The 121,896-nt window shown below is 37.7% G+C and overlaps 16 protein-coding genes, 2 non-coding genes and 3 pseudogenes across 23 annotated transcripts; 6 read left to right on the top strand and 15 right to left on the bottom strand.

The window, feature by feature from the left end:
- Positions 1 to 2,851: 2,851 nt before the first annotated feature.
- Positions 2,852 to 7,552, bottom strand: LOC137748160 (plant intracellular Ras-group-related LRR protein 4-like). 2 transcript variants are annotated; one of them, XM_068488258.1, is made up of 4 exons: positions 6,532 to 7,552; positions 5,454 to 6,367; positions 5,192 to 5,364; positions 2,852 to 4,947 (listed from the first exon to the last, which is right to left on the bottom strand). In XM_068488258.1, the coding sequence occupies exons 1-3, from the start codon at positions 7,211 to 7,213 to the stop codon at positions 5,218 to 5,220; spliced, it is 1,743 nt and encodes a 580-aa protein (XP_068344359.1). In that variant the 5' UTR covers positions 7,214 to 7,552; the 3' UTR covers positions 2,852 to 4,947; positions 5,192 to 5,217. The 2 variants fall into 2 exon arrangements, with proteins under 2 accessions (XP_068344359.1, XP_068344358.1); XM_068488257.1 differs by having other exon boundaries at positions 2,858 to 4,947; positions 5,175 to 5,364; positions 6,532 to 7,550.
- A 7,263-nt stretch (positions 7,553 to 14,815) lies between these two features.
- LOC137746880 (uncharacterized) lies at positions 14,816 to 20,230 on the top strand. Its single transcript, XM_068486896.1, has 15 exons — positions 14,816 to 15,199; positions 15,319 to 15,408; positions 15,589 to 15,660; positions 15,759 to 15,830; positions 15,928 to 16,155; positions 16,484 to 16,600; positions 16,698 to 16,808; positions 17,198 to 17,320; positions 17,414 to 17,482; positions 17,607 to 17,713; positions 18,382 to 18,465; positions 18,590 to 18,677; positions 19,103 to 19,222; positions 19,398 to 19,582; positions 19,701 to 20,230. The coding sequence occupies exons 1-15, from the start codon at positions 15,071 to 15,073 to the stop codon at positions 19,987 to 19,989; spliced, it is 1,884 nt and encodes a 627-aa protein (XP_068342997.1). The 5' UTR covers positions 14,816 to 15,070; the 3' UTR covers positions 19,990 to 20,230.
- A 981-nt stretch (positions 20,231 to 21,211) lies between these two features.
- LOC137748564 (uncharacterized) lies at positions 21,212 to 25,041 on the bottom strand. Of its 3 annotated transcripts, none has more exons than XR_011070080.1 (8): positions 24,340 to 25,041; positions 24,088 to 24,214; positions 23,823 to 23,958; positions 23,144 to 23,180; positions 22,779 to 23,019; positions 22,296 to 22,416; positions 22,118 to 22,213; positions 21,212 to 21,596 (listed from the first exon to the last, which is right to left on the bottom strand). XR_011070080.1 is itself a non-coding variant. In XM_068488734.1 (7 exons), exons 1-6 carry the CDS (start codon positions 24,547 to 24,549, stop codon positions 22,325 to 22,327), a joined length of 843 nt encoding a protein of 280 aa, XP_068344835.1. In that variant the 5' UTR covers positions 24,550 to 25,041; the 3' UTR covers positions 21,212 to 21,596; positions 22,296 to 22,324. The 3 variants fall into 3 exon arrangements, 1 of the variants encoding a protein (XP_068344835.1); XR_011070081.1 differs by having other exon boundaries at positions 22,309 to 22,416; XM_068488734.1 differs by lacking the exon at positions 22,118 to 22,213.
- Positions 25,042 to 26,004: 963 nt separating this feature from the next.
- LOC137748576 (3-hydroxy-3-methylglutaryl coenzyme A reductase 2-B-like) lies at positions 26,005 to 29,931 on the top strand. The gene is made up of 4 exons (XM_068488744.1): positions 26,005 to 27,064; positions 27,841 to 28,022; positions 28,987 to 29,333; positions 29,410 to 29,931. Exons 1-4 carry the CDS (start codon positions 26,154 to 26,156, stop codon positions 29,656 to 29,658), a joined length of 1,689 nt encoding a protein of 562 aa, XP_068344845.1. The 5' UTR covers positions 26,005 to 26,153; the 3' UTR covers positions 29,659 to 29,931.
- Positions 29,932 to 30,645: 714 nt separating this feature from the next.
- TRNAK-UUU (transfer RNA lysine (anticodon UUU)) lies at positions 30,646 to 30,718 on the bottom strand. Its single transcript has one exon. It is a non-coding gene; the product is annotated as a tRNA-Lys (tRNA).
- A 1,299-nt stretch (positions 30,719 to 32,017) lies between these two features.
- LOC137747400 (3-hydroxy-3-methylglutaryl coenzyme A reductase 1-like) lies at positions 32,018 to 35,082 on the top strand. The gene is made up of 4 exons (XM_068487504.1): positions 32,018 to 32,960; positions 33,216 to 33,397; positions 33,776 to 34,116; positions 34,412 to 35,082. Exons 1-4 carry the CDS (start codon positions 32,053 to 32,055, stop codon positions 34,673 to 34,675), a joined length of 1,695 nt encoding a protein of 564 aa, XP_068343605.1. The 5' UTR covers positions 32,018 to 32,052; the 3' UTR covers positions 34,676 to 35,082.
- Positions 35,083 to 36,466: 1,384 nt separating this feature from the next.
- TRNAK-UUU (transfer RNA lysine (anticodon UUU)) lies at positions 36,467 to 36,539 on the bottom strand. The gene has a single exon. It is a non-coding gene; the product is annotated as a tRNA-Lys (tRNA).
- Positions 36,540 to 37,264: 725 nt separating this feature from the next.
- LOC137747748 (thioredoxin reductase 2-like) lies at positions 37,265 to 38,465 on the bottom strand (annotated as a pseudogene).
- Positions 38,466 to 39,175: 710 nt separating this feature from the next.
- Positions 39,176 to 41,825, bottom strand: LOC137747166 (thioredoxin reductase NTRB-like). Its single transcript, XM_068487199.1, has 2 exons — positions 40,751 to 41,825; positions 39,176 to 39,476 (listed from the first exon to the last, which is right to left on the bottom strand). Exons 1-2 carry the CDS (start codon positions 41,811 to 41,813, stop codon positions 39,406 to 39,408), a joined length of 1,134 nt encoding a protein of 377 aa, XP_068343300.1. The 5' UTR covers positions 41,814 to 41,825; the 3' UTR covers positions 39,176 to 39,405.
- Positions 41,826 to 49,497: 7,672 nt separating this feature from the next.
- LOC137747342 (serine/threonine-protein phosphatase 7-like) lies at positions 49,498 to 52,478 on the top strand. Its single transcript, XM_068487438.1, has 4 exons — positions 49,498 to 50,671; positions 51,533 to 51,679; positions 52,120 to 52,227; positions 52,340 to 52,478. The coding sequence occupies exons 1-4, from the start codon at positions 49,631 to 49,633 to the stop codon at positions 52,418 to 52,420; spliced, it is 1,377 nt and encodes a 458-aa protein (XP_068343539.1). The 5' UTR covers positions 49,498 to 49,630; the 3' UTR covers positions 52,421 to 52,478.
- Positions 52,479 to 52,498: 20 nt separating this feature from the next.
- On the bottom strand, positions 52,499 to 57,498 carry LOC137747341 (AT-rich interactive domain-containing protein 6-like). Its single transcript, XM_068487437.1, has 13 exons — positions 57,374 to 57,498; positions 56,232 to 57,083; positions 56,106 to 56,145; positions 55,912 to 55,964; positions 55,449 to 55,494; positions 54,960 to 55,043; positions 54,537 to 54,644; positions 54,380 to 54,431; positions 54,217 to 54,292; positions 54,021 to 54,087; positions 53,868 to 53,918; positions 53,239 to 53,331; positions 52,499 to 52,941 (listed from the first exon to the last, which is right to left on the bottom strand). Exons 2-13 carry the CDS (start codon positions 57,077 to 57,079, stop codon positions 52,837 to 52,839), a joined length of 1,623 nt encoding a protein of 540 aa, XP_068343538.1. The 5' UTR covers positions 57,080 to 57,083; positions 57,374 to 57,498; the 3' UTR covers positions 52,499 to 52,836.
- Positions 57,499 to 57,942: 444 nt separating this feature from the next.
- LOC137748794 (diacylglycerol O-acyltransferase 2D-like) lies at positions 57,943 to 61,229 on the bottom strand. The gene is made up of 9 exons (XM_068488982.1): positions 60,880 to 61,229; positions 60,706 to 60,780; positions 60,352 to 60,437; positions 60,017 to 60,123; positions 59,754 to 59,909; positions 59,530 to 59,616; positions 59,132 to 59,229; positions 58,758 to 58,845; positions 57,943 to 58,297 (listed from the first exon to the last, which is right to left on the bottom strand). The coding sequence occupies exons 1-9, from the start codon at positions 61,056 to 61,058 to the stop codon at positions 58,196 to 58,198; spliced, it is 978 nt and encodes a 325-aa protein (XP_068345083.1). The 5' UTR covers positions 61,059 to 61,229; the 3' UTR covers positions 57,943 to 58,195.
- A 4,228-nt stretch (positions 61,230 to 65,457) lies between these two features.
- Positions 65,458 to 70,552, bottom strand: LOC137748995 (diacylglycerol O-acyltransferase 2D-like). The gene is made up of 9 exons (XM_068489175.1): positions 70,353 to 70,552; positions 68,788 to 68,862; positions 68,570 to 68,655; positions 67,717 to 67,823; positions 67,453 to 67,608; positions 67,217 to 67,303; positions 66,793 to 66,890; positions 66,384 to 66,471; positions 65,458 to 65,559 (listed from the first exon to the last, which is right to left on the bottom strand). Exons 1-9 carry the CDS (start codon positions 70,529 to 70,531, stop codon positions 65,458 to 65,460), a joined length of 978 nt encoding a protein of 325 aa, XP_068345276.1. The 5' UTR covers positions 70,532 to 70,552.
- An 8,381-nt stretch (positions 70,553 to 78,933) lies between these two features.
- On the bottom strand, positions 78,934 to 79,720 carry LOC137746686 (vacuolar iron transporter homolog 2-like; annotated as a pseudogene).
- Positions 79,721 to 80,469: 749 nt separating this feature from the next.
- Positions 80,470 to 82,546, bottom strand: LOC137748406 (uncharacterized). The gene is made up of 4 exons (XM_068488551.1): positions 82,476 to 82,546; positions 81,189 to 81,601; positions 80,986 to 81,102; positions 80,470 to 80,788 (listed from the first exon to the last, which is right to left on the bottom strand). Exons 2-4 carry the CDS (start codon positions 81,564 to 81,566, stop codon positions 80,711 to 80,713), a joined length of 573 nt encoding a protein of 190 aa, XP_068344652.1. The 5' UTR covers positions 81,567 to 81,601; positions 82,476 to 82,546; the 3' UTR covers positions 80,470 to 80,710.
- A 5,447-nt stretch (positions 82,547 to 87,993) lies between these two features.
- On the top strand, positions 87,994 to 92,233 carry LOC137747175 (subtilisin-like serine-protease S). The gene is made up of 11 exons (XM_068487219.1): positions 87,994 to 88,555; positions 88,648 to 88,742; positions 88,884 to 88,981; positions 89,082 to 89,240; positions 89,587 to 89,698; positions 89,789 to 90,317; positions 90,395 to 90,489; positions 90,586 to 90,828; positions 90,905 to 91,019; positions 91,137 to 91,323; positions 91,442 to 92,233. Exons 1-11 carry the CDS (start codon positions 88,460 to 88,462, stop codon positions 92,005 to 92,007), a joined length of 2,295 nt encoding a protein of 764 aa, XP_068343320.1. The 5' UTR covers positions 87,994 to 88,459; the 3' UTR covers positions 92,008 to 92,233.
- Positions 92,234 to 92,407: 174 nt separating this feature from the next.
- LOC137747176 (uncharacterized) lies at positions 92,408 to 93,717 on the bottom strand. Of its 3 annotated transcripts, none has more exons than XM_068487222.1 (2): positions 93,550 to 93,717; positions 92,408 to 93,083 (listed from the first exon to the last, which is right to left on the bottom strand). In XM_068487222.1, exon 2 carries the CDS (start codon positions 93,028 to 93,030, stop codon positions 92,584 to 92,586), a length of 447 nt encoding a protein of 148 aa, XP_068343323.1. In that variant the 5' UTR covers positions 93,031 to 93,083; positions 93,550 to 93,717; the 3' UTR covers positions 92,408 to 92,583. The 3 variants fall into 3 exon arrangements, with proteins under 3 accessions (XP_068343323.1, XP_068343321.1, XP_068343322.1); XM_068487220.1 differs by having other exon boundaries at positions 92,408 to 93,050; XM_068487221.1 differs by having other exon boundaries at positions 92,408 to 93,043.
- Positions 93,718 to 101,161: 7,444 nt separating this feature from the next.
- LOC137747485 (probable L-type lectin-domain containing receptor kinase S.5) lies at positions 101,162 to 105,154 on the top strand. The gene is made up of 2 exons (XM_068487600.1): positions 101,162 to 102,600; positions 104,047 to 105,154. Exons 1-2 carry the CDS (start codon positions 101,250 to 101,252, stop codon positions 104,901 to 104,903), a joined length of 2,208 nt encoding a protein of 735 aa, XP_068343701.1. The 5' UTR covers positions 101,162 to 101,249; the 3' UTR covers positions 104,904 to 105,154.
- A 1,044-nt stretch (positions 105,155 to 106,198) lies between these two features.
- On the bottom strand, positions 106,199 to 108,348 carry LOC137748538 (2-oxoglutarate-dependent dioxygenase DAO-like). The gene is made up of 3 exons (XM_068488705.1): positions 107,836 to 108,348; positions 106,827 to 107,145; positions 106,199 to 106,738 (listed from the first exon to the last, which is right to left on the bottom strand). The coding sequence occupies exons 1-3, from the start codon at positions 108,222 to 108,224 to the stop codon at positions 106,487 to 106,489; spliced, it is 960 nt and encodes a 319-aa protein (XP_068344806.1). The 5' UTR covers positions 108,225 to 108,348; the 3' UTR covers positions 106,199 to 106,486.
- A 3,214-nt stretch (positions 108,349 to 111,562) lies between these two features.
- LOC137746416 (2-oxoglutarate-dependent dioxygenase DAO-like) lies at positions 111,563 to 113,259 on the bottom strand. The gene is made up of 3 exons (XM_068486436.1): positions 112,869 to 113,259; positions 111,980 to 112,298; positions 111,563 to 111,887 (listed from the first exon to the last, which is right to left on the bottom strand). The coding sequence occupies exons 1-3, from the start codon at positions 113,219 to 113,221 to the stop codon at positions 111,636 to 111,638; spliced, it is 924 nt and encodes a 307-aa protein (XP_068342537.1). The 5' UTR covers positions 113,222 to 113,259; the 3' UTR covers positions 111,563 to 111,635.
- Positions 113,260 to 114,288: 1,029 nt separating this feature from the next.
- Positions 114,289 to 117,921, bottom strand: LOC137747747 (2-oxoglutarate-dependent dioxygenase DAO-like; annotated as a pseudogene).
- Positions 117,922 to 121,896: the final 3,975 nt, after the last annotated feature.

The raw sequence follows: 121,896 nt of genomic DNA, 5'->3' as shown, positions 1-121,896 counted from the left end.
ACCTGAAAAATCACCCCAACTCCGGCCAACCTCAAAACTGGTGATCCCGACGTCCAAAACCTTCAAACGAACCACCTCGAGCCTCCTAGGGACCTCACCAAGCTTCCTACAAGCTTGAAATTCCCTAAAACGTGAGAAATTACGTGTGCATGAACAGTACCAAAATCGGGCATCGTGAGTTCGACGTGAAAACGAAGGTATTCTTACCTGAAATGGGTATGGTTGGACTCCTACGAGCCTCACGAGTCTGAATATGTGCTTGGTTTCCTCGATCTGTGGGGGTTTGATAGGTTTGTGTGTGTGTCCGTACGTTTCAAGGAGAATGGGAAGGAATGGGGCTCGGGACAGGGTGCAGGAATAGGGAGGAAAGGTTGTGGAGTGTGGGAAAGTGTGTGTGGCTCAAAACATGCCAACAAAACCCCAAAGCATGACACAAAACGTAAAGGAAACGCACTAGGGGTAAAACCGTCTTTTCACACGTACATTTTTGAAATTTCCGGGACGGGCTGTCACACTAAAACTTCTGAAAAAACCGTTATATGAAAAAAGAGCGCGCAAAAGGAGAATGAGTGTTATAGAACCGTTGTTGGAGGAACCAAAAAAAAAAAAAACCACAATCTTTGGGCATGTTTGTTTAATGAATTTTTCATACATATAACATTATTGATTTCAGTCATTTGTCTGAGCTTAAGCATATTTGAAATTCTACACTATGCTTGTGTAAAAATATTGTTGTCCTCCTATGACAACAATATTACTACCCCAAATTTGTGGCAGTTTATTCATTCATAAAAAATGAAGATAAATTTAACTGGTAATGCCACCATCTTATTTGTTTAACTAGTAGCACATATTAATTTTTTTTTTTTTTTTTTTTTGTCAAACGATAGATTTTGTTAGATTAGATGTTAGATTAGCCACCGACGGAGTTCAAACTCACGCCATCATGCAAAAACTCAACACCTTTCCACCACTATGGTAAGGAGCCACTTGCACATATTCACATTTATTAATTGAATTTCTTCTTCTTCTTTTTTCTGAAAAAATGATTAACGATTTGATATAACAATTTTCTAAATAAAAAATATGTAGAAACATATATTAAAATGTATTTACATCCGAAAGCAAGATGCATGTACGAAGACGAAACCATTTATGGATATAGTGACAGTAGTAAACCAATTCATTGCCAAATCATAGCTGTGCTGTCCCTTAAGAATTTAGTCATAAGGTTTTATATTTAAAGTGATTTCTAAGATTGGTATGACTCCTTACTTGATCTATGACAATAAAAATCAATAGAAGTGATCCAAGAATTTATCTATCGTAAGTCATTTTGATTCTTTCTTTAAAATCAATCAATATTATGTGAAGATGATCACTAATACCATGTGAAGATTGGACCGCGGCACTCAAAAATTTCTTAATACGGATCATCCAACCGTTATATTCGTATTGAAGCGAACCCAAATGTAGAGTCCGGTCGTTATGGGTCTCAAAACTACAAGATCTAGCCCAACATGTCTCTTAAGCGTACTTCCATACATCAGTGTTATAGGCCCAATCCTAGCCATAATTTCCAGACGTTGTCGTTTGGTTCACCTGCTAGTTATCATGTTGTGTACTAATGGCACACCACGAGGCACAATTCCGGTCGCCGGACAATGATGTTAGACATGAGTTCTTGTTCGAACTCTTTCTTTGGGTTATTATTGTTGTGAGTTCGGTCTATCGGTGAAGGCACTTTTATTGTCTTATTGCACTCAAGTTCAAGTCTTCATCATTGTTAATTAAATAGTTTTTTTTAACCAAAAAATAACGTATTTTGGTCAGTTAGGTAAGTTATTTCTACATAATCAATTAGTCTGGTGAATTTATAATTAATTTACTCTAAATTCCTTATCCAAACATAGTTTAATATATTTTTTAAAGAACATCGATATTCTACACTAATCTACATTAAAATGAGAGAATATGATATAATGCACAATAAATTGAAGAAAAATACCTTAACCACCGCAATTCACCATTTTCAATACGTCCTTTTATTTTATTTATAATCCATTGACTTATTTTACGTTCTCTAACTCATTTGGTGATCAATAAATTCATAATTCTATTATTTATTCTCTAATCTCACTATTGCTCTGTTCTTCGAAGGTAAATACACGTAGGCGGTGACAAAGTTTGCTGATTATTTATATAAAAAGATTATCCTTTACATATTTAATTTTCATGATTGATTTTCGTGCTCCAACAACATTGACAGTTACCGAACAAATGAACAGAGTTAGCCACGAAGGCAAGAAAAGTTTACATCTTATCAGGTGAAGAAAAGCAACCCAAATTAATACTATAACATTTTTAGTCAAATGTATTGGATGGAGCCACATCGGAATAAGATCATATCCGAATCCTCTCAATCTCGGGAATCACTTTATCATGTTCGTTTGTTTGTCATTTTACGATTATAAATTATTTTAAATTCTTTTATATAAAATTAAACACAAAATAATACTTCACGAAAATATATTACATAATATACGATGAATAAATACGATAAAATGATCTCTATAATCTTCACAAACAGAATCAAGAAAGAATCCTTATCCAGCCACATCCACTGCTTTTTGTTTTGTGGATGATTCAAGAACATGATGAGTCCCCCAAGTGCCTCAATCATAACAATAAGATTAATTTTGGGAACCTATGCAGCCATACAGATTCCAAGTTAGTGGAAAAACCTACCCATTAATTTCCCCTCTTACAATCATATGATAATGATGATGATAAGTGAATGTGAAAGATGAGAATGCTAATGACAGTCGTTTATGTGATAAGTAAGCAACTTCACTAATCAAACTAATGAAGGGGTGTTTCACTTGGTTATGTCTTTCAACTAACCAGTGCCCCTTTTACGACTACGAGTTATTATAGTGTATGTTATTCGTGAGTGATTGCCAACTATTAATTCCATTATAGACAGATATTGATTCAAGGGTTGACTATAGTGGACCGGTAAGGACAATTGCGGACCCACAGTGTACTCCAGCCCACTCCAAATTATCAAAATGCCATACTAAATTGTCGAATCATCTCAAATTTCTCAAATTTAGTGACCAAGTATGTGTCTGATTGTGTTCCCATATCTAATCAAACTGATAAATGATTTTCCAAATTTCATATCGAGTGAACGATTGTTCCTAGCATGATCCATACCACCTTGTAAATTATACAAACCAATAATCACATCAAACAATACATCTTGTGGCAATTTAATCTATCTCGCTCTTTCCCCTTGTCTTTCCTAAACGTCAAGTGTAAAGTTGAAGAAAACATCTTGGATAGGGGTGGTCTTTTTTGCTTCGAGTCCCAACAGATCTGCACATCAATGATATGTTTTTTACAATCCCCAATTGATCAAACGTTTTCACATGGGCCAAGAGCCAAATGCTGACCAAAAAACTCAAATCGAATTTAATAGCCCCTCGCATACGCTTAAGTTTGGGCGCAGGATAATCTCATCCGTAGAGCGATTGTTCCCTATTTCTCAACACCCCAACATGCATGCCTCACCACCTCATCCTGGGGTCCTCCTGCAAAATTGACAACCACCGGAAATATTCGGGGCTACCACCGCCACTACCGCCACCACTGTCACCGGTCTTTTTCCTTCCTGGTAGGGTCGGTCTCACGGAAGTCAGGGTCCCAGGAATGGGGGAGGTCTTGAATGTACCTTCCTGGAAGCTAGGGTTTTTATTTTTCAATTCAACCCATGAAAGATGAGTTGCAAAGAAGCTAGGAGAGGCATGTGATGGTGCTGAATCAGCTGGTGATGATAAGATCATAGTTGGAACTAGAGGATTAAGAATAGAAAATTTTCGGTGTAACTGTCACACGGTCCTGATGTTACCCATCACTCAGGTTATAGCGCGTGTCACGTCGTCCACACTTATCATAATTAAACCATATGGTAGTGTGTAACTCCAAACAATTTCCACCAAGAACAGAGGTCTCCATAAAGTCATAAGGCCATGGACGATCAAAGCTCCAATGAACGACGGCCAAAACTATAACGATCCATACGACAAAAGATTTGGTGTAGCAAAAGACCTTCAAGATAATTGGTTTAAAAATAGCTACGATAACATCTCATCATATTGTTCTAACTAAACGACTTTCAACAGCATGTGATTCACCACAGTAACTTCTGAAATTAACCAAAGCTATCCACATATAAAACTTTACCACCATTCAGTAAATACTAAACCCCTGCATCATCACTTTAATCTGCACTATTTTTACCTAAACAGTAACTAAAGCATAATTAAGCATCTATTCACTATTTGGAACGCACAATCAGGGGTCTTCTATTCAGATAGAATCTGTGGGAAAGCAATTGGAAGCAGAGTCAACAACCTATTAAGTATTTAGTAAGAATTAGACATCTATCTGGATTTTGGGAGCAGGGGAATATTCATAAGCTCTAAGTCAGAAGATTAGGTCAAGATGCTCCATCCTATTGATAAGGTCAAGACTTAAGAGTACCCAGATCACATCGAAAGTCAGATTCCGAATAATTTTTACTATATTAGCAGCAATGGAGTGAGCATATGATTCTAGATTCCCTTTGAATGGAAACAAAATCTATTACAAGTGGTAGAAAGGATACACGTACAGAGATATCATGAACAATGGATTGGAGGTGATATACACAGTACAAGTTTTTCGTTTCTCCTATATGCCGGCTGAATTGTACACCTCATTTTGAATCAAAGATAACAGAAATACAGATGGATGAAAAGAAAAAATTGTAACAATAACAAATAAAAAGCAGATATACAATTTGGTATGGGATAGTCAATGGAACAATTTAGAAACCCACCATATTAGTTGACATTGATTCGTAGTCTCTTCCCTCATCTAGCATGCTAGCAGATGGTATTCCTGTTAAAAAGAAATAAGAAAGGTGTGAGTGGCACAAAAATGTGACAGAAAACATAATCAAATCATCCCTAGTAGTAGTTGTTACTATGTTGTTGATCATACATGCTCACAACTCACAATTCAGTAAAATTATGTTCTCATGTCACCACGATAGGTAAAGGTAAATGCATGATTCTACTTTTCCGGCTTATAAGTAAATTTGCCAAGATATTGTTTTGATAGCTTACCCGATAGAAATTATCACATCTCTTGCAGGGATTCAGTGATTAATCAGGCTTTTACATAATCTTCACCATTGCGCTTCCTTTTGTTTGACCTTGAGAAGCAGCAGATTTGAGCCCAAGTCTTTTTCTGCTTAACAGGTTGTGCTTTAACATCTCTTTTCGCGACAAGCTCAGCCATGTATTGAACAACAGCCTAACATGCACCATGAAAGCACAATTAGCCTTGAGATAGAAGTTACAAACCTACTGGATATAGAAGTCAATACAACAGAGGAAACTTACTTGTGCACCCTTTTCGGCTATGTGTCTTGGTGGGACTTCAAGAGGGTTTTCTTCAACACGTAGAACACGTAGTCGAGTGAGCATCCTGAAGGAGTCTGGGAGAACTCGTATCTGGTTGTTGCTGATATCCAACTCTTCAAGCATCTCGAGGTTCCCAATAGACCTTGGCAGGGATCGCAGATCAGCGAAATTGTTCCCAATGTTCATCTTGACAAGTGAGGTGGCAAAGCACAAGTTCTCAGGCACTGACTCAAGCTCATTGAAACTCACATCCAGCTCCCTCAGGCTCAACAGAGACGACACGGTTGTGGGCAACTGTTTGATGTTATTGTAACGCACAGACAAAACCTCCAGGCTCTCAATCTTTCCTACAGCTTCAGGAAGTGCTTTAAGACGGTTATAATCTGCACGCAGCTCTTTGAGCGAGGTACAATGACCAATAGTATGAGGAATTTCTTCAATATCATTGGTCTCAACATTCAATGTCTTGAGGCTAGCAAGGGACCCAATTGTGTCAGGAAGCACAGTGAGCCTGTTTGAGCTCAAATCGAGCTCTTCAAGATGGACCAATCGGCCAAGGGTAGCTGGCAGAGTAGTCAAGTTGTTTGCTCTAAGGTCTAGAGAGACAAGGCTAAGAAGATCTCCAATAGTGTCGGGCAGCTGAGCAATCTTGTTTGAGTGCAAATCCAATTTGGTCAAGGAGGAAAGACCCCCAATGGTGGTTGGGAGGACCAGAATCTGGTTTTCAGACAAATCAAGGGAGACCAATCTCGAAAGCTTTCCTATCGAGTCAGGCAGCCATTCAATTTGGTCCATCAACTTGTTTCGAAGATTAACATCATCGGTGCCTTTCTTTGCAAACACTTCAATTAAGCTCGCTAACTTTATCAGACTCAATTTCTCACCCTCTTGACCTATAAACCCCAACACACAAACAATAAATCAAACAAACAAAACCCACATTGCCTAATAAGCAACGCGCCCCGAAAAACAATTTAAACCAAGAAATAAACAAACAATTCAAACAAATATATCAATAAAAAAGAAAATAAATTTGTATAGTGTATCGAAAATCCACCTCCAACTCCACCTCCTCCTCCTCCTGTTGAATTGAGAGCGGAAACCGGCCTGAGAGACGAATCCACTATCCGGGGAGTTGGAGAAACAGCAGGTCCAGCCCCGATTCCATCCAAGTAGAAAGCTTTCTTGGCCTTGCTGACCACGAAACTGTCGTCTCTGCTGACTCTGGCTGAAGAACTTTTAGCAACACCTCTGTCAGTGTTGAACACATACGCCGCAGCAGCAGCAGAACCAGAAGAAGAAGAAGGAGGGGGCCGGTGAGGAAGGACCCCAGAAACGGAATTCGAACTCGAACTCAAATTCGCCGCCGCAGAAGAGGAAGAAGTGGAATCGGGAGAGGAGACGCAAGTGGAAGCTCTCTGAATCAAATCATCGAACAGATTATGGACGTTCTCGAGATCGAGCAACTTACGGGCCTCCCACATCTCCTCCTTGCTGTTGAAGTAGACCAAGTTCCTCTGCATCTCCTGCAGCACCATGAACAGCTCTTCCGGAACTTGCAAGCTCTTGGTCTGCCTGGCAATGGCGTCGAGCCTGGCCTGTTCCGCCATTTCCACATTCCGAACCAGCGCCACCGCCGCTTCCACCTCGTCGACGGCCGGCCTCGGCGGCAAAGATCTGTGAATTCTCATGATCTCTTGCACCACTTGGTCCACTGATTCAACCGCCGTCGTTTCCATTTTCCTCCGCTTCAGAAAAAAAAAAAATCAAAATTGGATTTTTGGGTGTGGAGAGCAGAGAGGTGGGGGTGGTTATGAAATTTGGGGGCAAGAAATCAAGACACCCTGCCGTCGTCGTCTCACAAATCCAGCCATTTCCATTCTCTCTCTCTCTTCTTTGGCGGTTTTTTACTTTTTATATGTAAGAAAAATGGAAATTGGGATTCTAATTATTTCTGAAAAGGAAAAATGATATTTTGATGCATGTATATAGCGTGAAGCTTGATTACGACTCATGGGCTGATCGGTTATCAGTTGAGTCTAGAATCTCGAAGATGCATAGTGATATGCTTTCACCAGTCAGCACCACTTTCATTTTCCGCTAATTGCGTCTAAGCAGTCATTCCTCCTTATTTGTTAAGTACAATATGCTATTGTTATTCTGAAACTAGTAATGGTTTAACCTTTTTGCTTACACCATGGTTTGGTGTTATTTGATATCGTTTGGTATGCAGACGGGACGGGACGGAACGAAATCAGACGGGACAGGACGGAATGGAACGGAGCGGGAGCAAAGATGCCCTCGGATGGAAACAAGGAGGAAGAAGAAGGAGACGGAGAGGTTATAATTTTGTGTTCCACGGATGTGGAACGAGTCGTTCCAGGAGGATGAGGTGAAACGAAAATTCACTCAAAACTCGTCCGTGGAACAGCTTGTTCCATCCGTTTTAAGCACACCAAACGTGGGACGGAACGCCTTGTCTCGCTTTGTTCCGTCCCGCCCCATGTACCAAACGGTACCTTTGAGAACCTTTTGTTTTTAAGGTATTCATGATAGTATGTTCCACCAATTTATTATTTACGTTAGTGCAAAATGAGCCTAATGAGTGTCACGTCCTTGAAAAAAATTAAGTTGATAGTTAAACAGACATAGTGATCGACAATGCAACATTTCATAAGTGGTGTTGCCAATTTTTATCGAGTTCATATTAAATGCACCTTATTCTTTAACATGTATATTTTTTTCTCTTAAACTTCGGTTATTAGTTTTGTGCGAAACTACTAAATTTTGTTGTTTAGTATGTTGGAAATATAGTCCTGTACATCAAAATTTGAATTTGTATTACGATGCTTGGTATATCGAATCGTAACACGTTAAAAAATTTCTAGTAATACGAGGGACAAAATTTATAAACCAAATTTTGTAAATCAAATGATGTAGATGTTGATGATTGAATTATTATTCAAATGTTAATTAACGTGTTTATTTTCTATTGATGATATATTATCAGTATTAAAATTTTGGTTTTTTTATAAATAAAAAAAAATCCTATTCAAGTGTTGATTAGCATTATATAAAAAAACTCATTGTTTAGGCCTTAATAAAACAATTAAACTGGTAATTTAATACACTTACTTTCCATTGGACCCACATAATGCAATTCTCTCTCTAGTCAGTACACCCTGTCCAAAAGAAGCCGAACACGAGGGGCATACACGTCAATTGAAATCTCCGACGGCTGCTCCGCCCTCGTGTATGAATTTGACCCATCAATAAATTATTAATTTTGTACTTAAAAAGGCTTTTTGTAATACTACGTTCTTATTCTCTCTTTTTGGTTATACGAAGTATGGCACGACATTTTGGTGATAAACAACTTTTTGCTTAAACAGTTTTAATATAACCTGAAGTAGTAACGTATATTTAGTATTAGAGTCAAATAAAAAATTAAATTAAAACCAATAAATATAAAAATTGCATTTGTATGAGTTCGAACTTAAATCCAGAGTTTCTTAAGAAAAAAACGTTGATTCCGTTGTATGAGAAGTACAGTTATCAAACTGCTTAAAAATGTGGCCTTTTTGATGCATAAATAAAAAAATAAAAAACTGTTATTTCCATTTGGATTTTGTGAGGGCGGTGGTATACGGGTGGTCGTATGGGAGTCATTGGGCAATGCCCTGTGGGGCTGCCCGGACGGATTGGGTTGGGAGACGCAGTAAATGCAGTGTCCAGGTGTCCACGTTGGGACGTGTTTCTGTTTCATGGAATTGGAATTGGATCGTCCAACCGTTTCCAGCTGGCATTGCAAAGCAGCTGCTCATGCCACAACCGTTGTTGTAAGAATATCGCTAGATTAACTAATTTATTTAATGATATTTGTAAACAATGTAACTTTGTCACTAATAATTTGTCTTTTAAAAAATATAGGAGAACACGTACAAACTGAGAATAATGTGCAAAAAGAGCTTCAATAAAAGCCTTTTCGAGACTTTCAAATCAATCTAAAGAAAAAAGAACGTTCAGCACGACGGAAAAACCTATCCGCAAATGAACAATAAGGACAATAATTAAAGGCAATATTCAAACAAAACATCCATAAGCAAGTCCGGTGGTTCCTCAAACTACAAAGTCTCAAGAACACTACCCACCCTCATTCGTACTCGTCAACACCAAAATAATAATTTTAAGAGTGATGTTGTTCCCACTCTAGTATCTTATTTTTCTACCTACATTTTAATGAATTTTGTAATTACAAATTTGTCCATTTGTAAAATGACTGATAAGGACATTAATTATCCTCTTTTGTGTTATCTTTTTATAAATAAAAGTTGGGCGTGATAACTCTCATGCTCAGCTTAGAGACGATTTGTCTACCTTAAACCGTAACTCATTTTTCTATCTCCTTTTATTCAGAGAAATAAAAAAAATAAAAAATAAACAATGGACTCATAATATAACATTTTCATTAAACTGGTAGAAAATGACGCTTCTATGAAAGAAGTAGAAGATCATGTTCCCTTGAAGAAGAAGAAGAGGGTGTGGGTCATTTGAATTTGCCGCACTATATATTTGAATTTGTCGTTGTCGTTGTCGAAGTTTTACATTTCAATTTGGCTACCTTTTTGGTTTTCTATTTGAATTTGCATACCTTGTTGTCTTTGAATTTATATTTGATTTTTCCTACTATACTACGATTAGCATTAGCGCAGATTTTTGCCATCAAACTTTTTTCATTTGAATTCGCATGCTTCTGTTGTTATTCGCACAAATTTATAATTTCACATGTATATATATTCAAGATTATTTTGGGAATAGTAGTGGGTGGGGAAAAATATTTTAATTTTTTTTACTTTTTAAGGTAAGTGAGATTACAATGTGCGTGGAAAAAATAAGATAATATTGTGAGTCTAGCAGCTTTCTAATTTAATCATCAACTATCACGTATTTACAAAAGGCTTTTCAGCCAAAATAGTGTTTGAAACTGTCATAACATCAGTTTGGTTATGAGATTTAAAATCGATAGAAATGGTCCATGAGATTTTTCACTGTTAATCATTTTGGTTATTCTGTGAAAAAAATTTCGTTAAATTGAAGAAACCACCGTTCAAGGGGATAGGTTGATTTAACAAAATTACTCTCAATTACTGAAGATTTCTCACAAAATGATCAAAATGATTAATGGTGGACAATTTTTAATTTTATCGATTTTAAATTTTAGATATCAAAATGAAGAGTTTGACAGACTCTGATACCATTTTGAATTAAAAAACCTTTACAAAGAATAGTTTAAATAAATAATCTTCTTAGCTTTGTCTTGTTTGTGCAACTGTTTTTTGTGCATCTACTCTACCAGCTAAACCTTTGGGGGCTAACTTTATGGAGGCAGATTGATCGTCATCCAGTTTAGGTGCCATTTCCATTCATTTCTATATGTGCGGTCACGGTTAAACCACGTTAATATTTTATATTTTTATTGTTTTTTATCTTATTATCTTTATAAAAAATTAATATAAAATGTTGACATAGTTTAACCATGATTGCATAAATTATGAGGAGATGGAAAAGACACCCAAACACGAAGGTAGACAATCTGCCTCTTAACTTTATGGTGATGGTTTTTTGCTATTGCATGGAGGATGTATGGGATGATGGATGATGGAGATGAACGGATGGATGGATGGATTGACTTTCTAGTAACTGCCACTATCATAGCGTGTGAGAACTTTATCCCTATTACTCGATCACATGATGTGCTTTTCTCTTGTCCAACGTGTACTTCAACTTTTTCACTTGTTGACTATGACACTAGGATTTCTCCCTCATGGAATAACAATGACAGTATTGTTATCTGATAAGTTTAATGTACATGATGTGGATGCAAATTTTGAGAAACTGGCATCGTGATGTCTTAGATATAGATAACCTTCTCGGCGTTGCTACCTTTCATTTGCGTTCATTTTTGTGTTATGTAGAAAGGAAATCTTCCGCAATAACTTGGTGCGCCTGTCACAATTACTATCTGATGGCAATAAGGGGGTGCGTGGTTGCCTAGCACATAGGTAAGGCATTAGGGATTATTTAAGACGATAGGAATTACATTAATATTTAAATTTGAGAGTTGTTGTCATTTATTACTACGATCTAGTGATATTCCTCTTTACTTGTAAGTGAAATGTCTTAAATTCGATTATTGTCAAAGGTGAATTTGAATCATATTATTACTAACTCATTGTAAGGCTTAGCTCAATCCTCACCTCCTTAATGTAAATAATATCGCATTTTAGAGTTGTTATATTTGTATTCTAAAATAGAAGTTCTGCACTTTTTTTTCCTCTTTTTCCGTTGGGTAGGATGCATGATTATTGTTTTTTTTTTATACTAAAGAAAGTTGAGGTTTTACTATATATAACCAATGTGAGAAGTAACCTAAACTCGTATAAGTCCTTACAAGACTTATCTTTTTACCAATGCAGAATTCTTTTACCTTCACATTCTCATGTATACAAAGAAAGTCCTACAACCACAAAACACAAAACCAATAAACAAATTTGGGTCCAGTAACCCCCTTAGATCTTCCTGAGCTAAACGACCAAAATCATCGGGAGGAGCCTGAAAAATATGACAGTGGGTCCACACTCCAAGGAAGGACCAATTCCAGCTAATTTATCCGCAACATGGTTCCATTGCTTATAAGTGCTGAATCCTACGTCGGGAGAATGCGTGATGATTGTTTTGACTTCCATTGCAAAAGAATTAATTTGTGAAATAATCGCATTTACCTTGTTTCAGTAAAATCTCATTTACCTTGTTTCAACGTTACAATTTGGTGCCATTCAGTACTACGAACGGGTGGTATTCATCTTTAGTTGAAAGTGAGAGGTCTTAGGTTCAAATCTCGTGGATGGCGAATTCAATACCAAATTAGGCTACCCATTATGTGGCTTATCCAAACTTCCCCTCTTTTTAGTGTAAAAATATCGAAGTACCAAAAAAAAAAAAAAAAAAACAACATTACAATTTAGCAACAAATCAATCAAATAGTTCACTTGGGCTAAAATAATTGGACTTGGGGCTCACCTACGACTTTTGACAGGTTTGGGCCACTCGAGCTCAAGCTACTCTTTTGTTACGGGCCCATCCCTTCGCCGTGAAATAGATTCTTATGGCCCATGTGCAAGAAGTCCAGAACCATTTTATTATAAATTTCCTGGAATAAACGTTAATTTCACTTTTGTCCTCAAATGCAAATGGTACTTTTAGGCAAATATTTAGCAACCCTCACGAATTATACGCTTTTCTTCACCTTCTTCCTTGAATTTTCAATTTGAATTTATCAGTTATTCAATTCATTTAAACTTCTCTCCATGACTTAGAGCTCGTTTGTAAATACTTTTAAAACAACTGAAAACGACTTTTGGTGAATTAATTTTGGATTCCAAAAACACATTAAGTGTTTTTTTAAACAAGCATATGTTTTTTGTAGGAAGCACTTCAAGTGTTTTTTAAAACTTCACTTGTATTTTTACTAAGGATTTGTTTCACAAATATTTTCACCAAAAGTAATTTCAGTCATTTTAAAAGTACTTTCAAACGAGCCCTTAATGACTAGAATTCCAAATATTTACTCATTTTGCTTGTAAATATATATTTGTTGACATATATGTTTTACAAGTTAATTATGCCCATTAAACAGAATAAAATTAACAAAAAATAGTAGCACAACTGTGTTAATAGAATACATGCACGAATTCAAAACTTTGTCGGAGAGCAAGATGGAATGAGGATCAAACTTTTGTGGCATTACTAAAGTTTTCCCTAAGTTATATTTTGGGCTTGAAATACAAATGTAATCAAATTTTTTATTATATACAGACACCTAGTGCATGGGTGGAGACACAAAGGAACCAGCGTGGTTCCAAGCTCACCATTGTGTAAGATATTTTTAGAGGCTTCAAGTCCGCAGTTGTAGAGCCGTGGGACATGAGGAAGAAATGTCCTTGTAAGAAAGTTGATTTGAATGACATCGTGTTTTATATTTTTCTAACAATTTTGCTTGTTTTGTCTTTGTGGTTTAGTGAAACTCATATATGGATTTTAAATAATGTTGTTTCTAAAGCTAATAAACTATTATTTACAATCCTTCTCTTTGCCCTCATTTTTCTATCAAATGATTTAAACCATTTTTTTATTTTATATTTTCTTCCTATAATTTCAAATTTTTTTTATTGCTTACCTTGCTCTCTACCAGTGTTTGAAATATCTTGGATATGCTCGATATTTTTATGGAAATATCCAAAAATTTAGGGAACAATATGGAAAGAGGGGGTGAAGTCTAAACATCACCCCATATCCACAATATTTTTGGAAACCAGTTAATTTCCTCAATAATTTTGATATTTTCAGGAAATATCCAATGTTTGAAGACAATTTGCAAAAAGTTTGCAAGAAATATCCATGAGCATGTGCATTCTTTATTTTTTTAATTTATTTCTTTATGGTATTAATTTACTTCAATAAAACTTGTGATGTGACTACTCGTCCCTAATTTGATGTTTTTACAAATTTTAAAAGTATGATTTTACGAACGGGTCGTCACATGTGCTGCTTTCATTATGAAAATTTTAATTAAGTTATGTATAATATTATTCTTTCTAGTGAAATGCTTTATTTTATTACTTGTCATTATAAGGAAGTTTTTCTTCTCACATATCACATACTTATTGTTTACACTATATCTAATAAATAATTATTGATTCATATGTGTGTGTGTGGCTTCATATGGTATTTTCTAAAAAATAATTTAAAATTTCCATGTTTTTGAGCAAATTTCCATTATTTCCATTGAAGGCAATTAATATAGATCTACGATATATCCATCGGTATTTTCACAAATTTGTCTATCGATATTTCTATTAATACTGATATTTTAAACACTGCTCTCTACCTCCCACTTAGTTGTATCGTACACTTACTTTAATTGCTCATGTTTTGAGTTCGAATTTTTTTCTTAATACATACTTTGAAACGCATATCTCACAAACAATCTTGATTGTGCCACTAATTTATCATCAATTCATATTTAACAATTACATTTAATCCATTACCACTATTGATCTACGAACAATATAATTACATTTGATTCAACGATCACCAATCCCTCAATTTAAACTGTTAAATAAATTATGCGATCAAATATGTGTCGACATGCGTCTTAAAAAAAATAGAAATGTAATTAGGGAAATAGCAAAAAAAAAAAAAGAAAAAAAAAAAGTCAGTCTCCCGCGTTTAAAAAGGAGAGGGATTCTGACCAAGCGAATTCGGTACCTATATAAATACATACAAAAAGGAGGCAGCCGCTTCTTGAAAACCCTGGTTTTTGGGGTTTTTCCATTCTTCCAAACACTCGGCGGCCGCACCGCACACAACACTCAACAACCAAATCTCCATAGCCGCAGCAGCTCCAGCAAAGAAGACGACTGCCCACCCAATTCTCGTACCCACCTCGGCCGGCTATCCCAGCTGAACCGAAACACCGACGCCTAGGACTTCCTCACTGAAATTCTTTGCAGGAGGATCCGTAGGGCGAGACAACCATGGGCGTCGAGTTGAGGAACAACGAGGCGGCTTTGGATGAGATGGCGGAGGACGGAGAATTCACCGATTCCGACCTCGTCGATCACATCAGGGATATTCTTTGCTCAGTGACTTCAGGTTCACCAGCGGTAAGGATTCCGATTCCCCAACTGTGGATTTCTTGCACCAGTTTAGGGTTTTAGTGAACTTGCCCTTGATTGTTTTGGTATGGATGTTAATTTTGACAAGTTTGATTTGAATTGTTTAGGCTCTGGCTGAAAACAAGGACTATGAACGGCTCATTTCGGTTGTGAGCCACGACGGAGGGTACGGCGCCGATGAGGAGGCTTTTCTTGTGGTATGTTGTTAATCAATTAATTTGTTTCTAGTTGAATTGGTTTTATCCAAGTTTTGAATTTTTTTTTTTTTTTTTGGTTTATTGCCTCGGTGGTATGTGCTTACAGTATATTCAATTAATTTGGTTTCAATTAAATTTGTTTTGCCTAAGTTTTAAATTTTTCGGTTTATTGCTTGGCAGACGACTTTGGAGGCACTATCTAGAGCAGTTTCTTGTATAGATCATGATCTACACAATCTACTTCTTGCTGCTGTAAGTTGTTAGTATAATTTTTTTTGTTTTTGTCTCGCTGTATGTATCCAATCCTTGGTGGTTTTTTTTATTAATAATTGATTGCGAAAATGTTTCAGATTTTTGGGATGAACTTGTGGACGCAGAGGCCTCAGGTGATGGATGCGGTGATTCATTTCATTATTTCGTTGGTATGTGGGTTTTATATGTTTCTACTTTGTCAAATTTCAAAGCTTTTTGAACAAGTTGGCAGAAATTTTAGATTTTTTTTGCTTCATGGTGGCACAGGCTGCTTCCTGCGGGAAGTTTGTAGATGAGTGTTTGGCGATGCTCACAAAACAATTCTTTCCACCTAAAAGTTTCCAGCTGCCGCGCGGTCTTACAAAAAAGGACCAAGTTTTATCTCGCGTGCATTCAGCTCTGAATGATATTGCTGATATGCTACCACTTTCCCCTGCGAGATTGGTGCCAATTGTTTTAGCTGCAACACCACAATATCGTTTTCATGATATAAATGTAAGTTAATTCTGCACGGCACGTACCCATCTAGTAATAAAGTGTTGTTCACTCAAAAAGATATCCTCTGCAATCTTTGTTAGCTTTCGTATGGTATATATACATAAGCGACAGATGTTTTCAAAGTGGCCATGATTGTTTAGGCCAATGTTTCATTGTATATAGCTTTGTATCATATCGTTTCTTCTTCATAATGATGGCTTTTCCCTCCAACTGTGATTAATAATTGAATATGTTTCTATTTTTTTCCTTTTGGATGTCTGCATTGCTTACCATCCCAGTGTTCTCTAAATTGATAAATATATGATATGCCATATTGCTCTTGTAGACTCTTAGTGTTGTGATGTACGTAGAGAACATGCTAAAGTTGGAGAGTGGCGCTCTTGGTGAAGTAGTTCGGATCCCAATGCTAACTGGCGTGGTGGAATTGCTGCTAGACTTGGACGTATGTATATTCAATTGAAAATTGAAATTAACATTTGAATGGAATAATTGTTTTTATTTTTTTTTCATGACAAACATTATGAAGTGGCTTCCTACAGGTGGAGATTGGATGGGATGACATAGAAGATGACTCAAGTAAAGGAATATTTGAGATGGAGCTAGAAGCTGTACACGAGTCTATGGATGATGATCTGAATGATGATAGCGAGGTATGATTGAGTTTGATTACTCTTATCCACATTGAACACCCCATGCATACAACCCTTGAATTTCTTTATGAGTTTGTTTTGTGAGGAGCCGGGGATATATAAGGCAACAAGTTGAAACCCTCTTGATGGTAGTATTAATTAATGCAATGTCTGACAACGAGTTGATAGAACTTAGCATGCAAGAGGGAAACAGGTGTTCAAAATTCAAGGAGAAAGAGACAATGGGGAAGAGAGGAGGGTGAGACAGAATATGAAGCATAGTTGCTACTTTGCAGTTTTCCCTGAGTTTATTGATATTTGTTTTGGTTCTCACATCAATCTTGTTCTTCCGTATTGTTCATGATGATTTTAAACCTTCATTATATAGTGATTACAAGTTATTTATACAGATTGCAAGAAAATTAAGTACGAAGGTTTCAGGAAGTAATTCATTTGCCGAAAAATTAGATAGCTTGTTGGTGTTAACTTTTGAGCATCTTGAGTCTTGTGAAGTTGGTGGCCGTTTGATCGAGGTATCTTTGAACTCTTTGATTTTGAGGTTGACATGCTCAATATGACTGTCTCCATTCTTCACATTTTAATTCCTATGTATATGGCATGTTTAGGTCTTTGAAACTCTACTGGAGTCATTTAAGAGGACTGTTTTGACTGCATACAAATCGAAGTTTGCCCAGGTAATTTATAAAATTTTCCATATCTGTTTTCTTAATTCATTATTTTGTTTTTTCCTTTATTCCTCTTCGTATATCTACTGGTTTGTCTATCCCCTTATTAACTTGCTTTTTTTTCTTATTGCAGTTTGTGATCTTCTATGCATGTTCTCTAGATCCTGGAAATTGTGGCGTGACATTTGCTTTGATGCTTGAAAATACTTTTTTCTGCAGTACCAACCCCCCACTTCTCAGGTAATATGCTTGCCCTTACTTGTGTATAGTCAGGTATTCTTTGTTTTTACTTCTTAGTTCGTAAACTGGGGTATAGTATTCATATCATGAGTTGCTTTTACACTTGTCCTTAAAACTTAAACTGGATGTAAACATATAATTTTTTTTTTATCATCTATATCATTTTTGTTAGTGATTTTCTGTAATTGCTATCTATCACATTTGTACTTTCGTACCTTTGGGTGCAGCTTGTAGGATTTGACAATTGTAGTGAATATCTGTACTTGCATCAGTGCCCATTATGATACAACATAGGTTAGATATATATGAGGCATGTCCAGGCATTTTTGACATGCCCATTAATTAACCCACATGTAATCACTGCTTATCTTAAGAGAAACGTTGGAAAACCTGGGAGGCTATTTATATGGTTTAACATATTTTGTTTTATTAAATCACTGTGGTGGATGCCATCTGTTGCACAGGTTCTCTCACATACCATTTTTTTTTTTCCAATTTCTTTTTTCTTATTTTCTTTTGGTGTGTGTTTACAAGGAGAGTATCTTAAGCTTCTTGAATCATCTATGTAATATTATGGCAAACTAGAACATTCTGAATATCATAGTTTCGGATTTTAGATGTTTCACTCATCGTTTATAGTACTGATTTCTCTTTTTGGTTTTGTGCAGAATGAGTGCCGTTTCTTATCTTGCTAGTTATTTGTCTCGTGCGAAGTTTCTGTCGGCTTCTGTGATTGCTAACACTTTGGAAAGGTTGTGTTCAAACCAATAGCCCCATGCAATCTCCTTTTTTACAATGACTCAGCAATGAGACATAAGAAGGGAAATGCAGAAGGAATTTGTCTAACGCTGTTGTCATATGTTACTCTGGTTCCAGGTTGGTGGATTGGTGCTGTAAATATGTCAAAACGCAGAATGACAAAGTAAATCCGGAAGCTTATAGAGTGTTTTATTCAGGATGTCAGGTTTGTTTTGTTTCACTTTGGAATCAGTTCTTCAGACATAATAATAAATATTTCAGATTTCTTGGTTTTCAAGATATCATGTGAAGAGTGTAAACAACCTGTTCAATCAAGTGAATTTCATATTGAAATATCTTCTTGTTTTGAAATTTGGTTTTTTGGTTTATTAAATATCGAACTGCCAAGTCAAACTTTTGTTGACATTCAGTCGTATCTCTACACTATCTGAGGGAAGATTCCATATCTAGTTCTGGAACTAAGTTCGCAACTTTTGGACATTCAAACTGCAATTTTCCCTATGCTATTAGTTGCATCATGTGATTCATTTGCTTCTATGCTTAAGTTACTTAAATGTTATATCTAAGTTTTGCACTATCAAATTTATGTACTTGTATAATTCCATTGATGCCGATTTACTCGTCCAACAGGCCATCATGTATTTGCTTTGCTTCCGAATGAGGTCAATGATGGATGTTCCTCTGCTGAAGCCATGGCTTCTTCGTCTGCCTTTGGAGTCTGTTTTGAATAATAAATTGAACCCGCTGCAGGTGAGGACCGTTTACATGTAGTTCCACCCTGTACAAAAATGGGCTACATTATAATTATTTCGTTTATCTTTCTATTCTTTCGATCTTTGATTCTCTTTCATACCATTCGAGAAGGATGCTTTAATGTCTAAAACTATTGCATCATTGTGCTTAATTTTGTTCTCCATTTTGAAAGGTGTGTCTGCCTTCCATAGTAAACGAGTTTCTACGGCAATCAAAAGCAGCTGGTTTATTCATGACACTTGACAAATTTGATTTCGATGACTATCTGGAATCAGAACTTTCAAAGGAATTTGGTGGGAGGGAAAGGCTAGACATGTTCTTCCCATTTGACCCGTGCTTGCTGAAGAAAAGTGACAGGTTTGTATTAACTTTGAACTTTCAAGGTCAAAAAGGAAAGTTTTGTTAGCCGTAAGATTCAAATGCTTAAAACCTGTTTTGAAAGCTTTGCTGACACTAGTTTTTCCTTTATCCAAAGGTACATCCGGCCGAAGTTCATTTTCTGGTCGATGGTTCATCCTACGTATGACGATGACGAAGATTCCAGTGATGAAGACATAGGTGACGCTGTCGCGGATGAAAATGTGGACGGAATGGATTATGCGATTTTGCAACAGCATTATGATCTCGATGAATTTGACTCCGCTTTGAACAAAATGTCCATCACACCAAAGAATTCCTTACATAGTACATTTGGTGGTGCAATAAAACAGCCCATGCGGATGCCTTCAAGAATTAGACCGTCCACAAGTCCGGAGTCTCTGTAAACTAAAACGCGTAACCCTTTCCCCTCTCATTTATGAAAGAAGCGTGAAAACTGTATTGTTTGTACAAACAGATTGTGCTGGCCACATTTAGCCCCGTCGTCGGGGAATGTGGTGAGCTGATGATGAGTGAGATGTGTAGTGGTAGAGTTCAGCTTCTAGTTATTTTTTGGTTGTGTTATGTAACATTATGGAGCACTGTTCTCCTGCCCAAGTTCGAATTTCTCACGATCCAACCTTGTTATCCCAAATCTTGGAACCCTTACTGGCAATGATTATGTTTACAGATGCAAAAAAATGTTGCAATGGTTGATTAAATGTGTCCTACTTGGTTAACTCGATCTGTGAGTTTGCAAGAAACTGTTCATAAATCCGAAATACGAGTTATCGCTGGTCAATTCTGACCACCAGCACCCGCGGACACCGCAGAAGCTACAAGCATCAGTGAAAGTAGTTGAACCAAGGTCAAGTCCGATCATTGTCACGCCGCCGACACCGCAGAAGCTACAACCATCAGTGAGTAGTTGAACCAATGTATGCTTGTTAGTTGTCGCGTTAACGTAGCTACATATTCTCAATTTCATCGGTGTTCAGATGGGAATATTGGGCCTTATTACAGTAAGCTTTTGGTTTAGGGATTCTACTAACTCACACCCAAGATTTTGTTAGGTACACCATCAACCCTCGATAAATGATTTTCACACGTCCCTTTTGTTACATCCCTTTTGTTTCTGCTAAGAGTGCAAGTTAGATTGGAAGTTCTGCATTAAAATCTTGATTTCGAATCCAAATATTTTTGAAAAGATTGAATAGAAAGTAGAGCGCATATAGAGATTCAAAAAATTCCGATTTGTGATCTAAATTAGTGTTACCATCTAGCCATATAACATGAAGGTGTGCCAGTCACATGCAAAAACATTTAGATGACAGATTTTCTTCCGCAAACACGGATATCATTTATATTAATCTCACACCAATAAATAATCAAACGAAATCGTATAAAGAGGAAGAAGAAGCTGAAGCTTCAATAATATTAAGAAAAACTAATGAAATAACTTGCAAACTTTGAGTTTTAACCAAAAGGACAAAAAGATGTAAGTGAAAGTACCATGAGTGATATTTTAGAGTAAAAGTGTCCTTAACGTTAAACATGAACAGTACCATGAATGTTTTATTAAGACTCCCTCAATATTACCCAAAGGAAAATGAAGAAGCGCCAATTGAATAGAGAAATTCAAATTTGAACAATGATTTTTTTGTTTTTTTTTGTGGTAAATACAATGAGTGAGACTTGACAATGACTGTAAACCCATATGTTGGGTCCAGAGTCCATGAAACGAATCGAATTGATTCTTTCTTTGATACAGGATAAAGTTTAGGGTTATTTACACAGTTACAGTCTTATTACGCTGCGTCCGCCGGAAAACCATATTTCCGGCAAACACGCAATGACCCATAATATGCCAAGCGGCTTTGAGCCACATGACACTGCAACGGCATATTTTACAGACACCACCAGGTGAAAAAAGCAACAACCCATGATGCTCTTCCACCCTCTTTAACATCTAACAGCTGACTTTGAAGTATCTCCGATGACCACCAAGAATGACCTGCATTAGTTAAACATATCATATATAATCACAAGAATTTATAAACCAGAAAATAAATTTAATAAAAAACGAGGGACTTGATACAATGCTATATATATATATGTATGTATGTATGTATGTATATACTAGTATTCGGTCCCATGTGCTTTGATCCCTGATTTCCTGGTCATAGAAAAAAGCCCTGTTTCAGATGTGACTAAAATTCCACATAGTTGGGAAGTTGCTAGATTCAAAAAAAAATAAAAGGGGGAAATCGAGGGTGTATACACACGTGTGTCACTATCTCTCATCACGGATATGGTGAAATGGCACTACGATAGAAGCTCACGTAATAATAAAGCTAAAAGTAAAAGAATCTCAGGTCAAACAGTTCTAAAGCATCATTATCTATTCCAAACACAACTACCCGTGTTGCAATGCAAAAATTTCCCACAGAGGTTCGATTTAAATTGGAATTTGTCATAAGCTACGATTCTATGCTACGAGTAAAATCATACTTTATAAGGGAAAACAGGTGTCACCTCTAGAAAGTAAAGATAATAACTTGCAAGGCTAGATTTAGAGGCTGCCACTTAGGTAGCAGTAGCTTCTCATAGTCCTGCTGCAATAAGGATTACCTGCATCCCCGACAAAGACGGATTTCCAGTGTAATTATGCAGATATGTTTAATAAAAAGGTGGACAAGGTGACAATCTCTACCTCCAGAAGTTACCTTTCTGATTTACCACTCAACCTGCAGTTTGATCGGAACCACTGGTGAATTGAGGAGAATTAGTAGGAAGCATATACTGCGTCTGTCCTGGAGCTGGTGCAACTATACCTGAAAAAACCAGCAAACCAGAATCACTGACTATAGACTTGAATTATTATAACTGCACATCTCTTCTTGCCAACTTCCATCAGTGCGGCAATGCTGAAATCAGGTGCGCAGGCATAGCATGCAAAATGAGTTACCATAAATCAAGGAAAAAAAAAAAAGATTTTTTTAAGAGAAAGTCTCATTACGCGACTTTCATATGTGGTATCTTATAAAAAAAAATTGTGGTACTTGGAACATTTATCTGATCGGCTCATAAAAATTTTAGCATCAGAAAGTTGCCTGCAGGATAACATGTTGATAAATTGCAATGAAGGTGATCATTCTTGCAAATGGGAAGAAGGGTTTTAGGAAGAGAATGTTGCCTGCAGGATATGGTGTTTGAATCGTTGGAATGGCAGCTGGGGATGCTGCACCGACATTGGCCCCACTGAATTGCATTACATGAGGACCTGGAACTCCATAGTTTTGAACTGTTGCATATCCCTGGTTTCCAGGGAGTGACTGACCGAATTGTCCATATGAATATACGCCAGGGTTAACCGTGCCTGGTACCCCATATATCTGAAGGTATTGCTGCTGAGTCATGTAAGGACTGTAGGCACCCTGGCGAAAGTTGAGGAACAAAAGTTGGTAACCGGCTTAGTTAGCTTTTGAACAATCAAGCATTGTTCTTTTACTCTTTAAAATCGCAAATAAAAGCTGTGTAATGACATATTAAAGTATTGACCTGTGGGTAGACAAATTCAGGTCCATATCCTGTGTACCTGCAAAACAGAAATTCTTGAACCTCTTGAGATCATACAGCCACATGGAATTTCAACAACGTAAGGAACCCAAGCTTCCTCTCAAGCTTTTCAAAGATGGGCACCAGTTAAGTGTCCAAAAAACAATGGGAGTACTACTATAACATAAAACGCTTGATGAAATACTACAGCACATGCATAAAGCTACAAAGCAAACTAAATAAGATTTTCATTACAATGTGATTCCATGGTTTTGCACAGCTTAATGCTAGTAAGTTTCTATGTAGTCAAGCATATCCCACCCAACATTCAACATACGATAAACGATAAACACACTTTGACAAAAAGCCTCCCCCAAATACACAATTTTTATTATCACCTGTAAAATGACCTTCGCTAGCTAAGGTTTCAGTCTTAGGTACTCAAAACGATTACTTAATAGCTCAAATTTCAAAAATTTGAATGCTGAGGAAATGGTTGGCGAGAAAAGACACTCGATCAGATAGTTGTTGTGTGTTCTGGAATGAAATTTTGCCTCTTGCAGTCAAGACAAATTGCATAAGCTCCAACACCCAGCACCCAACACCCAACACCCAAATGGCCTCAACCGGTAAGCTTGAGATGAACATCTAAAGTCAAGAGCTTTCTAAGTTTAAAACTCACCCATAAGACGGGTACACAAACCCGGGCTGGTAACCATGAGGAATAGGGTGGTGGTAAGCAGGGTGGGGGCTCCCCATGTAAGCAGCTCTAGGCGGCTGCACGCGCCCGAGGATTGGAGCTGGTGATCTCACTTGCCCTGCAATCCAATCAACCAAAGCAACAATTCGATTGCAAATCCAGCATTAGAAACGCAGTTCCTAAGTACCCAGCAGAACAAAAATGCAAGGAAAACAAAAAACACAACGAGAAATAGATAAAAATATACCATGAAAAAGGAAAGGTTGGCGGGGACGACCCAGAGAAGCAAGATTGCAGTTAGCTCTGCGGCCATCGATCACAGGATTGGGATCCGAGCAAGCCCTTCTTGCAGATTCAGGATCACAAAATGTGACCTAAACCCTCCAAACAAAAACAACCCAGAAACCAAAAAAAGCGGATTAATCTCAAATTTATCAAAATTTGATTGATTGTTTCATATGTTTGGGAAAATGAGAGAGATGGGTTATTGAGTACTGACAAAGCCATAGCCTTTGGATCGGCCGGTGTTCTTATCGGTGATAACGACAGCCTCGAGGATGTCGCCGAACTGCTCGAAGTGACGTCGTAGAGTGTCGCTCTGGGTCTCCCAGGCCAATCCCCCCACGAACACCTTCGTCAACGTCGTGTCCCCGAACGGGGAATTGAACAGCTGAGCCCCTCCTTGCTGTTGCTGCTGCTGGTAAGCCATATACACACAAACATAGAGAGAGAGAGAGAGAGAGAGAGAGAGGATCAGGGAAGACGACGACTGAAACAAAAGGGAAATTCTCAGAGTCACGTGACAGACACGTGGACCCAGAAGGCGTTGAGGTCCATGATCTTCTGCTCTCTGTCTTTTTTGCTTTCAGAAAACCCTACCCACTGCCAACAGCCCTAGTACTGGACTCTACAGAGACAGAAAAGGTTTTGAAAAGTTGAAGACAGAAACAGAGCTTTCAGAGAATTGAAATTAGAGATTGGATCAAATCAAAAATTTGAAATTGAAATTAACCCAATTCGATTCGAGGATTGAAAAGCAAAACCCAGAAGGGATTTGATCAGATAAACGCTGGTGATTTGGAATTTCGGAGGGTAAAAACCTGCAGTGATTCGCCGGAAAATATGACTGACACCAAAAGGAAGTTGCTAATCATTCGATCGCTCAGGCCCTGAGAAATATGGCTGCTTAGTTGTTTTTTTTATTTTTCCCTCTTTCCTTTTTTAGAATCTTCCCGACATGACTTAACGTGGTCTAAGTAGAGTCGGGCTAAATGGGTCCAGATCAACCCCAAAGTATATCGAAGCTCAAACGGAACTATAATTGGTATGGTAATTAATTAAATTATATGTAAATTACGTTATACTACTTTAATTTTTTGAATACATCGATATTTTTACATTAAGAGCAAGAGAGTTCGGTTAAGCCACACAATAGGTAACTTAATTTGGTATCGAATTCGTCATCCACGATATTCAAACTTAATATCTCTTGCTTCCAAGTGAAGAGAAATTACTACTAAATTGTTGTACTGAGTGGCTATACTACTTTAATTTTAGATCACATAATAAACTCATATTTTATCTTTTAAACATTGCAATGTTATACATCAACTTACAAATTCGTTGTAATGTCACACATCCGTTAAATTTTCTATCAATTATATTGATAACTACTAATGTAGCAATCGTGGGGCTCGCAGTTTAACGAATATGAAAATCAACTTTGCGCCACGTGGATAAAAAAATTAATGATAAATTATTAATCGCCCTACCTAGATTCCGATTACGATTTTCAGTTCCACCAATTAGGTTATAATTGTAGTGATAATAGATTCAATTGTTAAAAGCTTACAGTTTATTGGTTTATGAGCTGAAGCAATAAACCCTAAGCTTTGAAATTGAATCTATTTTTATTAATATTATTACATGAATTTGTAGCGTTTGTCTTTGATTTTCTTATAACACGTTAAATAGTAACATTCTTATCAAAATGTGACCCTGACATTAAAAAAAATTCTATGATGAGATCCTAATGGATCCATAGATCCGTAGAGGCAAAGCCCGACACGCGAAACGACACAGCACCTGTGGGGGTGGGACCCCCCACTACCTCTTCACTCCCTCCTTTCCTCTTCCTATAAAAACGGGTCCAAATTCTCCGCTTTTGCCCCATTCCAGCTCATTTATTAGCAAACTCCCCTAACAAAATCCAAATTAATTAAATAAACCACCACCTCTAATCCCTCCCTTTTCTTTTACTTAGCCTAATTAATTCCTTAATTACTTATTTCCCCCTTATTTCTCTCTCTGATAATGGCCGTTCGCCGGCGACCCCCAACTGCCTCTGCAGCCGGCGAACCCATTAAATCCGACAACCAGCTGCTGAAGGCCTCCGACGCGCTTCCCCTCCCGCTTTACCTCACCAATGGCCTCTTCTTCACTCTCTTCTTCGCCGTCGCCTACTTCCTCCTCAACCGGTGGCGCGAGAAGATCCGCAGCTCCACGCCGCTGCACGTCGTTACGCTGTCCGAGCTCGCCGCCCTCTTCTCCCTGTTCGCCTCCATAATCTACCTCCTCGGCTTCTTCGGCATTGACTTCGTCCAGTCCTTCGTCTCCCCCAACTCCCGCGCCGCCCACGGCCCCTGGAACGACGACGTCGTAGTCCGGCAAAATAGTTCTGTCAATTTCACCGCACTCCCCTCCTACGCCACCTCCGCCTCGGACAAGTCGCCGGCGTTGTCGGCTGATGACGAGAAAATCATCAAGTCTGTCGTCGATGGAACCACGCCTTCGTACTCTCTCGAGTCCACCCTCGGAGACTGCCGGAGGGCGGCTGCGATACGGCGCGAGGCCCTGCAGCGGACGACCGGTAGTTCGCTGGATGGCCTCCCGCTGGAAGGGTTCGACTACGAGGCGATACTGGGGCAATGCTGCGAGATGCCGGTGGGGTACGTGCAGATCCCGGTGGGAGTGGCGGGGCCGCTGCTGATCGACGGGGAGGAGTACTCGGTGCCAATGGCAACCACGGAGGGGTGCTTGGTGGCCAGTACCAATAGGGGATGCAAGGCCATCCACATGTCCAGCGGGGCCAGCAGCGTGGTTCTCAAGGACGGTATGACCCGAGCTCCCGTTGTCCGGTTCAGCTCAGCCGCCAGAGCTGCCGAACTCAAGTTCTTTGTTGAGGACCCGCTCAACTTTGATACCCTCGCCGTCGTTTTCAACCGGTACGGACGGGTTATCTTCACCATTTCTTCTGCTTTGGTCTTTTTGTTTTTTGAAATAATTCGAATTTCACCTGCAATATTTCGTATTTTATTTTTTTTTAAATTGAATTTTCGTCCTTTAACACAAGTTGGTGAGTCTTTTATTCTTTTATTTTGCAAAATGATATTATAAAGGATTATAGATTTTTAATTTTTTTTAATTTTTTTTTTATATAGATTATTCTGACTTAACAAAAGAAAGATTCAAACTCGACTACACAAGAGACAAGAGAGGATCACACACACCCTTAACAATAGAAACTTTTTTATTATGCCGGAAAAACACAATGGAATATTAAGTTTCATAATATATATAATTGGTTGAATTTTTTTTTTTCAAGTTTCTAAATAATTCTAAACTAATTATATTATTATACTTGATGTATAGAACCGTGTCTCGGCACACTGAAAAATATTTCCTTGCCAACTCACCTAACTTATATTTTTTGGTTTTTGTTATTTCCGAAGCCAAGTCAATCCCTTTTATTTCGGGCATTGCATGTGCACGGAGGGCGACTTTTGTATTATTTTTGGCGAGAGGGAGAGGAAGAATGTTTGAAAAATGATCTTGTTACTAACTAAAAGTTGGTTAACTTTATTCTTGTTAGATAATCACACAATTACCATATTGTTTTTAAGTGGAGAGTTAGTGATTAATTATCTATTAATTTGTGATACAATAAAAATTAATAATTTGGAATTCTGTTTGTTGACTTGACTGCATATGCACTGTTCAGATCAAGTAGATTTGCGAAGCTTCAGAGGATTCAATGCTCGATAGCGGGGAAGAATGTGTACATGAGGTTTACTTGCAGCACTGGAGATGCTATGGGGATGAACATGGTCTCCAAAGGCGTCCAAAACGTTCTAGATTTCCTCCAAAGCGACTTCCCTGACATGGATATTATTGGCATCTCTGGTATTAGTTACTTGATTAATCTTTCTCTTCCCCTTCTTTTTGTCCATAATTTGCATTTGAGTCTTCGTTTTGGGAGATTCTCACATGTCATTGGAAGTTGCATGTCGCCAAGAAGGTATTTTGTGATGAGTAGTAGATATATACAGTGTTTGACAATTTTTTGATACGGTTCCATATATGAAATTTTTTTTAAATTTTGGCTAAAATCAACAAATTCTCGATATTTTCGACATATCAAGCAAATATCGGAGAAATTCTTATATTTTGTTTAAACCAGTGTTTGATAATCCCTAAAGTTTCATCTTAAATTTTTAGTTTTTAAACAAATTTCTATCATTTCCATCGAAGCCAAATGATATTGATATCGACATATCCACAAATTTGTATATAAATATTTTCAATGATATCAATATTTTAAACACTGGATATACCTTGGTGATAACGATGAGTGATATACTCACATGATAATGTAAGTTAAAAATGAACGAGGATCCTCTCCGGATTCTCTTTGTGAGGATCCCGAGGATCCCCCAATCGTGTCCGTTTATTGTACATCGGGCGACCAGTTTTTGTCAGATACTGTTTATATTCAATTTTAAATAAAAAAAAATTTACAATGATTTCTGACCGCACGATATATGATGAACGGATATGATTGGAGGAATCCACGGTCCTCACAAAAAAGATTCGGAGAGGATCCTCATTTGTTAAAAATTACCAAGGCATGCAAATTACAATATTACATGGACACCTAATTAATTCAAGGTAGGTTTTCGATTTGATCATGCAAATATTCTTTTTGCGTATAGAAAATGTTATCTTGGTTTGATAACATAAGATGTTTACATCGTCATATTTGAATATGTGATTGGATATCAACATAAGTTCGACAATAGAACATTGTTGTATATATTTACTGTATCAATTACGTTGATTTAGTTTGTGTTTGATCCGGACTGCTCAGGAAACTTCTGCTCCGACAAGAAACCGGCGGCGGTGAATTGGATAGAAGGGAGAGGAAAGTCAGTAGTGTGTGAGGCAGTGATCAAGGAAGAGGTGGTGAGGAAGGTACTGAAGACAAATGTGGCTTCCCTGGTGGAGCTCAACATGCTTAAGAACCTTACTGGTTCTGCCATGGCCGGTGCTCTTGGTGGGTTCAATGCGCACGCCAGCAACATTGTCGCTGCGATCTATATCGCGACCGGCCAGGATCCGGCTCAGAATGTTGAGAGCTCTCACTGCATCACCATGATGGAAGCCATAAACGACGGCAAGGACCTTCATGTCTCCGTCACTATGCCTTCCATTGAGGTACAATACAACTATAATTAGTGCTTAATTGACACCTAACTAAACCCACTAATCTCGTTTTAATTAACTTTTTCAGGTAGGAACAGTTGGAGGAGGAACCCAGCTTGCATCACAAGCAGCCTGCCTGAACCTGCTGGGTGTGAGGGGTGCAAGCAGAGACTCACCCGGTTCAAACTCTAGAAAATTGGCCACCATTGTCGCCGGTTCAGTGCTCGCCGGAGAACTTTCGCTGATGTCTGCAATTGCAGCGGGACAGCTGGTCAAGAGCCACATGAAATACAACAGATCTAGCAAGGATGTCTCAAAACTTGCCTGCCCCAGTTAAATGTGCAAAAGAATAATAAAAAGTCAAGAATGCCCTTTTGACAACTCATCGTCGATAATTAGCTTGACGGGTATTTTTTTTAGCGTGTGTAGTATAGCTGCCTTTGTAATCTTTGATTGTTTGTTTGTTTGTTTGTTTATTTGTTATCAAGTTGTCGATTAGTTTGTATGTTTAATTAGGATTAGTTAATTTTTAAAATATCTTCAAAGGAGGTTTATTCTTTTTGTTTGTATCTAAATTATTTATTAATAAAATTTTTTTTGTCAACCAAAATAGGATGAAAATACTATTTGTCTTCTATCACATAAAAAAAAAATTATGGGTAAAATTGTAATTTCACATATCTAAATTTTACTGTTTTTTATTAAACCCTCACTTACATGTGATGTTAAGATATATCTAATATTAAAATAAATAAATAAACCTCTCACTCCCACCTACTTTCTCACTCTCACTCGCTCTCCTTCCCTTTTTTTTTAAAGTGTTCTTACACACAAAGTGTGTAGATAAATGCTAGTGTTATTATGATGGTTAGCTATCAACCCTCGAGTGTTGCTTATATTTGTCAAATTTATTTTATAATCAGTTGTGTATACTTTTTTCGATATGAAAGACGAACAATATACATATATCCAAGAATCTCTATTCACTCTCGAACTTGGTATATTTCCTTGTGACTACATGATCGGTCATGAGCCTTGAGAATTTAAGTTGTGAACTCATGAACAAACTAGGAGTTTAAAGACTTGAAAAAGTTTCGTTGCAAGATTAGAGCAACTTAGACTTGATAGAACCAATGCAGAGTCGTATAAATCAAAATATTAAGAGTCTTAGATTCTGTTAAAAACTCCGCCACAAGTACAAATTTTTGTCCATTTGAAATTATCGATCAGTTTTTGCTAATTAAGTTAAATTCTGCATAAATTGATTTAATAAACTCCAGTATTTGACCGAATTGCCCTCACAAAAAGCATGGAAGGAAAAAAACGCCGTCTGTGGGAATCGAACCCACGACCACGTGGTTAAAAGCCACGCGCTCTACCAGCTGAGCTAAGACGGCTTACTTGTTGTTTACTGTTATTTGTCCTTATTATAATGTGAGACAGCTTTGCATAATTAATACGACTTTAATTAGGATAGTACCGGGCCTGGGGTCCCCAGTGGGAGAGCTAGGTCAGTTGACTTTGGGCCACCTGAACAGTCAGAGGCTGGCATGGACCACTTGGTCACTGACCCACCAATATAAAGACAGTGGGATGGGACCAACTTCAGAGCTGGAAACACAAGGGCCAACTCAGCAACTTAATTTGGACCTTTACTTTTGAATTCAGCCTGCTCACGCTTTTTCACGAAAAAATATTCAGTAGGGTTGAAACAATCCGGATACTTTTTGGAGAAAATCTTCGGTAGAGCAACTTGATATAGAAGGGCAGGGACCATGTTCGTTAAAAGTTGTTCTTTGATGTTCCTTTGCGAGATTTTTCGGTAATTCAGCTGGTCAGGCAAACCTACTCAAGTTTTTTTTATTTTAATCAAGAAAATTAATAGGGTCAAGAATGTGCATAATTTGATTTCAAAAGAGATGATAATGAATTTTTCACTCATTCAACTTGTCTTTTATATAACCAACCACTTTAGTGTTCTTCTTAGTTACAAGTTGACACTTTAAAACTCGATAACGAACAAAAAGATGTTAAGCACTACTGGGGTGTAATGGCATTATATCCCAACATTGTGTTTCATGCCAACCAGATGATCCGTAACCACATTCATCTTCATGTACCCCATGAGATGTACCACTCTACTCTTCAAACCATAAGCTTTTAACATTCCATTCAAATATAAAACAATAAATTCAATACACGTGTCAAATTATAGTTAACAAGTAAATAAGAAATATAACTACTTATTTTCGAGAAAATGAGCCAAGTATTTTCTTTTAAATCGCCAGATGTAGTGAGCGGTTGAAATTTATCTTAAATTTTTTGAAAATTAAACAAATAAAGTCTCCCTCGATTCTTTCTTTATTTACTTTTTTTTTTAAATAAACGATATTTTCTATACAAAACGAAGGAGGTGAGCTTGATTTTATAATAAGTTGGTAATAATGTAGATCAAATTCGCTTTTGATGAGAATCAAACATAAAACTTCTTACTTATAATACTTATAAGTATAAAAAAATATTTCTAACCTATAGTAGTAAATGGTTCATTTCGCCTACCTTATTTCTTTAAGTTTGAACAATGCCCGCCGCGTTTCCCCTAAAACAAGCACCAAATTAAAATTTAATTAAAAAAAATTATAATCCCCCCAAAATTTTATTTATTTATTTTCAATTTTCATTTCTCTTCCTGTACCGTACCCCCTTTTCTCTCTAACCGCACCCAAATTTCATGGACGACCTCCGCCGGCGACCACCTCTCCCCAAATCCCACCACCACCGCCGCCCTAACCAAACCGCCTCCGCCACGGACCCAAATTCCTACCCCAAGGCTTCCGACGCGCTTCCTCTGCCTCTTTACCTCACCAATGGCCTCTTCGTCACTCTCTTCTTCACCGTCGCCTACTTCCTCCTGAACCGGTGGCGCGAGAAGATCCGCACGTCCACGCCGCTTCACGTAGTCACGCTCTCGGAGATCGCCGCCATCTTCTCCCTCTTCGCCTCCGTCATCTACCTTCTCGGCTTCTTCGGTATAGACTTCGTCCAGTCCTTCGTCGCTCCCCGAACCCCGCACGACGACTGGCACGAGCACGACGTCGTTCTCGAATCGCCGCCGCCGCGTCCTCCTCAGCAGAAGAAAGATGAGCAACTAATCTCTAAAGAAGACGAGGAGATCGTCGAGTCGGTGTTGTCCGGAACGACGGCGTCCTACGAGCTCGAATCGAAGCTCGGGGACTGTAAACGAGCCGCGGCGATCCGGCGCGAGGCTTTGCAGAAAACGACGGGTCGTTCGCTGCAGGGGCTGCCGCTGGAGGGCTTCGATTATCAGTCGATACTGGGACAGTGCTGTGAGAATCCGGTGGGGTATGTGCAGATCCCGGTGGGAGTCGCCGGACCGCTGTTGCTCGACGGAGAAGAGTACATGGTGCCAATGGCGACAACGGAGGGGTGCCTGGTGGCCAGCACCAATAGGGGATTCAAGGCAATCTACGCCTCAGGCGGCGCCGAGAGTGTCCTCTTCAACGACTCCATGACCAGAGCTCCAATTGTGAGGTTCCACTCCGTCGTTAGGGCTGCTCAGCTCAAGTTCTTCGTCGAGAACCCTCTCAATTTTGATGCTCTCGCCGTCGTTTTCAACAGGTTAACCCCTAGATTTTCAATTCAACAGCTTTTTATTGTTGCATTGTATTTTTTGGGTAATTGGGGAACAAAAGAAGACCAATTAATCATTAATTTAGTTCATAATACATGTTAATTTTGTTTATGATGTTGATGGGGGATTTTGTTTGTTTGCTTTGAATTGTCCTGTGGTTTTTTTAAACCCAATTTTCATTTTTTCTTTGGTTGAGTGATAAATTGTATAACTGATAAAAATGGTTCTTCATTCCTGTTCAGGTCTAGCAGATTTGCAAAGCTCGAAAAGATTCGAAGCGCGATAGCAGGCAGGAATCTGTACCTAAGGTTTTCATGCAGCACTGGAGATGCCATGGGGATGAACATGATATCCAAAGGCGTTCAATATGTTCTCGAATTCCTTCAAAATGAATTCCCGGACATGGAAGTTGTCGGCATCTCTGGTAATTTTAACTCAGTTTACATCTTTACAATGAATTTGCGAGTTGTACTACTTCGAAATGGATTTCAGTTGCTGGATGCACGGTTTGTGAGAGAATACTTTTTGCATACATACACCAGCATGCAAACATTCCTTTACAGTCATGATGTAGTGTCTATCGTCCCTTTTGAACTTAGATTCCAATAGAATAAATTATTGCTATATATTTTATTGACAGTGGTATTTTCCTTGATTAATTTTCCAAATCCTATGTACTATGCTTTGATTATTATATAATTATCTCATTACTACATAATTTAATGTTGATTATCCATTTGCGATGTACTTTTCTATAATTATTTGGTGAGGTTGTCATTATGTGCTTGTTCGGGTTGCACAGGAAACTTCTGCTCAGACAAGAAAGCAGCAGCCGTAAATTGGATTGAAGGGCGAGGGAAATCAGTAACTTGCGAGGCAGTCATCAAGGAGGAAGTGGTGAGGAAGGTACTGAAAACCGATGTGGATTCCCTTGTGAAGCTTAACGTGAATAAAAACCTTGTTGGGTCTGCCATGGCTGGTGCTCTAGGCGGGTTTAATGCCCACGCCAGCAATATTGTCTCTGCAGTCTTCATAGCCACCGGCCAGGACCCTGCTCAGAATATTGAGAGCTCTCACTGCATTACCTTGATGGAAGCCGACGGCAGTGACCTTCACATCTCAGTCACCATGCCTTCCATTGAGGTACTAGCACAACACTAAAATAATTTTACAGTTCATTTTAAATATTAAATTATATTGGAAGGTGAAGTTAAACCATATCCAAATTCTTCTGTTCCAGAGACTTCGTTTGATGACCCCCATCATAGGATTTAAAAATTCCAGATTGGAAGGGTTAATGTGGGGCAGAAACCATCGGTGTGCTTTCCCATATAAAAAAAAAAGAAAAACATACATTGCAAAGTTGCGGTTTTTTTATCTATCGGGGAAAGAATTGAATAGAGATCTGACTACAATTTGAGTTTTTTTAACTTTTCAGGTGGGTACAGTTGGAGGAGGAACACAACTCGCATCCCAATCAGCCTGCTTGAACTTGCTTGGTGTCAAGGGGGCAAGCAAAGACTCTCCTGGTTTAAACTCAAGGCAACTGGCGAGAATTGTAGCCGGAGCTGTCCTGGCAGGGGAGCTTTCTCTCATGTCAGCCATTGCATCTGGGCAGCTAGTGCAGAGCCACATGAAATACAACCGATCTAGCAGGGACGTTGCAAACCTCGCCTCGGTAAACACGGGTAGAATACAGTAAACCCTAAACCCCATGAATCCATAAACAGAGCCCCAATAAAAAAAAAAAAAGGAAAATGGAGGGAAAGGAGAATCTCTCTCTCTCTCTCACTAGAGGACATTGTGCTGGGGTTGGAGGGGGAGGGAAGGAGAACATGGTAGGGTTGGTGATGTCACATGGGTGAGGAGGAATAAAAACAAAAAAAAAAACAGAAAGGAAAGTTTGGGCTCTCTGGGATGTTTGTTCTTGTCTTCATACTGCTGCCTGCCACTTGTTGCTGACAAAGAGAGCTTCCATAGAGTATCTGGTGTGATGGGTATCTTCAGGACATTAAGCTTGGTCGTAATCTTTGATTTATGATTCTTGTTAATTTGTTTTTTCTAGTTTAATTTAATTGTTTTAGGATTAAATTAAACGCGTTTTTACGAGGGATTGTTGTTTCAGCCTTGTACAATTTACGATGTTGTTATTTGTATCGGGCTAAGTACTGGTTTGGTACTGAGATTTTTTTATAAAAAGTGAGTATAAAAAAAAAAACTGAGCTAAAAAAGGTGTTTGGTAAACACTTAAAAACAAATTATTTTTACTGTTTTGGGTGAAAAAAAGCTGAAAATGTGAAGCAGCAAAAATGAGCTTATTCTCATAGCAAAGATGAAGCAGTTTTTTTTTTTCAAAGCACAATAATACCAAACCAGCCCTAAGAATGTTGCATCCTTGGTTTGGTTAGAGCTTGCCAATGTCTCTGTAATATTGCACTATTCCATGTTGCATATCGTTTGCCTTATCATTTGATGAGAAAAACAAAAATATAGTAGGCATTTGCACGTGTGATTGTGATTAAACCTGTAAACGGGTCAGGTTTATTGGGTTTGGGTTGGATCAATTAAGTTAATGAGTCATCCGAACCCAATCCGTTAAGTTAACGGGTCACCCGAATCCAACTTGTTAAGCTTATTGATCACTCGTTTCACCCGTTAACACCCATTAACAATTTTTTTTTTTTTTTTTGGTTTAATTTTGCATTCCAATTCAAATTATGCATTTTAATGTACAGACAAGATCTCACATTTAGATTTCATTTACAATAGTTGGTGCTGCATTTAAGTTCATCCTTTTCAAAAATCTAACACGCAATGCCAATTGCAAAACCAATGGAATCAATCCACTTTGACAGTTATCTCCATTATCCATCCTTTTCGCCGTTTGACAGAGACCTGCCATGACCTTCTTCAAGTCCGAGACAGAGAAGCACTTGAAGGAAGGATCTTGATCCGGCAAGCCAGAGGACGAGTTGCCGCTGTTGGAGGAGAGAAGCTTGACTCGCTCTCGAGAAAGCGATTGAGACGAAGTGTCAGAACCATCGGAGGAGGAGAAAGAGTCGTTTGTTGCCATTTTGAGCCAGGAATGTAGTCCTGGAGCATATCGGCGACCTCCTTGAAGTGGTAGAGATAGGCTTTGAGTTTGTGGGCTTCCTTCCTATTTTAACTATTGAAATTACACAAATGCCCTTATTAACGGGTGTTAACAGGTTTCGCGGGTTGACCTAAAATGACCTGTTATTTAACGGGTGATTAACGAGTTGACCCATTAACAACCCGACCCGTTAAATACTCACCCGAATACTAAGTTTAATAGGTCAGGTCGAGTCTGATCCAGTTTAAAATGCCATGTTGTGATATGATGTCCTTTGAACTGTATCTTTGTGCTAGTGATGATAAAAAACAAATGAGAGTGCGAAAATCATTTCTCAAAGTAAAAACGAGAGGCTATTGGTGAACTGAAGGGGACGAAGAAAATAGTTCACCAAAACTACGCCGTCTGTGGGAATCGAACCCACGACCACGTGGTTAAAAGCCACGCGCTCTACCAGCTGAGCTAAGACGGCTTACTTGTCATGGGTTTTTTTTTATATGTTGTATATAAAAAGAGGGTGAAGTCATACGATAAAAAGTATTCCTTAGGCGTTAGTAAATGTAAATGCATGGGAAGTTAAATACATGTTATCATTCACATCCCATGAATAACGTATGTTTTACTAATACAAGGAATAAAAAAGTAACCCAGGTCACACGTTAAAGTACAGATATGCCGTACATGAACAACATAGTACAACATTAACATGAGTTGTTTATCTCATACGTGAACAACCAGTTACGTTTTTTATTACTATGCACAACTTCTAACGTTCCAAGTAAGTTAAATTGTCAATTATAATTTACCATTCACATGTGAGACGCCGAAACTTAAGTTTGAAATGGCCAGCGCCGTGTCGTGAAAATAGTGAGGTTCCAGGCATGGAATTTCTCAAACCCTTTTCCATGGCTCTAATCCGAGAAAAGGGTCACCAAATGAAACATGCACACCCTCATTGTGAAAGCAAGAATGTGCATGATAAATAATAACACGATACATTATACATACATATTCGACTCCAATACTGATATCTAATAACTTCAGACTTCTTACTCGCAGATCAGGTTAAATAAAAAATTTCGGCCAACGAGAGTTGGTTCAGTTGCTAAGGGCATGCTTATGATTAACCTCCAATCTAAGTTCGATCCCCACTGCTAGCAGTTTTCGTTGATAACAATTTGTAATTTCAACGTAAATTCATATCGATGACAGCTGGTAGTTTGGTGCCACACACAAGTCCTTTCGACTTGAGGTTGTGGATATGTCCTGACGCTGGTGGTGATAGTAGTCAATCTCCATAAATTTTCCTTCACCAAGAATTAAAAAATAAAAAATATCGACGCTGAAGTAAAGAAAATTTTAAATAAGACTGTAAAACAAAAAGATAGTAGATGTCATGCCATGAACATAGACAACCGCTAGTGTTTTCTGAAGTTTTGGTTTTCTATAAACATAGTTAGATGCACTTTTGGTAGAAAAAAGGGCTTTGAGCCCTTCCATAAGCAATTTCAACCGGTAGTATTGAGATATTATTGATTTATATCATTTTGCATATTGATTCGCGAGTAGGATGATATGAACACGACACAGATATAAATAGAGTAGGATGCATGTTGGTGCTTCTCAGAGTAGTTGTTTTAAGTCGTGGTGGTTGAACGAAGAAAAGTGAAATGCGACACAAATATATATTTAGCTCATCAAACTACCAAGGATTAAGCAAGTTTAAGGATTAAGAGAAGCGTTTACCTGTTCCAGCAGCAGTGATGACCTGCCGGTACTTGTTGTCCTGAACATATCCCGCCGCAAAAACTCCTCTCACGGTGGTCTCCGTTGTCCCCTGCTTCGTCACAACATACCCATCCACATCCAGCTTCAACTGCCCGCCCAAAAAATTCCGTTGCCGGATCATGCCTGAAACCTTCAAATCCCATCCACACCACTCGGATTTTCGGATTCTCCCCTACAATATTCTGCGTGATCTTCGAAGCCCGAAACGTGTTCCTCCGGTGAATTACGTAAACTTCTGATTCGTACCTGGCCAGATGATTCGCCTCCTCCATCGTCGAGTCACCACCTCCGATCACCGCTAGCGGCTTGTCCAGATAGAGGGTGCTGTGAACGCCGCGCAGGCCGAATTAATCCCGCGGTTCCAGTACTCCTCGGAGCCAGTGAAGTGAAGGCGTCTGGCGACGGCTTCGTCGGTGGAGATCTTGAAAGGGGTGGCCGAGAAGTCGACTTTGTTGACCGTTTCCGAGAAGATCGTGGTGCCTTAACGGACCGACTGCATTTGGTAATTGGTCATGAGAATTGTTTGAGGGAATACCGGGAAGTTCTCGAAGTGGGTGGTGGTGGTGCCTGCCTCCGGGGCGATTTTGTTGGACATGCAACCCTCGAAGAGCTAGAATCGGCTTGAGCTCCGCTCTAGCGGCGTATATGGCGTATATGGAGTCCGCTACCGATGATGCAGATTCTGGTTCTTAGGGTTTTCCGGTCTTCCATGGCTGACACTAGTTTTTGCGCCTTCTTCTGCTATAAAGGTTAAAAACACCAAAATTTTGACAAATAAAAGCTTTTGCTTGACAACCAAGAATGCACATGTCTGAACGGGGTTAGTAAGCAAAACCCTAGGCCTATACTCCATCTTGTACATTGGGCTTCCAACTTTAATCCAAATGGAAGCCCACTTTCATTTTTGTCTGATCGGAAATTCTATTGCATATTTTTCACGAGCGAATGGATGAGATTTAATTAAATTTCACTTATTTAAACCTCAATCGTTCTCTCGTGAAAAAAAAAAATGCACGCAAGCAACATTTTGTTATGGAAAAAAAGTCGACAAGGGAAAAAAGGTCCCCTAAGACACATCCAACCCCAAATATCCCCACTTTCATCGCCAACTTTTTCCTATAAGAAATGCCAGCTATCTTCCCCAACTTTTTCCAATATCATTACTTTTCCGCTCGAATTCTTTCTCAATTGCTTTTCGCCTGTCGTTAGAGAACTGGAAGCTTATTAGTTTGGTAACAAGGGGAATTAAATAGAGATCTCTTTCTTCTCAATCGATTAAAACAATTCGACCGTCGTTAAATCAAAATTTTGGGTGCCAAGTAATGAAAAATTGCTAAATCTTGAAGCCATTCAAACAAAGCATACGCGCAAGCACACGATAGTATTAGGTCGCAGATGCCGTGCCATGAACATGATCTAATAACAATGTAAAACAAATAAAATACTTGAATAATAACTGCAAATCTTCCTTAATTTTCTCTATCCTTGCTGTTTAACTAAATTTTGCTTCTAACTGAGCATCGCTTGGATTCCTCGCCAATCGAAGGTAGTCAATCAGTCTTACCCTCCTGGGATCCAATCTCTTGCAAGTAGTGTTCTGCTTCCAAGGCTGCCATGCATCCTGCATCGTTATCGGAATGAAAGAAATCAAGTGTTAGAGATTGCAAAGACTAAACTTCTTCTAATGCAATTAGAAACACACAATCGGAATATATAAAGAAGGCCATACATCTAGCGTTTTCGGCTTGCTCATTTACACCCGTGAAGAAATTTAAAGTTGACAAAATTTTCCTTAACAAGATTGATAATGGTGCCAATCAAAGTTATCAACAATATAAATCAAATAAATCGGTGAACATCTAGCAGGATGTAGCCTTCCAACTCAATTTATGCATCCTTATGAATATCTTGTGGTGTAAGCAAGCTTGCTGAATTACAATTAAAGCAAAAGTTGTGCCAAAAGTGTAAATGCATCATTGTATGCCCAAGGTTCAATTCACGGAGCATCAAAACAACCTTCAGGCGAACTTTACCTAGTGCATTTATGTGAAGCTCAACCTCAAGCTTAACGTGACAAGGCATTGAAGTCTTTACGATAGGGCTCCATAAAGGGCAGAGTGAAATCAACTTCCCCACGTTCATAAACCTAACTTAACAATGCATGATTCAGCTCAAGTTCAAGGACAGGGTACGAGGGTGGCTTCAGCCTAAGGCTTGAGGTCAATCCCATTTGTATATCCTAACTGCTTCTTTGCTATTCAACCTCAGGAAGCAGGCTTTTGATAGCGCAGCTCAAGATCTCTCATAGTGGGAGTTTAAGTCATGAGAAACACTTGGGTAGGGACCTCCTGACCACATTGTATGTAGGTTACCTCTCACAAAAGTGTGAGACCCCGCGTATTTTATTCCCCTCGATCTCACGCTAGTTCTACCTAGTGTGAGAGTTGCCCGAGTAGGGCAGCCCTACCGAAGTTTCTCTCTTACGTCAAGCATGAAAATAGAAAGATGAATACACAAATACCAGTTCAATGCAACACAAATATAACTGATCGCACTACCAAATAAAAGTGAAATCTTTCTGTAATCCTTTCCAACAGCAAAACGAAACAGATTTATGCATACAACTCAGCTGGAGATAGAGGATCAATGTTTTATCCAAATCTATCCACACAAAGTTACCAATACATGCATACAACCAGAAGGTTTAGGGTTTAGGGTTTAGTGATTGTGTCCCTGTTAGCAATTTGATCCTAACATGAAACTCAATAAGTAAAGATTCTCAATTGCAATACAAGTAACATAAAAGTCGATCAGATTATAAAGTAAATATTCCACAGCGAAATTTCAAATTGGCATTTGGAAGCAGATTTTCAATAGAAATGGAAGAAGAATTACCGCTTCCGGCGGCAGTGACAGCCTGCCTATACTTCTTGTCCTGAACATCTCCGGCGGCGAAAACCCCTTTTACGCTGGTCTGCGTAGTTCCTGGCTCCGTAGCAACATACCCATCGTCATGGAGCTTCAATTGCCCATCCAAAAACTTGGTCGCCGGTTCGTGCCCAATTGCGAAAAACAGGCCCGAAACCTTCAAATCGGAAACCTCCCCAGTCACCACATTTTTCACCTTCAGCCCTGCCAGAGGCCCTTTTCCTTCGCCGTAAGCCTCCACCACCACCGAGTTCCACACCACTCGGATTTTCGGGTTGCTCAGCGCCCGATGCTGCATAATCTTCGAAGCCCGAAACGTGTCCCTTCGGTGAATTATGTGCACTTCTGACCCGTACTTGGTCAGAAAATTCGCCTCCTCCATCGCCGAGTCGCCACCTCCGATCACCGCCAGCGGCTTGTCCCGAAATATTGGGGCGGCCCCGTCGCACACCGCGCAGGCCGAAATCCCGCGGTTCCAGTACTCTTCGGAGCCAGGGAACTGAAGGCGCTTGGCGACAGCGCCGGTGGCTACGACGACGGAATCGGCCAGGACGGTCCTTTCATTGGCGAAGATCTTGAACGGAGTGGTCGAGAAGTCGACCTTGTTGACGGTTTCGGTGAACACCTCGGTCCCGAAACGGATGGACTGCTTTCGGCACCGGTCCATGAGTTCGAACCCGAGGATTCCGTCGGGAAAACCCGGGAAGTTCTCGACGTCGGTGGTGGTGGTGAGCTGGCCGCCGGGGGCGATATCGTTGGCCATCATACCCTCAAACAGAATCGGCTTGAGCTCCGCCCGGGCGGCGTATATGGCGGCCGTATGCCCCGCGGGCCCGCTGCCGATGATGCAGACCTTGGTCCTTAGGGTCTTGAGGTCGTCCATGGCGGAGGCTAGTTTGGGCGCTGCTGACGTGGAAGCGGAAGAAGACGAGCGCGATGAGGAGAACGAGGCGGCTGCGACTAGTCCAACTGCGCTGCGACTTCTTCTCATCAGGCTCAGCATCTTCCTTGGGTTTGGGCGAAAAACCATTTCTGATAAACGACAAGTCGTATTGTGCCCCAATCAAGGGAACGGGTCAAACGAAACGAACGCGCGAGCGGGCGAATTTGGAATCCAATTTTCTTTTGTGACAAGCGCTCGTTTCGCCGCTAAAACTTCGATAAAAAAAGGACAATTTGTGACGAAAAAAACTTTTCTGTTGATAATTGGATTCTGATGTTATTTGTGGTTAATATATAGAATATTGGTTTATTGGAATATGAGGAGACACAATTTCTTGGCAAGCAAGAATTTAGTGTCTTGCGAACATGGCAAGTAACCTTGTGCTTTTCTTTGTTGCTTAACCAAAAGCCAAGGGATATTTTAGGGCCCATTTGGTCATAAGTGAGCGGCATGCACTCCATCTTATTGTTCTTCTAACACATTCAAATCACTGTAGATGTCTTAACTTCACTTGTCAGAGAGAACCATAGGCTTATGTTTTTGGGTCATGGAGACACTAAAAGCTTTGCTAAGCCATCAATTACCATTTTCCCCTCGAGAAATTGGGCTTTATTAGTGATAAACACTATCATACCAAACTGACGTACCCTGATTTGGAGTGTCCACTAGACTTCTAAATCAAGTTGTGATGGCCGACACTTAAAAGATGACGATGATATAAAGTGATGGTGGTGTAAAAACGTGTGAATAAATAAAAACTTCAAATTAATTGAAATAGAGCGAGCAGTGTACGGGTTAGAATCCAAATTACAATGCGTAAGTCTCAAAGAATAAGTACAAGTGTAGCACAAAGTAACGAATATATCCATCATGATTAAACCCAAATTATTATTATTTTGGGCCTCTAGGGTGTGGAATCTAATTCACGGATAACCCAGGCCCATTTACCGTATTACCTTTTTTCTTCCATGTTCCATGTGGATTAGATCATTAACCAAATAAAGTGGTCAATTAATGGATTCTTCAACATCAATTAGCGTTGTTAATCATAGTCTTTTGCTTTAATCCTCGATTAAGCAACTAGATGGTGGGAACCCTTTTTGAAATATGAATCCCACTTCTTTTTCTCTTCTTAATTTCAACGCAGAAAATTTCCTTTTTCCTTTTTCTTTTTCCTTTTTGTGTTTTTATTTTTCCTTCAGTAAACCAAATTAATATAAAAACATGTCGGGTGTTAATTTAATCTGCATTCCACACCTACCACGAACCTCCCCAAAAGATTGCCACCCCATACCACTCACCACAGAATCTCACTACAAATTAATCCTCATTAGGGTTGGTATTTCGTCGACACGAACGCGATTAGAGTTAATTAGAATACGATACAAAAATCATTAATTTTTATAAATCTTTTTATACAACATACATGCCACCTCCAAAAAACCCAAAACTCCTGACCAAGATCAGATATACAGAGACATAGACGAAAAACCAAACCAAGTTTCCAGCACAAGCAATAATATACATATTAGTCGTAGCCCAAAGCATAACATATATAAAAATAAATAAAAACTAGGGGTTTTGATCAACAGAAACAGAAGACCTTTTGATGAACTCCAAACAATCAGCAATGGCTTCTGCATAGAAAGAATTGGAGCGTCCAAATGATCTCAGTCTGCAGCAATCAGCTGATCCTGACCGTCCCTTGTTTTGTTTCATCTCTTTACTGACCAAACTCCTCCTGCTGCTGGTTCTGCTGTTCCTCTTGATATTAATAGGGCCATAATTAGTACCGGGACTACTAGTCCCAGGACTATTTCTTCCCATACTTTTCCTTAGACACTGCAAAGCTTGTCCATATGAACACCTCAAGAATCTGAACAAACACACGAACCGGGCACGTAGGAGCCTCGAGACCGAAATTCTTCTAGGGCTTACCCGGAAACCTCTGCGCGATCTGCTATTTCTGAATCTGTTGTAGCTGATGTGTCCCATGTTTGTCATTTGGTTTTCGCAGAAGTAATGTGATGTATGTTTGTGGTGTAGGGATATATATAAAGAAGGTCGAGGGACGACTTTTTGGATGGTGAGCCTGATGATTGGGGAGGAGTTTGGTTTGGAGGGAAGGGGCTTGGAAATGTCTATGGAGTGTTTTGGACTTTTGGACGGCATTGTCCATTGGGTGGACTGCGGAATCAGACTATTTATATACGTAAAATGGCGCGGCTTGGTTCATACAAGACAAGGAGATGTTAAACAAGCTGTAATTACTATTTAATTTTGAGGGTATTGATTTATACACCATGATTTGAGATTGGATTGTAATGTATAACTTGTTATATATAAAGTGTTAATTTTTTTTTACTTGCAAATCACAATTTGCCACGTATATATGTAAGTAAGAATTAACTAATTCAATATATGTATCAATTTTGAGATATATATGCATGTAAGTAGGAACAACAACATCTTGCATGAATTCTAAATAAAGTTTTATATACAACGTCAAATGTGATATGTATGTCACTAAAAAGGATTTTTAGTCAAAATAATCTATGAGATTGTTATAACTTCTCATTTTGGTCCTTGAGATTTAGAATTGATAGAACTGGTCCCTAAGTTTGTCCACTGTCAATTTTGGTCTTTCCATGGAAAATCTCTGTTAAATAAGAGAAAATGACAAAAATATCCCCAATGTCAAATCATTTTGGCCCATTGCTTATTAAATTGAGTGTATTTTATCATTTTGATCCTTATTTAACATAATTTTTTTTTTACGGAATAACCAAAATAATTGACGGTAAACAATCTCAAGGAGTAGTTCTATTGATTTCAAATCTCAAATCTCAAATCTCAAAGATCAAAGTGAAAAGTCATGTTAATCTCATCAACCATTTTGACTAAAATGCTCACTAAAAATGACTCTTACATGTAACGAGTTGAGCTAAGTATCTTTTGAGAGAAAAGGAGATTGTGGATTTTAATATAACAACATTGATGTGACTTGGAGTATACATTTATTTAAGAGAGCTGAATTTTGAATAATTGATATGAATGGAGGGCCATCGAGGGGACTAAAGTAGCCAAATTAGTAGACAAAATTGATTACCACCTGGTGATCCGTGGGGACAATGCCCTGGCAAATTGGTAATCTAATACAATCCTGCGTATTATGGTTGTCTAAATTCTAACAGATGTTTGACTTGTGAATGAGCTTTATTTGGTAGAGTTGTTAACCTTTTAATTAGGGTTTTGACTAATAAGAGCAATAATATCCATTTTCACACATTTACTTTTACGTTTTACACATTTTTATTAATTTTTTACCATCGCATCGAATGAATTGAAATAAATTAATAACTAAAATTAACAAGATATGTGGAAGATAAATACATGTATAAATATCATTATCCAATCTTTTTAGAACACATTAGGGTTTTGATAGACTCATGAATCGGCTTTTTTGGTAGAGTGGTTAACTTTTTTAATTGGGTTTTGATAAATAATATTAATAGTATCTTTCAAAAGCATTAATAATTAGTCACTAGCTAGGCTGCTTTGGTGAAATATTAAAATTGTTGATCTCAGTTAACGTATTAAGACTGAAGACTGATACATTGTTATTTAGTTTATCAAATATTTATAATTATGGAGAGACATTTATTTCATCATAAAGAAATGCTAAGCAGACTCTCAAAAGTAAAATTCTTTATGAATTTTCTTTTACTTTATATTTTTAACGCAATGTTTTATAATGTTGACACAAAAATTAATTTTAAATTGTGAGTTTACAGAAAGTTTATAAAAAAATCTCATTTTAAGAGAGTCTCGTATCTTTTCTCTTTGATCCGAAAAAATGTATTAAAAAACAAACCAAGGATTACAAAACAATAGATCAGTAGATCAGTAGAAGGTGAAAAGAAATGACAAATAAATCACATTCTCCTCGTTGGTTATCAACTTTTTCAAATGTTCTAAAGGCATGTCATGTAGCTAGAGCTTGAATATTGATTTAAGTATAATTAAGGCCACCGATGCAGAACTCACGCTAGCATCTAAAAAAATTTCTATGACATCTAAAAAAATTTCTACCAACTATCAAGTACCTAGGAGTCTACCACGTTAATGGTTGGAAACCAACATGTACGCGCGGGAGATATTTTACTTTGTCACATATTATATGAGATATTCATTGTATTAATAAATTTGTGGAATGTATTGAACTCATAATTCATTAGATTTATTTTATGAATATGAGCAAAATATTGTAAGTAAATTATTCCGATTATTCAATCATTTGATAATCAAAATCATTCTCTGACAAATAATCACTTTTAAATAAGTTCAATAGAATTTAATTAAGTTTTTTTTCTATCGTTAAAGCGGAGAACTGACTTAAATTTTTTTTTCTTTTATCATCAACCAAATCACTGTTATAGACTTTTCGTGACCTAGGATTCTAGCACATTGTCAATCAAATCACCGTTTTTTTTTTCTTTTTCTTATCAACAAATAGATCTCCGTACCTGTATTACACTCGAAATTTTTTCTGCACTGTTGACTACCTCTCACCAAATCCGAATGGGAACTAGCTAGTTGTAGTAGGTATGTGAATTTGCGTGCATGTGCATGGGAATTCGGAAGTCAAGGCACGATTTTTAATAAAAAGGGGGGTCATTAGAAATTTGAATGCAAAATGCCAAATTGTAAATCAACTGGGCTTTACGGTGAAAGTGATTTATAAAATTTTCATATCTCTTTATTTTGATCTTTAAAGTTTAAAATCGATAAAATTGATATTTAAAGTTATCTATCATCAATTATTTTAGTTATTTCGTAAAATCTTTGTTGAACTGAAAAAATCACTAATTCAAGTGGAAGGTTGATTTGACAAAAATACTCTCAATTTAACGGAATTTTTTCCATTGAATGATCAAAATAAGTGACGGTGTATAATATCAAAAACCACTTCTATTGATTTTAAACTTCGAAGATCAAAATGAAGAGTTATGCTACTCGCAAAAGCCATTTTAGCTTAAAAACCTATTCCACCATTAATTAGTCCATTTGTTTATAACAACGATTTATAGAACGTAGCAATTTAAATGGTTAGAATTTGTTAGAGACTTCGAGACACTGTGAGGGATGTCATGGCCGGATTTGGATCCTCTCTTGAGCCCAAGGAGAGCATCCTCCTGACCAAAGCAGTTGGACCGTTCGATGAAAATCCAACGGCTATAATTATTATAACTTTAAAGGAATTCCCCTGTTTGTAGCCGTTAGATTTTCATCCAAAGACCCAAGTGTTTTGGTCAGGAGGATCCTCTCCTTGTGCTCAGGAGAGGATCCAAGTCCGTCATGGCCCTCCAACAACGTTAGAACGTCCAACTTGTAAAGGGTGGATGTTTGATCAATGTTGGCATCCAAAACTATGTTTGTTGGTAACCCATCCTTTCTGTAGATTAGAAGAAGGAAAACCCTAGTATATTGCTCAGAGTGACGTGGTCGATGATAACGAGGTCCAAGTGGCAATCCTTAAATCACATAATGTTAGGAGAGTCTCACACTTGGTCTACATATTTTCTAAGATTTTCACTTCCATTTGGATGACTATTCCGTCTCCGACTTTCACTATTTCAAAAAGGAAGAAAAACGAATTCTAATGAAACAATTTTTTTTAATCATGTGACAATTAAAACAATAAGAGTAAGACTTGGTACTGACGATTCTTGAGTAATTTTGATCTGGACGTTTTAGGATTTTACTTAGGTTAGGTGGGAAAACTAAAAGAAAATTAACTCGATTAAAGACGTCTCAAATGTTATTGAAAGCTACATGTCTAAATATCATTTCACTAATATTAGCTCAAGTCCTTTTATATATAATATATAAACTTAAAAGGGGGAAAGAAATTTCACGGTGTTGAGTCGTAGAGGAATGCGCCACTTAGTATTATAATTATTGATATTTTTATTTATTTGTAAGTAAGAGGTCTTAAGTTTGATTCTTACTGATGACGAGTTCAAACCAAATTATAAATAGTTGGTCTATTGTGTACCTTAGCTCAGATTTCAGACACCTAAATGTAAATATATCATCATGTTAAAGCAAAAAAAAAAAACAAAAAAACCTTAGCCAAATTGTTCATTCGTCCAAGTTTGGGCCTTACAAGTAAATTTTTTTTGGGTTTAGAAAATCGTTTGAGTTGAATGAATCGGACCAAGCTTAGGGCCTCACTTTTTGGCCCATATTCAGAAGTTGATATATGGAGTTTCTTAATTCTTCCATCATTGGCAAGTTAATTTGTGTCTTTGTTTGTTTAACATGGTACTCACGTAGAAGTACACTAGTTTAAGTGGTTAACAAATGTCTTATGACAATAAATAATATGTGCGTTAGGAAATAAAATCTTAACCTTTAGATATAGAGATGCAAATAGAGCGAGAAATGACAGCTAACATACGTAACATCTATTTAGTGTTTATGTAACCTTAAGTGAAAACAACTCATGTATACAAACTAGCTTTATGAACTAGAGCCAATATGATGTAAAATTTAAAACTTTTAAGTCATGTACAAACAATTTAAAAATTCATAGACAAGAAAACTGATGCTTTTTTATTTTCGAGCATGGGCTTTGGATAAATTGTTTTGCGTAATTATGTTGTCTGTTGTGCGAAACACTTTTAGTACTATTCACTTTTAACTTTAAAGATATTTTTATTCTAAAAAATCACTCATAATTCACTTACAACACATTTTTGTTCTTTTAGTTAAAACTCAAAGTTTTCAATTCATTTTCATTATTTTTTCTTATATTATTTTGACTATAAGAAAATACTCACACAAAACACTGTTATACCTTAAATCTTGTGTGAAATTTGCACGTCAATTCGAGATAACACAATGTCATTTTAAACTAGTAGTACAATATCATATAAAAATGTAAACATACGTAACATTATATGATGGTTTTTTTAGCCAAAATGATATATGAGATTAAAAATCGATAGAAGTGGTCCCTGAGATATCCACTGTCAAACATTTTGGTCATTTCGTGAAAAATCTCAGTTAAATAGAAGAAAGTTCAAGTGGAGGGGCTAATTTGACAAAAACACCCTCAACATAATGAAGATTTTTTTACAGAATGACCAAAATGATTGATGATGAATAATATCAGGGACCACTTTTATCAATTATAAATCTTAAAGACCAAAATAAGAAGTTATGTCAATCTTCAAGATCATTTTGCCTAAAAAACCTTGTATTATTGACTTGAAACGTAAAATAGAACACATAGACGCATGGTGCAACTGGATGTACAATACCAATAACCAACTCAACAAAGTTTGGAAGTTTCATTTTTGCTTTGATTAGCGAAGAGATATTTCACTATGTTAAAAATATGATCCGATAAACTAGGTGAGATATACAAATGATTGAGTACTTAAAAAATATTTAAACACTTCTATTACAACACTAATGTACCGGACTGTGTGTTCCAGTCCGCTGAAATATTTCCCCAACTAGTGGGGGGTGCTTTTCTATGCTGACGCGGCATTTAATTCTTTTTTGACAAATTAACTGTGAATAGTTGAATATCACTTAATACTATAGTCTAATGTTATTTTTTTTCACTTTTAAATGAGAGGTTATAAGTTTAATGCTCACCAAAAACGAATTTAAACCACATTATTGCTAGCCTATTGTTAAGTTTATCCTGTTAAAAAAAAATGTGAATAGGTTAATACGTCACTGTTGCATTGCACTACGTGTTTAAACTGGAAGCAACAATTAGAAGTACACTCTGTATTTGTTGTATTCTGCAAAATTCCCAGATGAATTCATGTATATAAATTCATAAAAATTCACTTTTAATTCGTATTTTTTGGGTTTGATCAAAGATGTCGTGCAATTCAGATGCAGAGATTGCAGCAGCGGCTGCTCCATCTGCATCTGCATCTCAAGAAGTTGCAGAAGCCTCACCGCTGTCGGTCTTTGATTCGGCTTCTTCCGCTGTCACCAACTCCGAATCCGAACACAACCCATCACCGCCGCGGCCTAATCCGGAAACCCCAGTTGGCTGGCCGGCGGACGGAAAACTCAGCCTCGAATGGGTTCAGAACCTTATGTCCGTTTTTGATTGGGCATCCAGAAATCTAGACCCGACCCAATTGCCAGACGTGTTTCCGGTGGAAGTTTTTGATAGCTTGGTCCTCTGCGCCTCCAAGATCCTCCACAAAGAGGCCAATTGCGTCGCCGTCGATCAGTTAGGCTCGGAATCCACGGTGGTCATCGTGGGAGACGTTCACGGTCAGCTGCACGACCTCCTTTACCTTCTAAACGATGCTGGGTTTCCATCAGAAAACCGATTCTTCGTCTTCAATGGCGATTACGTTGACAGAGGGGCTTGGGGGCTCGAAAGCTTCTTGATTTTATTAGCTTGGAAAGTGTTTTTGCCTAGAAGTGTCTATCTTTTGAGAGGAAATCACGAATCGAAATACTGCACTTCAGTTTACGGATTCGAGAAGGAAGTACTGACAAAGTACGGAGATAAAGGGAAGCATGTTTACCGAAAATGTCTTGGGTGCTTTGAAGGTCTTCCCTTGACCTCCATGGTTGGTAAATATGTATATACAGCTCATGGCGGGCTGTTTCGCAGCACGCCGGCCACCCCCAAGAGATCGAAAGGAAAGAAGAATAGGAGGATATCTTTCAATCCTGAACCCAGTAGTACATTGTCTCTTGGCTCCTTTGAAGAACTAAATAAGGCTCGAAGATCGGTTCTTGATCCTCCGTGGGAAGGTTCGAACTTGATTCCTGGTGATGTGCTGTGGTCAGATCCCTCCATGAAGCCCGGCCTTTCACCGAATAAAGAGAGAGGCATTGGTCTGCTTTGGGGCCCTGACTGCACTGAGGATTTTCTCAAGAAGTTTCAACTCAAGGTAATAGCAAGATTTGGAATCTACATTCCTAGTTTTAGGCAAGTGAATGTTAGTTTTATGGAAAAACGCATGTTTTAGGATATAATGTTGATACTTTGATCTTTAAGAGTATGCTTTTTCTTGTCTGCTTCATGGTGAATTGCTTTTTGTTCGTTCGTCGTTAAGTGATGCATTCAATTGATAACGTAATGCAACTGCAAAGCATCGCATGCTTCAATTGTAATCTAGAGACAAACCACATTTACTTTTTGGTACAGAACTTTTGATTAATTTTGGTACTGTTGTGTTCCAAGTGCGGTGATGGTTGGGTAGCATTTAGTAGCCATGCCAAATGTGGATTTACAAGTTTGGCTAGTCATTCAATTGAACTTTGAGGGTCGAAAACACGCTAACTTAGCATTTAGTAGCCATAGTAGCCATGCCAAGGTGGTTAGTCAAAATAATAATTTGAAACCCTTACGTAATGTTGATGACAAATAGTTTAGTACCACCGGACATTTTTGTATGTTCTAGTACACAATGACAGTTAAGGCTTAACTATGAAGGCTTGCATATGAGCATGGAGGTGCTTATGGATTTGTTGTCGCTTTGATAATTTTTAACCACCTTGGCCTTGGCTCAATAGGTAGATGATTGGTGGGGTTTGACTATGTATTTCTTTAAATTTTACCAATTAAGGAAAGAAATACGTAGTTTTTAATCCTGTTTAAAAATGACTGCAGCTCTAATGTTTCTAAACTGCACAGAGGCCGTGATGAGTTCTTTCCACTCCTATTGTAACATTTACTTGCGTTGTATCTAACAATCATAATAGAGATGCAATACTAAGATTTCGGTTATTCTATATTGTTAAAACTACAGTTGATAATCAGATCGCATGAAGGCCCGGATGCACGGGAAAAGAGGCCAGGTCTTGGTGGAATGGATAACGGGTACACCATAGATCACGTTGTGGAGTCCGGGAAGCTCATTACTCTATTTAGTGCTCCAGACTACCCACAATTCCAGGTTTGTGCATGATCCTTTTAGATTGGTATTCGCTGAGTTCATTAACACAGTTTTAGTGAATTCCTTGCATAACTGTTCATTTGTGGGATGTTGGCAGTATACAGTTTTCCTTTGCCAAATGGCTCTAAGTTTTGATGAGGTTTTACATGTTTCCTTCTACGATCCTTCTCCTTTTAAAGTAGATTGGGTGCTGTTAAGCATCTCATTCAGAATGGTGCTTTTGTGTATGTCATGCAGCACGTGAAACGTGTTTCTGCGTGTTAATGTATGGCTATTGATTATACGTTTAACCATTCCATCTCCTTCGAGTTGTGTTGTGATCCTTTCTTAACTCTTGATTGAGCCTTCGAGTTTATTATATTGTGCTCTCGTTCTCGCGGGACATTAGAACCGAACTCACACCATAATAGGCTAATGTTTTCGTATTTCCTGTGATGCAGGGAACAGAAGAGAGGTACCGAAATAAAGGGGCTTACATTGTTCTGGAACCCCCTAACTTTGACGATCCTGTGTTTCATAGTTTTGAAGCAATCACTCCAAGACCAAAGGTAATTCTTATTACTGGTCTATGGTCTATGATTCATAAGTTTCTAGTTTCGCGTTGGAGTCAAATGTTCATGTTTTAAATACTTCCGTTCTTACTTGGAGCTTCCATGGCAGGCAAATCCGTTTTACGATTTTGAAGAAGTGATTGATTCCGATGAAGAGCTGGACTTGGCAACAATGGCAACTAGCCTGTGAGGGTCCTCGGTCACCTATTCAGTTGGTTGTAATCTAGCCAATTTTCGCCAATTTTACAACCCGTTCATGATGTTACTCAAATTCACAGAATGCATTTTCTTTTGCCTTGCCAATTGCCCTTTCAAAATGTACAATAGTATCTTCAGAACATGTACATCTTCAAGAAAATGAATGAATTGAGGATTCCTAGGCATGTTACCATGTAACATCAACGATTAAACCGAACATGTTGGTAAATAAGTACAACGGTTAGGTTATATCCCGTACTAAATGAGTCGAACATTAAGGTCCGGATGTTCCGCGGACCATGTGGATTATAACCAACTAAACTAACTAACTTGGCCGGATGGCGGTTGGTAGAGTCTGTCTAATTTCTACAGAAGAGCCTGATGGTCAAGGATGGCCACCGCGAAATGCTACTGATCCGACTGCTCAAATGGAACACGAACAAACAACTGACCGTGCAGGGTGACCACGGCTGATGTCTGGTGTGGATCAATTCTTGATGGTAAGGTGACAGCCTGTTCACAAAGCCAATAACAGGTCAATAAAGCCAAAGAGAAAATACGAAGTCCGATCTTTATGACCGTGGTCTGTTTAACACGAACACAGCAGCCACGGTGCCTTTGGAAGCGAGTAGCTTACGAAGGCATCATGGTTTTAGATCTTGTATTCGATTTTCCAAGGAAGATTCGTTTCTTATATAGTTCTCAAGCAACCCTAAAGTTTCTTCGTTTTTCTTGAAACTGTTCACTTCCTAATCTTAGTTTCTCTCACACATTTCATAACCCCAAAAGAGGAAAGAAAAAGAAACGCACCTTTTTGAAAGCTGTGACACCCCATGGATTATCAGGATGCTCAGGTTCTCCAGTTATAACCAACCGCCCAGCTGGATCGGATTGAACACGCACCTAAGATTGATTTCCAAAAGAACAAGATAAGTAATACAATTGCCGAAGTCCAAAACGGAAACCTAATGTTTAATACATCAAACAAATATCTAGCAGGCCCTTCCATGCAAACATGTACTCTACCAAGGCATAATTTAACAGAAGCTCTCAAAGAAACAGCCTTGAGAAGTTATCAGGAGGCTACTTTCTGGGTTCCTCCAGTCTCACATTTAGCAAATAAGGGCAATCAATAAAGTTGGTTCACTTTTAAACAGTTTTTTGTTCCTTTTCCACCCAGCTCAAAACAGTTAGTTGATTGCAGCACAAATTGCCAGTGAATTTGTCCGATCATGCTACTTCCTGTTCTTATAACTTGGCTTATGATTATCTGCCATTCCATCCTTAATAAGAACATAACAAAACAAGCACTAGCATACACAGTCTTCTAAAAGAATGTCTAAAAGAATGTACAAATTAACTCTACAAGAATGTAAATAATTGTACAGTAGCAAAGCAAAAGGAAGGAGAACCACAGAGTCAGGAATATGTATACTTACCTCCTCCCGTAGAAGCCCTGGAACTAAAGCATAGACCTCAAAACAATCTTCCTGCAAATTAGACATATCTCAATATACTGGATTGGTGCTTAAAAATTCACATATGCAAATTTCCTTGTGTTTAAACTTCAAAAATGTAAAGGACAAACTTACAGTTCTCTGCACATTGATCTTCACCCAATCCGCTGGAGGTCCAAGATCAACCACATCTACATCCAATCTGCACAAACAAACACAAAACAAAGCCAAGTTAACACTACAGTAAAATGTCAACAGTGTACTCTGTTACTGAATAATTTCCTGATATATTATGTAGACAAATGAAATAAAAATAGAACATTGTCTCAACTGCAACTTAGATGCTTTAGTACGTGCAGCTTTTACCACATGCTCCACATAAGGTGGCTTCTTTCTTTTAAGTGAACCTGATGTCAACATACAAAATCTGAGGTGAGAACTCATATACCAACTATATAATTACAAAGGACGCCAATTTCATTGAGAGGCCATACCGATGCTTTTAAGCTGTTTTTCACGCTTATGCAACGAATTTGCATTTTTATCCTAAAGAAACAGAAGAGATGTTAATGCTATATTAGAACCAACTTCCACATGGAGAGTGTAAAACACAGAAGAAAGTGAGAGCAAAAATCTTTATACTTTCCAGACCTTTATGATAGGGTCACTGACTTCACCATTCCCAGTGATACGTTGTGAGTGCCAACCCTGCATGGCACGTGCCGCAGCATCCCTTCTTGCTCGACCTGATCCTGCAGCCTAATTACCACAATCATGCATTGAGTGTTCGGCTCATTGAAGAAACTCCTTGTTGAGCAACTAATTACACCAATTTTCAAGGTTGACATGCAATAGTTCATTGTGTAAAAAAATTTCATGTGAATAATAATGAATATATGCGTTCCCGGCAGTACATGGATACCATTTTCATTCAATGAAACAGTTTATCATGAGATGAACAAAGTGGCATAAACACCATGCCACCCAAGAGGGATAAAAATAAACACCGCAAAATCATCTAATACAGTAATACACAAAACATTACCAAAAGATCCCAGGCCATAAGATCCTTACCTGGTTATCAACATTCATAGGCTCTGGCTGGGAAGAGATTGGCGGTTCAGTACCAAATTTATGCCTTTCATAATCTAGGAGTGCCTGAAGTCACACAAGAACAACCAATAATGAATAACATATAAACATTATGATCTGGAATACTCCCAGGAAGATATTTAACAAATCACTGTTAAAAGGGGATTTGACATAATGGACTTAGATACTGAGGCAACCACACGTGACTCGAATAGAAGCTTTTACAATTAATTTTCAACACAGGCCACTCAAGCACACATCCACATGGTCAACCACCAAGAAGATGGACAGACGCAGATTTTCTCAATCATAGCAGGCAATTGAGTCTACGATTATGGTTGCCCGATCCCATGTTTCTTGATCCAGTATCAAATTTGATCAGGTTGGAAATTACAAACACATAGCAACTAATAACCTACGGAGAATCTATAAGAAAGGTGCAGCTTGCATGCCAAGTGTGTGCACACATACCTTCTCATAAAAACCTCGAAATGTCCATGAAACCGTAGTGCATGTCCTGCAGCAGAAATAGAAAAGAAACTAACGTATCTTTTAACACATAGTAAACTATACTGGACGTTTTTAACCCACTTCCTCCCCCCACCCGTTTTCCACTTTCCAAGACCAAAAGGGTTAAATACGAACTACAGAAATTTCACACCTAGAAACACAGTAACTTTACTTCAATTTTTAATCTTTTGCACAACAGCATGCATGGTAAACAGATATAAACATCACAAAGTTGAACCTTAAAAATAACAAAGGAGAACTAAATGACCAACAACGTATTGCCAACGAAAGAAGTCCCCCAGTTTCACTATAATCTATTACAGAATTAAGGAAAACTATCAGTACTTCTAAAATTTCCACATCTCCAAGTTATGGAGCTTGCACTATGTAAATAATAATGGAGTTGAACAGATGTTGTCCTTACTTTGGAGGTCTAAAGGCTTCTCCCACTTGCCGCCACAACTTATTTGAGGTCACCTACGGTAAGCAGGCAGATCATATATGTGATTGTAACAAGAAAAGAATATGGTTCTGGAAATGAAAACTCATAATATATATAAGTACATATACTAAAATATGGACCCTTACGACTAAAAGGTAAAAATGCACGTTGCATACCTTATCATAGCCACCCAATCTGATCACACCTCTCCAAAGCCTTGTACCAACAAAATGTCGAAATAAATAACATTCACATAATTAGTAAACAAGGCAGAATCAGTAAAATGACAAGTAAAGGCTTACTTAAGGCAATTCAAACCCTCTCCATAAAACTTCGGAGGTTTCAAATCCATGCTCCTCTCCTTAAAGAAATTTTCCACTTCCTTCATGAAAGCTGATTGCTCCTCTTCTGTCCCAGAATCATTACCTTCATACATGTCGCTGTCATCTAAAAGGAACATGCCCTTTGAGTTTGGGGTTCCATTATTTTTGGGTGTAGTAATATCTTTTTCATCCACCTTATTCTTCAATTCTTCCCCACTCCCAGAATCAGCTTTTACATCAGAAGATCCGGCATGAGGCGTAACAGGTTCCTTATGACCCACAGTTACACTTTCTTCAGCAGCAGCACCAGATTCCTGCTCCGGCACTTGAGTAACTTCAGCTTTAACAGTAGGTTTAACAGTCTCTGGAAGACTTGTGGAAACAGCGTTGTCATCATCACGACCATGATAATTACTTTGAGGCAAATCCTGGGCTTCAGCACTCTTGGTATCAGCTACGGGTTTAGTACCTGGCTTGACTAATTGTTCATCCTCATCCTGTAAGGCTTCAGTATCTGGCTTGACTAATTGTTCGTCCCCGCAATTTATTGTGACTGAAGAAGAAGGCAAATTTTGACCAGATTGGTGTGAAATGGACTGTGGTTCTACTTCTACACTAGTTTTATCATCAATGGTCATCTCAACGTCTGTCTTAACGGGTAGAGTTTCGCCATTTTCAGCAGGATTCGGGGTCTCCTGAACCGGTCCAGAATCTCCAGAATTCGGAGAATTATTCTGCTTGTTGTGATCATTTTCCGGTTTCCCATTATTTAAAGCATCAACTGGCAATTCTTGTCCAATTTCATCCTTCTCTTCAGTATCACTCATTTTCCTAAGTATAAAAGCAGTAAACTTTGCACTCATCCAACCAAAAATAAAGCAGAAAAACTAAAAAATAATTAAAATATTTAGGGCTACAAACAAGAGCAACAGGCAATTATATCAGTCAAAAGTAGAATCCAACGAATTAATTAATTATCTGTGCTTCTAACGCAAACGATTGTATCAAAATATTTGAGATTTCAGGCCGGCTTCGCAAAAAATCGTTTCTTTTTTTCCGCAAATTAGAAGAAATTCAGAAACTGGGGAAATAAAAAGCAGGGGATTGTAGGAGCTGCGTACCTGGGTTGGAATTGTAGAAGACGAAGGTCCAAATTCGTGCCCTAATCCGACGTACGGTACCACCAGAACGAAGAACCCTAATTCTTTTAATTTTTTTTTCTATTAAATATTCAGCCGATTTCTTTCTATTTATTTATTATTAATCGGCCCAGAAACTCGACGCGTTTAATTTCCTCACTTGGATGAATCTGGTGACGTAACGACGCCGTTTGACTATCCCCCATGTCCTACATTTTTGCAATTAATTAATTTTTCTTTCCACAAATTATATTCTCTCCTTTTTACTGAAATAATATTTTCTCTCTTTTTACACATGATGATATCGTTAGTTTTCTCTCTCATATTATGATCATTGATTAGGGCACTAAATTGTTAAATTCAGAAATGGCCCCCTCCGTATTCTATCTTTCTGATATAACATACGCGTCAAGATATTGTATCTGTTAAAAAATAATGATCAACATTGTCATCCCTTATACTATAACACGTGAACTGTTATACCATTTGACGTATCTCATACCACTTAAAAAAAAATTCCGTAAGCGATCAGTAGGAAAGAGTGTGCCAGAAACAATTTGATTGAAAAATGAAATAAAGTGTCTTCATTATCTGTGTCTAATCACTAATTTTATTGAGAAAGTATGAAAGAATTAGAGAGATGTTAATTTACAAACATGATTATGTCACCTTCTGTTGCTCCAGATGAAGGTTTTGACAACTAACCTTATCGTTAATACAACAGGTTAACACCAACTTTCCCAGAAAAAAAAATGAAGAGGGAGCTGCATGAAGGTGGACATAACTAAAGTACGTAAGATCTGATCAAAGAATTTTCAATCGAAGATCGGCGTGACCAACCCGAGCCTTGTGCCTTTCGAAAAGATCCTCTAGTGCTGCAACGAACTGACCGTGCACTTCGTTCACCTGGAAAAGAAAAAAGTATGAACTCAGAAATTCAGCAGCATCGATATTAAGCAACAAAGTTGTGAAAATATATAACTCCGTCGAGCTGCAGCATCCAGCCGAGTCCACTTAGTGGGATAACCCAGATAAGGCATTGTTTTTTGCGGATAAAACTTCACCTACATGTGTTCGCTACGAAACTAAATCTATATCTGTAGGTTTTGAAAACAATAATAGCTCTATGTATGAGAGAGTCCTCAAGTAAAACTGCTCTGTAGAAGATGGAGATGGATGTGGCACGGAACAGGCATTACGGTCTTTTTTTTGGGGGCAAGATTAAAGCATTCGTTCAAGCATGATGCACAGAGAAGACGAAGACCAGAGCAATAGAAAGAGTGCAATACAGTAATTTGAATACAGTTCAAGCACCGGTTCTCCATGATTGATTGATGTTCACAGGGGACTAAACACATATCCATACCTCTTCCATCGTGGGTTGTGATGTTTTCTTGAGTTCAATTGGTTTTCCGATCACCACATGCATTGGAAGACGGTAGGGTACTGGAGTTCTGCAATGGAGAAGCATTCACAGTTACCTAAAACCATTCACAGTTACCTAAAACCGTAGTGCTGCTAAATTTCAGTCATAAAAATGTACAAATATACATAACAAATGAGTAGGTCGAACGCGAAAATTCAATTATAAAAGTTCCTTGTTTGGTTAGTGAAAAGAAATGAATGCTTCAACAGTAGTATAATTTCTTCTCAATCTAATTCATAAGCTAATTGCAAAGATAAAATGTTCTACACATGAAAAGTACTATTAAGAAGAAGACGACGGCTCAGAATGCATACCCAAATACTCCCCAGAAGAAAATTGGGGTGAACTTGATAGCTCTAGCAAACTTCAAAATTAATTCTCCACTTGGCTTCCACCACTTGTAAACATTTGACTGCAACATGGACGAATTGTAAGAAAAGAATGGAAATATCATTCATTGTTAGATGAAGCATATGCATGAGAGACAAAGAAAAGTACAATCAACAACTAAAGATGTAATAACCTAATGCCCCTTTTATAATCTCAAAATATGAATGCGTGAAAACACGCAGAAATTGCTAGAAAACTATTGAAAACAATAGAGGTTGGACCAGAAAAGCCAGCAAACAGACGCAAAACAGATACTATGCAACTGGCTAACTTTGCAGATGAATAAACAGGTAAAGAAAAACTAGATAGAAAATGGTGATACCTGACCAAAGCAGAAAACTGGAACCAGGGGATGGCCCAGCTCCATGGCTATGCGAACAAATCCTCTTCTCGATTTGAGAAATGCTATCTTCAAAGCAAGCAACGGATTAGCAATTAGAAACGGAATTACAGTTGAGAAAACAGACACCAGCTAGTGCATATAGCAACAGATGACTTAATGAAAAAGTAAAGCAAGAGCACAAGAAAGATTTTGCTGATGTAAACCTCAGTGCCATGCTCCATGTAAAATGTCTCCCGAACTCCACCAGGCACAATGATGCAACTATAACCAGCAGATAGGTGGGAGATAAAACTACTCTTTGTGGCCGGTGCAAGACCCAACCATGTCCATATATGTCTCAAGAATGGCGTGTAGAACACCTAAACATAATTCCCACACAAAGTATAACTAAGAAGTTGTAGAAAAAAGGTCGAGACACAATATGGAAAGAAGAAAGGATAGTGCCAACGAAGCAAAGAATTCTTACCGCGCTACTCGCAAGGGCCTTAATTTTGGGGAGAGGCAAGAACCCAGTAAGGTCAGCAAGTGCAACAACACCAATTGGCAAAACCGAATGTGGTTCATAACCAAAGACTGCATCAACCACAGAGAGTCAAATGCAACTCAAATTATTAATTCATCAAGGCTTCTAATAGTATTAAAATACATTGGGAAACACACACAAGACCAGCCACAAACTTTTACTCAAAAATAGAACTGGAGGGACACGAAACCCGTGGTTTATGTACTTCAGTTCTATTTCTAATTAAAATTTTGTAACCAGTTCTACTTCCATATATCCGCGATGAAAAGAGGAGATACCATAAGCGCGATTAGGATCAAAGGCATTGATATCTTCTGCGTACAGCGTCACAGGAAAATAAGCACAGGCATGCTTACATATGTACCTGAAAATCCAATTCAGACAAAAGTAAATTACTTGTAAACTTGTCAGTTCAGTTTTGTGCAGGACGTCCTGTCTTTAACTAATCCGATACTATAAACAAAAGTTATAAGCTCTAAACGATGATTCACCATTCAAATAAAATCAACGTCACTAAATAGGATCAAATTTGAAGTCAAAAAATTGCGCACATGACGTTCTGCACGGATAAATCCCTCAAAAAGTAGCATTGCTATTCCCTAGCAAAAACACTAAAAAGGGTAAACTTTTACCTGGAAAGTGATCTTCCTATTTTGCTCTTTTCATCAACTGGGATGATCATAAACAACACAAGCAACCCAAATACACTGAAAATTTCAAAATTTTCAGAAAATAAATCAATAAATTAAATGACCAAAAAAATTAGAAAGAAAAAAAATAAGGGTTCGAGAAAGATGAACATTTACAGAAGGGCCTTGGAAAATGGAAGGAAGAATATCGTGAAGAGAATCAGACCCACGTTGAAATGGATTGTACCCAGCCAAATACCCAGAGCCACAAACATGTGCAAAACATTGGACCCGAATTTTTCCCTGCCTTTGAAAACCGCCATTTTCTGATATTCTTCCTCCTTCATCTCCACCATGTCTGCTTCTGCAATTTCTTCGCAACTTTTCTTGTTGTTGTCCCTCGGAGCAATTTGATCCGACCCAATAAATTAATGTGTAAATAAAGATTGAAACTTGGGTGGGATCGAGACGACGTGGTCAGTGTTGAGTAGCATTGGTGTCACCGTCGCAGCTGCCTTCTCTCTCTGTTTCTGGGTTATACGCATCATTACATCACTTTCTATCGGTGATGTATATAAAAGACCAAGAAAGTGAGAGAAGACGTAAACGACTCCACCCATGTAACAAATTTGGTAACTAAACCGACCCTATGACAACGATTCCAAAAGCACTTTTTAAGTGTAAAATGACTCAAAATATCTTTGGTTAAAATATTTTTTGAACCAATTCTTAGTTGAATGCAAGTAAATTATAGAAAAACACTTAAAATGCTTCATAGAAGAAGCACATAACTGGTGCTTCTTGCAGAAAGCACTTCCAGTGCTTTTGGAACTGGAAAACATTTTCTCTAAAAACTCTTTCAGTCATTTTTAAAGCACATCCAAAGATATTTATTGCAGGAAGTACTTTAAGTGTTTTTACACACATACTTAGAGTTTACTAAAGATTGGTTTTAAAAATATTTTCACCAAAAGTGTTTTCAATAATTTTAAAAGCACTTCCAAACGATATTAGATGATGTCGTTATTTGATGATGAACTCGTTCTATATAAGTTGTTCTACTATCATCTATGTGAAATAAAATTATTGTCAGAGTACTAATTAGTTAATAAGTTAATTTGATGTGAACTTCTTTGGGCTCATGATGCAAATTAATAATCAAAACTGCATTTTTTTGAAATCCTGAATCAAGATCATGTTGTATTATAATCGCTTATCTGTTTGATTATCGTCTCAAGCATCTACATTCTTTATCAAAAGCTTATGTTTATCAAATTACTTGATCATAGTTAGAAAATGCTAAATAATTTAATTTCAGTGAGTTTTTGCAGGGTCAACCTTTTGTTTTGAAAAAATAAACAAATCGGATCACATACAACATGATGAAATAGACCAAACAGTAGTTAAAACTATGTTAAATTTTGAAGTGGCGTGAGTGATATGTCAATGTTATCAATATAGCAGGAAAACCGTTAGCAATATCATTGGGTTTAATTCATTCCTAATCTATCCAAACTCAAATTTTTTGTTCAAATTCCATCATTTTGATCATGTGCGAGTCATACACATAGCAGTTTGAATTAGAGAGAATCTGAATGAAAAGTTCGATTTTAGAGAGATAGATAACGAGCTTTAGTTACAGTTATTATTGAGAGTTTTTTTTAACTACATTGCTAACATTAACATTTTACCCATTGTCTTAAAAATGGACCTAGACGACGTTTAGGCGCTAGAAGGTAGAGGACCGATGTGATTTAAGCCAAAATGTATATGAAAATCACGTAGGGGCTGGCGGGCTAGGTAATGGCTAGGCGATTCAAGGTTTAAAGTTCCATTGTTTTTATTTATTTTTAATTAAGTTAAAATGTTTTATGGGAACCTACCAAAAAAAACCCATATTATGTCTCTTGCTGTTTTGTGTTTCTCTTCTCCATGTCTCTCCGCACGAACCATTTACATATATATTGGCATTGAATCATTGAGTTTTTCTTATTTTTATTGCATTAGTTTGTAATAATGCAATGCCATAATGACTTAAGTTTTAATTTTTTCAAATTCTCAATACAAGTATATTTTTTAGAATGTAGGTAGACACATTTTTTTTTAAACAAATAATATTATCTATACTAAAATGGAGGAGGTGATCTTAATTAAATTCGCGTAATCTGCATAGACCTTCAACCCGTCGCTCGACTAAGACCTAACTTTTTTTATAACCTTGATTGTATCACACCACAAATATATTTTGTTCAATTTAGCCTTTTTAGTAAACATGACGAACTTGCACGTGACCAACGACTAAATTTCCTCTTAAACTTGCTTGGTGAAATGATCTCATTCACAGGAATCACAACTGTCCCAGCGAGGTTAGTGAGTACTATTTTTTCCCCTTTTTTTCGCTTTTTACTTTTGTGGATTTTTAATTAATAAACAAATAAATAATTACTGGACGGTGCCCTACTGTGAGTCGCTGACTCCGCTCACATGGTATTCACGTTCCTTCAGAATCAATTTTCCAATTAAATTTTTTTATTTGTTTGTATCATTAATTATATATCAAATATTTTGGAGTAATTGACTAACACGATCAGACATCAAACGATAAAAATTATCGATTAATGGTTTGTTTGGAAGTGTTTTTTTTTTTTTTTTTTTTTTAATGACAGAAAACACTTTTATTAAAAGTGCTTCTGAAACCAATCCTTATTAAAAAATACAACTGAATTCTGATAAAAAAAAAAAAAAAAAAACATTTAAATGCTTCTTGCAAGAGGTATACAACAGATGATTCTTACAGAAATCACTTCAAGTGCTTTGGAACCTAAAAATAATTTGACACCTTCGCTCTCATCGTCATGTCTGGGGTTCTGCAGATAATTTGATACCTTGCAGGGTGCTGGGATTGGCCGCAGAGGAATTATGTCTGCCCTCGTCACGTAATATGGTGGAATTATGAATGTTGGCTTCATGGAGTGTGACAGCAGGAATTACATGAGGAGTTGTAAGCAAGGGACCCTTGGAGGCGACACTCAGTTGATCTTGGATTACTTGAAGGACAGGCAAGCTAAGGTCTGTGCCTTGTGAGCATTCCAACTTTGAAGCAGAGCTTCATAGAATGCAGAACGGCGAGAGGGTGGCTATAGCTAATACAGCTGGAAGAGAAGAAGGGTTTCATCTTGGAAGTCCATCAAACAATACCTTCGGTGATCGTGAACGGGGGTTCGAAACTCTATCCACTGTCAGTTTCCTTGTAACCGCTCGAATACCTTAATGATAATATTAGGGCTTCGTTGTCTTTTGAAGTAGGTGCAGAGGGATAGTTGGCAAGAGATCATGAGTACTGGAGACATGGAAGATTGGTGCACATGCTTATCTTGTGGGATAAATCTGTTTGTTCTCATTTTTTTTCGATTATTTGACTTCTGGTGTATAGTTTTGCGGATGGTGAGTAGGCGATGGTTAATTTGCGTTCCATTTGGACTTTGCAGGATGACGAGGACCAGAAAATGGAGAAACTAGAGCTTAACTTGAGCATGCACGACGGAAATGTGAATTGTATAGAGCTAGTTTGCTTTCGGTTTTGAAAGATATTGAAGAGCAAAAATTAATTGAAGTTCTATCGTAAAATCAATTGACAATATAGAGAGTAATTCAGTTTACTTATAAGCTCATGCAAGGTTCCTCCTCCCATCAATGTGAAACTCATTATCAACATGCCTTCTCACGTGTGGTGAATTTTCAAGTTTAACACGTGAACAATAGAATGGGATGACGTGGAGGCGTGTGGCTGTTTAGTTTCACTCATTTGACAATCTGCTATGATACTATGAAGAAAGTTAAGGTTGCATCGTAAAACCAATTAGCAATATAGAGAGTAGCCTAGCTTACCTATAAGCTCATGCAAAGTTCATCCTTTCATCAATGTGGTACTCATTCTCAACGTATCATTTGTGGCACCAAAATATTATATGCATGAACATATGATAAATAAAACTGTTGTCCATTATATTATAGCCAGTGAACTGGTTATACGATTTGACAAATGGGGAAGAGATCCTTTCTGGATCTTTTCCACCAAATCCACGCAATCATTAAATCCAGGCTCTTGAAATTTGATCTAACGGCTATTATAACTTTTAAAGAGACCTCCTGTTTGTAGCTGTTAGATCAAATTTTAAGAATCTGAATTAATTGATTATGTGGATTTAGTGAAAGAGATCCAGAGATGATCTCTTTCCATATTTTAGAATCGCATAATAATTTTGTGTAGGCAATCAAGTGGGGACTAATGAGAGAAACAATTAATTGAAAAATGAAATAGTCTTTATTACTGTGTATAATCACTAATTTTATTGAGAACGTATGAATAAATTTAGAGAGCGCTTTATTCACACACATGATTATGCCAATTTTTGTTGTCTAGATGAAACCGTCGTCTAAAAGTACTTTTAAAATAACTAAAAACACTTTTAGAGAAGAAGAAAAATTGGATTTCAAAAGCACTTGAAGTGATTCCTGAAAAAAAACATTCAAGCGTTTTTTTAGGATTCATTTGAATTTTATTAAGGATTGATTCCATAAACATTTTCACAAAAAAAATGTTTTTAGTCTTTTAAAAGTACTTACAAACGAGCCTATATACCAAAGGCGACTCTTCAACCATTATTTTCACAATCTAACTTCATAGTTAATACAACAAGTTAACACTAACTTTCCCAGAAAATGAATAGGGAAAACAAAAAAAATAGTGTCTGATCAAATAATTTTTAACTGAAGGTTGGTGTGACCAACCCGTGCCTTGTGCCTTTCGAAAAGATCCTGCAGTGCTGCAACAAACTGACCGTGCACTTCGTTCACCTGGAAAGAAAAAAGTATGAACTCAGAAATCCAGCAGCACCGATATTAAGCTACAAAGTTGTGAAAATATATAACTCCGTGAAGCTGCAGTACCCAGTCAACACCAGATAAAACTTTTTTATTTCCGGTACATTTAAAACTTCACTTGCATGTATTTCGCTATGAAACTAAATCTATATTTGTAGGTTTTGAAAACATTAATAGCTCTCTACTTAGGAGAGACCTCTCCAGTAAACAAGCTTTATAAATATGTAAAACCACATGCTACTGCTCTGTAGAAGATAAGAGATGTGAATCCAGATGTGAATCGAATGGAGGTTCAATTGCACAAACAAAACCAACGAGGATATCCGAGGTAGCGTAGAAGTGGCCGCAATTAAAGATAATATGAGAGAAAATTGGTTAAGATGGTTTGGACACAGAAACGGAAAACCTACAAATGCTCTGGTTAGAAGATGCGACTATGAGACGGAGGCCAGGGCAAAAATGGTGGAGGAGGACCTAGAAAGACTTGGAAAAAGACTTTAAGAAAATATATGGAATACTCGGAGCTAACAGAAGACATGGTGCAAAACCAAGTGCGATGACGTTCTAGGATTCATATAACCGACTTCACTTAGTGGAATAAAGATTTGTTGTTGTTGTTGTTTATGTATTAAAAACATTCATTCAAGAATGATGCGCATAGAAGATGAAGTCCAGGGCAGCAGAAAGAGTGCAATAAAGTAATATGAATACGGTCCAAGCACCGGTTCTCCATGATTGAATGTTCACAGGGGACTAAACACATCCGATATGCTCAGTTGTTCGGGTGCAATTCATACCTCTTCCATGGTGGGTTGCGGAGTTTTCTTGAGATCGATTGGTTTTCCAACCACCACGTGCATTGGATGACTGTAGGGTACAGGAGTTCTGCAGCGGAGAAGCATGATATAAACCATTAACAGTTGAAACCGTAGTGCTGCTCATTTTCAATCCTCATCAATGTACAAATATACATAACGAGTCAACAGAGTAGGTCGAACGCAAAATTTGAATTAAAAAAAAAAAATTCCTTGTTTGGTTAGTAAAAGTAAATAATGCTTTAATAGTAGTATAATTTCTTCTCAATCTAACGGGAACGTTTTTCAGCGGAATAGTTTTTCCTTTCAGTTTCTGCAGACATACTTTCCAAAGCTAATTGCAAAGATAAAAGTTCTACTCATGAAGAGTACGATAACTCAGAATGCATACCCAAATATTCCCCAGAAGAAAACTGGGGGGAACTTGAGAGCTCTAGCAATCTTCCAAACTAAATCCCCACTTGGCCTCCACCATTTGTATACATTTGACTGCAACATGGACGGATCGTAAGAAAAGAAATGGAAATTATCATTGCATTGCTAGATGATATACATGCATGAGAGAAAAAGAAAAGTACAATCAACAACTAAACATATAATAAACGTAACGGCCCTTTTAATAATCCCGAAATTGGATGCGTGAAACCACACAAAAATTGCAACAAACTAATCTCAAAAGCAAGAAAACTATTGAAATCAATACAGGTTTGGACCAGAAAAGCCAGTAATTAACAGACTCAAAACAGATATTATGCAACTGGCTAACTTTGTAGATGACTTAATGGGTGCAAAAACTAGATAGAAAATGGTGATACCTGACCAAAGCAGAAAACTGGAACCAGGGGATGGCCCAGCTCCATGGCTATGCGAACAAATCCTCTTCTCGACTTAAGGTATGCTACCTACAAAGCAAGCAACCGATTAGCAATTAGAAACGGAATTACAATTGAGAAAACAGACACCAGCTGATTGTCAGATTAGTGCATATAGCAACAGATGACTTGATGAAAAGGTACAGCAAGAGCACATGAAAGATTTTGTAGATGTAAACCTCAGTGCCAGGCTCCATGTAAAATGTCTCCCGCACTCCACCAGGCACAATGATGCAACTATAACCGGCGGATAAGTGGGAGATAAAATTACTCCTTGTGGCCGGTGAAAAACCCAACCATGTCCATATATGTCTCATGAATGGTGTGTAGAACACCTAAACATAATTCCCGCACAAATTATAGCTAAAAATTTGTAAGAAAGAAGGTCGAGACATGATATAAAAAGAAGAAAGGATTGTGCCAACGAAACAAAGAAATTTTACCGCGCTACTCGCAAGGGTCTTGATTTTGGTGAGAGGCAAGAACCCGGTAAGGTCAGCAAGTGCGACAACACCAATTGCTAAAACCGAATGTGGTTCATAACCAAAGACTGCATGAACCACAGAGAGCCAAATGCCACTCATATTATTAATTCATCAAAGCTTCTAATGGGATAAAAATACATTGGGGAAACATGCACAAATTTGACGAGTCACAATTAGACCTAGCAGTCATGTCGTGTCATGTTTTCCGTGTTTATATTGTTTTCGTGTCATACCCGATATATTAACGGGTCGTGTGGTGTAATACTCGTTAAAATAACGAGTAATATGATCCGATATGAATTCAACCCGTTAATATTAATGGGTAATATGACCTTACCTGCTACCCGAAAGAAAATATATTTTAAACTCACAATATTTTACTCAAAAATCGAACTGGAAGGACACTAAACCGTGGTTTATATCCATTTAGTGTAATTCGATTATATTTCTGATTAAAAGTTTGTAACCAGTTTTAATTTTGTATCCCTACTAATTAATATAACATTCATTGTTAACCAAAACTTTATGAAATTACCAGTTTAACTCTCTAATTAAAACAGAATATGAATAAGAAATATAGGGCAAAAATGTAATTTCACATAATCAAATTTTGTTGTTTCTTTTCTTTCAAAACCTATCATAACATATATCTAATTAAAAAAAATTAAAAAAAAAATCTTCCCACCCCCGCATTCTCTATCAGTCTCTTCCTCTCTCCTTCTATTTCAAAAATAAAATTAAAAAATTTTCTCACACACTTTGTGTGTGCACATATACATATGCTAGTATCAACGATGAAAATAGAAGATACCATAAGAGTGATTAGGATCAAAGGCAGTGATATCCTCTGCGTGCAGCGTCACGGGAAAATAAGCACAGGCATGCTTACATATGTACCTGAAAATCCAATTCAAACCAAAACAAATTACTTGTGTACTTGTCAGTTCCGCTTTGTGCACAACCGTCCTATCTTAACTAATCCGATACGATAAACCGAAATATAAGCTCTAAAAAGGGTACAACTTTTACCTGGAAAGTGATCTTCCTATTTTGCTCTTATCATCAATTGGGATGATCGCAAACAACACAAGCAACCCAAATGCACTGAAAATTTCAAAAATTTCAGCAAATAAATTAATAACTTAGAGGAAAAATTAGTATCCAATCCCTATATATATATATATATTTGTTTTAATATCCAGTCCCTAGTTATTAATGTTGATGAGACCTTATCGGTTTTTAGATTTTGATCGAAATTCCTAACATTAATATATTAATGAATTTAAATGTCAGTTACATAATTTTTTAAAATAAAAATTAGTAATGGATTTAGGGTTTTTATACTCACACCCTTATTAAACTTTTAAATGATTTTGAATTCAAAACATTTTCAAAAGGGGTGTGCTATCCACACACCCCATTTTACTTCTTACACACTCCTTGATAATTTCTGTTCATTGATCTTCTTCAATTCATCCAATCTGACGGCCGAAATTAAAAAAGGTGTATGAGAAGTAAAATAGGGTGTGTGCATATCACACCCCTTTCAAAAAAAAAAAAAATTAGAATAAGTTTGTACCCATTAGTTTTTCATAAAAAGATTTTCAATTTTTAAATCTATGTACCCATTCGTATAAATTTTCAATTTTTTGTAATCTTAAATGTACCCATTCTTAAATATACTAATTTATTATATGTAAAATGTAACATATTTTAGTATAAATGTACCCATTTTTTTTTATATATAATCCATGCAATTTTTTTCTAACCCATTTTTTAAACTTATATGGGTACATTGATTTGACAATATATCCATGTCAAATTTAATGGAAGAAATGTAATTAAGCTTAATATCTTCTTCTTCTTCTTCTTTTATTTTATTTTATTTTATTTTTTTGTGCTTTTGAAAAAGGCTCCATATTTTGGTTTAATATATATAGGAAATTGTTGTTAGTACTTCAAAAATCTCATTCTACACTCCAAATTTTCTATATTAAGAAAGAAAAATACATTTATAAGCAGTGTAAAATGAAAATTTTGAAATGTCAATAACACTTCTGTATATATATATATATATATATATAATATTAAAGAATATAATTTATCCTTTAATATATCTCATAAATTATAGATTTTATTTGAATTCTCATTTGTATAAACAACATAGTTTAACGAGCACAAGGTGGTTCAATGGTGTGGAATGAATTCTAGGCTCATATTCTATACGATATGTTCTGGGTTCAATTCATAACGTTGGTGAATCATACGATGATGGTCATGATAAGGCTGAAATGTCTCTGTGAGTCTAGCTAATCCTCTTAAAAAAGCAACAACAAATTTTAATTTTTAATTCAAAAGAACATTGGTAGCTAGATATCTCGTCCAAAGTTTTTAGACCGCAAAAACAAGGGGTGTGATATCCACACACCCATTTTATTTCTCACATACCTTTTTAATTTTTAACTGTCGGATCAAATGAATTAGAGAAGATCAACGGATATAAATTATTAGGGTGTGTGATAAGTACACGCACCCCAAAAAACAAACTAGAAAGAAAAATTGGATTTGTGAAGTAACGAAGGATGAACACTTACAGAAGGGACTTGGAAAATGGAAGGAAGAATATTGTGAAAAGAACCAGAGCCACGTTGAAATGGATTGTACCCAGCCAAATACCCAGAGCCACAAACGAGTGCAGAGCATTGGACCCGAATATTTCCCTGCCTTTGAAAACCGCAATTTTCTGAGACTCTTCCTCCTTCATCTCCACCATTTCTGCTTCTGCAACTTCTTCTTCTTGTCCTTCGGAGCAAGTTAATAAATAAAGAATGAACCTTGGGTGGGTTGGAGAAGATGTGGTCAGTGTTGAGTAGCATTGGTGTCACCGTCGCAGCTGCCTTCTCTCTCTGTTGTGCGCATAATTGTTAAAGTTATTAGGTTTTCTGTTATCACTAGGATTCCTAGTCTTTAGGGTTGTTATTCAATAATCCCTATTCTTAAGGGACAAGTATGCATTTTCTGTTTTTGACGTAGTCTTTACCACGATTATAGGACCTGTAAAATCGTGGGCAGTTATTTTCTTTTCTGTTCAGATGTGAGGCTATTTATTAGCCATGATTGTTGCTTGCATTGAATAAGAATTCTCCCTTTGCTTTGAGTAAGCTTTCGAACTTTGCATTGCAGCAGTCCTTTGCAAGTTTCTGGTTCCAACATCTGGTATCAGAGCCCCACTCCGGGGCCTGATCGAGAGCTTGCACTCTAAGTAGAGAGAGATACAACCATGGCGTCTGAAAATAGTTTCGTGCAACCAGCTATTCCCAAGCTTGATGGACACTATGACCACTGGAGTATGCTTATGGAGAACTTCCTTCGTTCCAAAGAGTACTGGAACTTGGTGGAGATTGGGATCACTGCAGCAGCAGGAGGATCGGAATCTGGGGAAGCACAGAAGAAGATCTTAGATGAACTAAAGCTGAAAAACTTGAAGGCCAAGAACTATTTGTTCCAAGCCATAGATCGGTCAACTTTGGAGACCATTTTGAAGAAAGACACAGCGAAGGATATATGGGATTCCTTGAAACAAAAATATCAAGGAACTGCACGTGTAAAACGTGCACAATTGCAGGCTCTTCGCAAGGAGTTCGAGGTGCTGCACATGAAGAATGGGGACACAGTCGATGGTTATTTTGGCAGAACTCTTGCCATAGCTAACAAGATGCGGGCTCACGGAGAAAAGATGGACGATGTGGTGATCATTGAGAAAATTCTAAGATCCATGACAACGAAGTTCGACTATGTTGTCTGTTCGATCGAAGAATCGAATGACCTAGATGTTATGTCTATCGACGAACTCCAGAGCAGTCTTTTGGTGCATGAGCAAAGGATGAGTCGACATCAGGAGGAAGAACATGCCCTTCAGGCTACTCATGGAATCCAGCAAGGAGGACGAGGACGAGGAACTTATCGAGGACGAGGAAGAGGACGGGGAAGGCTAGGGTTCGACAAGTCCACCCTGGAATGCTATCACTATCATGAACTAGGGCATTTTCAGTGGGAGTGTCCAAAGAAACCTAAGGAAGAGAAGGCAAACTATGTGGAGACAAAAGAAGAGATTTTGTTGATGGCACTTGTGGAGTTCAACGAGGCAACAATGGAGCACACATGGTTTCTTGATTCTGGATGCAGTAATCACATGTGTGGCAAAAGGAACCTATTCAGTGAGTTTGATAGCAGCTTCAAAGAATCGGTGAAGCTTGGAAATAATTCCAGCTTGACTGTCCAAGGCAAGGGAAATGTTCGAATGGAGGTAAATGGTATGATACACGTGATCACCAGTGTGTTCTATGTGCCAGACTTGAAGAACAACCTGTTAAGCATCGGTCAATTACAAGAGAAGGGACTCTCAGTGCTTATCCAACATGGAAGGTGCAAAATCTTTCACGAGGAGAAATGTCTAATCATGGAGACCAAGATGAGTTCTAATCGGATGTTTGCAATATCAGCCCGAAGTCCACCAAAGGAACAAAGATGTTTTTCTTCTCAAACCACTGATCAAGCACGACTTTGGCACTGTCGCTATGGGCATCTTAGTTGGAATGGGCTTAATGTACTTCAACAGAAGCATATGGTGGAAGGAATGCCGCAGTTCACTGCCTCTCAAAGGGTATGTGAAGATTGCTTGGTGGGGAGACAACACAGAGATCCTTTTCCCAGAGAAAGCACGTGGAGAGCGTCCGACGTACTACAAGTAGTGCATGCGAACATATGCGGGCCAATTAATCCTATGTCAAACAGCAAAAAAAGGTACCTTATCACCTTTATAGATGATTTCAGTAGAAAAACATGGGTTTATTTTTTGGTAGAGAAGTCAGAAGCATTTGGCACGTTCAAAACCTACAAAGCACGGGTAGAGAAGGAAACTGGGACACCAATAAGAAGCTTAAGGACAGATCGAGGAGGGGAATTCACCTCACACGAATTTACAAACTTATGCCAAGAGAATGGAATTCACAGGCAATTAACTGCAGCATATACTCCCCAACAGAACGGTGTAGCAGAACGAAAGAATCGCACCATCATGAACATGGTACGAAGCATGTTGTCAGCTAAGCAAGTTCCAAAAACTTTCTGGCCAGAAGGAGTTAACTGGGCAGTGCATGTGTTGAACCGATGCCCTACTCTTGCCGTGAAGAACAAGACACCCGAGGAAGCATGGAATGGACACAGACCATCCGTGGACCATTTCAGAATCTTTGGTTGCATTGCTCATGCCCATGTACCTGACAATAAAAGAGTGAAGCTTGATGACAAGAGCTGTAAATGTATATTGCTTGGGGTGAGTGAAGAGTCTAAGGCTTATCGTTTATTTGATCCTGTCTCACAGAAAATAATCATAAGCCGGGATGTAGTGTTTGAAGAAGACAAACAGTGGGTTTGGGATGACAATCACAAGGAAGTTAGCGTGACAGATCTCGAGTGGGATATTGATGAAGAAAATGGCACTGAGATGACAAATCATCCTGAGTCTGAAAGTAATGAAGAAATTGAAGCTGGTCATGGTGGCTCAATAGTTGAAGAAGACAGTCAAGTTGATGAAGCCCCACCTTTCACAGGACGAACCCGAAGACCACCAACTTAGATGAGGGACTACGAAACGGGTCAGGGCTTATCCGATGAAGAAAATGAGAGTATGACTCAATTAGCACTATTTACTGATCAAGATCCCACAACCTTTGAAGAAGCAGTGAAGTCCGAGATATGGAGACAGGCCATGGATCAAGAGATACGGGCAATCGAGAAGAACAGTACGTGGGAATTAGTCGAGCTACCACCTGGAGGGAAAACTATCGGAGTAAAATGGGTATTCAAGACAAAACTTAACGAGAATGGAGAAGTAGAAAAACATAAAGCTCGACTAGTCGCTAAAGGTTATTGCTAACAGTACGGGATCGACTATGCAGAAGTCTTCGCACCAGTTGCTCGCCTAGACACCATCCGCATAGTAATCTCGCTTGCTACGCAAAAGAACTGGGACATTTATCAGCTTGATATCAAATCCGCATTCCTGCATGGAGAGATAGAAGAGGAGGTATTTGTTGATCAACCACCCGGGTATGAACAGAAGGGGCAGGAGACAAAAGTGTATCGACTAAATAAGGCTCTATATGGACTTAAGCAGGCTCCCCGAGCCTGGTACAGTCGTATAGAGTCGTATTTCGTCAAGGAAGGTTTCAACAAATGTCCTCATGAGCACACATTGTTCATCAAAGCTGCAGAAGAAGGTAAGATCTTGATAGTATGTCTTTACGTCGATGATCTTATTTTCACTGGAAATGATAAGATGATGTTTGAACAATTTAAGAAATCTATGATGGTGGAGTTCGACATGACCGATCTCGGGAAAATGAGATACTTTCTTGGTATTAAAGTAATACAAGGTTCTGGAGGAATCTTTATTAGTCAAAGAAAGTATGCTCAGGAGATATTGGAAAGATTTAACATGGATCAAAGCAATTCCGTGCTAAATCCCATTGTTCCTGGTCTCAAACTTACAAAAGATGAAGGAGGAGTAGAGGTTGATGGCACTGTTTACAAACAGATGGTAGGAAGTCTCATGTATTTAACAGCTACACGTCCTGACTTGATGTTCGTTGTGAGTTTGATTAGTCGATACATGGAGCGCCCAACTGAAGCTCATATGCAGGTGGTTAAAAGAGTTCTCAGATACGTTAAAGGAACTACTGAGTTGGGGATATTCTACAAGAAGGGAGGAACTGAGGAGGTAATTGGGTACACTGATAGCGATTATGCAGGTGATCAAGATGATAGAAAGAGCACCTCAGGGTATGTGTTTATAATAAGTTCAGGGGCTGTCTCTTGGTCCTCAAAGAAACAGCCAGTTGTAACCTTATCCACCACGGAAGCGGAGTTCATAGCTGCAGCATCAAGTGCTTGTCAAGTAGTATGGTTAAGAAGAATTTTGAAGAGTCTTAATCAGGAACAAAATGGTCCAACTCTGGTGTATTGTGATAATGTTTCGACAATCAAACTTTCAAGGAATCCTGTGATGCACGGACGGAGCAAGCATATTGATGTAAGGTTTCATTTTCTTCGAGACTTAGTTAAAGGAAGAGATCTGGAGCTGGTGCAGTGTTCAACTCTAGAACAAGTTGCAGATATTTTCACAAAACCTTTGAAGGGTGATGCTTTCTTGAAGTTGCGTGAATTACTGGGCGTCTGCAAATTTTCAGAAGTAAACTGAATGTTTGAGTATTCAGTTTAAGGGAGGATGTTAAAGTTATTAGGTTTTCTGTTATCACTAGGATTCCTAGTCTTTAGGGTTGTTATTCAATAATCCCTATTCTTAAGGGACAAGTATGCATTTTCTGTTTTTGACGTAGTCTTTACCACGATTATAGGACCTGTAAAATCGTGGGCAGTTATTTTCTTTTCTGTTCAGATGTGAGGCTATTTATTAGCCATGATTGTTGCTTGCATTGAATAAGAATTCTCCCTTTGCTTTGAGTAAGCTTTCGAACTTTGCATTGCAGCAGTCCTTTGCAAGTTTCTGGTTCCAACAATAATTACATCACTTCCTGTCGGTACAATATTAAATTTTGAAGGATGGTCCGTGAAATGTCAATGTTAGCAACATATGAAGAAAGACGTTGGCAATATCAATGGTGTTAAGTTACGCCTATCGGTTTGAATTACAGAGAACTTGAATGAAAAGTTGGATTTAGACTGAAATGGATTTTTATCTTTAATCACAAAGTTATTATTGGGAGTTTATTAACTACATAACTAACATTGACATTTTACAACACCACAATATTTTTTTTAAGGGGATCACTTGGTGGTTCACCGTGGTAGTCTCATCTTTTTGGAGATCTAAAAAGTTTACAGAGGTATTTCAACATTCTTCTAACTATTATCTTGTAATTCAACAATGCCAATAATCAAACTCAGAAATACAGACATGAAATTCGTCTCCAATTACTAAACCAGTATGAGATAGTTCACAAAGACAATTTGTCCAGTCTAGCCTTTCTACTAAACATGACGAACATACATTTGACCAATCTCATTCACAACTGGTCCCAACGAGACTAATAAGTCCTATGTTCTCTCTTTTCTTTTGTGTATCATTAATTATAGGCTAAATTTTTTTCATAGTCATGTGGTGAGCCGCTACTTTTAAATCAATATGTGATGAAACTATTAATTTTTACCTTGTGGTGAAGTTCGCTATCAATGATAGTCCAAATCGAAATTTCTCCCATAATCTCATCCAAATATAGCGATAAAAAGGTTATTCCATTCTTTTATCGTTTCTTTCTTTGACAGTTTAATTTTTTTATTATAAAAAAAATAGAGAAAAAATAAGAAATCTCTCCCCATTCTCAGCCTTATATGCCACACCGACCCACAACCTTACCCTCTCTCTCTTACATAACCCCAACCTCATTACCCCAAACCATCACCGCCCACCACCATTAATCAAACCAAATTCAATGTTTGCATAATAATTGATTATTCTAATTTAGATACGGTGAGGTACTTTGTGATTTTTCCAATCTTGGGTTTGGATTTTTGATCCTCTTTGTGGAGCTAAAAATAATTCCAAAAATTCTATAGACGACACGTGGACTTTTGCTCAAGAAGGACAAGATTGCACTCATCAAATGGGTAGGCTACTCAGATACTTTCACGCGTAGTTCACACCCCTGAAGGTCCCTGCAGCTGAATGCGACTGCCCACAACTCACATGTCATTGGCAAGGAAAAGTTAAAGCATTAAAGATAATGATTAATTACTCAAATCCTATCTTTAATACATTCTCAATTGAAGATTGACTCCATTCAAGTAAGTAATCCATATTTAAATCAATTAGGGATAATTACTTCCTCCATAAAACCTTGGCAAATAGGATGCCGCCATGTGTAAGGTAAAACCCTAACACCATAGCTAGCCACTCCCCTATATATACCCCTATTCTGCCAAATTTCGGTAAGCTTTTACAACCTTGAAAATCCCTAAATACTTTACTTTTCTCAGAGAAACTAACTTAGGCATCGAAGATCCATTGGCCTAACCCCCCATGGGAGGCTTAGGTTCTTGATCAAAGGTATTGATTGTTTTGCAGGTGCATTTTCGTCAAAACTAGAGACGGCAAAAATTTGCTTAGACAAATTGGTGCTTTCATGAAGAGTTGATTCAAATATTCAAAGAAGCCTCTTGCATTTGGTTTCTTGAATTTTCTGTTACGTTGAATTTCTCACACGTTGTATCCATTAATTTTTCCTAGAAAAGTTTCTTGAAAGGATACAATGGTAGGAAATTCGGACACCACGACGAATGAAACCCCGTACGTACAAGGATTTGGACCAGAGAGTGGAGACGAGGACATAGCCCCAAGATGACGATCCTCAAGGCTCAACGCAACGGCGAAATGAGTCTCACAAGCGTGGAGCCACGCCATTACCGTCGCTACGACCCAACAGCCACGACAAGGCTGCCAGGCCACAGCCCAGATGCATGCATCACTGCCCTTGCAGCAACCCAATCCCCAAAACCCTGGGCAGGAGGCCCAACCCACCGCAGTAACAAGCCTAGCTGCACAACGTCAGCCAAGCTAGGGGGAGTAAGCCACGGCTCAGCGTCAACCAGCTCATGCGCGACCCCAAAGTGTCCCTACGCACGCTCTGACCACCTAGGCGGGTTAGCTTGCTTTGACAACCTAGCTTGTTGCCCAATCCAATTCGAGGCCACTTCTGGTAATTTCGATTCTGGCCATCGATCCCGCAATCTACCCAGGGTTATTTTCACCCCACTTTTCTACAAGAATGCCCACTCTGGGCTCAAGCTTTGTACCTGCAATCCACTACACTTCCACCACACATGGAAACGCCTACTATCCAGACTCTTATAATCCAAATGGAACACAACCTACCTAGCAAGTCACCAATTTGACCAGCTCTCTCGCACAACAAACCACCTTGGTGAACCAGCTCCTTGAGCGCATCGAGACGTAACGCGCCCCAGACAATATGTCTCGAAGCAGGACAAAGGCAAAAGAACGTGACTTATTCCAGCGACGTCCCGGCAAAGAGCCGTTCAACCCGCCACGAACCATGCATTCGAGTAGTGTGCACTCTCGTTTGGGCCCTTGGGAAAACGTTTTATCCCACCTCAGTGCGCAAAGAAGTGTTCATTCCTGACTCGGTTTACTTGTCAGTGTGCATTCGAGGTTAGGTCCACACTCCGACGAGTACTCAAGACATTTCAGGCGAAACATCCATATGAGGCTAGGCCCACAAAGAGATCCTCATGCGAGGCACCGGAGTAGGCACCCACATGCAACTCATAAAATAAAATCATCAATGAAAAACAAAATGAAGAGGCATTTTACCAAACGATCGAAGCGATCTAATTGTTGGAGAATCGGCATTGGAAGACTAATTTCCTCTTTTTCGTTTTGTCCATGATCAAGACGTTGGCGTAACTACATTGAAGATAAACAAATATAAAGCAGCTTCAAGCATGCATTTTTGCAGCTAAATTGTAAAAGTACTAACATTTTCCAAGAAATGTTATCCGCACCTTACCAAATTATCAAGTCTCTACTGCATCTCTAACATTTGGTCAAGCTTTGACATTACTTAGTTGTATCCGAATTTCTTTTCAAAACGGCATGCTAATTTGATCTGTGTCGCTCCAATTTTATCGGAATCGTTACCCGAATTTCTTGGAGTAAGTTTTTCAGAGGATCCAAACTTGTTACATCTTGCGTGACAAGTTTATGCATATATTAAGCTAATTAAGCTTATAACTAGTCTGATTTCTCGTAATTAGGTTCATTGTTTCCCAGATTACATCGCTCTAAACAATATCCACTTGGAATTGTTTAAGAAATTTATTTATTCTTTTATGTAATTTAATCTCACGTCTCTAAACTTGATTACATTCATCATTCTTTGTAATTTGTTATTTAACAAGACAAAAAAGTCTAAATTCAACCTTGAGAATTCTATGAAAACCCGGACTTGCACGAGAGAAATTTTAACTACGACTGGGATGCCGAAAGATCTTCTCGACTTGCACAATAAATATATGCATAACTATATATATTGTGTGGTAAATTCTGCATATGGTAAATTCTGGATACAGAAACTATCAGTCCTTTTCGTTGGGACTTTTTTTTTCATATGGCATGAAGCAAGCCATAAGTGACGGCCACGGCAACCACCCTCCAACTAAAACCCTAAATGCAGATGGCATGGCCGGGGATCCACCCATACGAGCTCCCACGCCGCCAAAGAAAGCCAGAGCTATTGAAGCCACCATCACAACCACCGCGATTCTTACAGTATTTTGAGGAATAAACACGGCTGAGAGTAGAGGCACAAGTGAGCCGCACAGAAATGCCAAGGCTGATGCAGATGCTGCCTTGTGTGGACTCGGCAATGACTCCTCCCCTTCACTAACTTGTGTGATCTCAACGGCAGTAATCTTCCTCGCTTTCTCCGGCTGCTCTGGCGGCTTGGATGGTGAATTTCCAGATGGGAGTACTCTTGGAGTCAGTTCAATTGAAATGGTTAAGTTAGATTTTTCATTCCTTTCTTTCTTACCCATCTCAGTTTTTAAACTGCTCTGTCTTAAAAGAGAAGTCTTTTCGATATCTCTGTGTTGAAACTGAAACAAACTCCCCCACAGCCATGCTACAAGCTCCTGCAACAGCTCCTGCTATGCCGGATAAGATCATCGTCCAACGATCTACCTTAGCTGCCCCAACACCAAGCATCAGCGACATGGTTGACAGCAACCCGCCGCTTGCTCCCAGAAGAGCAGCTCTGAGCCACAGAGCTCTCTGCGCTTGCTCGGTCTTCGTGTAATTCTCATCGTCAGTTACGGGAAGCTTGTGTTCAACCGGGGTTTCAAGTGTTTGATGAGAAGTATCCATGGGAAAGAGATGGAAAAATTTTAGCGCAGCAATCGGGTTTGGGGAGTGTGGCTTCTTCAATTTTCCACAAGCTCGGAGGAACACGTGGTGTTATAATTCGAAAGACAAGACAAAGACAAAGACTATGCTCCCACATTTGATGATCGAAAACCAACCAAAAAAACCCTAGGTGGTTCCGTTGAAGACACAGAAGCCAAACGTTTAAACCTATGTACTTGTCACATCTCATGCTTTCTGCTAATATTCAAAGAGAGTTGTGACCAAAAGGTGACGGATTTGAGTCGTGGAAACAGCCATTTTGCAAAGCAAGGGTAAGGTTACAATTCCATTCTGTCGAAAGTTTCGATAGTTCTTTTCATGCTAGGTATGTGCAGAGGCATTTATACACTTGAGATTCATTTGTTTGCAGGTAACTACAACAGATGATATGTTTCACTGGAGAATTGTGTTCCTATGAGATCGAAACAGATATTTTCATAGGCAAACACTATACTTCTTATGCTGGTTTCTCCGGATTGAATGTATGAAGCTCACCAAGGTATTCGATGCTTAAATCCGAAGAAACAAGATGCAATTGGTTAAATCCTGAATTTGAAACTATTATCTATTCAAAGAGTTCGATTTAGTAAAATGAGATGTCTAGGACTGCGATGTGTGATCTGCATGGTTTATTTCACAAGTGTCCTGTATGACTAGAATAACTAAAACCACAGTAACCATCAGGTACATCTAATGAGACAAGATCAACATATATAATCATCAATCATGCCACTTTCCTGGAAAGAATCAAGAAAACAACTGGAGAATAATCGGTATCATTTACCTTTGCGAGTGACTTTGGAGCTTTGTGTGGACTGTAATTAACTTGTATCTTATCTAAACAAAATCAAATAACTAAGACCATAACATAGGATTACGAAAAAGAATGAAATATGCCGGTTGAGATAAGTCTGTGTGGTGGTTAGAACATTGAAGGTGCTGTTTTTTACCCTATCGATAGCCATCCCTCTTGTCTTGCTCCTCAGCTTCCTTGTTAGCAGTTTGAACAGATTTAAACCACAGGAATGCCTGCATTCAACATCCACGTTATGAAGGCAAGAAGGGGATTGAGTTTATATCATCCACAAACACGATCATCCATAGGACCATCGCATAGGTTATTGACCCATTGAAGCGTATTTTCAGTGGTTTGGCATAGCACAGTAGTTAAACAGATTGAACAAATCAAATCAAATAAAAAAGATAAAAGAAGTAGAACAGCTTACAGAAGTGGGGATGCCAGTAAATGCAAAAAATCCAAGCACTGGAGCATAAAATATGCTGTCTGAACTCAAGATTCCGAAGACTGGCTTCTCGTTCACATACTCGAAAACAGAACCTATCTGCAGTCCAACATTACTTTTCCAGTTATAAAACAGATCAAGGGGTGGCATGCATGGTTTCAAAGGGACTGGAAGAGGGAACTTACTGCAGCGATTGCAGTGATTGCTGAGGCGAACAGATAAACAAAAAAGGGAATCTCAAATCCCTCTTGTGAATCATCTTTCTTGCCTTCATTCTGGGCCCAAGGAGGGGGCTCGTCTGAATCTGGTTTAGCCCAAGGGGGGATTTTCTCATCGGACTTGCTTGATTTTGCAGAACCTTTGGTGACAGCAGAAACGGAAAACCTATAAGATGACTTCTTTTTTTGAAAGCTGTTATGGTTTTGATTTCTGTTGGCAATGGTTTGATCCAGGATTCTGTGTCCAACACCCAAGAATGATTTGCGTAATGACAGATAATCATTTCTACAGCCGTGGTTTACAATTATATTGGAATGGCATGCAAACAACACGGTCGCAGCCATAGTTTGTTCCTCTTTCTTGTTCTCTCTTTCTGTTACTGAAAATGTGAAGAGCCATAAAAAAAATTAGCAGCTTTGCATCACTAGTTTACAGGTGTTTTCCCACAAAGTAAGATTGCTACCCTCTTGTGCAGCATTCACGACAACTTATAGCGGCAACATAATTTGCATAAGTTCAGTAGCACAAGTTTGTGAATGACTTAAACAAACTCAAACTAATGCATTCTTCTGTGGATAAGCTCCACAAATTCAATCAAAATTAGATAACCTCATTACCCGAAATTGCGGACTTTCTGTGGTCTCTGTGTATGGCTTTCTAGCTTTGACAAAATAACTCTCATGAAAATGTCATTAATTAGAAGAATATCTAGAGCCAAATGAGAAGCTTTTTAGCTACATCTCAATCATTCATTAGCAAATTATCTATTGAATCGCGAGGCCAACACTAAATTAGAAATAACCCAATTCATAGTTTTCTAGACATTAATTGTATTGTTCTTTCTGCTCGACAATGCGATATTCTAAACTACTCTAATGTACCATAGCCGATCGAACTTGGTGCAAGAGGCACACAGGAAAATGAGAATTTTTAATCTTTTTTTAATTAAAAAAGGGAAAGATAAGAGCTTTTAGTCCAGTACTAAAGAAAGCTTCTTCCCAAATGACTGAAATCTGAACAGAAATTCATGCAACTTATGAAAACAAGAACTTTTCTGCATTAAACGTGAATTTTAGCACATCAAAGTTTAGGGATTATGTTTACAATTAAGCTGAGCTGAATTTTTGAGCAGATGCAAATTGCAGTGAACTGAATACCCAATTGGAATTTCATTAGTGACGACTTAACAGATAACAAAATTATTACAGAAAATTAAGAGGAAAATATGAGACGTGAGCGAGGGGAGAGCTTACCTTCTTGCTGGTGTTCTGTTTTTGTTTTATTTGTACCAGTTGATGCTCTGCTCTCTCTCTCTCTCTCTCTCTCTCAACATCAGATGCCAACTATCTCTGTATTATCAACACGTACGGATGTCTTAGCAATTTTTGCTGGACACGGATTCTTTGCCCTTCTGTACGTTCTTGTTTTGTGTGGTCATAATTAAGTCATGCTAATATTTTATATTATTTTTTATAAAAATAATAAAATAAAAATAAATAATAATATAAAATATTAACGTAAATGACCACACAAACAAGAAAACACAAGAAGACACGAATGACACTGAAAATAGAAGGGCACACAATCCTTGTCCTTTTTTCCGCTCACCTTTGATAAAGAAAAGGACTTGCTTTATGTATGTGTTCACGTGCCTTCGTCACTCTCATGTTTCAAATTTTTTATTTATTTTAATTTTAATTGGATTACTTGCAATTTTCAATCAATAAAGTTTATTACCCCAAAAGCTAAATAGATATTATAGAATTTCACACCAAAATCTGTACTATTCACGGAATAGGATCCTCTCAAGATCCTTTAATCATGTTCGTTCAATTGAAAGTCGAATAGCTAGGAAAATGACCAGATGACCATGACGCCATCGGAATGAGAAAAATCTGCTATGTTGTTGGCAACAGGAGGGTTGAGAGGGGCGCATATGTCGCAAAACACGACGACATCATCGTCGCAGAGAAGAAAGAATAAGAAGAATTGAACAACACAACTCGAGTGACGTGGAGCACGTGTAGCCGTTGAGCTTCAAATGTGGGACGACAACTTGCTTTGATACTATGAAGAAAGTTAAGGTTTCACCATAAAACCAATTTGCAATATAGGGAGTAGTCTACCTCTTATAAGCACATGCAATGTCCATCATCTCATCAATGTGAGGTTCATTCTTAACAAAAACGTGTTGTAGGAGGATCCGAAAGAAGGAATTCAGAGAGGATCCCATTTCCCATCCTATGATTCACCAATTCATCAAAAGAAATTGTTAGTATAAGTCAAGCTATGATATCACTATGATCCATATTTCTGCACGAGTAATGTTATTCATATCATGTTTTTATACCATATTTTTATACCATCTTAGGTGACATTTGATGTAGACATTCATATCATTTGAAAATTTTGCAAAACCCAAGGAAAGTAATAAGAAAGACTCCTCCTCATATACCACAATCATCATTTTAATTAACTAGTTTTTCTTAATTATTAATTTATTAAATAATGAACTAAATTTAAAAATCTGGTTAATTCAAATGATGTGGCTGTTCACATCAAATACTATCTAATATTGTATGAAAATATAATACAAAAACATAATATAAATAACATTACGATTTCCGTACTCCAAAAAATATGCCAGAAAAATGCAGCTAGTTTATTATTGATGAACAAGAAAAACTCTAGTGTAAAACAGCGATACATCACTTTTTTTCTTTTCTCACTTCACATGTGAGAACACTCTGTTGACTCGCAACCTGACGTGGAAATATATAAAAATCTCGCATGAATGAACCACTCCAACGTTGTAAACATCGTATCGTTTGTTCAGTGGAGAGAAAAGGAATAAGGGTAGCACAGCAACACGCAATAGGATTTAACATAATTGCTTGCCGTATTAGTGAATTGACAATCATCTTATCCTTGTCTACTACCTTTTGAGATTCGATGCCTTCCAAGTCTTAATTTCTTGGAAAAGATCATAAGCAATAATGGTGGATACGAAATCATATATGTTAAGTTATCATTTGATAATTATGTAATATTTATTCATCATAGTCATAATTACTCATGATGTTAATCACTATCATTACTAAACTCACAGTAAAGTGCTAGCTTTACACGATTGGCATGCTTGTGGTGGGATTTTTTTTACCGTTGCAAATCATCATGATTAACTTTGCATGAGCAATTAGTTAGGTGAAGTTTCCAATTTTAACTCTCGATTATGATTCGTTTCAATTTGGATTGATTGCCTAAACTTGTGAACATGGTTGATGATAGAAACTTACCTGCCGCCAATGGCGTAGCCACACCAAAGGCTACGGTGGGCTGTAACTCAGGGAAAGTTTGTGGCAATATGTATAATTGTATATATATTTTACTGCGTAGTCTAATAAAATAGACAAAAAAATATGCAAAAAGAATTATTTTTTAATGATACTAGCCTAGCGAGTATGTAGCACAATTAGAAATATAAAAATTATCATGGAAATTGTGATACCATTTTGTTCAAGATTATTCTGCTTTGATTCAGTGAGCTTTATATAAGTTTCAATCAATTTTTTTTTTTTTTTTTAATATTGCCTTTACATCTACTTTCATTGTTTTGCTTTGTACTAGCTGTGTGTTTGTAATTGAGATGTCAAGTTTTCTATCTTCTTCTTGTGTTTGCATCTAAATATATGTAAGTTTGATGATTCATTGTAATTTTTGCGGTATGCAAATACGAAGCTTAATTGAGTTCATACCAAGAAAATTTTAAGACTTCAAATAGAGAAGTTAAACTTAAATTTTTACATACAATATGCATGTAGCAAAAAAAATAAATATATATATATATATATATATATATCATTTGATTTTGGGGTATTTTTTTAGCTAACCCAAACAATAAATTTTTACATACAATATGCATGTAGCAAAAAAAAAATATATATATATATATCATTTGATTTTGGGGTATTTTTTTTAGCTAACCCACCCACAAAATTTTCTAGCTCCGCCTTGCCTGCCGCGTGTCCTAACCCTCGATTTGTCTTCTCACGTAACTTTATCAAGAGATGAGAGACGGACATTTTATGAATCAGTTGCAGCCCTAGTTGAGTTTAGTAAGAAATGAATAGGTAGATATTTCTTTGAAGGCAAATCATCCTCAACAGCTTAGGCATTGGGTCCGTACTTGACTGGTTTACTTGGCAGATGAAATTTGAAGAAGCTGAAAGAGATATCTGGACCCTCAGAGGAATGAATAATTCCTATCATGGTACAATATGAATGTTTTTGTTATTACGTGCGACTCCACCGTCCAATTGATCAACATTTTCAACCAGTAAAAAATATTTACTTCTACAGATTGCTGATTGTCCTAATGGAAAAGTCACATATAAATTAATGAAGCAAGAAATTTCATTCATACATAATTATAAGACTGTTAACGTATTCTTCGGTCTAACAACACTGAGTAATCTTATCGGGTCGTTGTCGATTTGAGTCGTTATCGGGTCATTCGTTAACAAGTTAAGTTGTTATCGGGTCATACGTTAAGATAATGAGTACGACACAAAAATGACCTGTTTGCCTGGTCTACACATTAGGCATGACAAATTCTTGCATGAGTAGTTAACCCGACACGAAAAGACATAAAAATAATATATTCCGAGTCAACTGGTTAACGAGTGGGATCGTTACCGGATCGTCTGTTAAAACCCGTTAAGATAATGGGTTTGACACGGCATTATCCATTAAGATAATATGAAATAAAAACGAAGAACACGACTAACATGACTCGTTTGCCAGATTTTTCAAACAAAATAATAATAATTCATAATCTGGGGATATAAATTATATAATTCCCCCGTTTTTAGGTACTGTGTCTAATTGGCTCGGTTTATTCTGCAGTTTATATATTCCAATCCTTTTTCTCAGCAGAAAAGAAGCTTCAGAAGCACAACATTGCAGCATAGGCACGTTAATCTACATATTCCACCAATGCTTTTTAATTAAGTAGTTGACAACTGCCATGACAAGTTTACATCGTGAACAAAACCTCATTAACTTAATTATATACTAGCATTTGGGCACACATAAAGTGTCTGAGAAATTTTTTATTTTTTTTATTTTTTATTTTTGAAATAGAAGGAGAGAGAGGAAGATAGTGATATAGAATGTGAGAGTGAGAAGTTTTTATTTATTTATTTATTTTTAATTTTTAGTTTTAATTAGAGATATGTTAATATTACATATAGGTGAGGCTTTGAAAAAAAAAACAAAATTTAGTTGTGTGAAATTACTTTTCTACCTCATATTTCTTATTCATGTTCTATTTTAATTAGGGGTTAAACTGGTAATTTCATAGGATTTTGGTTGACAATGAATGTTTTATTAATTAATAGACTAGCATATGGGCACACACAAAGTGTGTGAGAAAATTTTTTATTTTTGTTTTTGAAATAGAAGGAGAGAGGAAGAGAGTGATAAAGAATGTGGGAGTGAGAAGTTTTTATTTTATTTTATTTTTTAAATTAGAGATATGTTAGGATTACATGTATGTGAGGTTTTGAAAAAAAAAACAGCAAAATTTAGTTGTGTGAAATTACATTTCTGCCCCATATTTTTTATTCATGTTCTGTTTTAATTAAAGAGTTAAACTGGTAATTTCATAAGGTGTTAGTTGACAATGAGTGTTTTATTAATTAGTAGAGATAAGATATAAATAAATAATATTGGCCAAGCATGTTCTAGTTGCCAATTGGGTTGAATAATTCATGATTTCCGTATAATTTTATATAGTAATTCAAGGGTCACGGGTGTTAAAATCTTAGAGATAATATAATCATGAAATCCATGAAGAAGTTGGTTACAATGATGATGAAATCGCCCTTGATGTGTTTTTCGATTTTTTTGTTTTTTTCAAAAAAAGGGACTAGTTTGTGGCCTTATTATTACAATCTACATTTTTTAGAGCCGGTAAGATTTACAAAGGTATTTCAGTTTTCTTATGCCATCGTCGTGTGATTCACTAATGCTAGGAATCTAACCCTAACGCGGTTTGTGAAATACAAATTTAACGTTCGTCCTCAACCACTAAATCACTGCATGATGGTTAAGTTTTGTGGACTCCTTTTTGGTATGAGAATTTTGCTGTTGTAGACGCTAGATCGATAGTTGATCTATTCAAAAGTTAATAATGGCCGTAATCCTTAAACCTAAAATCATGTTTCACTTTACTCCTCCAATAAAGTTACATTTTGCAAAGTTGTAAATTTGAGTACAATAAAATGGTAAAAAAGGAACAAAAACTTGGCAGAAGAACTAAAGTGCAACACATGAGGCAATTAACATAGTCAAGAAACTAAGCTGAAGGTTAAAGTGAAATATAAATACAAGTTCATCGGATTATATCTACTGATACTTTATCTTAAATTAACTTAATTTTGGAAAGAAAAATTCAAACTCAATCACATATGAAGAATACATCCGCTTCGGCAATATAGCTACGCTCACATCTGCCTATTTTTCCTGATTTATCACATCACATTTGTACAAATAGATCATTTACTCAAGCAGTTGAGCATGTCTACAAATAAGATATGGTCTCATCAAGACACACCACAAATAACATCCCGATCATTTTTATTTTTACTTAAAAAAAAGGCCAATTAATTGCTTCACCACGATAATTAACTTTTTCAGAAGTCGAGAAGTTTTACAAAAGTATTTTAGTCTCTTCTTAACTGCACGCCCTTCATTAAAATGCTAAACAATGTGAATCGTGATGATCATATAGTGAGTTGCTTGAGTGCTCCACCAACTGCTATGTTTGCCGGCTTTTTATTCCTTCTTTTGATTACCAAAGATCGCTTTTTTAACGGTCCGGGTTTCAGGGTTTCACTTTTTAAGGTTGGTTTTTGGGTGCAAACTGTGGAGCGAAACCACAATCACCTCTCTCTCTCTCTCTCTCTCTCTCTAGTTTTGCCACCGCTCACCTACTATCTTTACACTCTCACCTCTGTCACTAATATTGCCTTCACGTTTCATAATCATCGGCGGTTGCTTTGTAACTGGGTAATTGTTGCAACGGCAATCAATCCCTCTGTTAAAAAAAGGACCAGAATTTTCCCTCTTCATAAAAAAAAACATCTTCTTGTTCTTTCTCTTATCCAACTGTTTGGCTCCCTCTTCATATTTATATCTCTTTGGGAAAGGTGTAAAAAAGTGGGGCACTTGAAAAATGGGGTCTTTTTGTTGCACTGGGAGAATCAGCAGCGTTCTGCTTCTGTTCTTATATGTTCTTGCTGCTGAAATTAGCATTTGCCTTTCATCCAAGGTAAAATAAATTCTGGGTTTTTTTAATTTTACGTTTTTCTTCTATTTTGGTAGTTTTCAGTGAGATTTTTTTTATTTTTTTTTGGGTTTTAGGTGTATGTAGTTTATATGGGAAGCAAAAATGGTGAGGACCCCGATGAAATTTTGACACAAAACCATGAAATGCTTGCTTTTGTGCATACTGGAAGGTCAGTTTTTCAGAAAGTCCCTTCCTTTTTTCTTTCATTTAAATAAGATCACAAATATATATGTGTGTGTGTATTTCTGATCTGGGGTCGCTTGCTCATCTCTGATTGTGTTGGTGATTTGCATCAATGGTGTTGAAACAGCATGGAGGAAGCTCGGGCATCTCACCTTTACAGCTACAGACATGGCTTCAGAGGTTTTGCAGCCAAGTTAACTGACCTCCAAGCTTTCCAAATTTCCAGTAAGTTCCCCAATACCACTTCAAGTAACTATAAATTTATAACGTGAGAAGAAAAAAATCATGCGTTTGTGATTTAAAACATGGCTAATTGAATTGACAGAGATGCCGGGAGTTGTTTCGGTTTTCCCCAATTCGAAAAGAAGCTTGCACACCACACATTCCTGGGATTTCATGGGCCTTTTGGGTGAAGAAACCATGGAGATTATTGGGTATTCCACCAAGAATCAAGTTGATGTCATTGTTGGTTTCATTGATACTGGTAAGGACTGAGCTCTGTTCACTTTTTTTTTCTTTTTCTTACCGTTAATTTTTACTAATTTACTCTTTCGTTTGTGCGTCTGGATCTATAGAACAATCTCTATCAAGTATTGTTCAGTCAACTATTGATTCATTGCCCATTTGTTGACTTGTTCCCCTGTTTTGTTTATATTATATAAGGCATCTTATCTCCTCTCACATGACTCATGTGGCATGAACATGCCCCATAATTTTTGCTTTCTGTACACATGAATGCTTTTGGTCTGATTGAAGCTATTTATGGACTAATTGTTTAAAGGGAAATATAGATTTTCCTTAATAATACGATTATTCACCGTCACGAGCAGGAATTTGGCCTGAATCTCCAAGTTTTGATGATGCCAACATGCCTCCTGTGCCAGCTAGATGGAAGGGGCGTTGTGAATCAGGAGAAAAATTCACCGCTTTAACTTGCAACAGGTTGTTTCATGGTTTGAATGGATTGTTTAGTTTAATTAATGGACATTTACAATTGGTAAATCTCAAATGGTTAAAAACTTTTTTCCATAGGAAAGTGATTGGTGCTCGATACTATAATTCTGGTTATGAAGCCGAGGAAGAGTCAACAACTACAGTGTCATTCAGGTCACCAAGGGACAGCTCAGGTCATGGCAGTCACACAGCCTCTATAGCTGCTGGTCGGTACGTGTTAAACATGACTTATAAGGGATTGGCAGCTGGAGGGGCAAGAGGAGGGGCACCAATGGCTAGGATTGCAGTATACAAGACATGTTGGAACTCTGGTTGCTATGACGTTGACTTACTAGCGGCATTTGATGATGCTATCAGAGATGGGGTTGACATCATGTCTGTGTCTCTAGGTCCTGATGCTCCTCAGGGAGACTATTTCAGTGACGCCATTTCTATCGGATCATTTCATGCTGCTAGGCATGGAATTCTAGTGGTTGCTTCTTCTGGAAATGAAGGAAACCCGGGTTCTGCAACAAATTTAGCCCCATGGATGCTCACTGTTGGTGCAAGTTCAACGGATAGGGATTTCACTTCTGATATCATACTAGAAAATGGTGCTAATTTCACGGTAATTCTGACTTCTTTTGTTTCAAGAGATTTGTGCATTATTTTCGCAAGCCTTATAAGTTCTGAATGCTTGATTAGGGTGAAAGTCTCAGTCTCTTCGAAATGAAAGCCTCAGCAAGGATTATTTCTGCCTCTGAAGCCAATGCAGGGTATTTTACTCCGTATCAATCCAGGTGAATCAAAAGGTACTTGGAAATGAGTTCTATTTAGATGTTGATGCATAGGGAATACTTAAAGTCACACTTTCTCTACTACAATTTGTGTTGCAGTTACTGTTTAGAAAGTTCCTTGAATAGAACCAAGGCCAGAGGGAAGGTTCTGGTCTGTCGACACGCTGAGAGTTCAACGGAGTCAAAGCTTGCTAAAAGTATGCTAGTGGAAAAGGCTGGTGGTGTCGGGATGGTTCTCATTGATGATGTAGATAAGGATATTGCTGTCCCATTTGTTATCCCTTCTGCTATCGTTGGACAGAGGATAGGGCATCAAATTTTATCTTACATTATACGTGCACGGTTAGTCTATAAACTAAAACATTCAAACTTTCTGTATTTGAATTTCTGTTTAATTGATTTTGACCGATGTGCACAGAAAACCCAAGTCACGAATTTTGCCTGCAAAAACTATACTGGGACTGAAACCTGCACCTCGTGTTACAGCATTTTCTTCAAAAGGCCCCAATTCTTTGACACCGGAGATTTTGAAGGTAAATTATAACTAATGGTCAGAAATCACAATGTACCGGCTTTGTAATCAATTAGTTCCACATCTTCATGCTCTATCTCTATGTTATAGAAAGCCTTATAACTATTTTGCTTTGTAGCCCGATGTCACAGCTCCTGGACTAAATATACTAGCATCTTGGTCCCCAGCAGCAGGGAATAAGCTGTTCAACATTCTTTCTGGTACTTCCATGGCTTGCCCACATGTAACAGGAATCGCCGCCTTGATCAAAGCCGTTTATCCATCATGGTCCCCAGCAGCCATTAGATCTGCAATCATGACTACAGGTAAGATTTCATTAGCTGAAACAACAATAAACTTGCAAGCTCAAACAGATAGTTTTCCAATCATCAATTTTGTGCCTATGATTGTATCGAAGAATCTGACAATGAATGGAACTTACAGCTACACTTCTGGATAAGAACTACAAACGCATCCTAGTGGACCCTGAAGGAAGAAGGGGCAACGCATTCGATTATGGCTCAGGCTTTGTGAACCCGAAAAGAGTCCTTGACCCAGGTCTTGTCTACGACGCACATTCAGCAGACTATGTAGAATTCCTTTGTTCAGTTGGTTATGACAAGAAGGCAGTCCACCAAATCACACGAGACAATAGTACATGTAAGCAGGCATTCCGAACAGCATCTGACCTGAACTATCCATCTATCACAGTGCCATATCTTGTAGGCAACTTCTCGGTAACTAGAACAGTGACCAATGTTGGGAAGCCAAAGAGTATCTATAGAGCAGCGGTGTCCCCACCCATCGGAATCAATGTTACCATTGTCCCAAATCGATTAATCTTCAATAGGTTCGGCCAGAAGATAAAGTTCACAGTAAACTTCAAGGTGGCTGCTCCACCAGCGAAGGGATATGCATTTGGGTTCTTTTCGTGGGTACGTGGACGATCAAGAGTTACCAGCCCCCTGGTTGTCCGAGTTGCACATTCAAACTCGGGGCTGCTGAGGTAACAACCCGCCCCGAAAATTAGATTAGAACCTTTGTTATCCTTACAGATAATAGAAACCTTACACACTAAGAAGCCAATGCAGAATAAAGATTAAAATCCTAGGTTACCTACAATTTCTGCACTCGCAGCTTGAATTATTATCAGATTATTTCTAAATTTTGTGGTTGAAATGAGATTTAAGTGTTAAACCATATATCAAAGAAATATTTACTCTGGATTGTGACTTACATTCTGTTATACCGCAATTTGTTTGTTCTCGCTTCCTCCGGCGTTCTCTGTATCCAACAGAGTTTCATCCGGCGTTCTCTATATCCAACAGAGCTTTCATGTTTCGGTTGTGTGAATTACATAACGTAAATTTCTGCATTTGATAAATGAAATTTCTGACTAGCAACATTAGCTCCAAAACAATACCGGCCGACAGTCTCATTCATCTTTTCGAAAAAGTATGCCAAAGAAGTTTTAACATTAATAAGTTGGCATAATGGCCATCCTCTAATGTTTGAGATCACACATCTAGCAATTTACAAGTGTGCAAATTTAACCACAAAAACGGGTAACGATATCGAGAGATAAACTACGATAAATGCAACCCCTGCGGCTGCAATTCCGACGGATCAACAAGGCCTTCTAGCACAACAAGCTTGTCCAAGAGTGCATGCTTCTCGTCCTCGAGGGTCTTGACCTCATCTTCAATCTCTCTCAGATCTCTCCCCAACGCAAAGCTCTCTTCTTCCAGCAGCAAATACTTGAGCCTCAGTGCACGGTACCTGCTTCCAGATGGGGAGGAGTCTGGCAACGAATCTGAGCTCAACCTCTCTGGCTGCTGCTGGAATGACGGAGAAACTTCATTCTTCATGTTTCTTTTGGTTCCTTTATGCCCTGCTTTTACTGGGAGTGGAGAAGTCCCGTTGGCATTGTTCCCTTGTTGCGGAAACAACGAGGCCTTCTGGGTCAAGGGTTTCTTTTTCTTCAGCTTAGGAGTCGAAAACTCATCAGCCAGCGGCTTCTTCGGATCCTGCATTTATCACCAAATGCTGCAATCTCCAATTCACAAGGATGGATGCATTAGAAACCCTAACACATCATTGATACCAAAACACCAGAATAACTTAATTCTGGTAAATGTTTGCATAGAACTTGAAATCCCATTACAATTTAAATTCAAATACCAAAGATTTCAACTTTCAAGTCACAAGCTTTAAGCCTGCAAAATAACTCTGAAGAATTCTCAATTTAGGTAAATCTATGCAATTATGCGAAAACCCTAACCCTAAAAACCCAATTCAAGAAATAAATCTTCATGCATATCTCCAATAAAGCTTCAATCTTTCTTCTCGAGAAAAAGAAAAAGAAAAAAAAAAAAAAAAAAGTAAAATCAACAAAAAAATGGATGAACCCTAGAATTCCAATTCAGTCGATTAACACATCATATTTGGGGATTTAAATCCATTCGTTTCCAGCTGCGCAAAGTAAATAATTGAAATCGACGAAAAGAAATTAGGATTTCAACGAGGGGTGGAGGAGGAGGAGGAGGAAGTACCTGAGGATGAAGATGTGACCTTGGGGAGTTTCCGGCAGCGTTTTGCGTTCGGAGCGTCTGCGTTTTGGGGTTTACGTGGCTTATGATTTTTAACACCATCTGTGATCTGTGGGCCACTGTTTGACACCACTTTTGGAGGTCGCCATGTTTACGAGAGACATGGTGTCATGGTGTGCGCTTTATTTTAAAATATATTATGTTTGTATGTAAACTAAACACTCGTATATATACAATTATTAAGAATAATTCAGCAAAATTTGTGTTTAGTTAGTGATTATCGTTGGATATGTTCATGAATATTAGCATCTGCCAAGTGCCAACACACTAAGGGCTGGTTTGGTATTGTTGTGCTTTGAAAAAAAACTGCTTCTGCTGTGCTATGAGAATAAGCAGCTGTGAAATAAAGCAGCAAAGTGTTTGGTAAACTTTTTTGTAAAAGTGCTTTTGGAAAAAAAAAAAAAAAAGCAATATTATAATATTTGGTAAACTTTTATGTAAAACAGATGTGAAAAAAAGCCAGTTTTTCAAAGATGGGTTTTGCAGCTTCTTGTTTTTGGCTTTTTTTCACCCAAAACTGTGAAAAAAAGCTGAAGCTGAATGTTTACCAAACACAAAAACGGCTCCCAGCTTTTTTTGATACCAGCTTTTTTCAGAATCACCTCAGTACCAAATCAGGCCTAAGTGTGTGTGAATATTTTTTATTTTTGTTTTTAAAATGAAGGAGAGATGAAGATAGTGAAAGGGAACGTTTTTGTTTTTAAAAGGAAGGAGAGAGGAAGATAGTGAAAAAGAACGTGGGAGTAGGAAGAAAAGGGAGAGAGGTTTATTTTTTAATTTTTAATTAAAGACATGTTAGAATCACAATTAGGTGAAACTTTAAAAAAAGGACAAAATTTTGGAAGGAGAGAGAAGAAGAAAGTGAAAGAGAACATAGATTGGGGAGAGGGAGAATCACAATTAGGTGAAACTTTTAAAAAACGACAAAATTTTGGAAGGAGAGAGAAGAAGAAAGTGAAAAAGAACATGGATTGGGGATGGGGATGGGGATGGGGAGAGGGTTGGGCGCGCCCCAGGGGGGGTGAAGAGAGGTTTATATTTTATTTTTTTTTAATTTGAGATATATTAGAATAAGTGAGGCTTTAAAAGGAAAACAAAATTTTTGCTGTGTGCAACTACATCACTGCCTATAATTTTTTTTATTTATGTTTAGTTTTGATTTATGAAGGTTTGGTTGACAATGAGGGTTCTATTAATATGTAGTTTAGATCGTCATATATAAGATATGTTAGAATCAAAATTTCAAGATATTTTTGTGGAAATATCGGAAAAATAAGAGTGGAAAGAGAGGTGAAGTCTAAATTTCATCTCATATCGAAGAAATTCTTAAATTTCGACTAAGATTGACAGATTTCATTGATATTTTCGACATATTAGATAAATAAATATGACAAACTGCCATATGACATTTCCTAAAGTTTCATTTAAATTTCTACATTCTTTAGCAACCATTTCCATGGAAAGTAATCGATATCTGATATTCATTAATATTTCTACAAATTTACATATCAAACCGATACCAATAATTTAAACAGTAAATGATAGTACATACAATAATCTAACTTTTTTATAGTGTTCATATGGAGATAATTGGAGTAATGGTCATCAACCTTAGCTCAATTGGAGATTTGGTCATGAACTAAAAATTTATGAGTATAGGTCCCTGAACTTGTTATAATGTGAAGCAATTAATCTCTTTGCTAACTCCGTTACAGCTTTCATCCAAAGTAAAGGGTTTACAAGGATCAAAAATAGATGGAAGTTCTAACGGAGTTAGCCAAAATGATCATTACTCTTCATTATTATCAGTGCAAGGGCCAAACTCACGAATTTTTAGTTCAAAAACTAAAGCTCCAATTAAGCTCAAGTTAAGCGACTGTTAAGCTAAAGTTATATGAAATCTATAAAAATAAAAAATAAAAAAAAATTGTTATTGGTACTCCAAAAATCTCATTTTACACTCCAAACTTTCTATATTAAAAAAAAAAATACACTTGTGAAAAGTATAGAATGAGATTTTTGAAGGTTAATAACAGTTCCAAAAAATAATACATTATTCTACCTACGTACCATTAAACAAAAGAATTATACTTGTAAATTAAAGGGTGTGAAGTGCGAACACGCAAACAACACAATACAACACAAACACTCACTCGTCTTCGTTTTCAATTTTCATGTGTGCCTTTAAGAGTAAGTAGGAAACATAAATGGAATAGAAAGTGCTGTTAAAAAAAGCGACTTTTGCAAACTCCATGACTAGCTACAAGTTGCTTTTGACCTTATGTATCTACTTTAGAAAATCAAGGGAATTTTCAATTAGAAAAAGTGCTTCTGAAAGCAAGAAATGAGAAGCCGATTACCAAAAAAAGAGAAAAAATTAAGAATCTCGCAGACTGTATTTTAGATGGTGTCAAGCACTAAAGTGACAAATTTAGCCACGAGTCATGTTAATTGGAATAAAGTTATATCTTCCCTTCCTTATTTTCAAACTTAACAAAAATAAATAATTATTAGACAAACCCCACGTACAATTATTATGTTTAAAGAGAATTTGGATGGCGATTTTACAACCTGGCTTAAATTTCCTAGTTGAGATCATGATTTTCCATATAAAAATGTCGAATCAATGACTCTATATCTGTAAAGCTAATGTGAATGCAGGGGCGCCAAGTCACAAGATTAAACGAAATAATTGTTAATTCATGATGCATGGCCATATTTGATTACGTTCCAAAATCATAATGACTTTTGCCAATGCATGGAAGTCTAATTTTCATGTGACAATTACGAAATTAGGCATGCAGGTAAAAGACTTGGCAAACGAGTTGTATTTGTCATGTTCGTATCATTTTTGTGGTATATTCGTTATCTTAACGAGTTTTTAATATGTAATTCGATAGCGATCTGTCCCGTTAATGGGTTTTTAACGTTTGACCCTATAACAATCCGACTTGTTAACGAATCGTGACGCTCTGTGTCGGTTAATGGGTCATGCAATAAATTACCATGCCCAATATCTAGACTTGACAAACGGGCCGTGTTCTTGTCGGGTTATGAGTCATGTATGAAATTATCATGTCTAATGTCTAGACCTGACAAATGATTGTGTTCGTGTCGTTTATGCGTCATACCCGTTTTCGTAACGGGCTCTTAATGTGCAACATGATAATGACCTGAATCCTTAACGGGTCACCCGATAATGACTCGATTCTTTAATTGGTTGTCCTGAAATCTATTAATTTTTTATCGTTTTGTGTTGGGTTACAAGTCATGCAAAAAAATTACCAAGCCTACATGTAATAGTGCTACGGCTTATTGACAACTTAAATACTACTATGTTTCGTAATTTTTTATATAACAATATTGCAGGGTGTGGATTTGGGTTAATATACACAAAGGGAATCATAATTTGGTATTGGAATCACCATATAAGAAAATCGGCTCTAAAACTTTTAACTTATAAATGGAGAAAAATATCACTAAACTTTATGACTAATGATGAAAATTCTATTTTAAATAACTAAAAGCGTTCCTAAAAGTGTTTGACAAAAAAATTAAAAGTATGTTTTAAGATCTTATTAATGGGATGTATATCAACATTTTAGTGAAGTGGCATGCATGTGTTTCAATAAATAATTGAGATGAGATGAGAGAACCATAAACAATACTTGAATTACGTGGTGTGAAAAAAGGTTTAAGAAAACTCATGCAGACGCTAAATAATTAACAAATCCTTCTAGTAAGTACCACGAGTGATAAAAATTAAAAAAAAAATATAAAAAAAGTCAGCTTAAAGAGATAAAATTATAAGATACGCGTTGAAGCCTACATTGCAATATAATTATGAGGTAACCATCACGAGGTGATCTAGTAATTGAGGTGAAAGTCAAGTTTGTATTTCACGTATCTGGGAGGGTTCGATTTTTTATGCTGATAAATAACACTATAGTAATCAAAAGAATGTTGAAATATCTTTATGAGTTTTCTCAACCCCTAAAAAAGTGGACTACGGCAGCTTTGTAACCAGATGGTCCCCTCTTAAGGAAAAAAAAAAAAATTATGAGGTAAGGAAAGAAAAGAGAACAAGGTCCTTTGCCAAGAAGTCCTCCTATGCATCCCAACATTGATTTTATGAGCTTTTTTTCATAAAAAAATATATTATTGTTCTTCTCGGCTATAAGTCCACTTACAATGTTTAGCTAGATATGGAAAATACATATTTATTTAGAAAAATGGAAGAACCTATATCTCATTGCTCTTATCAACTTCAAGGGGCTGGTCTGGTCAAAATTGAGCAAAGGTTTGGAAACTTCAATCCGAGTTTAACTCCCATAGATATATTGTTTTGTGTTATTGGCTCTGCTTTGGTATAATGTTTGACCCGGGAGGCCAAAAGCACATTGCCACCTTATACGATATCAAGATTGCATGGAAAAAGAAATTAGTTTTACCATTAAAGCGTGGAGACATACCTCCTATATTAAAAAAATATCTCACTACAAAGTCTTATACAAGGACATGTACAAGATGAATGTACAATAAATTTGTAGTTTATCACAATATTATTTTTTAATTTTTCAACATATTAATTAAATTTTGTGAAGAGCCCTAGCTCATCATTTATATATAGTAATTAAAGAAAACTAATATTTTTTACATTGCACAAAGAGATTTCCCTTGATTGATCTGAAAAATTTGATATGTTACTTATTTATATGTACATGTTTATTTAAATTACTATAGGTCGTTACACATGTAGTAATCGACTGAACAAAAATATGTGTACAACGATTATAAAATTACATGATATCACTAATTTAATTTATTAAAAATAATATTAATAAAAGACAGAGTTGATATTTAATAAAATCAAAATAAAATAAACTAATACACAGCGATGTGACTGGCTCGTCGGAAATTGCTGGAAAGAAATTTAAACCTATCCATAGCAATACCGAAGGGGAACAAAAAAAAAAAAAAAAAAAAACAAAAAACAAAAAGACAACCCTATGCATGTACAGTTGTACATCAGAGTCAATGAGATAGAGATTTATTCTGAATTTTTGTGTTCGAAATTTGCATACATGAAGATTTAGACCACTCAGTCTTAATTTTACAATTTTTATTAACTCATTTTACTAATTTATTTTACACTTCAAAACTTAAAAGAGTATAGATATTTTTCTCTCTTAAATAATTCACATCTCTCGATTGACGGGCCTCGAGCATAAAAATCCGGAATAAATCTCATTCCATTAGACCATCTCCAACAATGGGCTAAATGCCAAATTTTCCCCCAAATTCCCCCCCCCCCCCCCCCCCAAACCATCTCCAACCCATGCTAAAACATTGGGCTAAATGCCAAATGTTAAAATTGGGCCAAATTCCCCCCAGATTTCCCCCCCCCCCCGCGCGACTGGACTCGCTGGCCCAAAGGCCAGTCTCGGCCCGCTCACTCGCGTACGCGCCCCACGCGGAGCGCTTGCAGTCCGTGCCCGACAGGGTGGGCCCCGCTGTCAGCGGGTTGTCGGCCACCCAGCTGAAGTCCAACGACTATTTTTGCAATCCAACGGATGTGTTTCAAGGACCGTTGGTTGATCCAACGGTCCAAATTCAAATTTGATTTTTTAAAATATGTTATTTTAAAATACATTGAATCCAACGGCTGAGATCAAATATAATCAAATCTAACGGTAAAAAAAAAGATCTAACGGCCCAAATTTAAATCTAACGGTTAAAATAATTAAAAAAAATTTATTTAACTCAAAATTCACCCAAAAACTCTATAAATACCTATGTATTTGTTCAAACATCCACACAAAACTCAAATTTCTCTTACAATTCTTCCAATTTATCTTTCTACCATTTCTTTCCATTTCCAAATTGTTCAACATGGCAAGAGAGCATATTAGAGGTCGTAATTGGACTTGTGAGGAAGATGTTGCTCTATGCTTGGCATGGGTTTCTGTTAGCGAAGATGGTGCAGTTGGCACTAATCAAAATAAGAAGGTTTTGTGGGATAAAATCATTGCAAAGTTTCAAGAAAACTGCAATGGTAGCAGGCGGGATGGTGGTGGTGTTTATGATCGGTGGAAGACTATCAACAAAGCATGCACTTTATGGAAGGGAAGCTTGGAGAGAGCCGTGGTTGGCATGGCTAGTGGGAGGAGCGCCATAGAAATTGTGAGTTTTGTTCTTGATATTTTATTTGTCATGTACATAATATTATGTTGCAACTAATTATTTTTATGTATTTTTTGCATAGGGTGACAAAGCAATGGAAATTTACAAGACAAGAGTAACACCAAAAAATCAAGTTTTTAAGTTGCAACATGCTTGGGACATCCTCAAGGATTGTCCAAGGTGGGGAACCGATGCGGACCAACAATGGGGAAGATTATTTCAACGTGAAGCTGCAAAGACAAATGCCGGAGATAAAGGTGTTGCTGAAGGTGTCGATGAAATGACCCCATCTCCTTCTTTTGCAAGGCCCCCATCTCTTCAAGTCTGCACGATTTGGGTTGCGGAGGTATGTTTCATCATTCGATCATGACACTCTTCTCTATCACGCTGCACATATGAATGCCCCGTGACAGAACCATGATGGCTAGATTCGCCATTGTGCTCAGATTGCATAAACGAGTTGATAGTTCAACTTCAGCATTGAACAATTCTGCATCCTCAATCTCCATCCTTGCTTGGTATTGTGCCATCTGCATTGCCATACTACGCCTTCTTCTATCACCCATTGATGAGATATTGAGGATTTTTAGGAAACAAAAACTCTTTGAAAGTTGAAATATGAGTGAATATAGAGGATGATTGAAGGTTGAAAGGTTGTGTGATCAACAAATATTGGACATATGTTTATATAGAGGATGATTTCTGAAAGTTTGGTGGTGAATGGTTGGTTGAAAGTTTGGTGTTTATATAGTTGGTGAAAGTTGAAAGTTTGGTGTTTATATAGTTGGTGAAAGTTGAAAGTGTGGTGTTCAACGGTTGGTGAATTGAAAATTTGGTGTTGAAAGGTTGGTGAATTGAAAGTTAGCCCAGGGTTGAAAGATTGGTAAAAGTTGACGGCTTGCTTTGTGGGAAATTTAGTGATTTTTCAATATTTATCGGAATTTAAATTTTTTTAGATTAAAATGTTCATAAAATTAATTTACGATAGTCTACATATTTATTTTTTTAAAAAAAATTAATTTAACAAAAAAAATTGCATAAGTTCATTCTTTAATAATCCTGGGCTAAAATTTTAGGCCAGAACGGTTGGAGCAGAAAAGTTGTTTCTGGGCTAAAAGCTAAATTTTTCGGGCTAAAAAATTTGGCTTTTAGCCCAACCATTGGAGATAAAGCTAAACAATTGTTCAACTTGCAATCCAATCCTCAATTTTTTTTTATACAATATTGAAAGTTGATCAATTAATTAAAAATTTTAAGCAAAAAAATCAATAAATAAATTGGAAATTTCCGCGTTATAACATGGAAAGTGGCAACCAAGCGTTCAAAAAAACTCATCGATTGCTACGCCGAAAAAATAAAAAATTGAAAATTATAAACAAATAAAGAGATGCGCTGAAGAACTTAATTAATGCTGCTCAGGAATCACCTCTCGCCATTTGGAATCGTCTCAACAATTTCACATGAGTGAGTGTGCAACGACGTCGTCTCCTGCTTCTTCCAGCTGCCACATGAGGCTGAAGCAGCTGACAGCTGGCGCGGCGGCTCTGCTGCTGCTTTTTCTCTTGCCGGCGGCAGCTTTCTCCGACGCCCAGCAACTCCAAACCTCTCACAACGTGTTCGGCCCCTTCGACCAATCGTATTACAGCAAGTTCGCAGTGCTCCAGCCGGCGACGATCAGCAACGATGCGCTCCAGATCACGCCGGACTCCGCCGGAAACTTCACCCTCAACAACCGCTCAGGTAGAATCTTCTACAACCACTCTTTCACGCTCTGGGAAGATTCAGGTTCAAATTCTTCCGATTCCGCAGCAAACGGAAGCCACGTGGCGTCTTTCAATTCGTCGTTCCTGATTAACGTCTTTCGTCCCAACAGCTCCGCCATCCCGGGCGAGGGCCTGGCGTTCCTCATCGCGCCGGATATGACCCTCCCGGTGGCCAGTCACGGCCAATACCTCGGTTTGACCAACGCCACCACCGACGGCGATCCCAATAACCACCTTCTCGCCGTCGAGCTCGACACATTTAAACAAAGTTTCGACCCGGACGACAACCACATGGGTATCAACATCAATTCAATCCGGTCCAACAAGACCGTTTCGCTCTCGGATCTGGGTATCCAGATCTCGCCGTCCGATACCCGATTTTACATGGTCTGGATCGAATACGGAGGCGATTCGCACCGGTTGGACGTGTACATGGCCGAGCAGCAAAAGGACCTACAGACGAACGGGTTCGTCATCGAGCCCAGGCCCACAAGCCCAATCCTAACAAAGAACAACATCAACCTCAAGGACATTGTGAAACAGCAATCTTACTTCGGTTTTGCAGCTTCGACCGGAACCGCGATCGAGCTGAACTGTGTGCTGAAGTGGAATCTGACGGTGGAGCTTCTGCCAGGAGGCAAGGGTGCGGATGGGAAAACGGGGTTGAAGATTGGGCTGGGGGTGGGCGTGGGCGTGCCCGCGGCGGCGCTGATGCTGTTGGGTCTGGGCGGGTTGGGGTATTACTTGTACAAGCGGCGGAAGGCGGCGGCGTCGGACGAGAATATTTTGGGGGCGCTGAAGAGTCTTCCGGGCACTCCGAGGGAGTTTAGTTTCAAGGAGTTGAAGAAGGCGACGAACAACTTCGACGAGAGGCACAAGTTGGGTCAGGGCGGATATGGGGTGGTGTATAGAGGTGTGCTGCCCAAAGAGAATTTGGAGGTGGCGGTGAAGAAATTTTCCCGGGATAATCTCCAGGGTAAAGACGACTTTTTGGCTGAGCTCACCATTATCAACCGCCTCCGCCACAAGCATCTCGTCCGATTACTTGGTAAGTTACCAATCCCATCTTATTTACTTTGTTTATTTTTTTTTTTTAATCGTTTTGATATTTGGGTTGGATTTTGAAGCCAAGTAAAACGATACGGTAGACTTAAGTCATTTAAAAAATTAAACGTGATAGTTTCCTTTTTACTGTGAACAAAGAAAAGATTAGATGGGGCTAAAACCGCCACATCAGTTCTTTTAACAAATTCGTGCAATAACTTGGTGTTTCTAACGTTACTAATTTTCAAAGATGTGCAAATATAATTGATTATAAACTTTTAATAGAAAATAAAATTGGAGGGCATCAACATTAAGGTAGGAGGAGGTTGAAATACTTTAATAAGTTTTACTGAAAGCGTAAACTACTGTGGCCACTAGCTAGTTCCTTTTTAAAAAAAAACCATTAAGTCAATTTAGTGCTTTTGGTTGCTTTAGCTGTATTTTTTTTTATTAAAAAGTTCGTTTTGATAATTATTTTAATTTTCAGTCTTTAATTTTAAATGTTAATTTCTTTAACCATATATTATAACGTCATTGGGTTGTACGTACTAGTATGGAGTTTTGCTTTCATCATCAATAATGTAAAAACAATTCTCAATATGACAACGTGTCACATTGAATATGAATCTAGCATGACCACAATTAGTGATTTAATTAAACCTTTATTTTTTTGTCAATGATCTAACTTAAAGATTAGGATTGGTTTGTGCAAGTATGAATTTATTAACTTAGATTAATGATTATGATTACAAATTATTTAGTGGGTCCGGGATGGAGCCTGAATCTAGCCTAATCCTCATTGGACCAAAATTGAATAAAATCCGAATTGTCTCACCCAACAACGGCTGGCCCATGTTCGGTGGCGCACGCCGTGTCGTTTTCTGCTCTATTTCTATTTTCTGGGTAGGCACGATTGCCGCGGACCAATTCTTTGTCTCTTATTCTTATATGCCAATTAGGACTAACGAATATTTAGCACATGCGTATGCCAACTCCCAAAGTCCACGGTCAATGATTGTGCCACTTATAGAATTCAGAATCTTTCTGGATCTCTCATTCTGAAGCCGGTTGGATCGAAAAATTCGGACCCAGAAGGAGAGAGTGACTCAGACTTTTTAGTTTATGTGAGGTGGATCAATGGATGGGCTAATGGAGATGTAAAATTTAAAATGAGTGGTCCGGTTTTCTTGATTCGTCGACTTTGGACTGCGAGATTTTGCGAAGATCTCGATTGGTGATTATAGTTATCATCTCACATTCAACTAAGAATTTTCCCGAGGAGAGTTAGGAAGGTGAAGGTGTACAAATCTGTCTTTGGGTAGAGAAAATTTACGGACTAACAAAATGAATTTACAATAATGCCCAAATGTGTTACTATTTGACATGGTTAATTGTTGATACAACTTGTTATTATTTCATGTACACATTTTGACACATTAAAAACATGCAGGATGGTGCCACAAAAATGGAATGCTACTCATAGTCTACGAGTTCATGCCCAACGGCAGCTTGGACAACCACCTATTTGGCGAGACGGAAACCGCCACCCTAGGCTGGAGCCAGAGATACAAAATTGTCGCCGGAGTGGCCTCCGCCCTACACTACCTCCACAACGAGTACGACCAACGAGTAGTCCACAGAGACCTAAAGGCTAGCAACATAATGCTAGACTCTAACTTCAACTCTCGCCTCGGGGACTTCGGCCTCGCACGTGCCCTGGACAACGAGAAAACCTCGTACGCTGAGCTCGAGGGTGTCCCAGGCACGATGGGGTACATAGCCCCCGAGTGCTTCCACACGGGGAAAGCCACGTGCGAGTCTGACATCTACGGGTTCGGGGCCGTGATTCTAGAAGTCGTGTGCGGGCAGCGGCCGTGGACCAAAATGGGAGGGTTCCAATTCGTTGTGGATTGGGTTTGGTCATTGCATAGAGAGGGGCGCGTGTTGGATGCCGTCGATCAGAGGCTGGGAAATGATTACGTGGCGGGGGAAGCCGAGAGGCTTTTGCTTCTTGGGCTGGCCTGCATGCACCCGATCGCGGGCGAGAGGCCCAAGACCCAAACCATTATCCAAATCATTTCCGGGTCAGTTCCGGTACCCCGAGTCCCGCCTTTTAAACCCGCTTTCGTGTGGCCCTCCAGCAATATGCCTGAGGGAGCGAGTAGCACAGCAAACACGGTGAATACGACGTCGTCCTGGCCCCTTGAGATCTCGGTGTCGGATACTTCGGAGTGGACCCCACCGTACGACAGCCAAGATAGCAATGGAGGAACAAGACGACGTAGTGACAGCTTCTCCTTGCTTTAAGATTCTTGTTTTGTCGTTACTCATTAGTCCCACGTTCTCCCATTTTATTTATTTTACCCTTTTTTTAAAAAAAATTTAAAAAAATAAAAGAAATTTCTTTGTTTTTTGCTTGAGAGAATTCCTAGTTTTAAATTTGTTTTATTTTCTATTTTGTTTTCACCGAAGGTGCCTTGTTCATGTGTAAGTTTGTATATTTTGTCTCAATATTTATAAGTATATAGATTTTGTTTTATTTTCTTTTTAGGGTCTATTTTAATATTTATGTTAGTTTTCAATCTTAAATTATTGACGATATATAGTGTTATTGATAATATATAAATATTGTTATGTTGCACGTAATACTTATTGTGTTTTGCTTACATCATCAATAATGCAAGAACAATTGTCATATGTTCACATTGATTACGAAACTAGCATGACCATAACCAACACTAATGATTTAATTAATTAAAACTTAGGATTTGTTTATGCAAGTTAGTCTATAATTATTGACGATATATAACGTTACCGATGATATATAAATATTGTAATGTTGCGTGTAATACGTATTGTGTTTTGCTTACATCATCAATAATGCAAGAACAATTGTCATATGTTCACATTGAATATGAAACTAGCATGACCAGAACCAACACTAATGATTTAATTAAGCCTTTATAGTCAATGATTTAATTAATTAAAACTTAGGATTTGTTTATGCAAGTATGACCGTTTTAACTTGATTATCATTGGCTTGCCTAATCCTCATTGGACCAAAAGCGTATAGGTACCGTTTGGCACGGAACGGAATGCAGTGGGACAGAACATGCTCATTTTACGTTTGGTGCGCCAAAAAAGAGTGGGACGCATTGTCCCGTGCAACGGATTTTAATGGAAAACAAAATTATAAATTTTTGGACAACAATACCCCTTATCTTTTTCATTAATTTCATTGTCAACCCTCTCTCTCTCCCTCTCTTCTCCTCCTCTTCCTCCACCACAAATCCAGCAACCCAACCATGGCTTCTCCGCCTTCTTCCCCATAGGACGACTTCATCCTCCCTCTCCAATCGGCCATAACGCTAACCCAATCCCAGTAAACGCACCCGGACCCAACCTCGCCTTCCTCCTCCCTGGTGGTCCGCGATGAAACCATCGCCCTTCACCGCGCCAAATTAAATTGGTCTTAACTGGTTCCTATTAAAAATCCAATGAATTGATTTGCCACCTCGTTTACATAATGCATATTGTAGACACAAAAAAAATATATTCCCACCAAAACCATAGGTTTTCTCTCCTTCAATACACGACTCGCCTTCAAAACCAAATTGTTGGGTTGAATTATAAATCTAAGATCCAAACCATGTCACCAGTGTTCTTTCAATGAGCAATCCCAATGTTTTTAACAAATTGTAAGACCGAAGAAACCTCCACTAGAAAGTAAAACCAGAAAGAACAGAGAGATTATCTGAACAAATCTGGATTAACCAGCTCAATTAGGCAACACTGTAATTTTAAATTACTTATTTCAAGATATTATATAATCTCTGTAAATACAGTTATTGGCATTAGGCTCATTTCTCTCTGGTGCCACATCAGCAAACTTAGGAGGGGGTCCGCATGAGTGCAAGGGCTTCACCAGCTTGTAGTTTTGTGGAGAGTCTGAGCTTTCTGTAATCTTCGTAAGTAAAAGGAACGTAAAGTCGAGGGTGCTCGGAATCCACAAACTCCGCCGGAGCTTCCACTACCACCTCCTCCTTCGGTCCCAAGAGGAATGTAGCGACCGAAATTCGAATTGTTGCCTCCCTGCATTGTACTCTATGCTTCACATTGCACAACCTCCCATTGCTCCATGCCTTAACATAAAAATATCAACATAAGAAATATGCACATATGCAACATGTTACAAAGAATTGGAGTGACACTAAACAGACAACAAAGTACCTTAGCAACATCCCCTAGATTAACAAGGAGAGTGCCTGGGCAAGGATCAACGGCTACAAAGGCGCCGGATTTGTCCATCACTTCCAAACCACCGACATCTTCATCGTCTTGAAGAATGGTTAGAAATCCTGAATCTGTGTGTAATTGTACACCAGAGGATCCAACCGATTCAGGAGTGAAGTTGTATTTGTTTATCCTGAACTGGCAGGGCCACCCCTTGAGATAATCACTATCAGCCATCCCTAAACTCTCTGCCAACCTTTGTCCTATATCCACAATCTGCTCATACACTGCTTGAGCATACTTCTCTATCACCTCTCTGCTCAATTAGTAACAAAAACAAATTTAAGACGAGTTTTTCTACTATGCATCAACGCAGTGCATTGCTCAAATTAACGACTAGATTTAAATGTGCTAGATGAAACCGTCGTATATAACATTATGCTAAAACACAATTTAACATGTGTGGAAACTTTTGGTTTTGTGCTTTTAACTATTGACGAGTCCCAATCGACATGATCAATTAAGGTTGTAATTTTTTCTTCATTCAATAGTAGTCGTCGAATGAGAATTAGAGTTTAGAGTTTCGAGTTTAGGGTTGACATGTAGACCAAATAAAATAGAGTAATGATATGGAGACTAAGTTTGCAAACTAAATGACATGTCACCAATAGGAAATGAACACGTTTATCAACATTTAAGTAATAATCTAATTATGAACTTCTATATCATATAGTTTACAAAATTTAGTCTATAAATTTAGTCCCCTAGCATCACTCAATAAAAATATATGATTATTGATTAATCTAGAGATTAATGTTCTAACATTTTTTTCACTCAACAACCATCATCTGAGATTTGACTTCAACAGGAGACTAAGCGTCACTAAACCAAATAATCACGCGGATTATTGAGGTTGTGTTTTCTTGTTTTCACTAAGCTAAAATGTAATCAAATTACTGATACCAAGTAGAAAACTAGTAAAATTATCAGAAAATCAAAAGCTAACCTCTGGTAGGAAGAAGCATTCAACTGAGAGCAAAAGCTGTCGACAGCCTGACCCGATCCCAAGTCGTAGAGCCCCAAAGCTTCGTAGAGAGGGTTGACTTTGCTGGGAGCCATGTATCCACTGCCCGCTATCACATCTTTGTTCTGCTTCTTGATCTCCATGGGCAGGTCCAGCAAAGATCTGACCACTGATTTCATCTCCGACATCAGAGCCGGTGGGATCATGTGGTTCACAAGCCTGAAGCATCCCCATGTCTCTGATGCTTCCCTCAGCTTCCTGTACTCTTCTGCTTCTGGAAAATTTTTCAGATCAATGGCTGGGATTGTCCTGCAATCTTCCTCTCCTTCTCCCATTTCTGAATTGTGGGTTTGTGTTTTTTTCATCTCCATTTTTTATTTTTTTATTTTTTTAACAGAAAGAAAGAATCAAACTTGAGCTTCGAACAAAAGTGAATACTACGAGCCTTCCGAACTCCCCTTTTTATTTGGACATTTGGATCGGATTGTTCATTTGGGATTGAATGAGTGTACCATACGCATTTATTTTTGACTAATTTAGGGGTCGGCAAGAACAAAAAGATTAGCACGTCATTCATGTGAGAAGAAATTTTTGAGTCCGACCGTTTATGCAGCCACACGTACAAAATTAGGACGTTGTCTGTAGTTTTGTATACTTTGGACCCACTCGTGGTCCCACCTGTCTGAGAAAAGTCGTATGCGGTCGGTTTTCCAGAAGAATTCCTCCGGCAGTTCGCTTTCGGCCGAGAAATTAAGCAACATAATATGAAAGGAAACAAGATTAATGTAAATCCTCTATCATCAATTTTTTTTTTTTTTTTTTTTTTGGGTCGGAAAAAAATCATCATCAGCATGCACTTTCAATTATCTAGTCTTCAGTTAATAAATTCATCATCTAACATATATAATTCGATATAATAGTCTCTGTTTTCTATAACATATATGACCGTTAGATGGTGAATATGTTAAACAAATACAGGTACAATAGTTAATTCCTTAATTTGGAGGGCAGAGAAAATTGCAATATACATTTACTTTGTAGTGCATATAGCTAAAGGGGATTAAAAGCACTCATTTTTCGAATATTTCAGGTATAGATGCGTTAAATGTCATTAATGCTAGTTATACCACATTTTATGACAAATATGCAATATGTGATACGCCTGATATATAGATGTTTACAAAATGGTAATCAAGTGTCACTAGACTAAATAATTATTGCAGGTCTTAAGGTTGTAGTAGAAACCTAAACTTTGGTGGGAAGAGGTATATAACGCCTAACGGAGAGCAAAAGCTATGAACAGCCTGAGGTGAGGCCAAGTCATAGAGACCCAAAGATTCATAAAATGGGTTGAGTTTGCTTGGTGCTATGTAGCCAGCTAAGTCTTTGCCACCTTTGTTCTGCTTCTTGATCTCCATATGGGCAGGTCAAGCAAAGATCTGACCACACATTTCATCTCTGACATCAGAGCCAATGGGATCCTGTGGTTCACAAGCCTGAAGCAACCGCATGTCTTTGATGCTTCCCTCAGTTTCCTGTACTCTTCTTTATCTGGAAAATTTTGCAGATTAATGGCTGGGATTGTCTTGCAGTCCTCATCACCATCTCCCATATTTTTCTTCGGATTTGTGGGTTTTATTTTGCTTTCTCCTTTCTATCATAGGCTCTCATATACTAATTATAGCAAAGATTAATTAAGTGATTTGGCAAAGAACAAACAATTAGCAATGCTAATCATGTGATGGTTCACTTGTATTCCATGCATGTAGCAACACCAATCATATGATGGTTCAGTGATGAGATTGGTTTGGGATACTGCATTTCTTGTAGCAACACCAATCATGTGTTGTTTCAGTTATAGAATTGGCTTGGAATATTGTCACCGTGGTGGTGGCATCGCTGGCTCAAGGAACTTTGCCTCCAAGAGCTGGCAGCCTGGCACTGTCATTTTTATTTTATTTTTTTTGTCATTTCACTTTGTGTTAACTGGGATAAAATCTGAGTGACCGTATTTTCTTTGAAGCAAAAATATGAAGAAAACAAGTACGAAAGACGAGGACGAAATTTCGCCAACTACAAGTTACAAATAAAATCACTGTACAACTTACATCCTCCTAAAACAGTTACAACCTTTTTTCCAACCACAAGTTTCGCCAAACTAGTTTTCTGCGGAAAGTTAGATGGAATGGCGGCCATCTCCTCCATCTTTCACCGGTCGCTCATCCTGAATTTCTTCCAAATCTTCATCGTCTCCTTTCTTGCCTGCTTGTTCTTTCCAATATGCAACCAACTTCTTCAGCCGCCTGATCTCTTTTGAAGAAACGTTTTTGCTTGGATCATTCACGATTGATCGTACTCTTAATGCATATATGTGTGTGTGTATATATATATATTTATATATTTGAATTTAGCATAAAGGTGGGAAGAAATAGATTCATTACCAATTTACGGTAGATTATATAAAATTACCTCAATTATGAATTGCATCACAATCTCATACTTAATGTTTGAAACATTGTAATATCATATCTCAATTTATAAATTTGTGGTAATGTCAAACTTTCGTTAATTAATCCGTTGAATTGACCGTTAAATAATCACGTAACAAATACAGAATTATATTTTACTGATGTGAAAGACCATTTTCTTTTGTTGCAAATTTGTTTTGGGCTTTTTTTGGTTGGTAATGAATTTTACCTTGTTTCCTAAAAAAAAAAAAAAAAAGACCATTTAGATAAATAAATAAATTAATAAAAAGTAACTTTTATGCCAAAAAAAAGGGTTAAATAAAGAGGAGCAGCCCACCCCAACCAAACCATCCATCCTCACCTTTCTTGCCCCTCCATCCGCCCCCCTTTCCTTCCTTCACCACTAAAACCACAGCACCGCGCCTTCTCCGACACCCCTATTCCGCCATCGTCCACAAACTACAAGGCCTACGCTTCACCAACCTTATCCGCTCTGCAACCACGCCAAGCTCGACCTCACCCGCCAAGCCAACGTCGAGTCCTTCTTCGCCGCCGAGAAACCCCAATTCTTGATCCCGCCGTCGTGGCGGCATTCACGCCAACACCACGTACCCGACATATTTCATCGCCGTAAATCTCCAGAACCAGACCAACGTCATGGTTGCTTCTTTGTTAAAGGAGGAGCCTGCTTCTTTGTTGAACACTGCCAGGTTGCTGCCTTGTGCTTTTGCTTCGTAAAGGAAAAGAGAAATTGGAGATCTACTAATAAAAGTGGGCGATGGCGGTGTTCGGTGGCTGGTGCGGAGAAGATGAGCCATAAGCCAATATCTTTAATTTTTCATGTACCAACTGCGTTTTAAATTGAATTTTCTGAATTTTTAACATTTTTTAAATAGTTAAATTTTGTTAATTTATTGCTATTTAATTAATGTTTTAATCTAGTTGGATGAGGAGTGGGTCTCGTATTTTGAGCATTTAAAATTTGCAACAAATTTGTAGGATGATGATTGACATAGCAATGTTAAAACATGAGATTGTAGTCATAATTGAGGTAATTTTGTATAACTTACCCAAAAATTAACATTAAAGAAAAATACGAAGTTAGAAGAAAATAAACATAAATACGATAATATCACATTCGTCACATAACCATTTTGGTCATTTTATACTTTTATATAAAAGTTTACTAAACACTTAAACACTTTTACAATTAAAATTTACCAAACATTTTGCTGCTTTATTTTATAATTGTTTATACTTGCAATACAACGAGAGCAGTTTTTTTTTAAAAGCATGAGAATACCAAACTAACCCTTAGGAGGAGGTGCGTACGAGTGCAAGGGCTTCACCAGCATGCAGGTTTGCAGAGAATCTTAGCTTTCTGTAATCTTCATAAGTAAAGGGAACGTAAAGTCGAGGGTGCTCAGAATCCACCAATTCTGGAGGAGGTTCCACTACTACTCCCTCATCTGGTCCACGTTGGAATGAAGCGATCGAAACTCGAATTCTCGTCTCCCGAAATTGGACTCTGTGCTTCACATTGCACAACCTTCCATTGCTCCATGCCTTAAAATATTAACAACATAAGGAAATATGCACAAATGAAACATGTTACAGACTTGTAGAATTTGAGGGACGCTAAACAGACAATATATTACCTGAGCGACATCCCCAAGATTAACAAGGAGAGTGCCTGGGCAAGGATCAACAGCTACAAAGGTGCCGGATTTGTCCATCACTTCCAAGCCACCGACAATTTCATCGTCTTGAAGAATGGCTAGAAATCCTGAGTCTGTGTGTAATCGTAGACCAGTGGATCCAACTGATTCAGGAGTGAAGGTGTACTTGTTTATCCTGAACTGGCAGGGCCACCCCTTAAGGTAATCATTATCAGCCAACCCTAGACTCTCTGCCAATTTCTGCCCCATATCCACAATCTGCTCACACACTGCTTGAGCATACTTCTCTATCACCTCTCTGCTCGATTAGTGATAAAAACAACTTTAAGACGAGTTTTTCTACTATGCATCAACGTATGCAATACATTGCTCAAATTAACGACTAGATTTATATATTCATGATGAAACCATTGTATATAACATTATGCTAAAGCACAATTTAACATGTGTGAGGAAACTTTTGTTTGTGTTTTTAACTATTGACAAATCACAATTGACATGTTTGTAGATACTTTTGTTTTTATATTTTAAGTCAATTCAGTATATGTTGTTATTTGCAGGTAGGTAACGAGGAATTGTTCCTTAATTGTAGGGAGCCATGTGGCTTTTTAACATAATGAGATTAGAGTTTAGAGCTTCGAGTTTAGGGTTGACATGTAGGCCAATTAACATAATGACTATTGACTAATCTAGAGATTAAGGTTCAAACAATCTTGTCATTCAACAATCCTCGTTTGAGATTTGACCTTAGCGAAGACTGAGCTGCACTAGACCAAATAATTATTCGGAGTATTCGGGTTATATTTTCTTGTTTTATCTTAGCTAAAATTTAAGCAATAGTAAAACTATCAGACGATCAAAAGCTAACCTCTGGTAGGAAGAAGCATTTAACTGAGAGCAAAAGCTATCCAAAGCCTGACGCGATCCCAAGTCGTAGAACCCCAAAGATTCAAAGATAGGGTTGTCTATGCCGGGAGCCTGGTATCCACTGCCTATTATCCCATCCTTGTTCTGCTTCTTGATCTCCATGGGCAGGTCCAACAAAGATCTGACCACTGATTTCATCTCCGACATCAGAGCCGGTGGGATCATGTGGTTCACAAGCCTGAAGCATCCCCATGTCTCTGATGCTTCCCTCAGCTTCCTGTACTCTTCTGCTTCTGGAAATTTTTTCAGGTCAATGGCTGGGATTGTCCTGCAGTCTTCCTCTCCACCTCCCATTTCTGAATTTTGGGTTTGTTTCTTATAACTCCTCGTTTTTTTTTATATAAACAGCGAGAAAGAATCAAACCCGAGACTTCGAATATTTTAACTTTCAAATTCTACTTTTTATTTGGACATTTGCATTGGATTTGTTCATTTGGGATTGAATGACTGTACCATACGCATTTGTTTTTGACTAATTACGGTAACATTAATTAAGGGGTCGGCAAGAAGAAAAAGATTAGCACGCCTCCCATGTTAATGCAAATCGTCAGCATCATTATTTTTTGCCATAAAATCATCATCAGCATGCACTTTCAATTATCTAGTACTTCTTTTCAATCGTCAGCATCATTTACTTAAAACATTTACCATCTACTCCTCTTTTAGGGACGGCAAAATAAATCGCAAAAACAAATAGACGATAGATGTTCCTCCCAACCCTTGCAAAATAGAGAGCTTTGTTAGCTTGGGGTCCCTAGAAGACATTCACCATCTAACATATATATGGGAAGATATGATATTCTATATTTTCAATTGTATATATGACCGTTAGATAGTGAATATATTAATATACAGTAGCTAATCCTTTAATTTGGTGGGCAGAGAAAATTGCAATATAAATTTACTTTGAAGTGCATATATAGCTAAAGGGGATTAAAATCACTATCATTTTTGAATATTTTCGGGTTAAATGAGATGCGTTGAATGTCAATAATGCTAGGCATATCAAATTTTGTAATAAGCCTAATATTTGGATGCTCACATAAACTCCTCGGAAAATATCTATTTAGCAAATTAGATAAAATGGTTTAGTAGAATGTATGATGAGAAAATAGCAGAAAAATTATAAAACTATCAACTAAGCTTGATAAAAGATATATTTGACAATTAAACTTGATAAGAATTCAATTGAAGTTTTTTTTTTTTTATCCTTGAACAAACTCGGAGAGGAGGATTCGAACTTAGAACTTCACGTACAAGATAAATACTACAAATGCCTTGATCTTCTTTTCTTGGTTTAACATAGGTTAAAAGGCGGGATGATATATGCTACCTAAGCTTGTCATATACATATCAGCAAATTAGGAAGGGGTGCGTAGGAGTGCAAGGGCTCCATCAGCTTTCAATTTTCTGGAGAGCTTGAACTTACTAACTCTAAGATATTCGTAAACAAAAGGGACGTAGAGACGAGGGTGATCCGAATCCACGAGTTCTGGAGGAGCTTCCCTCGCTTCTTCCTTTGGCCCCAAGAGAAATGTAGCGAACGAAACTCGAATAGTAGACTCCTTGCGTTTTACTGTATGCCTCACATTGTACAGCCTCCCACTGCTCCATGCCTTGGTATAAAAATATCAACAGCACGGTGTTATCAAATAGCATTAGTATTGTAGCAAATAGTCACATCGATAGCAAATAATTCAAGACAGTCTTGATATGAAATAAATAAAGTATCGATGGAAAACCTGAGTGAAGTCTCCAAGATTGACGAAGGGAGTTCCAGGGCAAGGATGAACAGGCACAAAAGCACCAGATTTGTTCATCACTTCTAAGCCACCAACATCATCATCCTCTTGAAGAATTGTTAGAAATCCAGAATCTATGTGTTCTTGTATGGACCTGATTGATTCAGGAGAGAAGTTGTTGAGCATATTAATTCCACATCAAGGAAATAAGGGACCTTGCATGCATGTACTTATATGTAATTGACTCCCCATATAGCTAATTGATTTTACAGTGGTATCTCAGCTTTCTTCCAAAGTTGTACTTGTTCATCTTGAATTATCAAGGCCATCCCTTGTGTAAATCACTGTTGACCAACCCTAGACCTTCTGCCAACTTCTTCCCAATATCCACAACCTGCGGCTCGCATGTTGCTTGAGCATATTTCTCTAGTACATCTCTGCTCATTTAGAAACAAATGCAACTTCAAAATATTGAGTGGGAAGTTAATGAAACGGTTTAGATCGAATATCGGTACTTGTTCAAAGGAAAATACCACAAGGTCATGGACCTTGAAGATTATTCCACATCTAGAAACTGTGATTCTACAAGACATTAGATAACAGTATGAATTGCCAATTTAGTCCATGAATTATTGATGAGTAGATTTTATATTATATATTGAACCCTATTCTTAGTATATTTTGGTTAATATTTTGGAAGAATTTTCATACTTTAAATTGTATTTGTAATATAGGACATTCAACTTCTTCTGGAGCAAAACGTGGTCAAATGGATGGATTTTGGAGTAATTCTAGTTGGAGGACGTTCATGAGTCACTTGGATTGATCATGTCGAAATATCAGATTTTTCCACCAAACGGTTATTTTTTGGCAATAAAATAAAGGAGCGATACACGGTGCTGGAATAGTGACGTTTTGGGCTTGAATTGCGTTTTTGGAGCCCAAGATGATCTCGGATGAGTTCGTGACCTTCTAAAGATGTGTTCAGAACGTCCCGATCTTGAAAACAAGCAATTATGGGCCGATTTTGGATGATATTTAAGGCTAAAACATGGCTGGACAAGCACTTAGCAGATTCTCCTGGCTTAATTAGGACTTTATTTCCTAAGATATTTTGTTATTATTTAGCTTCCTAGTTAGAATAAAAGACTACATTTTAGGGTTTATGCGATGGCATGGCAGCATCTATTGCTTTGCCGTTCTTAGTTTTTCTCTACGCTTTCTTTTATAAACTTTGGAGACAGAAGAATTTCTAGGGTTTTCAAAGGCTTCCAGATTTTCTACTTCAAGGTGTTTTCATTCTTATTCATTCTAATAATATTCTCTATGATTTTAATTACGAATATGCGTAACTAATTCGTTTTGCTAGGGCGAAGCCTTGCATGAATGCATAATTTTTATATAATTGCTTATGATTGATTGCATGCATGCTTTGAATTATTAATCACTGTGATTAAAACTATCTAACTATCTTAATGCCTGATCACCATTAGGATTTTTAGAAAAGTAATTTGATGCAATTTGGTTAGAAGGTTCCCTAAAATTGATGATGGCTTCTTGTGGTTAATAATTGTAATTTCACTTAAGATGAACACCACGTCTTAAGGGTTGCATAGTTTTTCAAAGGGTTTTCATAAAGCATAATGAGTCTTTCATGTTCAAATTTGATCCGAACGTCCGGACAGGTTGCATGTTAGATATACGTTTTATGGTAGAGGTTCCAAGTAGAATATATATTAGGAAAACCTAACCTTCAAAGTGGCATGTGTAGATCATAAGTAATGGGTAAAAATTCATAGGATTGCTAGGTGATGGTGAAACCCTAGTGCTTTTATAAATTGGTATTTAAAACTCTTTTCTTTTGTCATATTAGTTTTTAATTAAAATTCGTTTTTAATTTACCCAAGTCCGAAATCTCTTTTCTCAATTTTTAATTCTAAGTAGTTAATTAGGAATTGTTTTTACATAAATTATCCAAATAGTCTTTAAGGAGAACGACCTTGCATAAGCAGATATACTACAACATCCTTGTATTCTTGCAAGTATTTCATGTGATTTTGACCCTATTTGCATAGACAGTAAAAATCCTATCAATTATCACCTGAGTGAAAATTAGGTCCCTAAACTATTTTTCTAGAAAAATTAGTCATTAAATTGTAAAAATTTTCCAATTACATCCCTAATATTATATTCGAAACTACTATATTCAATTTTCCATCAATTTAAGTCACGTTTTTGCATGTGATACACATTGGAGGCTAGATTAGTAATTTTACATAAAAAATAGTGCAACTAACTTTGGAGGGTAAATTAGACGTTAGATTCGCAACCTATATGAAATGTTAAAAGTTTATAGGCAAGAAAAAAAAATGGTATTACGCTCTAAAATGTGTCAAGTGACTTAAGTTGACGAAAAATTGGATAAATTAGCTTTGAATATAATAGTAAGAATGAAATTAGCAATTTTAATTAATTTATGGACTTATTTTACTGAAAAACTAATTCAGGGACCTAATTTTCACTGAGGTGATAGTTCAAGAATGAAATCGACACTTCACCCTAGATAACAATATATACAACTATGAATGTGTTCTTTTTGTCTCTAATACTCATTGCGTGATTATATATTCTCATTGACACTTCATATTTTATCCCTGAATACTTAGGTGTCACTAAACCATGTTGCTAGCAATATATTAAGGCTATTACATTGATTTAGTGAGCTAGTTTTTTTTTCTCTCTTTGTTTTCTAATTTCCATCAAGCTAAGATGTAACAATCAAGAATCAAAACTGTTAAAATAATCCTAGTGATACTAAGTATGTGATCAAATATCTTAGTATTTAGGGCGTTAAGTGTTTACACATGCGTCTCAGATCGAAATTTCTATTTTTTTTTAAAACATAAAACTATCTCAACTATGGGTCGCACCATAATTTCATACCTCATCTTTTAAACATTGCAATATCATATTTCAACTTATGATTAATTTGCAATGTCATAACTCTGTCAACTTTTAATAAAAAAAGCCCACTCCTTGCCTAACTGAATTAAAAATTAATAAACTAATAATTTTTTATCTAAACAAATTTAAATGAATAAAAAAAAAATACTCTCCCTCATCTTTTACTCCTTACTTCTCTTCTCCCAGAACCAAGAACGTGCTTTTCCTGAACCACTGAGTGGAACTCGACCAGCTCCGAGTCCGGGACTGAGTCAGGCACGCCCGACTCTTGCAGAACGTGGTGGGCATCGTCGACTTTTCAGTCGGAGGCACCTATGATATCTGTAACGGCACCGGAATACCGAGATGGGGATCGGGCGGTCGAAGGAGAATTGTACGAAATGGTGGGGGGGGGGGGTTGTTGAGGTTTCGCGGAGGGGGGGAGGAGCGACGGAGAAATCGGCCAGTTAAGCCATTGATGGCGAAGTCTGAAGATTTAATGGGTGAATCGAGATCGAATCGATCACCCACAAAAAAATTTCTGGGTTTTTTCTTTCAAAATTTTTTTTATCTGGGGAGAGAGGAGAAGAGGGGGGGGGGGGGGGGGGGGGGGGGGGGGGGGTTGGTTTGGCGCTAGTGGGGTCTAGGTTTTCGGCTGTGAATAGTGAGGGTGATGGGTGGTAGGGGATGGGTTCCACAGTTTTTTAATAAAAAAAATTTAAATGATTTTATCCAACATTTAATTAATTTTTTAATTTGAATAGGTGAGGATGTAGATCCTGTACTTGCCACAATTTGTAAGACAAGGTATAATATTGTAATGTTTAAAAGATGAGGTACGAAATTGTGATTTAATATATAATTAAGATAGTTTTGTGTAATTTACCAATTATTTTAATAATTTCAAACTCTCACCTTTGGTTGGGTCCCATGTAGTAAAATAGCTCCGCCTCAATTACAATTAAACAATTCCGCCTCTTCCTAAATATATTAACGTTTGCATCTAGAAAATGCTAATTATGCGATAATTTAGTGATAAAATTGGCTTGGAGTACTATTAATGTGACATTCATTATTGTCATCGTCATGCAGTTTTGGAGTATTTGAGTTTTCATCTAAGAAAATTAGATGAATATGTTGGAATTGACATTAAATCAACATGCCTAAATTAAAGCAAGAATCAAACAAGGATTGAGATATCTTGGACGCAAGATATTTGACTTTGTGTTTCCTAGTTGGTTTGGGATTTGGTTTTAGTATAGGATTTGGTTTCCTATATTCTATGAACTTTGTGTAAACCTATGACATCTATTGGTATAAACAGATGGATGTGGGTTAGAGTTTAGTGTGTGAGAATTTCAGAGACATAAGTTTGTATACTTGAGAACACTTTGTGTTTGTGAGTTTTCTTGTATTTGTTAGTAATCAATAAAGCTTCCGTTAATAGAGAGGTATTTCTATATTGGAGGAACTCTGGAATCGTTGTGTTTTGTTTATTGCTTGATTGTTTCTTAGTTGGGTTTACAACAAGTGGTATCAAAAGCTTAGGGCCTTACGTGGATTGTGACCATCAATCAATGACAAAGACTGGTGATTCCACCAGTGGTGATGATGTTGAAGAAAAATATGGCACTAGTGGAACCAAGAGAGCAGTTCAGGAGTGCTAGGCTTGAAATTGAGAAATTTGATGGAACAAACAACTTTGCTATGTGGCATCGAGATGTCCTGATACAACAAGGTTTGGTTGTTGTGTTAGGAGACATGCTGTTCTTGATGAAACAAGGAAGAACGGGAAAGATTCAACGCTCATGCATGCTCTACAATTAGGCTATGTTTGGGAAAGCAACAGAAGTATGGTGTGATGAACATAACTTCTGCATACGAATTGTGGGTTGCATTGGAGACAAAATATATGAAGAAAAGTGCAGAGAATCGACTACATCTCAAAAGCAAGTTGTACAGGTTCTAGTACAAAGAGGGCACAAAGATGATTGGCCATCTAGAAGAGTTTAACAAGCTTCTAGCTAAATTGGCAAATCTTGAAGAGATAATCAAAGATGAAGACAAGGCTTTGATCCTGATGAACTCATTGCCTGAATCCTATAAGCATTTCATGACAACTTGGATTTATGGCAGGGAGACAATTAAGTATGACGAAATCTCAAGTGCTTTTATGAATCATGAGGTGAGACACCTTGATAGGCAAGAAAGGAAAAACTTTGAAGCTTTGATGGTGAGAGGGAGTTCGAAAGAAAAGAAAGGTTCATACAGGAAAAATAGTAGGTCTCGTACTAGAGGAGTCTTAGAGAATAGGAAGTTCTTGGATAAAGATGAGTGTGCTTTTTTTCGTGAAAAATGACATTAGAAGAAGGACTGCCCTAAAATCAAAGAAAAGACTAAAAATAAGAAGGATGACTCAAAAGCAAATATGGTTGAAGTCGAGGATGAGGAATTTTTCTATGCCCTAATTGCATCGAGCATTGTGGTTTATATGAAAGAGTGGGTGCTCGACACAAGTTGTACTCATCACATGACTTCTCAAAGGGCTTGATTTTCAAGCTTCAAAGTTATGAATGGAATTGTGTACATGGGAGATGATAACCCATGTATAACTCAAGGAATTGGCAACGTTAAGATCAAGCATCATGGTGGTGTGATTTGAGAATTGCATGGTGTAAGGTATGTTCCAAATCTGAAGAAAAATTTGATCTTACTAGGCACTCTCGAGTCACAAGGTTACAAGTTTTACCAATAACAACGTGCTCAAAGTTGCTATATTAGCACTTGTCATAATGAAAGAGCCTCATAATGGCTTACTTTATATGCTACAAGGAAATACTTTGGAAAATGGAGTGGTTATGGTAGCTGATGAAGTGCAAAGTGATAAAAGTGACTTGTCTGCATTATAGCACATGAGGTTGGGACATGTAGGAGAAAAAGCATTATAAGGATTGATCAAGCAAGGGTGTTTAAAAGGAGCAAAAAGTGGAAAGATAAAGTTCTGTGAGCACTACGTTCTTGGCAAACAAACAAAGGTGAAATTTGGCACTACTATTAATCAAATGAAAGGGATTTTGGACTATGTTCATTTTGATGTTTGGGGACCTGTAAAGAATGCTTCTTTAGGTGGGAAAATATGGTTTATATCTTTTATTGATGACTACTCTCGCAGATCATGGATATATATGATGAAACGAAAGGACAAGGTTCTTGATATCTACCTGGAATGGAAGAACATGGTGGAGAACAAGACTGGAAAGAGGATTAAGATATTGAGAAGTGACAATGGAGGGGAATATACCTCTGATCTTTTCTTCAAAGTGTGTAAAAAGGAATGGATTACTTGGCATTTCAGTGTCAGACTTACTACACAATAGAATGGGATTGCAGAGAGACTAAATATGACCTTACTCGAGAAAGTTCGTTGCATGCCATCTCAAGCTAAGCTGTGAAAGAGATTTTGGGCAGAAGCTTTAAGATATGCATGTCATGTGCTTGATCGACTACCATCAACAGCATTGGAGGGTAGAACACCCATTGAAGTATGGTTTGGAAAACTGGCTCAGGACTATGATAAGCTACGAGTGTTTGGATGCAATGCCTACTTTCATGTGAAGGAAAACAAACTGGATCTACGAGCCAAGAAAATTGTCTTTATGAGATTCAATAGTGGTGTGAAAAGCTTCAGACTTTGGTGTCCCGAGTTAAACAAGATTATAATAAGTAGAGATGTGACATTCGATGAAAGTCACAAGTAATTGTGAATTCACAGCTAAGTAAAGAAGATGTGGAAGAAGAAAGAAAAGGTAATCAACTTGAACATGAAAAGAATGATCTCGAAGAAGAAACACCATCAGAAGAACTAAGATACTAGATGATTGCATAGCCAAAATGAAGGGAAAAAGAGACATATCCTTACCTGCGAGATATAAAGATTGCATGGCTTGCATGATATATGCATTGCCAGTAATTGAGGCTAAAATTCCTACTAATTTTGAAGAAGCAGTAAAGAGTGAAGAAGAGAGTAAATGGCATGATGCAATGGACAATGAGATGCTCTCCCTTCACAAGAATAAGACTTGGGAATTGGCGGAGCTGCCTAGAGGAAGAAAAGCAATTGGCTGCAAATAGGTTTATGCAAAGAATGATGAAGTGGATGTCCAGACCTTGGTAAGATTTAAAACTAGGCTAGTGGCTAAAAGATATGCTTAGAATGAAGGAATAGATTACAATGAGATTTTTTTCTCCTGTGACTAAGCACTCCTCTATTTGAATATTGCTTGC

The sequence above is a fragment of the Pyrus communis genome, chromosome 10, assembly GCF_963583255.1.
Source record: "Pyrus communis chromosome 10, drPyrComm1.1, whole genome shotgun sequence".
In the NCBI taxonomy this organism is placed as follows: Eukaryota; Viridiplantae; Streptophyta; class Magnoliopsida; order Rosales; family Rosaceae; genus Pyrus; species Pyrus communis.
Note: the sequence above shows the minus strand (reverse complement) of the source record. Positions and strands in the feature narration are given on the sequence as shown.

Coding starts and splice junctions, on each gene's coding strand:
- LOC137748160 (XM_068488258.1), bottom strand. CDS start 7,213: ATGGAAACGACGGCGGTTGAATCAGTGGACCAAGTGGTGCAAGAGATC. Junction 6,368..6,531: donor AGGAGGAGGTGGAGTTGGAG/GTGGATTTTCGA, acceptor TGGGGTTTATAG/GTCAAGAGGGTGAGAAATTG. Junction 5,365..5,453: donor TAGCCGAAAAGGGTGCACAA/GTAAGTTTCCTC, acceptor GGTGCATGTTAG/GCTGTTGTTCAATACATGGC.
- LOC137746880 (XM_068486896.1), top strand. CDS start 15,071: ATGGGCGTCGAGTTGAGGAACAACGAGGCGGCTTTGGATGAGATGGCG. Junction 15,661..15,758: donor ACAATCTACTTCTTGCTGCT/GTAAGTTGTTAG, acceptor AAAATGTTTCAG/ATTTTTGGGATGAACTTGTG. Junction 18,678..19,102: donor TGTTTTATTCAGGATGTCAG/GTTTGTTTTGTT, acceptor CTCGTCCAACAG/GCCATCATGTATTTGCTTTG.
- LOC137748564 (XM_068488734.1), bottom strand. CDS start 24,549: ATGGCTTACCAGCAGCAGCAACAGCAAGGAGGGGCTCAGCTGTTCAAT. Junction 23,020..23,143: donor CTGAATTTGTCTACCCACAG/GTCAATACTTTA, acceptor AACTTTCGCCAG/GGTGCCTACAGTCCTTACAT. Junction 22,417..22,778: donor TCAAACACCATATCCTGCAG/GCAACATTCTCT, acceptor TGGTTTTTTCAG/GTATAGTTGCACCAGCTCCA.
- LOC137748576 (XM_068488744.1), top strand. CDS start 26,154: ATGGCCGTTCGCCGGCGACCCCCAACTGCCTCTGCAGCCGGCGAACCC. Junction 28,023..28,986: donor GGATATTATTGGCATCTCTG/GTATTAGTTACT, acceptor CGGACTGCTCAG/GAAACTTCTGCTCCGACAAG. Junction 29,334..29,409: donor TCACTATGCCTTCCATTGAG/GTACAATACAAC, acceptor TAACTTTTTCAG/GTAGGAACAGTTGGAGGAGG.
- LOC137747400 (XM_068487504.1), top strand. CDS start 32,053: ATGGACGACCTCCGCCGGCGACCACCTCTCCCCAAATCCCACCACCAC. Junction 32,961..33,215: donor CTCGCCGTCGTTTTCAACAG/GTTAACCCCTAG, acceptor ATTCCTGTTCAG/GTCTAGCAGATTTGCAAAGC. Junction 34,117..34,411: donor TCACCATGCCTTCCATTGAG/GTACTAGCACAA, acceptor TTAACTTTTCAG/GTGGGTACAGTTGGAGGAGG.
- LOC137747166 (XM_068487199.1), bottom strand. CDS start 41,813: ATGGTTTTTCGCCCAAACCCAAGGAAGATGCTGAGCCTGATGAGAAGA. Junction 39,477..40,750: donor TGTCACTGCCGCCGGAAGCG/GTAATTCTTCTT, acceptor ATAACGATGCAG/GATGCATGGCAGCCTTGGAA.
- LOC137747342 (XM_068487438.1), top strand. CDS start 49,631: ATGTCGTGCAATTCAGATGCAGAGATTGCAGCAGCGGCTGCTCCATCT. Junction 50,672..51,532: donor TCAAGAAGTTTCAACTCAAG/GTAATAGCAAGA, acceptor TTAAAACTACAG/TTGATAATCAGATCGCATGA. Junction 52,228..52,339: donor CAATCACTCCAAGACCAAAG/GTAATTCTTATT, acceptor CTTCCATGGCAG/GCAAATCCGTTTTACGATTT.
- LOC137747341 (XM_068487437.1), bottom strand. CDS start 57,079: ATGAGTGATACTGAAGAGAAGGATGAAATTGGACAAGAATTGCCAGTT. Junction 56,146..56,231: donor GAGGGTTTGAATTGCCTTAA/GTAAGCCTTTAC, acceptor TGTTGGTACAAG/GCTTTGGAGAGGTGTGATCA. Junction 54,088..54,216: donor ACTAAAGCATCTAAGTTGCA/GTTGAGACAATG, acceptor TTGTTTGTGCAG/ATTGGATGTAGATGTGGTTG.
- LOC137748794 (XM_068488982.1), bottom strand. CDS start 61,058: ATGGTGGAGATGAAGGAGGAAGAATATCAGAAAATGGCGGTTTTCAAA. Junction 59,230..59,529: donor CAGTTTTCTGCTTTGGTCAG/GTATCACCATTT, acceptor TCCATGTTGCAG/TCAAATGTTTACAAGTGGTG. Junction 58,298..58,757: donor CACAACCCACGATGGAAGAG/GTATGGATATGT, acceptor TTTCTTTTCCAG/GTGAACGAAGTGCACGGTCA.
- LOC137748995 (XM_068489175.1), bottom strand. CDS start 70,531: ATGGTGGAGATGAAGGAGGAAGAGTCTCAGAAAATTGCGGTTTTCAAA. Junction 66,891..67,216: donor CAGTTTTCTGCTTTGGTCAG/GTATCACCATTT, acceptor TCCATGTTGCAG/TCAAATGTATACAAATGGTG. Junction 65,560..66,383: donor CGCAACCCACCATGGAAGAG/GTATGAATTGCA, acceptor TTTTCTTTCCAG/GTGAACGAAGTGCACGGTCA.
- LOC137748406 (XM_068488551.1), bottom strand. CDS start 81,566: ATGGCTGCGACCGTGTTGTTTGCATGCCATTCCAATATAATTGTAAAC. Junction 81,103..81,188: donor CAATCACTGCAATCGCTGCA/GTAAGTTCCCTC, acceptor GTTGGACTGCAG/ATAGGTTCTGTTTTCGAGTA. Junction 80,789..80,985: donor TTACTGGCATCCCCACTTCT/GTAAGCTGTTCT, acceptor TGTTGAATGCAG/GCATTCCTGTGGTTTAAATC.
- LOC137747175 (XM_068487219.1), top strand. CDS start 88,460: ATGGGGTCTTTTTGTTGCACTGGGAGAATCAGCAGCGTTCTGCTTCTG. Junction 88,982..89,081: donor CCAAGCTTTCCAAATTTCCA/GTAAGTTCCCCA, acceptor TTGAATTGACAG/AGATGCCGGGAGTTGTTTCG. Junction 89,241..89,586: donor TGTTGGTTTCATTGATACTG/GTAAGGACTGAG, acceptor CGTCACGAGCAG/GAATTTGGCCTGAATCTCCA.
- LOC137747176 (XM_068487222.1), bottom strand. CDS start 93,030: ATGCAGGATCCGAAGAAGCCGCTGGCTGATGAGTTTTCGACTCCTAAG.
- LOC137747485 (XM_068487600.1), top strand. CDS start 101,250: ATGAGTGAGTGTGCAACGACGTCGTCTCCTGCTTCTTCCAGCTGCCAC. Junction 102,601..104,046: donor GCATCTCGTCCGATTACTTG/GTAAGTTACCAA, acceptor AAAAACATGCAG/GATGGTGCCACAAAAATGGA.
- LOC137748538 (XM_068488705.1), bottom strand. CDS start 108,224: ATGGAGATGAAAAAAACACAAACCCACAATTCAGAAATGGGAGAAGGA. Junction 107,146..107,835: donor AATGCTTCTTCCTACCAGAG/GTTAGCTTTTGA, acceptor CTAATTGAGCAG/AGAGGTGATAGAGAAGTATG. Junction 106,739..106,826: donor ATCTAGGGGATGTTGCTAAG/GTACTTTGTTGT, acceptor TTTTATGTTAAG/GCATGGAGCAATGGGAGGTT.
- LOC137746416 (XM_068486436.1), bottom strand. CDS start 113,221: ATGGGAGGTGGAGAGGAAGACTGCAGGACAATCCCAGCCATTGACCTG. Junction 112,299..112,868: donor AATGCTTCTTCCTACCAGAG/GTTAGCTTTTGA, acceptor CTAATCGAGCAG/AGAGGTGATAGAGAAGTATG. Junction 111,888..111,979: donor ATCTTGGGGATGTCGCTCAG/GTAATATATTGT, acceptor TAATATTTTAAG/GCATGGAGCAATGGAAGGTT.